At 46.2% G+C, this 114,999-nt stretch overlaps 2 protein-coding genes across 3 annotated transcripts; one reads left to right on the top strand and one right to left on the bottom strand.

The window, feature by feature from the left end:
• Positions 1 to 32,346: 32,346 nt before the first annotated feature.
• Positions 32,347 to 53,539, top strand: PDCD2L (programmed cell death 2 like). Of its 2 annotated transcripts, none has more exons than XM_068121120.2 (7): positions 32,347 to 32,622; positions 41,768 to 41,931; positions 42,135 to 42,186; positions 48,528 to 48,922; positions 49,171 to 49,281; positions 52,642 to 52,796; positions 52,945 to 53,539. In XM_068121120.2, the coding sequence occupies exons 1-7, from the start codon at positions 32,512 to 32,514 to the stop codon at positions 53,079 to 53,081; spliced, it is 1,125 nt and encodes a 374-aa protein (XP_067977221.2). In that variant the 5' UTR covers positions 32,347 to 32,511; the 3' UTR covers positions 53,082 to 53,539. The 2 variants fall into 2 exon arrangements, with proteins under 2 accessions (XP_067977221.2, XP_067977222.2); XM_068121121.2 differs by lacking the exon at positions 32,347 to 32,622 and adding an exon at positions 37,007 to 37,036.
• A 274-nt stretch (positions 53,540 to 53,813) lies between these two features.
• On the bottom strand, positions 53,814 to 99,032 carry LOC137430332 (Wilms tumor protein 1-interacting protein). The gene is made up of 8 exons (XM_068121119.2): positions 97,455 to 99,032; positions 72,020 to 72,121; positions 71,689 to 71,756; positions 71,513 to 71,575; positions 60,994 to 61,124; positions 60,364 to 60,415; positions 60,179 to 60,247; positions 53,814 to 55,146 (listed from the first exon to the last, which is right to left on the bottom strand). The coding sequence occupies exons 1-8, from the start codon at positions 98,581 to 98,583 to the stop codon at positions 54,994 to 54,996; spliced, it is 1,767 nt and encodes a 588-aa protein (XP_067977220.2). The 5' UTR covers positions 98,584 to 99,032; the 3' UTR covers positions 53,814 to 54,993.
• Between the last annotated feature and the right edge of the window lie 15,967 nt (positions 99,033 to 114,999).

Here is a 114,999-nt window from a genome sequence, read left to right as displayed (position 1 = left end):
ATTAGGTGACATGGGGGGACGTACGGTAGGGACGAGCTTTCTCGGCTCGCTCTCGTGCGCACCTCACCTCTGCATTACCTTGTGTTGATGTGTACCCTTGCGATCTTGCCCCGCTGCTTGCTTGTCCTCCTTCCCCCACTCACGGATTTGTTTATTTTGGGCCCGGGGGGAGTGCGCAGGTGCCCGCAGTTGTGTGCCCGCACCCTCGCTGCTGCCTGCCTGGACCGGTACCACACTTATGGACCGCACGTTGTTGTGGCCGAGCACCACCATATGGACCACAGGTCTGTGGCCGAGCACCACATTTATGGACCCCACGTTTTGGGGCCTGGCATCGCTGCTGGGAATCTTGCTTGTGGACCATGGTCACGGTGGCACCTAAGACATGCAGCTGGACCACCCTTAGTTGGCCCCTGCTGGCCATAATTAAAAAGAAATGGACGCGTTTTGTGCCTTCTTTTTAGATTTCAAATAGGCCGCAAGCAAAGAAGTCATCCAGAACCATCGGCCCAGCAGAGAAGACATCGCAAGGCATCGTTTATTGCAATGTATGACTGTGCACCGGATGGTGCTTTTGGTGCTTTTTGTGCATTTTGGTGCTTTGGTGCTTTTGGTGCTTATTGGTGCTGGTGGTATCGGTGCAGTGCAGTGTATGCCTTCCTCTTTTCAAAACATCTTCTTTTTGTTTCCCAAAAGACAGGTCCTGGGTTCGCGTTTGTAAATACCAACTAGTGTCTTTGTAAATAATGCTCCCCACCGTCAGTTTAGTTTGAGAATTAATTCCGTGATTCGGTTATCCTGTGGGCGTGATTCAGTTAGATAGAATGCAATGCAGCAGGCGGGACATACTTAGTTGTTTTTAAAATGTCGCACTCAGGTAAAGTTAATAGTAGAGGGTTACCACACCTGAGTGTCACACTAAGTTAAAGTTCTTTCGGGCCGGGACGGCCCTGGAGGTAATGAGGGTGCAGTGTTGTGGTTTTTAGAACCCTCCACTTTGTAAATATCTGCAATATTCCCTTATAAATAATCCCCTGTAAATATTCCCATTTTTGGTGTAAAGGTCAAAGGTCGTACCCTAGTTAGGCCACGAGCAACACGTAGCACACCATAGGCTTCTTCTTTAGTTATTTCATTAGATTGTGTTTCAGGTAAGGATCTGTTTCCAATAGTTGAATCTGCGTTGCATTAATCAAATAACGTAGGCCCCTTCAATTACCCCCAATCTCTCTCTCTCTCCAAAGTGCCAGTAGCACCTTCAACGGGGCTTGTCCTTCCCAATGCTGCCACATAATCTTATTGCCGTCGTCGCTGCCTTAGCGCTCGCTCCAAACTCCATTGAACATGCGGTCGGCTCGAGGAAAGAAGGGGCGGAGCCACGGGAAGAAGTGTGGCCTCGCCCACGAGCCGTCGAGGGTGGAGCCAGTGAGCCCTCGTTGACCAACCAGGGCTGAGGTGAGCTCGTTAGTAGGCATACCCCAATGAAGGCGGCTTGATTTCAAACGCGCGGTCATATAATCGCGAGTGCGAAGCCCTTTTAGGCAGATGCAGCAGAAGAGAGATGCGCCAGGGAGAGAGAAGGAGTCAAACCTGAGAGAGATGCGCCAGGGAGAGAGAAGGAGTCAAACCTAAGAGAACTGCGCGAGGGAAGCCCTTTGATGAAGAACTGCACAGAGGATCGCTTGGAACGATCGTTTGATACGAACTCCCGTTTGGTTTGAGAGCATTCGGCACGCTATAAGCACGCAGCCTCCCCGCCCCTCACATTTGTAAGGTCCGGTCGCGCGCCAACGACACCAGCTGCCTGCCAATCTTTGCGGCGGACCCGGAGCCTGGAACCATCTGCTTGGACCCTTCTCTTCCTTCCCACCACCATCACCCCATTCGTGTAAGTGTGTTTGTATTGTCCTGGGTGTGTTATATAAGAGTGTATAAGGTTGCCCGATGTCCTTTTATTTCCTTCTTTTGTATATTCTTGCCTTTCGTTTCCTCTTTTAGTGTAGTTAATAAATCATATTTGTTCTTCCTTCACCCCTCTTATTCTTTTGGTTTTCCTCTCATCCGGTCGCTTTAGTCTTTTCCCAATTGAATACCTGTGGCACGATTAGAACCGCTCAGAATCGGGTTAGTTTTAATGCTAACGGCTCGAGCTTCGGATTGCTAAACCGCTCGGCAAAATTCCATCTTGTCTGTGGCTCGGGCAGAAGTAGCGCCCTGCTTTGCGGCGAGGTTGGCGAAGGTATCTAGGACCCCATTGACCAGTCACCCTGGTCAACCTCAACCTCGCAAAGGAGCACGATATCTTCTAGGACTCGGACGGCCAGTGTAATAGACGAGGGGATTAAACCCCCCGCCGTAATAAGGGGAGCGCCGTAATCTGAGATCCGTAACAATATATATATATATATATACAGACTTGGCATTTAATATGGAATATTTTTTTTGTGGGGGTGAACTTACTTTTCAAGATGACTTAGAACCAAAAATTCATTGGAATTATGTTGAAATTATTCGAGATTTTGTTAATGTGACCTTTAAAAGAAACAAAAACCACATTTGGCATTTCGAAGCAAATAAATTGTTCCTTGAAAGTGATGTAAACTGATATCGAACTCAATTCATGGACAGTACTATCTTAAACTACTGTACGTTTTCCAGAAGTATCTCTTTATTTTGCACATTAGCCAAAAAAAATTTCAAAAAAAAAAAGCTAAATTATGACTGGGATTACGGACAGTAAAATTACACTTCAGTACTTCGTGTAACCCCCACGAGCATTCAGGAGAGCACGTACACGTCGAGGCATGCTGTTCACGAGATTTGCCAAGGTTTGGACAGGTATCGCTTGCAATGCAGTGACAATAGTCTGCTGCAATTCACGCACAGAGGTAGGCTGCTGGTCCAAGTTGTCGATTTGACACGTTAATTCTGCCCACAAGTTCTCTATCGGATTCATATCCGGGGACATGGCAGGCCACTCCATATGCTCTACACCACAGTCAGCAAGAAAGTGTTGGATCATGCGAGCACGATGAGGCTGTGCATTGTCATCTTGGAAGACAAAGTTTCCTCGAAAGGCTGCACGAGCAAATGGAAGCAATGTTTCTTCCAGAATGACCCTGTACTTGAACTGGTTCAGGATTCCATTCAGAACAACCAGGTCAGTTTTGCCCCCTGCATGAAAAGCAGCCCAAACGGTCACCCCACCACCTCCAGCTTGGACTCTTGGCACTATACAATCTTCGTTGTGGGCTTCATGCACTTGTCTGTGCACTCGGACGCGGCCATATTGACGATAGACCAGAAATCTAGACTCGTCACTGAAGGTCACGTGATTCCAGTGTCCTGGCTGCCATTGACGGTGCTCTCTAGCCCACTGCAATCGGCGCTGGCTGTGTTGTCTGGTCAGGCGTGGCTTTCTCAGGGGACGCCTGGCACGATAGCCTGCTTGAACCAGTCGTTGGTTGACTAGCCTTCTGGATACAGGCACATTTGTCAGTTGCTGTCACTCAGCCCGAAGCCGATTAGCTGACTTGGTACGGCCATTGCAGACTAACCGGTGCAGCTGGTGATCATCTCTCCTTGTGGTTCTGCGTGGATGTCCTGGCCTCGGTATTGGAGTAGGGACACCCCTCTGAGCATTTCGTTTCAGGATCTTTGACACCTGACCTTGAGTGATGCCATACTGCCGAGCAATAGCACGCTGTTTCATGCCAGAATTTCGTAAAGCCAATACTCCATGACAAACAGCATTGTCAAGTTGACGGACCATCTCCAGAGGAAGCGGCAATAGCTTTTGTAGACGTGCAGCAGTTGTTTTCCACTAATACAGAACGCAACAACTCTTATATACCCGATTGTGAAGCCAATCGTCAAATGTACCTGTCCTTACATTTTGTCACGCCACCTGTGATATAATCCTGTTATTGACTTCTTGCTGCGAAAGACAATCAGTGACATGGTTCTTTCAACAAAGACATCACCGAAGGGTAAAAGAAACTCACCAGAATGATATACTGAGTTCAGAAAGTAAACCCAAGTCAAGAAAAAAAAAAAATTCCATATTAAATGCCAAGTCTATATATATATATATATATATATATATATATATATATATGTTGGATCGAGACTTAGAACTTGGGACTCAGAAGACTCAGAGGAAAGGAGCAACGGATATATTTATTAGAACTCGAGTACACAAGCTTGAGGACAGCAAAAGTTGCATTGAAACTCACAAGAAATGACCAACAGTACAACAAGATGCTCTGAAATAATTCGATTAAACATTGCTTTATATAAGAAAGACCAGGGGTGGGGTTAGCTCACAAGATACAGAGACAGAATGGGCTCATTGGTCCTCCCACCATAGTCCCATCCTGTTGTTCAGTTAATTAAAGGAAGTTCATCCAAGGCCAGTCATGGGTTAGCACAGATAAGGAGATGGTCAGCAATATGTGGCAACATGTTTACAACTTTCTGTATAGAAAGCTTGCTTGGGAAAGTATAAAGGGAGTGGACACTCATAAAACTGTCAACTTGCAGGATATTGGCAAAGTCAGGAGAAAGGCAAAGAGATAAGAGTTGCCTCCAAGGCCAGGGAAGGGGAACTAGAGATTGTGCCCACACAGACCAGAGCTCACAGGAAAAGAACTCCTTATTAGGATATTACACATCCTCAATGCACAAGAAAGAACCAAGTATTATAAAAAGAGTACAGCAGTCAGTCAAAACAAAACATATAATTGGTTATACTTGGTAATTGGTAAAGCAGCAAAGATATACAAAGGGGGAGGGGCATTACAGCTCCCTACATACCGCCCTTTTGGATCTAAGATACAAAGTTATCTACGAGCCAATCAAAGGCCTTTATTTCAAACAAAGCAGAAACAAAACCAATCAGGAAAATCATTCAACATATCACGCGAAGGCAACCCCATAAGCATGTCCCGTACCAAAGCACCACACACACTCAGTAGGATGATTCGCGTCTGTATGTGAGTATGCAATGTAAGTCCGTAAAAGCAGGATGATCAAATGGCACACAAAATCCACCAAGAGAGGTGGGAGAGACAGTGTAAAGGGTTCACTAAACGTAACGTACCGCGCGAATGCAGCCCAGTGAGCATGTCCCGTACCCAGTACCGCACATCGCACTCAGCAGGATGATCCGCGGGGGTGTGGTGCAAGTGGGTGTAAGTGGATGTATGATGTAAGTCAGGTGTAGATGGGTGTATGAGGTGAGACCGTAGAGACATGAAGATCGAATAGCGCGTCAAATCCACAACGAAGACCTCTGGTTCCGCCGGGGTCCACACCCAGGAAGATCTCCGAACCACCCTTTGACCACAGAGGTGCAGCCGGACTCTTCCCCAACTGGAGCTCGCCCAGGCTTCCCCAAGTGAAATCCTTGTAGATCTTCAGCGCTCAATCGATATTCATGTTCATGAGGTCTCTTACGTGCTGGTGATCTGGGGAAGACACAACATCGTCAGTATCAGGTGGCTCAAACCTATGGCCATAAAATAAAGCATAACGGTCCAAAGGTGGGAGAGAAACTTCCTTTGGGTCAAAGTCGAGATCGTCCGAGGCGATGCTGCTTGCTTCGCTGTTGTCTCTGGACGAATTCGTAAAACAATCAGACTCGGAACTCAGAGTATCTCCACGATCGAGTTCCTCTCCATCCGGGCTTGGGTGTGCAGCTGGGTCCAAATCCCGGACTGGGTCAGTGGCGTTTGACTCACTGTGGGCTTGTGAGACATAAAGGTGAGCTCGTGAAACATGGAGAGGCAAAGCCTGCATTGAAATATAAACATCAGTCGGGGACCCTTGCAAGTGGCCCACATCATCATTGGTAACATCATCAGTAACATTATTCTCAGGTGGCGTAGGCCTGCGGCGTCGACGGCCACCAATAGTCACGGCCTTGCACATCGAGAAGAAACGAGAGGAGTCCTTCAGGAACTCGTCGACTTCTGCATGCGACGTGTTGGGGCCCAAAGTAAACGGCCTCCTGGCAGCCTGAAATGCTTCGAGGTCCGCATAAGTGTACTCGACATCATTATCGGTAATATCAACAATGGAAGAACAATCTTCGGAAGCGGAGATCTCATTGTCGCGGCCCAGTGGCTCGTTCGGGTCGTCGTTCCAGGATCCGCGGTCTGCAGTCACGTCGACGGCCAGTGTGTCATCTGGACCCGCGGTCAGCTTTTCGAGCATCACCATGGCCTTTTCAGTTGTCGTCTTTAGTGTCCATCCTGTGGAAAACTTTCTCACACACGCAAGGACTAAAGCCTTGACTATTACACAACTGACCACGATTCCAAGGACTATTGCCAAGGCGGTCAGTACCCACTTTACAATCGTGCCTGTCCACCCTTCGAACCAGTCGGTAAGCCACTGGTGGGAGGCTTCCCGATCCATTCGATCCCTTGTCAATGTATGAGCGCTTTCCCTTAACCTTATAATAGCAGCACTGACGCCCTGTGAGGGGTCAGGAATAAAAGTGCAACATTTACCCTCAATTATCCCACATACCCCTCCTCGTTCTGCCAATAGCATATCTAGAGCAACCCTATTTTGCATAACCATTGTACGCAGGTGGACGACTGTGTCCAACATTTCGTCGTGTGCTGTAGCGGTGGCGTTGGCCACAGTTTCTAAGATTAACGCAATTTTGTCAATGCGGTAACTGCTCATGACCGTCCCAGCCCATGGGAAAAAGAAACTAACGGCCTTCTCCCAATCAGCGCCATGTAAGGTGGTGGTGCCGTCGTCGTTCCAATAGGTGCTTCGCTGTGTCCTTATGAGTGCAGGGGTTTTATACAAGTGTTGTCGCATTTCCATCTCTGGGAAAACTGATCCTAGATAGCAAGTTCCTCCCCAATTATCAGGTAAATACGGGTAAGCTTTGTTCCTGCATACAAACATGGTTCCGTGTGGAGCCACTAAATGAGTGGTCATGCAAGTGCGAAGGTCTGCGATAGTGTTCGTTCCGTTTACCCCTTCCCATGCCAACTGGAGGTGTGTGAGATTATGTAAGGGCGAACTTGTAACATTAACTAACAGCATGTGTTTCCCTTCCCTAGGGTCCGCGAGGAGGGTATCTCTACACACAGATTTGCCTACCGTTATTTGGCCCTTTCCTTCTAAGCAGAGGGCCCCCATAGCCGGCTTAACCCAAACCGGCGCCGGACGTTCCTCAAAGTGTCGGGGTTGGATGGGGGGCGAGTACTGGAAAACTCGTTTACACGCGGTTCCGTCAGAACCTTGGCTTGTCAGGGTTGTACTAAGGCATTTGGTGTCTAGTGGCTTTGAGCACAAATCATTGAGTGATAGGGGTAACGCTACCATTGGTATTCCTGCTGTGCTGGTGCGGGGAAGGTGCATACACATCCAACACCGTGTCCTATTCTGTAATGTGGCCATATGCCGTGCGACCTTCCAGTATGTGTTCTCCTCTGGCTTCCTTCTTACTTCCTGGGCAGGCGGGGTTTTAATGACGTAAGCGGCGCAACTAGGTCGTAAGTAGGGTGTAGTTCCATTTGGGATTGTCGTGCGAGGGGGCCATATTCCACATTCAAGTATCATTGTTGTATCTGGGCCAATGGGGGTATAATGCAACATGAGGGTAGTATTCTCAATGCCCTTGCCCCATCGATATCCTGGGGCATATCGGCTGCTTATGTCCCCATATGTTCCATTTTCCACTTTCCTAACCTTAGTCAGGACTAGGCATGGTCTTGTCATGCGTGCCTGTGGTGTCTTATTGTGTTGCACTATAGCTTCCACCCATCTTACAGATAACCACTTAAAGCTCGTTTCCAAGTTACAGCAATTCACCGCTATTTTGTCTCCCCAATGAGCCGTTATATACTTGACGGGGTAGAGGGGAAATGCTGAATAGTTGTCGGGTCCTGGGTACTTGGGGAGGTCCTTTCTCGATAGCTCAAAGTTCAAGAGCCTATCTTTGGCAGGGGGTTTGAGGCAGCTACCCAGAATTCCCATCATCATGACCGTCATCGCCGCCCTTAGGAGACTGTGGTGCCCTAGACGGTGCATTGTCTTCAGCTGTGTGGGGTGCGGTGTCTTTAGCAGTGTGAGGTGCGGTGTCTTGTGTGACTTGTGGTGCGGGAATGGACAACTTACAATGGGTGGCGTGGATCCACGAAGGTTTACCCTCGCAGAAGACTGCCGTCGGTGTGACCAGTAGCACCTGGAATGGTCCCTTCCACCGTGGCTCCAAAGCAGCCTTGCGGGTGAAGTGCTTTACGAGCACCCAGTCGCCGGCCTGGAAGTCGTGGATGGCGTGGCCTATTGGTTCAGGCAGCGCCTCTCGTACTCGAGCATGGATGCTGCGTGCCACATTGGACAAGCCTATGCAAAATCTCAAAAGCATGTCATCCATTACTGGCAAAGCAAGGGTGGACATGTCTGTTGGTGCTGAAACGGGCAAGCTCATAGGTCGTCCCATTAATATTTCGTGGGGGGAAAGGCCCGTAGTGCGACCCGGGGTGGAACGAATGCTCATCAATGCCAGCGGGAGAGCCTCTGGCCACCTCAAGCCCGTGTCTGCGCAAAGTTTCGCTAGTTTATTCTTTAAAGTCTTATTCGTTCGTTCCACAAGTCCCGATGACTGTGGGTGGTAAACGCAATGGAAGGACTGTTTAACGCCCAACGCCTTCAGGATGCCCTTGACCACCTGCGCCGTGAAATGGCCCCCTTGATCTGACGAAATTATCTGGGGAATGCCAAATCTGCACATAAAATCCCGCACGAGGCGCTTCACTACTGTCGGAGCATCGGACTTGACGCATGGGTATGCTTCGACCCATTTGGTGAACGTATCTACGATCACCAACACATAGCGAAACGACATGCTTGGTTCCAATTCTGTAAAATCGAACTCGATAGTTGCGAACGGCCCACTAGGCGGGGGCCGTCCCCCATCATGTGCATGTCTCGGCGGCGCCCCTCTATTGTGTTGCTGGCAGACCACGCACGATCGGCACACTTCGGATACAATCCGTGACAGTCCTGGCGCTGCCCAAGTGTAGTTTATCTGTCCCATTACCCCCCTCTGGCACACATGACCATTCTGATGAGCCATGCGTGCCAGCCAAGGCAGTAAAGCCTGGGGTGCTATGGGTTTCTCGTCAAGGGTCCATATTTCTCCTGGCCCGGGGCGTATCGCCCCTCGCTTGAGCCAGTCCTCGTGTTCGGCCGTTGGTGCAGCGTTCTGCAAATTTATGATATCGTCCTTAGTTGGTGTGGCGGGTGGTCCCGCAGTCGGTATGTCAGCAATCTGTGCGGCTGTCTTCTGTGCTCGTGTCACCATCGGCATGTTGCGTTCTATCTGTTGGTTGGCGGCCTTTCCTGCCGCCTCGTCCGCCCTTGCATTGCCCCGGGCAACGTCAGTGTCCGCCCTTTGGTGGCCACGACACTTAATTACCGCGATAGCGCGGGGAAGTAAAATACTTCGGAGGAGCCCTTCTACCAACGCGCCATTCTTTATCACTGAACCGGCAGATGTGAGAAAACCTCTCATCTTCCAGATGGCTCCTTTATCGTGGACTACGCCGTGAGCGTAGGCCGAATCTGTGTAAATGTTGACGGCAAGGCCTTCCGCCAAGCTGCACGCTCTAGGCAAGGCGCACAGCTCCGCCTGCTGTGCGGAAAATGTAGGTGGAAGACGCCCGCTTTCTACCGTTTCGCTATCCGAGCACACGGCGTACCCGGACAACAGGGACCCGTCCCATGCGCGCCTAGCTGATCCATCGACATAATATGTACAGTCGGGATATTCTAAGGGATTGTCCTTTAAATCCGATCGCACCGTGGAGACTAGCTGCACAACGTCGGCGCACACATGAGGTTCGCCCTCCTCTGGGGTGGGCATCAGTGAGGCTGGGTTGAGTGTCGTGCAACGTTCGATCGTGATGTTGGCTGCAGTGATCAGTGCGGATTCGTATTGCATTAATCTAGTGTTAGACAAATGCTGTGTGCTTCGCTGTAACAACAGCGAAGTGACGCAATGCGGTACCCGTAGCTTTACTGGGTGTCCCATAACGATGTCCGCTGTCCTTTCTACTGCATACCTGGCCGCTGCCACGGCTTGCAGGCACACCGGAAACCCACGTTCGACCGGGTCTAACCTTTTACTGAAGTAGGCCACCGGCCGCTCCTTATCCCCGTGAGTCTGTGTCAAAACTGACTGGGCGAAACCTCCCACGGCGTGAGTGTAAAGGGTAAATGGTTTCGCATAATCCGGGAGTCCTAATGACGGTGCCGTGACCAGCGCCTTTTTCAGCCCGTCAAAACATCGCCTCAATTCATCCGTCCATACCAAGTCGTCCGGGGCGTTTGATTTGGTCGCCTCGTACAGTGGCTTAGCCAGCAGCGCAAAATCAAGTATCCAAGTGCGGCAATATCCCGTCATACCTAGGAAGCGCAGCAGTTGCCGTTGCGAGCGAGGGCGAGGCAACTCCATGATAGCGGTCACCCGTCCAGCATCCAATTCTCGTTTTCCGTGCGAAATGGCGTGTCCCAAGTAAGTTACAACCTTCCGCACAAACTGAAGTTTTGGTCTGCCTACTTTGTGGCCTTTGGCCGCCAAGGCCTTTAATAGGGCCAAGGAATCCATTTCGCACGCCTCCTTTGAAGGGGAGCAAATCAACAAATCGTCAACGTATTGCAGCAACACTGACCCTCCCTTCAATTCCACATCCGCCAGGTCGCGGTGCAGCGCCCGGGAAAACAGAGTGGGGCTATCTGAAAACCCCTGAGGTAGTACTGTCCAAGTATACTGGCGCCCCCTATGGGTGAAAGCGAACAAGTATTGTGACTCAGGCGCGATGGGCACAGAGAAAAACGCAGAACAAAGGTCGATAACTGTGAAGTATGTTGCGTCCGGTGGGATTGACATCATGAGGGTTTCTCCGTTTGGAACTAGTGGGTGTATGCCCTGTATCACCTTGTTCACCTCCCTTAAATCCTGTACAAACCTCCATTTGTCCTTCGACGGCTTTTTCACTGGCAAAATTGGTGTATTACATGGGCTGTTAGTTTCCACGATAATTTTCTGTTCCACTAGGGATTGAATTACTGGTGCTATGCCTACGTCGGCCTCAGGTCGTAGCTTATACTGTTTTACGTTTGGCAAGCGCATCCCCGGTTGCACTGCTATCACTAGAGGTTTGGCGTCTCGCATCCGTCCAACCTCACCGTCGCTTTTAGGCCATAAATTGTCTGGCACCTCCGCTAGGAGGTAATCTGACTCACCCGGGTCCGTCAGCACTGCCCTCATGGCATAGGTGCCCTTAGGAGGCAACTCTGTTGCTTCGAACACTCCATCCCTCCGTTGTGTCTTGAAGTCAATGGAAAACCCTTCGCCATTTTGGAGCCGTTTCAAAGTCCAGCGGCCTTTCTTACTCCGATAACCTTGTAAGGGAACTTCTCGTAACCTTCCCACCATCCAACCTACACTTTCCGGCGGCCACCCCTTGGCAGTGGTGAGGGTAACATGGGCGGCCGCTCCTTCGGGGTATTGGGTCAACGCACGCTGACTCGAGGTTAGGACTGCCTCGATTCCTATTCCCTCGCGGCCGATCCACATCCGTGATAAGTGTAGAGGCGTGCGCTCGCCCAGCTTTTCCTTAACCTTCTCTCGATAATTCTCGTCCTCGCCCGTTGCATCATAGTACGCAGTGCAATGGGGTGGATTATCCTTTAAGGTTTTTATCGAAATTTGGTGCAGTTGTAGCCAATCTCGCAGAACTGAATTGTCCAAACACACATTATCTATGATATGCGTCCAGGTAGCCAGAGCCCCGTCATCCATGCGCCACCAATACACGGTGGGGCCGGGCCGAGACAATGCCGTCATTACCAAGTCGCGTTTAGATTTAGCGACGTCCACAAAAACTCCCTCCTCTGTACATGAGATTTGACAGCCCAATCGGCACAACAAATCCCGTCCCAACAAATTCGTCGGGGCGGTAGTGGTCATCAAGAAAGCATGTTTAGCCTCCAGCGGGCCGCATGTTACTCGCACTTCCTCCGAAATAGGAAGCGCTTGGGGTAAACCCGAAACACCCAGTATTTGAACGTTCCTGGCCGTAGGGCGCAAAGAGGGCAATTGCCCCTTGTTAATTGTGCTGCGAGTCGCACCCGTATCTACGAGAAATTCTAATTGTCTTCCCTCCACGTCCAACATCAAGGTTGGTTCCTCTGCCGGTGTCATGGTCAAGAGAGGACACTCCTTGGGCGACCCGCCAGCGTCCCGTCAATAGGCCCCTCTATTGTATTGGGGCGAAAACCCCTTACGAGCAGCACTTGGGCAATTACTTCTCCAGTGTCCCAGTTGCTTGCAATAAAAGCACGGTTCCTGTGGAACCGGTGGTGCGGAGGGCATAGGTCGTCCCCCTACAGCACCCCTTCCGCCCTGCCGGCGTTCTGGCGGCCCCCAATGTGACTGGTTTACTGGTTGCCATTGCGGCGGACCCCGAGGCGGGGCCCAGTTCCCCCTTGGTCCGTTCTGCATCCCACTATTGGGGGGTGGTCCGGGGGTTTGGAGAAGGGGTCGTGGTGGATACCAATTTTGGGGAGGGGGCCCTTGCACAGTCCAAGTTTGAGGGTTTTGAGGAGGAGGGGGAAGAGGGGGTGGTATTGTCCATTGTTGTTTTACCTCGTTCATATTAATTAGTCCAAAGTCTTCCTCAGTACAACCGTCGCAGTTTTCATTTTGGTTGTGGATCCACTCTCCGTTGGGGAATTGGCCCTTATAGAAAAGAGGATAACAACTCCTCCTATGTTCCTCTAAACCTCGAACAGGTCCCCACTTCTGGCACTGTTCGCGTATGTAGTTCTGACTCTGATCCCCCTTTTTATTTTGATTAAATTGAGCCCGTTTCTCCTGGACAAACATTTGCAATATTTCCTCCTTAATATCCTTCTTCTCCTCTAGGGAGGAGCCCGGGCATTGTTCCAGTTTGTCGCATAATTCGTTAGTTGTCATTCCCTTCCAGCCGAAAAGGACGGACTGTACCTGTTTCTTTAATACCGGCCGAAGCCCCTCGATTAGATATTGATTTACCAATGGTTGGGGTAGCCCTCCCAGCTGCATCGGACCCAGTCCTCCCCAGCGCGCAATGGCCTTTTCCAACCTTTCTCGGTACTCTCCAATTGGTTCTCCTGCCTTTTGTTTTATGGCCCCGATTTTTCCCCAATTCGGACCCCCTGCTGGCAACAGCGCCAGCGCGATGGCATCTAGCAGCCGGACCTTCAGGTCCTCCCATTGCGCTTGTGTTATCTGGGGGTTTGCACCCGCCCTAGGGTCTGCCACCGGCCACTGTGCTCTTTGTCTAGCCCTTTCCCATACCTTGGGTGGGAGCACAGACACTCCCATATGGGTTATGTCTCGATAGTCGCACTCGCCATCTAAAACCCAATTTGACATGGTCGGCACTATCTGCCGTGGATCCTCAATAAGCAAATGTTGAATCCTTTCCCGCATTACAGTTAAAGAGGATTCTTTCCATGGTACTCTTTCCCGAACCCCATGACCTGCTGCGTCAACTCCGATAACTTGTACGGGGCACAATGTTTTCCTTCCCTCTATTTCCTGACATTCCAATGGGGTAGTTTGTGAGGTCCCTTTCCCATTACAACCTACCAGTGAGGGGTATAACCCATCCGGTCCTATCGGTGGCGGGAACCCTGCGATGTCGGTCCCGTCATATATTCCATTAGCCCCGAGTTGTGCAAACGGTCTTCCCTGGCTCGGGTGGTTCTGGGGTATCTGGGGCGCGATGGTAGCGGGATTATAGGGAGGTGGTGGCGGGGGCGCAGAAAGGATAGGTGGTGCCTGAAACCCCGGGACAGGGTTTAGGTCTGGGGCTGGGGAGGGTAGATTGGTCGCTACCTCCCCTCTCGCGGGGTCTGGGTTTTCAACGAGCGACATCAGTCGCGCGTTGGCCTGCTTTTCTATTTCCTTAAGCGCTTCATCCTGTGCCTTATTCGCCTGTTTCCTCAGACCCTTAAGTTTTGTTACCTCACCAGCCAAGCTGGCCTGTTTCGACTTTGCGTGTCGCTTCATCACTTCTTCCTTCCACCAGCCAAAGACTTTCCAATAGTCCGGCGGGAAGTGTTTCGTGGCCTGTTCAAACTTTTCTAATGTCTCATACAACACGTCCAATTTTTCCAGCGCAAAAGACCCTCCTTCGGGCCACGGTTCTCCTAAATCCTTCGTCAGCGCAACCCATGACTTCCCTGGTCTCACAGCATCATAGCCATGCCTCCGAAACATGAAAAATGCTGGGGTATTTCTAAGCGGTTCACCTGCCTTTACTGTCTTATTACCCATACTGTTACCCATCCTAGGCAACTTTAGTTTACCGACGTAGCCTTGTACTCGTGAGGATCTCCCGCCTCGCGGCACAGCTACACTACCTAACTCTCCTTGTACTCGTGAGGATCGTCCGCCTCGCGGTACAGCTGTCTACCTAACTCGCGGCCTTGTACTCGTGAGGATCGTCCGCCTCGCGGTACGGCTGCACTACCTAACTCTCCTGAGAGGCTCGTCCGCCTACACAGCCGTCTAACCTAACCTTACTGTACTCTCCTGGCGTCCTACGCCCGTGTAATACCTCTAATCTTACTTATAATTTCAACGTCTCCCGGGTAGGCCTCGGATCGGGACGCCGCCCTTATCCTTACCCTCACAACCCAGAGATCTATTACCCCTTAACCTCAGGCGCCCGACATGGGGCACTTTCCCTTACGTAACGTTACCCTGACGAGTCCATAAACAATCAGTTGCTCCAGGACCCAAGCGGTCCGTATTTAAATTTAGGTTCGTGGAACAGGTATGAGCAGGGAACGGAACGAACGGCAACCGAGCAAGAGAGAGTGGGTTACAATTTGGACTGACCCCCAGGCTAAAAAGGAAAAACAAAAGAAAACCACAGCTCACCTGACCCGGATCAATTGCCAGCTGGTCTCTCACCACTCACTTGCCTGGGACCACGTCCCGGACTGCACAGACTGATCCCACCGCTGCCACCAGTTGTTGGATCGAGACTTAGAACTTGGGACTCAGAAGACTCAGAGGAAAGGAGCAACGGATATATTTATTAGAACTCGAGTACACAAGCTTGAGGACAGCAAAAGTTGCATTGAAACTCACAAGAAATGACCAACAGTACAACAAGATGCTCTGAAATAATTCGATTAAACATTGCTTTATATAAGAAAGACCAGGGGTGGGGTTAGCTCACAAGATACAGAGACAGAATGGGCTCATTGGTCCTCCCACCATAGTCCCATCCTGTTGTTCAGTTAATTAAAGGAAGTTCATCCAAGGCCAGTCATGGGTTAGCACAGATAAGGAGATGGTCAGCAATATGTGGCAACATGTTTACAACTTTCTGTATAGAAAGCTTGCTTGGGAAAGTATAAAGGGAGTGGACACTCATAAAACTGTCAACTTGCAGGATATTGGCAAAGTCAGGAGAAAGGCAAAGAGATAAGAGTTGCCTCCAAGGCCAGGGAAGGGGAACTAGAGATTGTGCCCACACAGACCAGAGCTCACAGGAAAAGAACTCCTTATTAGGATATTACACATCCTCAATGCACAAGAAAGAACCAAGTATTATAAAAAGAGTACAGCAGTCAGTCAAAACAAAACATATAATTGGTTATACTTGGTAATTGGTAAAGCAGCAAAGATATACAAAGGGGGAGGGGCATTACAGCTCCCTACATATATATATAATTATATATATATATATATATATATATATATATATATATAGATATATATATATATATATATATATATATATATATATATATATATATATTCATAAAGGGTAATTATAAAGGGTTGTTGTTTCGTATGCAGCCAGTGGCTACTGGATGCATCATTTCTATGGAAGCGCGTTTGTTCCACTGATGCAGTGCCCCAATTACCATGCAAGCTGGTACTCAATTTGCCGACCTCAGAAGGATGCACAGGCTGAGTCAACCCCAATGGCTTTAATTCAACCAGTATTCGAATTCAGAATCCTAGGATCCCAAGCGAGCACCCTAACCGTTAAGCCAACACCGGGCTATTACAAAGAGCTATAAAATGCATTTCTAGGGGCTTCCAAAGGGTGATTCTAAAGGGTTTCATTCATTTCTAGGCTTTTCCTATTTCATATTAATCATGCCAAACTGAACAACGTCTTTTGGACATGGGTGCGATTTTTTACTTTGCAGTTAAAAAATGTGTGGTGATATTTTTGCTGTTAATAAATATTGTAACGATTTTGAGAAGTGTGTAACGGTTTTTTGAGAAGTGTAACAATTTTGGAGGAAGTGTAACGAATGTGAAAACGTTACAATGTGAACGTTACAAACGTACGGTACCACCCTGTAATGTAAATAATGGTCGCAGTCAGCGTCCTAGTTAATTGCATGGAATATACACGCAGGCCACGATATATCTTTTAAATAGTGTATTTCCTTATTCCATGTAGGCTAAGTATGTGTTTTCCCACTAGATTGACTTTGCATTGTATCAAACAAAATAAGCGTAGGCCCTTCCAATTTCCCCAAAACCTCCCTTCCATTTGCCTTCCGCATTTTGGTCGGTTTTTCTCTTCAACCACCATTGGCCACGAGGTAAGGTTGGAGAAGAAAGGTGTGTCTCCACCTCGTCAGAAGAGGCAAGGAGTGAACCGGCCCTAACAGCCAATCAACACCGCGGTGAGTGACCCGGTAGGCGTGCCCTCGGAGTCGGCGGCTTGATTTCGCCCGAGGTGATAAAAGCGCCTGCAGGGGACTGCTTAGAGAGATGAGCTGGAGCCTGGAGATGACCCTGGGAGAGGAGCAAAGAGGCTGCACCAAAGAGAGGCGGTGAGATGCGAAACGCTCCAAGCCAAAGAGGAGAGGTACTCGGAAAGGAAACCAGCTTTGGAGAGACGCGCTGAAAGGAGGGAGACGGCTCCACCAGGAAGAAGAGGAGCAGGTGTGCCGAGCCAGCGCGTGACGTCTACAGCAGCGGATACGCGACGGAGGATTTTCCCGCCAAAAACCGCGAGGAATTGAGAGCTGCTACCTCCGGCCTGGCCTCCCTCTCCAGCAATCTACCTCAAGCCCTACCTGCCTGCAATATCCCCCCGTGTAAGTGTGAACGTCGTCTGTCCTACTCGTTGTCTTGGGGTTAAGTAAAAATGAATAGGGTAAGTTAAGGATTCGCTGTGTCACTGTTTCTTCCATCCTTTGCTGGTGTGCGTATAATAAATCTGTTCTTCCTCCGTATTCTTCTTCTTCTTTTTCATTCTCTTGCGATCGCTTTAGAGATTTCCCGATTGAATATCCGTGGGGCGATCTGGTCAACGTCGGGTGAAATCGGGTTTTAATCGGGGAGTAACTGTTCGGACGCGGTTAAATACACCACCGCTCGGTCAATATAACATCTAAAAGCCGCGTCTGTAACAATTGGTGTCGAGGAGTTGGATTCGAACCTGGGACTAAATTTGTTAGGCCCAAATTTTGGAACACCAATTGTACTATTAGAGTAACAATTGGTGTCGAGGAGTTGGATTCGAACCTGGGACTAAATTTGTTAGGCCCAAATTTTGGAACACCAATTGTACTATTAGAGTAACAATTGGTGTCGAGGAGGGAGATCGGACCCGAAGCGCGCTTAACGCGCTCAAAATTACAAGCTGCCGAAATTTATTTTGTTTTATAAAGCAAAACCCGAATTTTGAGATCGCGCCATGGACAATCAAGGCGATCGGATGTCGGTGGGAGAGATAGACAGGGTGGAATCGACCCAGGACCTCGGGGAAATGTATGTGGAGGAAAGGGAGGAGGAGAAAAATGGCAATGTGGTTGCGGAGGTTTCAGACGCACAAAATGGCACCCTCGCGCACGTGGTTGAGGGGGCCACGGTCGCGGAACCAATGAGCGCGACCCAAATGCAAGCCTTCATGACCCAATTCATGGTGGAAATGCAGAAAAATAACGATAGTGAGAAAATGGAAAGCAGAAAAATGGGGGCCCTTATGGACAGGCTAGAAGCCAAAATGGGACAAATGGGGAACCGGATGGATGCTCAGGGTGAGCGATTGGAGGGCCAAATGGGGGTAATGGGAAACCAAATGGGGGTAATGAGGGACGAAGCGAGGGGTACCAGTGAGGGGTTAGACAATAATTTTGAGGAGTTAGACAAGAAATTTGGGAAGTTAGACAATAATTTTGAGGAGTTAGACAAGAAATTTGGGAAGTTAGACAATAATTTTGAGGGGTTAGACAACGGGATAAAAGAAGTGAAAAATGGGTTAATGGGGGTAGAAAATAGAATGGCTGCCCAGGAGAATCAGATAGAGGGAGTGAAAAATGGGTTAGAGGGGTTAGAAAACAGTATGGAAGGCAAATTGAGGGACATGAGGGACCAAGCGGAAAGGGAAGTTAAACAAATGGAGCAGCAGATAGAGGGGGTCAGAATGGGGGTAGAAACCAAACTGGATGCTCACAGGGAGGAAATGGAGCAGATGAGGGTGGCATCTGGGCAGGAGATGCAAGTGATGGGAGAGGAGATCAGAAAAGGGGTAAGTGAGGAGGTTTCGGGGCTACGCGAGGAGGTAAAGCGAGGCGAAAAGCGTATAGAGAAAGAAGTGAGGAATAATACGGCTAAGTTACAAGGGGGAATAGAAGATCTGACGGAGGAGGTGGAGCAGCTGACAGAGGGACAAACTAAGTTAGTGGAGCAGGTTCAAAAGAACACTGCGGTACTAGGAGGGTTGAAGGCGACACAAAAAGAAATTAAAAACGAATTAATAGCGACGCAGAGGCAATGTCAGATGGTAAGGGAGGAACTGACAATGAGGGTGGACGAGGTGACAGAGATAATGGAGACAAAGGACCGGCAGGTGAGGATGCACATAGAGACGGTCACGGTAGCCTTAGAGGACGAACTTGAGGGGACGCACCGAGAAATAAAAGAGGTTAAACAAAAATTAGAGGAAGTGGGAGAAGAGGTGAGTGAAATTAAGAAGGGACGGACAGAAACTAAGAGGGAGATAAAGGAGGAAGTCATGGAATATGTACAAGGTCTGTGTTCAAATCATGATGTGATGCTCACTAACCAAATAAAGAGTTTGCAGGTGGCAAAGGAGGTGCGGGGACGAGGTGCCAAGGTGAGTGGCAATGTACATGATGTGAGGGGAGATTCAGTCGGCTTGGGGATTGGTTTGGATCCGGGTGTTCGTGAAAGGCCGTTGGTGAGGTGTGTGACAGGACAGGTGTGCGAAAAAAGAGGTGTGCGAGAATGTCCGACCATGGGGTGTGTAAGGAAAAAGTGCACGCCGAGGAGTGAGTGTACCGTCAAGAGTGAGTTGGTCGAAGCGCGTGTGCGAGGGAGCACAGGGAAGCGCGGTGTGGTGAGTGTTACGGAGGAAGTAACGAAAAAGTGTGCGCGGGAGGATGCGCGAGAAAGGGGTGTAACGGACGGGTGCATGGGGAAGGCGCATGCTGTCAAGAGTAAGGGAGAATGCATGCCTGTGGTGAGTGTTACGGAGGAAGTAACGAAAAAGTGTGCGCGGGAGGATGCGCGAGAAAGGGGTGTAACGGACGGGTGCATGGGGAAGGCGCATGCTGTCAAGAGTAAGGGAGAATGCATGCCTGTGGTGAGTGTTACGGAGGAAGTAACGAAGAAGTGTGCGCGGGAGGATGCGCGAGAAAGGTGTGTAACGGACGGGTGCATGGGGAAAGCGCATGCTGTCAAGAGTAAGGGAGAATGCATGCCTGTGGTGAGTGTTACGGAGGAAGTAACGAAGAAGTGTGCGCGGGAGGATGCGCGAGAAAGGTGTGTAACAGACGGGTGCATGGGGAAAGCGCATGCTGTCAAGAGTAAGGGAGAATGCATGCCTGTGGTGAGTGTTACGGAGGAAGTAACGAAGAAGTGTGCACGGGAGGATGCGCGAGAAAGGTGTGTAACGGACGGGTGCATGGGGAAAGCGCATGCTGTCAAGAGTAAGGGTGAGTGCGCGACCGAGAGTGGAGGTGAGAGTAGTGAGAGTGACAAGGAGAGTGAGCTGGTTGTGACAGGTGAGCGAGGATGTACACCTGGGATGGAAGGATGCACACCTGGAATAGTAGAGCGTGTGTGGGAAGGCACATTTGAGTTAGTAGTGAGGCACGTGGTTGGGTGTGCGAATGAGGGCACACCTGTGATTGTCACAGAGGAGGTGACCGAGGAGGGGGCGCGAAGAGGTGTATTGGTGAGGTGTGCGAGCGACGAATGTGTGCCAAGGTGTTCGGTGGTCAGGTGTGTGACCAAGTCGATGGGCGGAGTGAGTGTACCGGGGTGTGTAAGGAAAGGTACGAGGAGAATGGGAACGGCTGCATGTATGAGCACGAAAGGGGTAGCGTATGCATGTAAGCCTGCAGGTGAGGCGTCGACGATAACCGGGTTAAAGGTTAGGTCGACTTTTAGCCGGATCGGGCCCTCGGTGCGTGCCGGGCTTCGCGTGCCGCGAGAACCGGCGGGGATCCGAACCACGGCGGTTTCGAAAGAACCGCCGTGCGCGATCCACGCTGGGCCTCGCGTGGAACGGCCGCGTCCGGGCTCCACTAGGCGGAGCGGGCAGCCCGATAGGAAGGGTCGTCATGGCGACCACTTTCTATTGAGACGTGCCGGCAGGTCGAGATCGGGACATTGGATGACTCCACGCCGAGGTGGTGCATGGGATCTCGGCCCGGGTAAGCCTCCGTCCCTGCCCCGAATGCGGGACGTATCCAGCCGCTGGCACAAAACGACCCGCGTTCATTGCTCGGCTGTACGAAGCCGGGCTGTAGATGTGAATTGGCGCACCGAGAGGACCTAATAAGTAGACGGGTGATGGTGATAGTGATAGTAGTGATTTGATACAAAATTTAGAAAAGTGAATAGAATTGGCAGTAAATAGAAAGCTTTTGACTTGTGGAATCTGGACGAACAAAATTGATAGTGAGAGACCCCCGATGTGGTGGGATGGCAAATCCACCATCCCTCAGAGTGGGGGCAAATGCGCAATAGTTTATGGGGTGGCTATGACAACCGAGCCAGGGAGGGCTTGGATAATGATAGGGATCTAGAAGAGATTGACATTAGGTAACGTTAAGTTTAGTTAGTGACTGATACCTGTAGTGGGGACGCAGGTAGATTAGTGTGGATTATAATGACGTGGGAGCGCAATAGTTTAAAGGGACGACTGGGAAGCGCAAGTTTCAGAGGGGAGAAGTTAGCTGAGATGATGCCGTGTGTGTGAGGATTGAACAGGTGAGAATGGAACAGGTGTGATTGCACAGGTGTGCAACTGAACAGGTGTGTGGAGCAGTGTATGAGTGAGTGATGGTGATGTGTGTTGCGTTGACCAACTGGTCCAGAAAGAGGAGGAGGGTGCAGGTGGCACCAGGTATGATTGCACAGGTGTGCAACGACAGGTGAATGAAGAACAGGTGTATGTGGCTGTGTGGAATAAATGGTAGTGTGGAATATCTGGAGTAGTGGAATGGATGGTCGTGGAGTGAGAATGGTGGAAATTGTGGAGTGGAGTGGATGGTGCGAAGGTGTGAATGGGGGAAGAGTGGACCCCCATCACGGATACCCGGGGCGGGTAGTGTAAGTGTTAGGTAGAGGGTACAGGTAAATTGTGGTTGGATATTGGCATCTGTGGTGCGGGTGACAGAATGGTATGTGGATGGGTGCGTTGGTGTTGTGGAAATGGCTGGGCGTGTAGCCTGTTAGTGTGTGTTGTTGGTTTGGGCACTCCACCACTGTAAGGATGTCGGCCAGGTGAGGCCGCAGGTGGGCTCTGGGAGCCGGTAGTAGTTGTGTGGATGGGGCCCGAGGATCCGGAGGACGGACCCGGGTAGCCCAGTGCCAGAGGGCACCAAGGGGTGACAGAGCCAGGAGAGGGGCTGTCCCCAGTTAGTTAGGTTGGGGTGAGGAGCTAGGTAAGCTCGGGTGGCAACTACAGTGGTGGAGGTGTGCAGGTGGGTAGACCTGTTGGGAGAGGTACACGTCGCAGCCCAGAAATTGTGCTAGAGCACCGGGAGATGAATCGGGGGAGTGAGACCCCAAAATTGAGGAGCACCACAGTTTGGCCAATGGGAATTGGTTATTAGAACCCGTAGTGTAAGGTGGCCAATGGATTGGCAGGGAAAGACCCCGGGTAGTGTAAAGTGTGTTAAAGTCATTTAGAGGATAGGTAGGATGAAGGATCTCCTCGCACCATCTGCATCCACTCACCTGAGGTGACAGGTACTCCACACCATGCCATGTTTTGATTATTTTTTATGATGCAAATGTTTGGATTGTGAGACGCATCATGACGTGGGTGTGACATTGTGCGTAATTCCATCTCTCCCTCCTTATGAGGATTGATGATGAATTGGTGATGGCAAATTTTGAAGTAAAGGGATTGTGGAGACGAATTTGGTATAGGGGAAATATGGGGAAGACGTGACAGTAGTGACGAATTTGTAAATGTGTAGATTTTTGTACATATGGGGTGGGAACAAGGGTAGGGTAGGTGACAGGGGGGTGACGTACGGTAGGGACGAGCTTTCTCACTTCGGCCTCCGTACGCATTTCACCTTGCATTGCCTTATTGACGTGTACCCTTGTGACCTTACCCCTCGCTCAATTGTCTTTCTTTTGTCTCCCACATGACCTGTGCGCCATTGGGTGCCGATGGGAGCGTGCGTGAGGTGGCCATTGTGCGCCCGAGATTCCCAGAACCAGCATGCATTGCGTTGATGTACCACTTTATGGACCGCTGTTCTGCGGCCAAGTACCACTTGATGGACCCCAGGTTCTGGGGCAGGGCACCTCTGTTGGAAACCGGCCATAGTGGCCAGGGAATCTTGCTTGCGGACCTCGGTAAGGTGGCACCTATGCCAAAGAGGTGGACCACCCTTAGTTGGCCCCTGAGGCCCTAAATAAAAATGGACACAAGTTGTGCTTTTTATTATGTCCAAATAGGCCGCATGAAGCCTGAAGACGTCGGGAAGAACATCGGCCCAGCAGAGAAAGAGAAGACCACCACCAGTTGTTTTGTTGTGTTTATTATGAACCATGGTGACCGCACCGGATGGTGCTTTTGGGTGCTTTGTGGTGTTTGGGTGCTTTTGGGTGCTTTGGTGGTATTGGTACTGGTGCATCGATGCAATGCGTGCTGTCTCCTCCCTCCCAACAGGAATTTCTTTTTCTTGTTCCCTAAAAAGAAAAAAAAAAAAGAAGAGAAAAACACAGGTCCTGGGTTGCGTTGTAAATAAGAAATCACGTCATTGTAAATAATGCTCCCCACCGTAAATGTATAGTTTGAGAATAATCCCGTAATTCGGTTAGCTGTGGGTTTGAGTCTGTTAGACAGGATGCAATGCAATAGGGGGACATACTTATTTGTGTTTTAAAATTGTCACACTCAGGGTCAGGTTAATTGTAGAGGGAATTACACCTACGTGCCACACTAAGTTAAAGTTTAATAGGTCCGAGGACGGACCTGAAGAAAGGGGGGTGCAGTGTAACGATTTTGAGAAGTGTGTAACGGTTTTTTGAGAAGTGTAACAATTTTGGAGGAAGTGTAACGAATGTGAAAACGTTACAATGTGAACGTTACAAACGTACGGTACCACCCTGTAATGTAAATAATGGTCGCAGTCAGCGTCCTAGTTAATTGCATGGAATATACACGCAGGCCACGATATATCTTTTAAATAGTGTATTTCCTTATTCCATGTAGGCTAAGTATGTGTTTTCCCACTAGATTGACTTTGCATTGTATCAAACAAAATAAGCGTAGGCCCTTCCAATTTCCCCAAAACCTCCCTTCCATTTGCCTTCCGCATTTTGGTCGGTTTTTCTCTTCAACCACCATTGGCCACGAGGTAAGGTTGGAGAAGAAAGGTGTGTCTCCACCTCGTCAGAAGAGGCAAGGAGTGAACCGGCCCTAACAGCCAATCAACACCGCGGTGAGTGACCCGGTAGGCGTGCCCTCGGAGTCGGCGGCTTGATTTCGCCCGAGGTGATAAAAGCGCCTGCAGGGGACTGCTTAGAGAGATGAGCTGGAGCCTGGAGATGACCCTGGGAGAGGAGCAAAGAGGCTGCACCAAAGAGAGGCGGTGAGATGCGAAACGCTCCAAGCCAAAGAGGAGAGGTACTCGGAAAGGAAACCAGCTTTGGAGAGACGCGCTGAAAGGAGGGAGACGGCTCCACCAGGAAGAAGAGGAGCAGGTGTGCCGAGCCAGCGCGTGACGTCTACAGCAGCGGATACGCGACGGAGGATTTTCCCGCCAAAAACCGCGAGGAATTGAGAGCTGCTACCTCCGGCCTGGCCTCCCTCTCCAGCAATCTACCTCAAGCCCTACCTGCCTGCAATATCCCCCCGTGTAAGTGTGAACGTCGTCTGTCCTACTCGTTGTCTTGGGGTTAAGTAAAAATGAATAGGGTAAGTTAAGGATTCGCTGTGTCACTGTTTCTTCCATCCTTTGCTGGTGTGCGTATAATAAATCTGTTCTTCCTCCGTATTCTTCTTCTTCTTTTTCATTCTCTTGCGATCGCTTTAGAGATTTCCCGATTGAATATCCGTGGGGCGATCTGGTCAACGTCGGGTGAAATCGGGTTTTAATCGGGGAGTAACTGTTCGGACGCGGTTAAATACACCACCGCTCGGTCAATATAACATCTAAAAGCCGCGTCTGTAACAATATGATTATTTTGGAATTGGACACTACTCTATAGGGTACGTTATATATAACAAGCAATAGTAACCGTCCCCAGTGATGTGAAAAGTTTAAGTTAACTTTTCAATTTAAATAATTTCATGGACTTTAAAAAGGTTAATTGTGTTGCACTATTGGTTTCACTCAGAGCCAAAGCTCTGAGCTACTTATACCACCCACCGAGAAATGGTGGTGCAACATCGGGCAACGGAGGTTGGATTTGTCTAAAAAGAAGGGAAAACATAGCTGGACCCACTTTGAATATCAATCTTTGTGTAATTGCAAAAAAGAAAAAAGAGATTTTGTTAATAGGAAAAAAGTAAAATTTGGTGCTGTATCGATGCCGGCCTAGCTATACATTCAGAGAGGGCGAGGAGATTGTTAATAGGACATTCGTTACAGACTTTTTAGATGCTGAATTGCGAATAATATACAACAACGCACTAAGAAGAAGATCAAAATGAAAATAATTTCTCGGCCTCCCCTCCTCCTCTCTTCTTTCTTTTGATCAAACTGTCTGGGATATGTGTTAGGGATGAGCAATGGCAGGAAACAAACTCTGATGTCTCCTCGTATCTGCCATTGCGTAAATTAAAGAATGGGCCTTTCCGCTTCCTTGGTATAGCTGTCATGGCTAGTCTTTTCCACAGGAACAAAAAAGGATTCCTGGGAGATCCTGCCTCCAGTGCAGAAATAACCGGCATCACAAGTTGGCATTTGTAGTTTTGACATCTATGCCCATGTACCCATTAAAAAAATTTTTTTGCATCACAACCCTTCCCGAGAGTTCCCTGAATCCATCTGGTTAGATTGAATGAAATCTGTTAATCCATTAGTTAAAACATTAGTCAAGTTATAACACAACAAACAAACAAACAAATGAAAAATCGGTCAGAGATCGAGTACTTGCCGGAATGTACTTTTTTATCGGCAATTTTGGACAAATATAACGGCCGAACCACGTGAACGATGACGTCATCATTATTTGTTTTCTAAACTAATTTATTCCTTGATGATGCTCAAGAAATTTCATCTTGATCGGATGAAGTTTTGTACTTGTCGAATTATGACGTCATAGTGGAGGAACTTATGACATCATCATTAACATATTTTATTCCCCATGGAGAGTTCTTTACAATGAGCCATGTCTCAATTTTTTCTATTTAGCACTTTCTGAGATATAGAGGTGCAAAGTTTTTCGGTTTTTCCAAGATGGCGGGCGAACCACGTGACCGATGACGTCATCATTTTTTTTTTTCTCCACCAGTTTATGCCAACATGGCGCTCAAGAAATTGCATCTTGATCGGTTGAAGTTTTGTACTTGTCGAATGATGACGTCATAATGGAGGCACCTATGACATCATCATTAACATATTTTATTCCCCATGTAGAGTTCTTTTCAATGAGCCATGTCTCAATTTTTTCTATTCAGCACTTTTGGAGATATAGAGGTGCAATTTTTTTCAGTTTTTCCAATATGGCGGCCGAAACACGTGACCGATGACTTCATCATTATTTTTTTTCTCCACCAGTTTATGCCGACATTGCGCTCAAGAAATTTCATCTTGATCGGATGAAGTTTTGTACTTGTCGAATTATGACGTCATAATGGAGGCACCTATGACGTCATCATTAACATATTTTATTCCCCATGGAGAGTTCTTTACAATGAGCCATGTCTCAATTTTTTCTATTCAGCACTTTCGGAGATATAGAGGTGCAAATTTTTTCGGGTTTTCCAAGATAGCGGCCAGACCACGTGACCGATGACGTCATCATTATTTTTTTTCCCCTCCACCAGTTTATGCCGTCATGTCGCTCAAGAAATTGTATCTTGATTCGATGAAGTTTCGTACCTGTCGAATTATCGAATTATGACGTCATAATGGAGGCCTTGGGCCGAGAGAGTTAAACATTGGGCACAGTCTATTCCAGGGCAAGACAAATATGTGTGTAAAGTTTGGCAATTCTGTGTGCAACGGTGTAAACATAGTACTGCGCACAAAGAGACAGACAGACAAACAGACAGACAGATGAAAAATCGGTCAGAGACCGAGGACTTGCCGGAATGCACTTTTTTATCGGCCTTTTTGGACAAATATGGCGGCCGAACCACATGACCGATGACGTCATCATTATTTGTTTTCTAAACTAATTTATTCCTTGATGATGCTCAAGAAATTTCATCTTGATCAGATGAAGTTTTGTACTTGTCGAATTATGACGTCATAATGGAGGCACCTCTGACGTCATCATTAACATATTTTATTCCCCATGGAGAGTTCTTTCCAATGAGCCATGTCTCAATTTTTTCTATTCAGCACTTTCGGAGATATAGAGGTGCATATTTTTCTCCGTTTTTCCAAGATGGCGGCCGAACCATGTGACCGATGACTTCATTTTTTTTTTTTCTCCACCAGTTTATGGGCATCAATGGCTTGTGGTCGTTCACACCTCTGTCTTATGCCCATACACATAGTGGTGGAACCTTTCTATCGCAACAACCACACCATGCAGTTCCTTTTCTATCTGAGCATACCTTTGCTCTGCCACTGATGGCGAGCGAGAGGTGAAGGCAACTGAATGTCCTTGTTGTAGCAAACATGCTCCTCGGCCAGTAGATGATGCGTCAGCTTGGATGACTGATGGTTTGGACGGCTCAAATAACTTCAGGACTGGTGTGTGGGAAATTGCCTGCCTGAGGCTGTTGAATGCTGCAGCGTGTCCAGGGTGCCACTGCCATTGTGCGTCCTTCTTCAGTAAGTCACATAGTGGTGCCGTGATCATCACCATGTTGGGTACGAAACGCGAGAGGTAGTTAAAAACTTCCAAGGTACGCTGTAGGCCCGGTTTGGATGTGGGTGTTGGCAAGTTTGTCGAATCCCTAACCCTAACAGCTTGTTCTTTGGTCGCATCAGACCGAAGGACTTCGTCAGCGATAATGTGTCCCATATAGCTGACCATCGACACCTTCCACTGAATCTTCTCTTGTTAGGGTTCTGTGGTTAGGGTACCCTAACCCTAACACTAACAACCCTAACCCTAACCCTAACAACCCTAACCATAACTCTAACAACCCTAACCCTAACAACCCTAACCCTAACAACCCCAACCCTAACCATAACCCTAACCCTAACCCTAACCCTAACCATAACCCTAACAACCCTAACCCTAACAACCCTAACCCTAACCATGACCCTAACCCTAACAACCCTAACCCTAACCATAACCCTAACCCTAACCCTAACCATAACCCTAACAACCCTAACCCTAACCATAACCCAAACCCCAACAACCCTAACCCTAACAACCCTAACCCTAACAACCCAAACCCTAACCATAACCCTAACAACCCTAAACATAACCCTAACAACCCTAACCCTAACAACAATAACCCTAACAACAACTAACTGTGACGATTAAATTTTACATTACTAGACCTACCACGCTTGAATAGTTTGCTGAGTACATGGTACAATCCATATCGGATTTAGACCTAAAGTTGAGCCTTTACTTCGCAAAAAGGATCTTGACCATCAAAAGGAAAAGGATCTTGACCATCTTGACCAAAGCGGTGGACATATGCAGAGCAGTCGAGGCCAGTCGCGCCCAGTTGAAGACCACGACAAAGACACTGCTCGAAGTAAATGAGATTTGCAGTTTGACAGCAGGGCCACCATGCCACTGGATTGAGTCTCCAGTCTCTTCGGAAGCGTGGGTTCGGATCCCACCGCTGCCACCCTTTAATGAGCCAGACGAAGGTTCGAGATCAAGTGTTTTATTTCCACATCCACCCGTCGATCGTCATATCTGCCAACAACAACAACAAAGACAACTCGTAACATATACAGGATTTGTTTATACCATGTATTTATCTATCTATAATTCCAGCAATCTCTGTGTGTATGTTTGTATGTTTGTATGTTTGTATGTTTGTATGTTTGTATGTTTGTATGTATGTTTGTCTGTGACCGCTGTTTCTCGACAACCACGGGTCCGATATACTTGAAACTTGCCAGGTATATTGCTGGGGACCCGAGGATGTGCCTTTTCAAGGTTTGAAATTAATCGGACAAGCAGTTACCGAGCTATGTCCAAAAAACGATTCAACCAATCAGAGAGCAGCGAGCTATCACGTGTGCCGAACGTGGCGAACAGACTCTGCCTCGGATGGCACATTTGAGAGCGTATTCATTTATTTCCCGTCGGCAAACTATGTTGGCGTTAAACTATGTTTTAAAACTAATTAAAACTAATTTGCGATTCTTTCGCTTTCCTGCGATATGCGACCTTCCGGAGCTCCTGTGAGAGCGTGCGCCATTACGGATAGTACGGGTACGGGCATGCCATATGTTGGCGTTAAACTATGTTTTAAAACTAATTAAAACCATTTCATGTAAATAGAGGGGGGGGGGGGGGGGGGGATTGTCACTGTACTCGCAAGCCGTTCGCCGTTCGCTTTGGCGTTGCGAATGGACCAAAACATTTCATGGACCAAACCATTTCATGTAAAGCGTTCGCCGTTCGCTTTGGCGTTGCGAATGGACCAAAACATTTCATGGACCAAACCATTTCATGTAAATAGAGTGGGGGGATATAATTTTAGATATATATATATAGTACGGGCATGCCCTAGTATGTCTAAGTTTGCAGAACATCGCATGGCATCTGTTGATGAACTGAACACATTCAGGAAGCATTTGGCACCATAACACATGGTATCTTGCATAATATGGATGGCGGACGTCATACGGATGCACTCAATGTCTAAGGATGTATTGTAATTGTTGTGCTACTGTAATATGTTATTATTACTCCTGTTATTATATACTAGGGCATGCCCGTACTATATATATATGTAAAATTATATCCCCCCCCTCTATTTACGTGAAATGGTTTGGTTCATTCGCAAAGCCAAAGCGAACGGCTTGCGAGTACGGTGACAATCCCCCCCCTCTATTTACATGAAATGGTTTGGTCCAAAGCGAACGGCTTGCGAGTACGGTGACAATCCCCCCCCCTCTATTTACATGAAATGGTTTGGTCCAAAGCGAACGGCTTGCGAGTACGGTGACAATCCCCCCCCTCTATTTACATGAAATGGTTTGGTCCAAAGCGAACGGCTTGCGGAGTTTGGTAAAGAAATCGCCATAGCGTGCACAAACGCGCAGGAAAGCGAAAGAATCGCAAAGTAGTTTTAATTAGTTTTAAAACATAGTTTAACGCCAACATAGTTTGCCAACGTGAAATAAATGAATACGCTCTCAAATGTGCCGTCCGAGGCAGAGTCTGTTCGGCACGTTCGGCACACGTGATAGCTCGCTGCTCTCTGATTGGTTGAATCGTTTTTTGGACATAGCTCGGTAACTACTTCTCCGATTAATATGAAACCTTGAAAAGGCACATCCTCGGGTCCCCAGCAATATACCTGGCAAGTTTAAAGTATATTGGACCCGTGGTTGTCGAGAAACAGCGGTCACAGACAAACAAACATACACACAGAGATTACTGGAATTATAGATAGATTACTGTTATTACTGTAATATTGTTACGTGGAAGGGGGGATCCATAGTCAAGACCATGGTAAGTGTAGCATGGTCCGTGTGTTTTGAGTAGCTGTTCAATTCACATGTAACAGGGACCTGTTGGGTTAAGTTGTTTGTTACTCGTGACGCGGAGGAGGCAGCGTATGTAATTTACAGATAGGGTAGAACTTGTAAAATGTGGGCGTGAACACCTCATGTTGTAGGCGGGGCTATTAGGCGAGAACTTCCCATGAGAGAGACACACATCTGTCTGGGAATCACACATCTGCCTGGCCAGTATATCTCAGCCATGGCGGCATAATGTGCCGTGAAGGCCGAGGTGTCATCTATATTTTTAGAGGAGCCACCCCCATGATCGGGACAGTGAGAAGATGGGACTCCACCCAGGAGGAGGAGCTCATGAGAGGCCTGTTTGGTGTGACGGGGAGAGAACGTGAGAGACCTGGTTGGTGTGGGTAAAGACATGGTGAGAAGGACCTCGTGTGAGGAGGACCTTGTGTGAGGAGGACCTCGTGTGAGGAAGGAGGACAAAGAGAGACCTCGTGACAAAGGAAAGGAGGCCTTGCATGAAGGACAGAGGGGCCCACGAGGCCTCGAGGTGGAATATCACTGGATTCTACACCAAGCACCATTTTCAGTGTGCTCGTTTTGGCATCGGAATCGTCCCACACCTGGTCCCTGAAGTGATCTGTTTTCAGCCTGCCTCCACCCTACGCACCAGATGAAAGAAAGTCTCGCCTATCATTGTTTTTTTGCATGTGTGTGATCTGTGGCCTCGTGGATTAGGAATTGTTTTATTACCAATCATTGACATATAAGTTTGAATATTCCCATTTACCTCTTTGTATCCATTTGACTCGTTTGGATTGTTCCGTTTTTGTTTATAGCGTCTTGCTACCATGAATGAACTACCATTAATGCTACCATGAATGAACATGTGAATTGAACTTATAAATAAACCCTTTAAAAGGTAAGAAACGTGCTTCAGCTATCTGTTTCCGTGTCCATTTCCCGCCATTAATTCGGCCCAATTGAAGTTCATTGGTGAACAGTAAAGTGTTAGAATTCATTAAATAAACACAGTAAAAGAAATAATAAAAGATCATTCGGCCATTTAGCGAGTCTAGCTCGGCGCTGAGGTTCCTGTCTTAATGGGAGCTTCAGACGTGACAATATGTTATTCGTCCTGGGACTCAGAAATCACCCTGTATGTCCCCCGCCAATTGGATGGTATTGTGGCGGACACAATGCCAGCGGGTATATAATTCCGCGCACCAGTGGGTGACGCGAGCGACCGGGCGTGGGAGCACGGCTCGGGCCACGCCCGGAGCAAAGGTGTCATGAGGCGCAGGGTTGAACTGAAATACATGCCCCGCCTTTCGGCCGACCGGCCACGCCCGAGGGCAAGGCGTGGCCTCGGGACATATATGCGGGCTCGAAAGTCGAGCCTGCCCAGTGCTTACGTGCGAGCATAGAATAGAGTGTTTGGTTTTGTACAACGCGTGGTGGCCTACCTTCTTGGCAAACGAGTTGTGTGTGCATAGCACAACAGTATGAGGAATAGATCTGTGTAATAAGAATAAACTTTGAGCGTATTTTTTTAATATTGCGTACACAAGCCAAGTTACTGGGATGGTTGCCATGGCAATATTATTCAGCAAATCACAGTCGTGATCTCATCAGTTTGAGTTAATGCCATTTGAGGAATAGATATCTGCCAAATGAAAACTAAATGTTCAACGGTTTTGAAATATCGCAAACGCAAAAGTACATGGACAGATGATTGGTCGGTCAGTCGGAGATCATTTTAATGTCCCCCCCTCCGACCTCATTGGATAAAAGTAATGTAATGGAAATCAGTAATGTAAGTCAGTAATGATGTAATTCCTGCGCACGCCACGCCCACCCCTTCCCACGAGGTCTGAAGAACGCTCCCAACTCACACGATGCGTACGTAATAAATAGATGTCCCAATTTGCACACAATATTTAGTAGAAGAAAACAACAAAACAAAATTATTTATGAAGGTAATCTATCACCAACACTATTGAAGAGGAAGAAGATAAATAGCATTTGAAGTGAGAAGTGCAGGATGAAAAGGATGAGGAAGAAGAAGAAGTAGTTTAGGAGAAGAAGAAGAGTAAGGAGAGGAAGAGCGAAGAGGCATTAACGCAGCACATTGAAACAGGTGGCGTCTTTCACATCGGAATGGCAGAGCAAGGAGGTCTCGGCCCACCAGTGCTGCTCGGTGTGCGAGACGAACCTGTGACAGGCCGCCGGCGGACGACCTGTCTCACCAATAAGATCGGAGGTCGCCCGGTAAGGGAGCCGCGAGCGCGTTGTGTTGAACTTGAAGAAGAAGAATGCCGTGATCGACGTGCAGAGGAGGAAACAGCGAAACGATGTGAATGATCCATTTGGATCAGACGTTTTGAACACGCTCACCTTTGTGGCGACCTGTCATACGTTCATTTTGTGAAAACGAGTAAGATGTTGCGTTTACCTCATCACGAGGTTTTGACGTTTCGCACAATCTGTAATTGCGTTATAGTTGGACTTGTACAGTATTTGGTATTTTCGGAACATTTCTCGGTCCTTTCCCCAATTTATGACGTGATTCTTAGGGAAACGTGTTCAAACCCCGGCGCACAATGACCTGTTTACAAAAGACTCCGAAACGTGTGCACATGATAGATATTAATACCGATTACCGTAAATGTCAATCAAAACTCCCGTTTGAACCAAATTTTAATAACATCTATATAATATTCTCTGTGACGTGGAAACTGTGCAACGTCACATAGTAGTTTGAAGAAAGGAAGTTATAATGAACATGTGGCGGTGAAGGCTACTAACGGTCATCCCGGGCCAGTGGCGCAATGGATAACGCGTCTGACTACGGATCAGAAGATTGTAGGTTCGACTCCTGCCTGGCTCGTTGATTTTTTTATTTATTAATATTATCACTTAATGCCGTTAGTGGACGATACTAATGGTTTACATATCACGTAGACTGTGGTAATGTATGCAGTTTCGTATTTGTATTTATATCATTCACATAATGTTACTGTATCGAGGAACGATCGTCATATACAGTGTGCGGTTTCCATTCATTACGGATCTTTCACTTCGAGCGCCCTCTTGCGGTATCTCTCCACGAAACATAATTTTATTTACATATTACGTATGCAAAAATGACGACTTTTTTTCACCACCTTGTCCCCCTCTTGCGGTATCTCTCCACGAAACATAATTTTATTTACATATTACGTATGCAAAAATGACGACTTTTTTTCACCACCTTGTCCCCATGGCACGTTCCAAAAAAAAAAACAACCCCTCACCTCCCATCCTTTTTTTGTCCCCCGTCGCACAGCGTAGCGAAAGGGGGACTATGGCTTTCCCCTCCGTCCATGCGTGCGTGCGTACGTGCGTGCACGCGTAAGCGAAGGACCGCATTCGAATTTGTAGTGCGGTTGCAACCCACGTCAAAATCCAAGATGGCCGCCGCCATGTATGTCTGATGCCATGTGTGTCTTAACCTTGTGAGATGAATATCTTGAAAAATAAGCGAAATACCAACTTCTAATTTGGTGTGTGAGTGTATCTCGGCATAAGGAAGAACGCCATTGTAAATTGGGTCGCCACGTCAAAATCCAAGATGGCCGCCACCATATATATGTCTGAAACTTGTGAGCGTAATATCTTGAAAAATAAGCAAAGTACCAACTTCTAATCTAGTGTTTGGGTGTATCTAGGCACAAGGAAGAACGCTATTGAAAATTGGGTCGCCACGTCAAAATCCAAGATGGCCACCACCATGTATGTCTGAACCTTGTGAGCGGAATATCTTGAAAAATAAGCGAAGTACCAACTTCTAATCTGGTGTGTGGGTGTATCTAGGCATAAGGAAGAACGCTATTGAAAATTGGGTGGCCACGTCAAAATCCAAGATGGCCGCCGCCATGTATGTCTGAACCTTGTGAGTGGAATATCATATCATAGCATGTTTTCTGCGTCTTCCACTTTGTCAACTCACATCACTTCACCGACGGGGGACCAAGGCGTAACGCTTGTTTTATTTAGCACTTCCTTAGCACTTCACCGTAACGAAACGGTACGTACCCAACCGTTGTGGGGTTTTCAGCTTCACTTTTCCTTTTTGATTCCACTGCCATCGGAGGTGTGTGGAGGTTGTTTTCACCTGTTAGTTGCAAAAAATATTTTATGGTGTAGCCCATAGAACAAAGCTGTCCAGATAAGACCAGTGTTTGTGCATCTGTTTGTCCCCTCAAACATATACCAATCAGAGCTGAGGATCTGGTCACATGACAGGGTGATGTGATTACGTCTGATGTCAATTCGGCGGTACGGCGGATGATTCCACACTCCGCCATTTTGATTCATCTGCCGTTCATGCCTAACGTCGCACCTGCCATATATCACAATCGACATGCTCTACCTTTAAGTTTTTTATTCAGTGTGAAACACAAACAAAACGATTGTTAAAATGACAATCAAATATCGAAAGCATCGGCGTTACGTCTCTTGCAACAAAACGGTACGTACCCAACCCTTGTGGGGTATAATCTCGATTACAGTAGATCTTCCCTCAGTTCTGTAAGTAAAACTGACCTCACTGATGTCGGAATTCCTCCAAATTTCTTTGTTGAATGTTACCGAATATAGACAGCATTAGCGACTGCTAATCATGCATTAATCATAATCCTGATTAGAAAAAAAAAGCTAATCATGTGTGTTTCTGGTTTATATTTTACAAGCCCGTCTACGCCGCTGTTAGACTCTCGGTCTTGTTTTGACAAGTATATTGATCACTTAATTTTGTTTGTATGTCCGCTAACTTATACTTGCGTACAGTTCATAATAATTTTAAACAGATCTTCACGAAACTTCACCAAACGGTAGAGTTGGTGGTCTGACAGAATCCTCTCCTTTTTTTTTTTGGTCAAAAGGTCAACATCGGCCGAAGGTCAACGACTTTGTTTCAAATTTCTCAAATCCTCAATTTTCATGCGATTAGGTTGAAATTTGAATATGATTTTCATATCAGCGAACTGAATTCTACCACCAACTATTTTTGAGATCAACATAGGTCATAAGGTCAACATAGGCCGAATTTCTAAAAATGTCGATTTTCATCCGGTTGACTTGAAATTTGAAGAGGATTTGCACATTTGGTCATTTACTTCAACTGCCAATTATATTTGAGGTTAACATAGGCCAAATTTCTAAAATTGTCAATTTTCATCTGATTAACTTAATTTAAAGACGATTTGCATATCAGGTCACTAAGTCAACCACCAATTATTTTGAGGTCAGCAGGATGCTCTCCTGAGTGCCATTCTACTTTGTTTTATTTTGCCAAGTGTCGCCCATGAGTGATTTTTTTTCATCTGTTTGTCTGCTTGTGTGCAGGATATCTCAAAAAGTTATGGACGGATTCCAATGAAATTTGGTGGACAGGTTGGGAGTGTGACGAGGAGAAATCGATTCAATTTTGGTGAAGATCCAGATGCGGATCTGTACCCGAGAATTTTTAAAGTGATACTTCACCATTGATTGACAGGGCTAAAAACGATATATAGCACGATATCTCGAAAAGTTATGGACGGATTTGAATGGAATCTGGTGGACAGGTTGGGTTTGTGCCAAGGACGAATCAATTCGATTTTGGTGAAGACCCAGATCCGGATCCAGACCTGAGAATTAAAAAAAAAAAGATTCTTCACCATTGAGTGACGGAGCTAAAACGGATATGTCACATTATCTCAAAATTTATGGACAGATTGTGACGAAACTTGGTGTATAGGTCGGGTGTGTGACACGGAAAAATTGATTCAATTTTGGTGAAGATTCGAATCCGGATATGAGAATTCTTTTAATTTTGAACTGATTTTCACCATAGAGAAATAAGGCCAAAGCAATATATAGCACAATATTTGAAAAAGTTGTGCACAGATTGTGACAAAACTTGCTGGATGAATTGTTTCGGCAACAAGAACAAGCCGATTAGATTTTGGTTCAGGTCCGAATTCAGATCCGGCCTATCATTGGGATACAAAACGAAAACTGTTCCACCTGGCGGAGATATGCTCTCTCCCGAGTACCGTTCTAGTTCCATATGGAGATATTCCCCTTTATTTCTGTTTAATTTTTTGATTGACCCTGCCCCTCCCTTTACATTCACAATATCTTGATTGCCCCCTTAGCACTCTGTTGCAGTTCAAACAAAGAAGCTTCTTTGTGTATGTGCTGATTTGTAGGACTTTGGCTCTGAATTTATCTGGATCGCACATGTGCAGAAAGAAGTAAGATAATATTTTTCATCTTTCTACCTGTCTGGCAGTCAAACAAAATTGAAAATCATTCCAAACAGGAAACTTACTGTTTTAAGGACGTCATGAAGGACATAAACAACAAGAGGCACGAAGAACTAACGTAACGTGCTCAGTAAGGTGGTGTAAATGACGCTGCAGCAATGGCGGTAAACTTCTGAAATTTTTTTTTCTCTACAAAGTTTCAAATCTTTCTTTTATTTAAATGGAATTATATACATGAATGCTGTGGAACACAAACCGCCTTTTTAGCATTTTCAAAATCCTTCGATTGAGCACTTGGACGAACGTGACGCCATTTTAAATCATGCCGACCAATCAAATTTGTCGCTTGCAGACCCCGACCACATCCTTTTTTTATTCCAAGAATGAGCAAGGTAAGGTATGAAAGGTAAGGTAAGGTATGTAAGGTAGGTATGAAAGGTAAGGTAAGGTATGAACTATGAACTCTCTAGTTTTATGATCGATTTGGAAAGGCTGAAAACAAAGCATTAAAACTAATGATCTTGAAAGTGTAGGAGCTGTGCTCCAACGTAAATCGGAAGAATGGACGCGACAAAAAGCTGGAATTCGTCCGAGTTTCTTTATTGTGTCAAATCAACTCGGGTACTCTGAAAAGCCCGTTTATCGGGCAGCAATATATATACACATTATCCCGGAGCGTTTGCCCGGGAAAGGCGAGACCGGGCGTGCCCGGGCGAACCCTGGAAAGGCGAGTCTGGACATGCCCGGGCGTCCTGGACGAGGCCTGGCAAGTCAAGAGCGGGCATGCCCGGGCGTCCTGGACGAGCCCTGGAAAGGCGAGGCTGGGCGTGCCCGGGCGTTCTGGGCGAACCCTGGAAAGGCGAGTCTGGACATGCCCGGGCGTCCTGGACGAGGCCTGGCAAGTCGAGAGCGGGCATGCCCGGGCGTCCTGGACGAGCCCTGGAAAGGCGAGGCTGGGCGTGCCCGGGCGTCCTGGGCGAGCCCGGCATGGTGATCGCTCCGCGTCCTCGGTAGGTGCAAGGCGATTGTGTATACCCAGCGGTAGCCGCGACACACGTCCCCCCAGAATCGACTTGCACAGGCAGGGTCAATTTAAGGGGGGTCCTGATGACCCGGCCGAAGTGACCCCTGGCGGGTCGTGGGGGGGGGGGGGGAGGTCCGGTGTGGTGGTGGGCGGTCGAGTGGGGGGCACCGTGGATGGGGGACGGCCTCGCCGCGGCGGAAGGGCCAAACGTGGCGGTTGGTCGATGTCCACGTGCGCCGGCTTGAGGCGGTCCACCGCAATCCGGTCAGACCTGCCGCCGATGTCGATGACGAACGACTTGTCGTCCCGTTGCAGGACCCGGAAGGGCGTCGTACGGCGGGCGAAGTGGCCCCCGATGTGCGTCACGACGCACAAAAACGTACTCTGCTGTGCGAAGCGCTGGGGGGACGTAGGACTGGGGGTCACCGTGGTGGGACGTTGGCAAACCGTCGGGCGGTCTCCTGGAGGTCCGAGGGTTGGTGAGCTGCGGACCAGGGACTGGTAGCGTCGGGCACGAATTCGCCCGGGACGCGTAGCGCCTGGCCGTAGACAAGCTCGGCGGTGGACACCCGGAGGTCCTCCTTGGGGGCCGTGCGGAGGCCCAAAAGGACCCACGGCAGCCGGTCGGCCCAACCGCCATCGAAGGCCGGCCATGAGCGCGGCCTTCATGGAGCGGTGGAACCGCTCGCACAACCCGTTGGCTTGGGGGTGGTAGGCCGTAGTACGGTGGAGCTTGACCCCCAGGTTGCGGGCGACCGCGCCCCACAGCTCGGAGGTGAACTGCTGTCCGCGGTCCGACGAGATGTCCGCCGGTGCGCCGAAGCGGGCGACCCAGGTGGCGATGAAAGCCTGCGCCACGTCGGCGGTGGTGGTGGAGACGAGGGGAACGGCCTCCGGCCACCTGGTGGTCCTGTCCACCATGGTGAGCAGGTGTGTGAAACCCCGTGATGGGGGGAGGGGGCCCACCAGGTCCACGTTGACGTGGTCGAAATGTCGTTCGGGCACGGTGAAAGGTGCCAGCGGGGCCTGGGTGTGTCGGTGGACCTTGGCCTGTTGGCAGGCTGTGCAGGTGCTGGTCCAATCGCGGACGTCCCGTCGAAGGCCGTGCCAGACGAATCGCGCCGACACCAGCTTCTGGGAAGCTTTCCGGCCCGGGTGGGAAAGGCCGTGGAGGGAGGCGAAGATGCGGCGTTGCCAGGTAACGGGCACGATGGGGCGAGGCTGGCCTTGGGAGGCGTCGCAGAGCAGGACAGTGTCCGCAAAGGGGATGTCGGCCAGGCGGAGGCCCGTGTCCGCCGCCCGGAGGGCTTGCACCGTGGTGTCGGTGGTTTGGTCCGCCGCCATAAGCGCGAAGTCCACGCCGAGGTGGACCGCGTTCGTGCTGGCCCGAGAAAGACAGTCGGCCACGGCGTTGTCTTTGCCGGCGACGTGCCGGATGTCCGTGGTAAACTCCGACACGGCGGAGAGGTGGCGCTGTTGGCGGGCCGACCACGGCTCCGCGACCTTGGCCATTGCGTAAACCAACGGCTTGTGGTCGACGAACGCCGTGAAGGGTCGGCCCTCCAGGAGGTGGCGGAAATGGCGAACGGCCAGGTGTAGACCGAGGAGCTCACGGTCAAACGTGCTATATTTGAGCTCGTTCGGCCGGAGTTGCCGGCTGAAAAAAGCGAGTGGCTGCCAAACCCCGTTCACCCATTGCTCATGTACGGCGCCCACCGCGTAGTCGGAGGCATCCGTGGTGAGGGCGATGGGAGCGTTGAGCACCGGGTGAGCGAGCAGTGTTGCGTCGGCGAGGGCCCGCTTTGAGTTTTTAAAGGCCGCGTCCATTGCTGCGGACCAGACGACGTCGTGCTTGGCCGGCTTGCCCCGGAGGGCTTCGTAGAGGGGCCGCATGAGTTGAGCAGCACGGGGCACGAAGCGGTGATAGAAATTCACCATTCCCAGGAATTCCTGCAGGGCCTTGATGGAGCGGGGACGCGGAAACGTGGTGATGGCCTCGACCTTGGTTGGCAGCGGCACGGCCACGTTCTTGGTGATGTGGTGGCCCAAAAAATCAACGGCCCTCGTGCCGAAGTGGCATTTGGCTGGGTTGACGATGAGGCCGTGCTCGCTGAGGCGCCCGAACAGTGTTCGGAGGTGGAGGAGGTGCTCGGCCTGGGACGTGCTGGCGACGAGGATGTCGTCCAGGTAAACGAAGAGGAACGGCAGGTCGCGCAGCATGCCGTCCATCAAGCGCTGGAACGCCTGAGCCGCGTTCTTGAGGCCAAACAGCATTCGCAGGAATTCGAATAAGCCGAACGGCGTGATGACGGCCGTTTTTGGGACGTCGGCCGCCCTGATAGGTACCTGGTGGTATCCCCGTATTAAATCGATCTTCAAAAAAATGACCCGTCCTGCCAAACGGGCGGAGAAGTCTTGGATGTGCGGGATCGGATACCTGTCGGGGGTGGTAGCGTTGTTAAGGCGGCGGTAGTCACCACATGGGCGCCAGCCGCCCCCTGGTTTTGGGACGATGTGTAGTGGCGAAGCCCACGCGCTATCGGAGCGCCGCACGATGCCGAGGTGTTCCAAAGCGTCGAACTCGGCTTTGGCCACGGTGAGCTTGGCTGGGTCGAGGCGGCGGGCTCTGGCGTAGACCGGCGGGCCCGTGGTTGGTATGTGGTGCTCGATCCCATGTCGTACTGCGACGGCCGAAAACGTCGGCCGCGTGAGGGCCGGGAACTCCGTGAGCAGGCGAGCAAACTCGTTCGCCGCCGGGAGGGCGCATGCCAGCTCGGTCGGAGCGGAGCTGCTCAATGTGCATGCCAGGGAGCTGAAGGTCTCGGCGTTGACGAGGCGACGCCGTTTCACATCAACCAGCAGTCCGTGTGCGCAGAGGAAGTCGGCGCCTAGCAGAGCCATGGGCACGCTTGCGGTTACAAAAGTCCAATTAAAGCGTTGGCCGCCGAAGCAGAGGGTGACGTTGCGCGGGCCGAAGCTGCGGATGGCCGATCCGTTGGCCGCAACCAAGGAGGGGCCGCAAACCGCGGACTGCCTGTCCTGATCGGAGGTGGGTATGACGCTCAGTTGGGCGCCGGTGTCACACAGGAAGCGCCGTCCGGACGCTTTGTCCCTGATGAAAAGTAAGTTGCCCGTGTGGCCGGCGCTCATGGCTGGTAATGAACGCTGCGTGAGCCTCCCAGAAGGTAGGCAGTTTGAGGGTAACTGCCGTGATCACGTCGGGGTCACCAATGTAGGAGCTGTGCTCCAACGTAAATCGGAAGAATGGACGCGACAAAAAGCTGGAATTCGTCCGAGTTTCTTTATTGTGTCAAATCATCTTGGGTACTCTGAAAAGCCCGTTTATCGGGCAGCAATATATATACACATTATCCCGGAGCGTTTGCCCGGGAAAGGCGAGACCGGGCGTGCCCGGGCGAACCCTGGAAAGGCGAGTCTGGACATGCCCGGGCGTCCTGGACGAGGCCTGGCAAGTCGAGAGCGGGCATGCCCGGGACGAGCCCTGGAAAGGCGAGGCTGGGCGTGCCCGGGCGTTCTGGGCGAACCCTGGAAAGGCGAGTCTGGACATGCCCGGGCGTCCTGGACGAGGCCTGGCAAGTCGAGAACGGGCATGCCCGGGCGTCCTGGACGAGCCCTGGAAAGGCGAGGCTGGGCGTGCCCGGGCGTCCTGGGCGAGCCCGGCATGGTGATCGCTCCGCGTCCTCGGTAGGTGCAAGGCGATTGTGTATACCCAGCGGTAGCCGCTACAAAAGCATACATAGTTTTGGAGAGGGGTTGGGGGACATTAACAAAAGGAATTTGAATTGTTCGTGTGAAGGATGTACATGTGTCGTTGGTTGTCATCTCTATATGTGGGTTTCAGAAGTTGGAACAGAGCCCTCCCAGGTCTCAAGGTGTGTGTGTGTGTGTGTGTGTGTGTGTGTGTGTGTGTGTGTGTGTGTGTGTGTGTGTGTGTGTGTGTGTGTGTGTGTGTGTATGATTTGAGGAAAGAAGTGTGTGAGGGGGGGAGGGGAGGGGTGAAGACATCTTCAAGATGAGATGATATATTAATTGTTGAACTCTGTCCTATGATACCCTGTTTCCCCACCCTTGTGTTTAGGATCCTGTGCCTGGTGTACATTTGGAGCAGCCCTATTGTGGCCTGTGTGGTCAACCTCTAATGCTTGTGGTACAGTTAAACTGCCCCCTGCACACGTCTCTGTTGCACCGCACACTGCATGTGTTTACCTGCACCGGCAAGGCCTGTGCGAACCAGCATGGCAGGTGTGTCCTCGTTTTGAAATTTTCCAAAATCTCTTCACCCAACTTTATATATATTACATTTGCCTTTTAGGATGTCTTTACAAAATGCAGTTTAGATTGTTATATCGTGACTACAGTGGTAAAAGCTTCCCATTGTTGAGATAAAAGTGAATGCGGAGGTGCAGTGAACTTTAAGCAACACAATGATTCCCTTGTTCTTGCAGCTGGAAGGTTATGAGGTCCCAACATCTGGAATCTGAGCAGAAGCATCCACAGGTGTGACTTTATAAACAAATTGAGATGTAGTTGAAGTTGCTTTACTTCCTCATTTGGTTTCTCTCACCCGTAGGATAGCTCAGTGATATCGTGTTGTCTTGTGAGGTACCTGGTTGTTGGATTGGATCTCATAAAAGTACATCTTACTAATAACTGCTGTGACATGAGTCATTGTGGAGCACATTGTCTCTGCCAACTGGATGCCAACTATTTTTTTGGGATGCGGATGATAGTGCTTCTCCAAGGGACATGCACTCCCAACGGGAATATAAAATGTTTTCTGCTTATTTGTTACATAATCTATATAATAATACCGTAAGGACTCGACTTTATCCCTTTTCTGCCGCACCCAGTGACCCGATGCCCACGGCACTAATGGATTTACGATCTACGAACCGCGCTCTTTGTTTATCACGTACAGACATACTCGAAAAATCTGAATTCGCCGACTTTGGGGCCCAAAAGCATCCGATTAACTGCCGATACGACGCCATCTTACGACGCCATCGTATTGGCGTCTGCTGGGCGAAGGCGAAGCGAGCCGTCCGCTGATTGGACAGTCGAGTGGTGTGAACATGGGTGGTGTGAACCCAATGGTCTTTTTATTCCCTTGAACATTTTAAATTAGGATATATAAGGAAACGTCTTTATCGTCATTTTAATAAAGTTAAATGGAGTGACGTTGCGATACTCGGGGTGCGTTGCATAAATCCTCGTAACTCAGAGAGTGTAGCAGGTGGCGAGACGTAAGGAAGCTTAAAGATAACGAGCTGAAAATATAGACGAACGATATGTCAATCTCTTTCTACACCGAACGGAAATAAAAGTATGAGAGCGGGAAGGCATGGCCTGAGCACTTCGAACAGAGAGGACTGATTGGACTTAACTTAAGGAGAAAAAATTGGAGCTCAACGGAAGAAGAAGATCCCATGAGCGCTCCCCTGTGCCATCCATAATGGTACACTCTATCCATACACCACATCCTCCCTTCCGTGGATGTTCCACGGGTTTCGGCTAGTCTATATAATAACAGCGTAAGGACTCGACTTTGTTATCCCTTTTACGCCGCACCCAGTGACCCGATGCCCATGGCACTAATGGATTTACGATCTACGAACCGCGCTCTTTGTTTATCACGTACAGCCATACTCGAAAAATCTGAATTAGCCGACGTTGGGGCCCAAAAGCATGCGATTAACTGCCGATACGACGCCATCGTATTGGCGTCTGCTGGGCGAAGGCGAAGCAAGCTGTCCGCTGATTGGACAGGCGAAGGCGAAAGCAAGCCGTCCACTGAGTGGACAATCCAGAGCATGCATTTGTGCCGGTGTCGGCGATCGTTGTTCATATACGCACTCTTCATTCTCATCTTTCTTCCTAACTCTTACTCGGACAAGCAAATCCCCTATGCCATCCATAATGGTACACTCTATCCATACACCACATCCTCCCTTCCGTGGATGTTCCACGGGTTTCGGCTAGTATTGATTAATACAATTATCCTCGTCAGAGGAGAGAGTATTGCATTTTAGTACGTTTGTCTGTCTGAACACACATAATGTGCTAACATAGGCCACAAACGCCACCTGGTCACACCCAGTATTACATGTTAACTTTTTCAACCAGTACAGTACCTCTTTCAAGTACAGTATGTCAATCACAATGTGAGTCTGTCTATAAAGTACGTACTATTAGAACGTGAGTACATCTATAAAGTACCTACTATTAGAATGTGAGTACATCTATAAAGTACGTACGATTAGAATGTGAGTACGTCTATAAAGTACGTACTATCAGAATACGAGTACATCTATAAAGTCCGTACTATTAGAATGTGAGTACATCTATAAAGTAAGTACTATTAGAATGTGAGTACATCTATAATGTACGTACTATTAGAATGTGAGTACATCTATAAAGTACGTACTATTATGTGAGTAAGTCTATAAAGTACGTACTATTAGAATGTGAGTGTCTATAAAGTACATACCATTAGAATGTGAGTCTGGTCCATCTATAAAGTAAGTACTATTAGAATGTGAGTACAGTACATCTATAAAAGTACGTACGATTAGAATGTGAATACATCTACAAAGTACATATGATTAGAATGTGAGTACAGTACATCTATAAAGTATGTACTATAAGAATGTGAGTACATCTATAAAGTCCGTAGTATTAGAATGACAGTACATATATAAAGTACGTACTCTTAGAATGCGAGTACATCTATAAAGTACGTATGATTAGAATGTGAGTACATCTATAAAGTACATACTATTAGAATGTGAGTACATCTATAAAGTACTATTAGAATGTGAGTACATCTATAAAGTAAGTATTATTAGAATGTGAGTACATCTATAAAGTACTATTAGAATGAGAGTACATCTATACATCTATAAAGTACTATTAGAATGCGAGTACATCTATAAAGTAGTTTTAGAATGCGAGTACATCTATAAAGTACGTAGTATTAGAATGTGAGTGCAGTACATCTATAAGGTACGTACTATTAGAATATGAGTACGTCTATAAAGTACGTACTATTAGAATACGAGTATGTCTCCAAAGAATGAGTATGTCTACAAAGTAGGTGCTTTAACAACGTGAGTGCATCTATAAAGTACATACCCCAAAAGTACAGGTACAGATACAGGTACCGAACTCTCTTATCTGTCTCCCTCTTCCAAATCCTGGTGGCGTCTGGTCAAATCCGTTTCTGGTGTTTGTTCCCCCTCCATCCCCTCCCTTACCTCAAACGGCTACACAGCTGACTCCGCACGTGAAAAAGCTGAATGCCTCAACTCTGTGTTTGCCTCTAAATCTTGTGTCCCAAACCCATCCCTCTCTGTACCCACCATACCCAGTCGTACCCTGCTGCTCCTGGACTCCGTGTCCTTTCCTCCTGACAAGGTGGAAAAGTTTCTGTCAACCCTCGACTCTGATTCTGCAACTGGACCCGACGGCATCAGCCCACGGGTCCTAAAATCCTGCTCTGCTGCTCTATCTCACCCTCTCTCTGTTCTCTTCACCCTCTCTTTTGCTCAAGGTCAACTGCCATCTGCTTGGAAATCAGCCAACATCACCGCTTTGCACAAAAAAGGTGCAAAAACAGATCCTAGCAACTACAGACCAATCAGCCTTCTCCCAATTATCAGCAAAGTCATGGAATCCATCATTGCTTCTGATATGAAATCTTTCCTCTTCTCCAATGGCTTGATCTCTGATCATCAATTTGGTTTCAGACCAGGTCACTCTACTCTGGACATGCTGCTTCTGCTGTCTCAACAATGGATGGAGGTCCTAAATGCCAAACAGGAAATTAGAGCTGTCTCCCTCGACATATCACGTGCCTTCGACACGGTCTGGCACCCCGCTCTGCTCACCAAACTCTCCTCCTTTGGTATCCATGGAAATCTCCACGCATGGCTGGCGGACTTCCTCTCTAGTCGTCGTCAACGTGTGGCCCTGAATGGGTTTCTCTCATCTCCTCTTCCTGTTCAGGCTGGAGTTCCCCAAGGCAGTGTTCTGGGCCCCGTGCTTTTTCTGGTCTTCATCAATGATCTCTCTGACTCTCTCGAAAATCCTCTCTATCTCTTTGCTGATGACTCCACTCTCTGCCGCTCCATTCCTCTTCCCTCAGATCGGCAGTCTGCTGCCTCCTCACTCTCTGAAGACCTGGACAAAATCACAGACTGGTCAAACAAGTGGAACATGTCTTTCAATCCTGACAAATCTCACACTCTTACTATGTCTCTCCGAAAAGATCGACTGGACAACCCTCCCATCTACTTTCTCAACAATCCTCTCCAAGAAGTTCTGTCGCTCAAGATTTTGGGTCTCACTATCTGCCATGATCTTTCTTGGGAAAACCACATTTCCAAGCTGGCCTCCAAAGCCAGTCGCCGACTGGGCATCCTCCGTCGTGCGAAGTCCTTCCTCGGCACACCTGAGCTCCTCACCACATACAAGGCTTTCATCCGCAGCTCAATGGAATACTGTTCTCCCCTATGGGCCGGTGCTCCTGCCTCACACCTAGCTCGGCTTCACGCTGTTGAAACCAAAGCTTTCAGAATTATTGGAATCTCCCGCGATGAAGCTATCTCTGAGGGCCTTTCACTCACTCACCGCAGGCAGGTAGGTGGTCTTTCTGTCTTCTACCGACTCCTCTCCGGCCTTGCACCCCCAGCTCTCTCTGTGCTCTGTCCCCCAAATATTCCTACAGGTCGCACAAGATCTGCCAGCAACCCTCTGATGGTTAAACTGCCGAAATCTCGGCTCTCCGTTCACCTTCACTCTTTCATTCCTCTTTTCTCCCGCCTCTGGAACAAACTCCCTCACTCCCTTCAATCCCACTCCTCCCTCCAGGTCTTTAAAACAGCTGTTCACCACCATCTCTTATCTTCCCCCATCCAAAACCTTGATCTTTTCTACCCCCGCTAATTCACCCCAGATCCACCTTGTTTGAAATTCCAACTTCTTTCCTGGAAGTCCTGGCAGTGTCCATATGTTTTATACCTCTCCCACTGCCCCCTTCCCACGCCCCCCCCCCCCCCCCAAAGCCCTCGCCCTCTCTCAGATCTCTCGATGTCTCCATGTCTCTCGGTCCCTGCTCTCAAATGTTGTTTGTGTCCTTCCCCCTCTCTCCCCATCTTGTCTACCGCTCCCTATGTTATATGTTTTATGTGTCGGTTTGTCTTTCTGTGTGATTAATGTTCGCTCTTTCACGAGCCTCGATCTTGTATACAAAAAAAAAAAAAAAAAAAAAAAAAATCTATAAAATACATATGTCTATGAAATACTTATGATTCAAATGTGAATGTAGATGCAATAAAGCAGAAAAACTCTTTATTTGTCTGCCAAGTGAACATAAACGTACATCGTCAATGCATCGTATACAGTACACACGAGTGCACAAACACAACCCAAAACAAGTCCTGGTGAGGGTCTGTAATCTATGATTTATTGTAATCCCCACACTTTTTGAAACAAAACGGGAGGATATTTTAATCGACTGTCTCACCATCATGTTATGTTACGTCATGTTCTAAACAGTTGTGCAGAAATTCACCAAACGTGGTAGTTATGATCACCACATGGCAAGAAGGTGCATGAGCAGTACCATTTTTAACCCTGCTTCCTATGGCAGGAATATTGGGGGAGACATATAAATATGTAACGATTTTTTGGATTTGACCCTCAGTTTATGCCCCAGGGGGAGGGGGTGGTGACTTGGGTCAAAGGAATCAAAACGGGGAAAAACATTTTTTATCTCAAAATTTCATATTGGTTCAATCCCGGTTTAACCTTATGCCATCTTTCAACTTTGCTTTATGTGGGAAGTGTGGGGACTTTTTGGAAAAGGGGGAAAAAATCCTGGGGGGAGGGGGGTATGGTGGGAAATGGGAAAAACGCAAGCCCCACCCCTCCCCCACCATAACAAGCTACTGCGTCAAGAGTGGAAGAAGTTGAGACACAAACTCTTTGTTCTCACTATCAGCCGTTATCTTTCTTAGGCAAACCACACTTTTAAGTTGTCCTCAAAAGCCAATCGCCAACTTGGCATGCTCTGTCATGCAGTCTTTCCTTGGCACATCAAAACTTTTACTGATCTATAAGGCCTTCATCTGCAGTCTGATGGAGTACTGCTCTTCCCTTTGGGCTGGCACACCTGCCTCATGCGTTGCTAAGCTTGATGCCATGGAAACCAAGGTCTTCCAAATCAATGGAATGTCCCACGATGAAGATGATTCTATTGGCCTTTCCATTTCACATCGCAGACAGGTTGGAGGGTCTCTGTCTTCTTATGCCTTGTCATTTTTGGTCTTGCACCATCTCTGTCCTTTCCGTGCGCTATACCCCCTAGGTTGTTTTCAAGACCTATGCGGTCTGCCAGTAATCCCAGTCTGGTGAAACTCCCAAAATTCAGACTAGCTGCTCGCCTCCACTCATTCGTTCTTCTTCTATGTTTTTTCCTTCCTGTAGAATCTACTTTCAGTCTTTTCAGTCTCATTTGACCCTCACTTTCATTATTTTCCCCATGCCCCTTATTTCTGCAAGTCTGCCTCTATTTTGTCCCTCAACCCTGCTGGTGGTGTGTTGTCCCCCACCTTTCCCGCTTCCCTTTTTCTGCTGCTTTTTTCCTTCTGTTACGTTCTGATCCATTCTGTGTTCTAGTTCTTCTATAAAAAAATAAATTGTATCTCTTTCAAAAACATTTCAAATGACCTTTGTATTACCGGTGTAGCATTAGAGTAACACATTGTGACCAACGTAGCATTCAAAAGTTGATCTGACCAATTGTAAAACCACAAATGCTAGGTTTGTTGTTGTTTTAGGTGGTGCCAACGCCCTGCCATGCCCGTCCAACAGACTGGTGCCAAGACGCAAATGATTGGGGTGACAACGATGAGTCGACAGGCATGGAGGGTTCAGTGAGTGTTAACCAGCACCAAGAGACTGCACCTGACTCCACAACTCTTCTCTCACCTGAGCTGAGCCGTCTGTCCTTAAAAGAGACATCAGGATGGATTCGAGTATCAAGTCGAGGCCATTCAGCAATGGACATGGAAGTGCAAATGCCATGTTTTGAATCATTTTATGTAAGTGTATGGGAGGAGTTGGAGGTAATGGAGGAAGCAAGAATGTCCTGCAATGGAGGACACGTTCAGGGCCTACTGGAGGACTACACTCTGCGAGAATCCGTGGATTTTGCAGCGCTGGCAGTAAACAGGTATGTTGTTGACTTTTCTCAACCACTGCAGGTCCTTTATGTGATACTTCCTGATTCAAATGATTCACTACACCACAACAGGCCCTTCCCTTCCAAAATCCAAGCCAATTCTAATTCCCTCCCCACTCCCCCCACCAAAGCCAACATCCGACTCACATTTACAATCTCCGCATGCTGAAATATCTAACACAAGAGGAATGTTCACATAATTGTGTTTAGATTGCAATGACCTCATACCTGTGGCACAGATGTACCGAGGGAAATGGTGAGCATTATGAGCGAACAAAGGTGAAACATGGAGACCATGCATTTCTGAAGTTCATGAAAAGGATCGAGTCATGTCCAGAGCAGATTCTACGGTAAGTTTTGCCTCTGTTTGTAGAAATCTAATTTTGTTGTGAGCAGATCTCATTTTAAAAAGTTTTTTTTTTTAATGCATTCACAGTCAGACATTATGTGTTTGTGTTGTCCGTGCGGGTGTGAATGGCAGATTTTCGTAACAACGATAACAACTGAAGGGATTCCAACCAAACTTGGCAAATGTATGAAGTGTAATATAAAGATAAACTCATTCGATTTTGCAGTCAAAGGTCTATGGCCTGATCCGATGTATCTGGCGTCGGTGCTGTCGAAGCAGTTTATTGGCAAGGGTCATGCTGGGCAGTAGTTGGGGCAGGAATTTGTAATTTGTTCATGGTTCATGGTGTTCATGATAGCTCGCCTACTCTTTGTGAAGGGCATTATGGGATCTTTGACGTCCACCAACTAATTCCGGCAGGCGGGACGCCCAGTTTAACATCCATCCGAGGGACAGCACACACGTTGATGAACCACCCTGTCTGTGAAACACCGGGATGACAGTTTATAGCTGGGTCGGGATTCAAACCCAGGCTAGCCAACTTAGAGATGAGTGTGCATATCTTTAGGCCAGGTCTCTTGGTCATTTTGGATTCACCAGGCTACATGTGCCCTTTGAAAATCATTTTTACAAATCATAACTGAAGTTATAAAGATCTGATGTTTTCTCTCTTACACTTATTTCTTTCCTCTCTCATGTGACCCTTCATTGCCTCCACCACCAAAGGTGGACGGAGGTTACGTTTTCACGCCTGTCTGTGAGCAGGATATCTCAAAACGTTGTCGACGGATTCGGACGAAATTTGGTGGACAAGTTGGGTGTGACTCGGAAGAATTGTTTCAATTTTGTTGAAGTCTGGATCTGGATACAATAATTTCTAAGTGATTCTTCACCATTGAGTGATGGGGCCAAAAACGATATGTAACATAATATTTCAAAAGGTTGTGGATGGATTATGACAAGACTTGGTGGATGCGTTGGGTAGCTGACAAGAAATCTTCATCCTGATGAAGCAGCACTTACACGGAAGGAAGGAAATAAGAACAAGCCTATTAGATTGTGGTTCGGGTCGAGATGCAGATCTGGTCTATCAGTGGATATTAAACGTAAACTGCCCAGCCTGGCAGAAGTATGCACTCTCCCGAGTTTGAACGTGATTTGAGGCTCATGGAAGAGTTTGGACATGTATCATGCAAGACGAGGACGTTTGAAAACATTATACTTTACGTTAATTACAAGAACATTCGACTATGTACAAGTAAGAAAATGAGGGTTGAATCTGCAATCCCAGAATGGCAAGCCATATTGTCAAAAGGGGACAACAACCAGGTCAACCATATTTGAGAAAGCTGTAATCCCAATCGCAAGTGAAAACTTATTTGCTGTTCAATTCACCCCAGATCCACTTTTCTGAAAAACCAACTTCTTTCCTGCAAGTCCTAGCAGTGTCCATGTGTTTTATACCTCTCCCACCCTCCCCCCCTTTCCCATGCCTCCTCCCCCCAAGCCCTCTCCCTTCCACAGATCTCCCGATGTCCCTGTTCTCTACTGTTGTACTTGTGTGCTTCCCTCTCTCTCCCCATCTTGTCTACCGCTCCCTTTATTATATGTTTTATGTGTCCGTTTTTTTTGTGTGTGATTAATGTTAGCTCTTACACGAGCCTCGATCTTGTATACAAAAAAAGAAGAATGATTGTGATTGCTTTTAAAGGAAGAAGCGTTTATATTTAATGAAGATATTTGGAGATATTGAGAAAATAGGGGGAAAAATAATGTAGAACAGGAAGTACAAACAGAAGGAAATTCAAGTCGGATGAAGATCACTTTTTTTCTTTTGGATTTTTTTGAATTGAGGAGGGGAAATAGGATAATGTTGAGGAAGTGGAAGTAAGAGATTTGGGAAGAAATAAGCAAAACAAGCAACACTGAGACAAATATTTTGCACACTTTCTATCCATGGAGCAGCTGAGCTAGGCCTTGAACAATACAAAATGAATTCAAATATCGAACAAACTGTACAATCTAACATGAAATATTGGAAGGGATATAACAGCAACACTTGGACAAAGATGTAACATAAAAACACGACAAATCCGGTTCGGAAAACGTAGCTTTATTTAAGTGGAAATGGCAGCTGCAGATTCTATCAGCAAGTGAAAAAAATCCCAAAATTTAGGTCGTTCTTATTAAAAGTATTACAGCAGTTCACTTGTCCCAGGTCAACTACCCAGGATCTTTCTACCATGTCATTCTTTCCCTGACAGTGCTGTGTTGTATGCTGTGCAGAATAGTGACATGCAGAAGGCAATGATGTCTCCCAATGATTTCACACTTGGGTTGAAACCCACCGACGACAACGATCGACTTATTATTTTTAATTTAGCACTTCCGCTTGGACATGGTTGTACAATAGGGCTGGTATGTATGACAAGCAATATGAGCAGTGTGTAAATTCAAGCTGTGTCGAGAAATCCATTCATTATTGAGCAATTTATTTTCGTGACGGACTGGTGTGTGTTTGTTTGTTTGTTTGTCACGCTACTCATCCGACAGTTCTGGGCCGATTACATCCAGACTTGCTAAATAGGATCAACATGACCCCAATTAGTGTACAGGGGTGTTAAAAAAAAAAAATCTTTTCAGGTGGTCTTGGTGGGTGGGAGGGGGAGTGATGCAAATTCTCTATGTAAATGTGCATCGTATAGCTCCCCCTCCAGGTGGGAGAGTGTATTACATGTTCCCACCCTTTACAGTACAGTATTGCTGTCTCCACGTTTTCTAGTGGTGAGGTATTTTGAATTACACGTTTGAATAAGTATAATAACATAACCCCACTGGCCGTTCTCATAGGGAGCTGGTGCTTCTAGTTTTAATAATTAATTATTTGGGACTGAGCTATTACTTGTTCTTGGTTTTACGATAGGTTATCTATCTAGGTGAAATGTTACCTGATGTTATAAAATAAAACCTTATTTAAAAAATATTTTTGCGCCATTTACTCCCATTGTCTTGTCGCCTATTGTACCATTTCCCTTTTGCTCTTTCTCCTGAATCTTTCTCCAATCCAACCATTCCACATAAAAATGAAAAGTTACTTTATGACACCTGTCCAATGCAAGGCAAATGAGACCTTCTTTCATTTAACCTTTATCATTGCAAATAGAAAATATGGGAAGAGTTGAAAATAATTATTTGTGTAAGGTGATTCTTGTGATTGAAGGCTGAGCATTGTTGTTGACTGGGCAATTGCATGGGAAGAGTGGGAGTGTTGGGAAGGGAGAGAGGAGGGCGGAGGGTTGAGTGGTTGTGAGACGAATGAAACACTTCAATATAATTTGTTTTCTTGTACCATGGCCCCCAGTTATTCATGGGATGGCCACCCACTCTTTTTGGCTTTACCAGACCATGACCTCACAGCACCCATTCCTCCATGCCCCTCGTGCTCCTCACCACGCAAGTTTGAGCTTCAACTCATGCCTGCCCTGGTCAGCATGTTACGTCCTGTCAGGTGTAATGGTGAGTCGAGATCATTTATTCTGCACCTTTGCTTTTCTCTGTCTTTGCCTTTACTTTTTACAATTCTCCTTATTTTCTGTCTTAATTATCCGACAGCCTTGCTTTTATCTCAAGCTAACTTCCGTATTCTTCCCTCTCCCTCATACAGCAGAAGAGCTCTCAGTAGAATTTGGCACCGTGCTGGTCTACTCCTGCTCCAGCAGCTGTTGGTCAATGGGCCAGGATGTGGCTCGAGAGGAGTTTGTGCTGGTCCAACCAGACCCTGACCAGCGCCTCTTCAGATGAAATCTTTCCACCTGTCCATTTGCTGCTTTAACTTCCATTTCACTACAGCTGGTCCAATCCAGATCAGACAGCTGCAGATGAAAGTGAATTGGACGCTTTGGGTTTAAGACTGGGTCTTTGGTTTAGAGTTAGGGTGAACCCGTATCTCCATCTGATAAACCACTTGATGTACCTTACAAGTGGAACAGCTGATCATAGTAATGCATTTCTGCCTTCCAAGATTCTCACCAGATGCATATGCACAGTATTTCCCTGCCCTCAGATTTATTGCCGCTTTCATATTTTAAAGAAGCATGAATTAAATACGCAATGAGCAACAAACTTTGAAAGAATGCGTAAAAGAGTTATACCTATTTTTGAACTCTAGTGCAGTTTTTCCGTTTGTGTTTGGCAGCAAGGAGGCAAAGCTACAAGTGTGAACCTTTAACTAACAAGAAAATACATTTATGCTTCCTGTCCTGGTTTGATTTGCATTTCATTCTTCCTTCAGACGAGGCTATAAACCTAGGTGACCTCAACGATGTCCACCGAAGCCGACGAAAGTCTTCTCCCCAAAATGCAGATGGATGTTGTGATTGTGGATGTAAAAGTACACGACACAGATTGTGCAGCATTATTGTGCAACTTTTTTTTCTCTTCTACCGGCAAAGTTACTTATTAAATAAATGCAGCAGCATCTCATAGTAGACCGGTATAAAAGACAAGGTATAAAATAGAACAATTTTCTTTGGATGGTGTGGAAACCTTTTTTCTTTTTTTTTTAACTTATACAAGTAATAAAATACCTGTGCATTTCACATTGTAGAAACATTGTTAGGGTAAAAAGAGTACACAAAATCGCTACAAATGACAAAGATCAAGTGCCAGGAATGATGGGATTGTGTACCAGCCAATCGCAAACAAACATGTTACGTCTCGTATGGAGCCGGAGCGCACGGTTTAGATCTTACAAGGGAGAGGTTGATATAGAACGGTGAGAAATGATACGAGGAAGTGAAATGTGATGGGTGGAGAATAAGATGTGCACCTCAGTGACTACACCATCACTAAGCTAGACATTGTATTGCCAAAGTTTCGGCTAAAAAGAAAAGAAGAAATTAACCTGCGTATGCTCGCTCCAAAAGAGAAATACAGGTATCCGGCACACTGTGCGAACATATAGATATAGGCCAGCTTCGTGAAAAAGCAATGGAGTATACGGAATGTTATCGTCAGTTATTAAGTCTCTTCAACAATTACCATGCAATCAGGTTTTCTGTGAGATGGTTCACTGGAAGGGGTTAAAATGGAGCTGGAGTCGAATTGAAAAACCTTCAGGTAATCAAGCGCTATCTATTGAGCGAACCCAACGCTGGGTAAGGATAGGTAGATAGGACTGACGGCTTTTTTGTCATGATAACTAAGTTACAAAATATAATTAACAAAAATATTACTGCCTGTGTTAATTTCTATCCCGAGACCCATTTTTCTACCACTGGCCCTTTGCAGCCAGTTCCTTATGGTCACTGCCCAGCCACCTGTGGTGGTTTAACCACAAGCGAGCAGTCATGGTTTAACCACGACTTACCACATTGCCCGCAATAAATTAAACAAAGAAGCTCGATGCTCTTGGGAAATTACGCGATCAACGCAAGCAAGCGGATCTTGGGCACAATGTGTAGACATCTTGGACCCAAAGTGCTCTAAATGACCTGTTTTAGGACAGTGGAAGCAGAGACCGGGTGTTTAATGATAGGCAATAGATGAAAGCTCAAAGGTGAAGGTAACCCAGTACATCGGATTAGGGCCAGGAGCTCAGCTCCAAGATCATCCCTTGTGCTTTGGGTTACCACATGGGAGCTCTGCTCCTCAAACCAAACACCATTATTTACCATCTCGCTTGATGTGTGCGACTCGTGGAACCCACAAGTCCTCAGAACTCGGTGGCGCGGAGATGCTGAGTACTTGCCGGTTGAACTCGTGTTTTCTGCTCAATACGTTGGACGTGGCAGGCATGACAGAGAAGACGGCCTTGCAGTGGATAGCATCGATGTCCGTCCTTGTCGTTAAGCCGTAGTCCGCAGTCCTGATTAAAAAGGAATGTGAGGGAATAGAGAGGAAGAGCGTAAACAAATATCAAATTGTGCATGTAAAATAAAAGTAAAATGAAACTATATCCATTCACCCAGAATCTTCCATCAATATCACTGATAATAATTATTTTCATGAAAAGAGCTCAGTACATCAGTGACGTGGAAGGTTATTTGCCTCAGGTTGTGTGCTATTTGAATTTATTATACACAGAAAGAAAGGGCTTACAGGGTAGTCTAGACTCTACTGCCAAACTGCCAAAATCTCGGTTCTCTGCTCACCTTCACTCTTTCATTCCCCTTTTCTCCCGCCTCTGGAACAAACTCCCACACTCCCTTCAATCCCACTCCTCCCTCCAGGTCTTTAAAACAGCTGTCCCCCATGCAAAACCTTGATCTTTTCTACCCCTGCTAATTCACCCCAGATACACCTTTTCGAAATTCCAACTTCTTTCCTGGAAGTCCTTGCAGTGTTCGTACGTTTTATACCTCTCCCACCTCCCACCATGCCCTCTCCCTCCCACAGTTCTCTCGATGTCCCTGCTCTCAAATGTTGTGTTTGTGTCCTTCCCCCTCTCTCCCCATCTTGTCTACCGCTCCCCTTATTTTGTGTTTTTTGTGTCGGTTTGATTTATTGTGTGATTAATGTTAGCTCTTTCACGAGCCTCGATCTTGTATACAAAAAAAAAAAAGAAGATGGATGCACACTCACCTATGAGCTGTCTCACCTGGGTTTTAATCTTGTTATAAACTGTCACCCAGGTGTTTAACATGCAGGACAATAAATCAATTTGTGTGCCATCTCTTGGATGGATGTTAAACTAGGCATCCCATGTCCTGGCATTAGTTTGTGGACGTTAAAGATCCCACGGTGTTCTTCGTGAAGAGTAGGCCAGCTATTGCCGGCACCATGAATATATTACAAATTGCTGACTTTACTGCTGGGAAGGTAATGGCAAACCACCCAGTATAACCCTTGCCAAGAAACTGCATTGGCAGCACCCGTGCTCTGTAACAGAGCATGGTACATCAGAATATATGCATCAAGAATAAGATCATTAACTTAGGACAATTTATTAACTAAATTATTCCACTCGCAATCACTTGAATGTAACAATTCCCTGGAATTTCCACAGGACTTTTTTTTCGCGAGATGTGAATGGGGACCTGAAGCTAGTTTGGATAATTGTTCTCACGATGCTACTGACATTGTGAATGGGGTGAAAGGAGAAGGTGGGAAAGCATGTTTTGAGGAGCTAGAAGTCAGTGAAATTGGGAATGACATAATAATAAGGTGGAAGGGGGAGGGGAAAGAGAGTTCGATGCTCCACCATTTTTATGAGGTAATGAAAGAATAGTATGTAATAATGTAAGAATGCCCTCTGGCTTTGAAGAACGGGAAGTAAGGGAGAGGGTAGGACAGAAAGTTGGGAAAGTGGAGGACAGAGAATTGGGAAACGGGAGGACAGAGAGTTGGGAAAGGGGAGGACAGAGAATTGGGAAATGGGAGGACAGAGAATTGGGAAACGGGAGGACAGAGAGTTGGGAGAGGGGAGGATAGAGAGTTGGGAGAGGGGAGGACAGAGAGTTGGGAAAGGGGAGGACAGAGAATTGGGAAACGGGAGGACAGAGAATTGGGAAACGGGAGGACAGAGAGTTGGGAGAGGGGAGGACAGAGAGTTGGAAAGGGGAGGACAGAGAGTTAGGAAAGGGGAGGACAGAGAGTTAGGAAAGGGGAGGACAGAGTTGGGAGAGGGGAGGACAGAGAGTTGGGAGAGGGGAGGACAGAGAGTTGGGAGAGGGGAAAGGGGAGGACAGAGAGTTGGAAAGGGGAGGACAGAGAGTTGGGAGAGGGGAGGACAGAGAGTTGGGAAAGGGGAGGACAGAGAGTTGGGAAAGGGGAGGACAGAGAGTTGGGAAAGGGGAGGACAGAGAGTTGGGAAAGGGGAGGACAGAGAGTTGGGAAAGGGGAGGACAGAGAGTTAGGAAAGGGGAGGACAGAGAGTTAGGAAAGGGGAGGACAGAGAGTTAGGAAAGGGGAGGACAGAGAGTTAGGAAAGGGGAGGACAGAGAGTTAGGAAAGGGGAGGACAGAGAGTTAGGAAAGGGGAGGACAGAGTTGGGAGAGGGGAGGACAGAGAGTTAGGAAAGGGGAGGACAGAGAGTTAGGAATGGGGAGGACAGAGAGTTAGGAAAGGGGAGGACAGAGAGTTAGGAAAGGGGAGGACAGAGTTGGGAAAGGGGAGGACAGAGAGTTAGGAAAGGGGAGGACAGAGTTGGGAGAGGGGAGGACAGAGTTGGGAGAGGGGAGGACAGAGTTGGGAAAGGGGAGGACAGAGAGTTAGGAAAGGGGAGGACAGAGAGTTAGGAAAGGGGAGGACAGAGAGTTAGGAAAGGGGAGGACAGAGAGTTAGGAAAGGGGAGGACAGAGTTGGGAAAGGGGAGGACAGAGAGTTAGGAAAGGGGAGGACAGAGTTGGGAGAGGGGAGGACAGAGTTGGGAGAGGGGAGGACAGAGAGTTGGGAAAGGGGAGGACAGAGTTATCTGCATCCATATATTTTTGCTTTAAAGATGTTTTTCTCTGCAACCGCTTGTCCAATCAATACGAAAGTTTAAACATAGGAGGGACTCCCCATGAATATTTTATTGCTAACTCTGACATCATAGATCACATGGTATGGCAGCCATATTGGATGAAAGGAAAAATCTGGACATCATTTTCTCCAAAACTGCTCAACGCAAACAAGCGTTACGCCTAGGTCCCCCGTCGGTGAAGTGATGTGAGTTGACAAAGTGGAAGACGCACAAAACATGCTATGATATGATATTTCGCTCACAAGGTTCAGACATACATGGAGGCGGCCATCTTGGATTTTGACGTGGCGACCCAATTTTCAATAGCGTTCTTCCTTGTGCCTAGATACACCCAAACACCAGATTAGAAGTTGGTACTTCGCTTATTTTTCAAGATATTCCGCTCACAAGGTTCAGACATACATGGCGGCGGCCATCTTGGATTTTGACGTGGCGACCCAATTTTCAATAGCGTTCTTCCTTGTGCCTAGATACACCCAAACACCAGATTAGAAGTTGGTACTTTGCTTATTTTTCAAGATATTTCACTCACAAGGTTCAGACATATATATGGTGGCGGCCATCTTGGATTTTGACGTGGCGACCCAATTTTCAATAGCGTTCGTCCTTATGCCTAGATACACCCACACACCAGATTAGAAGTTGGTACTTCGCTTATTTTTCGAGATATTTCGCTCACAAGGTTCAGACATATATATGGTGGCGGCCATCTTGGATTTTGACGTGGCAACCCAATTTTCAATAGCGTTCTTCCTTATGCCGAGATACACCCACACACCAAATTAGAAGTTGGTACTTCGCTTATTTTTCAAGATATTCATCTCACAAGGTTCAGACATACATGGCGGCGGCCATCTTGGATTTTGACGTGGGTTGCACCCACACACCAAATTCGAATGCGGTCCTTCGCTTACGCACGCACGCACGCCCGCAAACACGCACGCCCGCACACACGCACGCACGGACGGAGGGGAAAACCATAGTCCCCCTTTCGCTCTGCTGTGCGACGGGGGACAAATATAGAAACTTGGCATTTGTCATCAAATCCTCATCCTATATCACCTTATATACCCTTTCCATGGGATATATAGGGTGATAACAATGACGTCATTGGAGAAATGGTATTCCAGCCGTAATTGGTTGAATTGAAATTCTTATCCGAAAAACATGAAACTTCATATATGTAATATTTGACCCGATGCGAGTGAAGACTTAAATTTATGATATTCACAACCCATGCCAAGAAACTCGATGGAATTCATAGAATACTTACCCTGCACAGTCAACTTGGTGCGAGCCTACTCTTCTGTTTTGGAACGTTTTTTTCCTTTGATCCAATATGGTTGCCAGACCACGTGAGTGATTACATCATAAATTTATATTCTCTAATATAATTGTTGCGTAAATCATGCTCAATAAAATTCAAGCTGATCAGACTAAGCGTTGTCCCTGTAGAATTATGATGTCATATTTACGGCACTAATGACGTCATAATTAACAACACCTGTTCCCCATGCGGAGTTCTTTACAATGAGCCACATTTCAATTTTTTCCATGGAGCGGTTTTGGAGATATAGAGGTGAAACGTTTTTCGGTTTTTCCAAGATGGTGCCTGTACCACATGACCTATGACATCATAATTAATATTAAAATATTCTACAGGAGGCGGCGCTCCTATGGTGCAAATTTTGTGTCCATTGGACTAACAGTTGCAGAGGAATTTTTTTTCTTCATACTGATCAGATCAAATGTTGTACATGTCGAATGATGACGTCATAATGAAGGCACCAATGACATCATCCTCAACATACCTTATTCCCCATGTGGAGTTCTTGATAATGAGCCTTGTTTCAACTTTTTCCATTGAGCGGTTTGGGAGATATAGAGGTGTAACGTTTTTCCAAGATGGCGTCCGTACCACGTGACCTATGATGTCATAATTGTGAATAAAAAAATGTATACAGGCGGAGGCGCTCCTATGGTAAAATTCCGTGTCAATCGGAACAACGGTTGCGGAGAAAATGTATTTTTAAAATGCAGACACGCCACACGCACCCGAATGCCTAGCCCTACTTTTCGCTTCGCGAGTGCAGGGTAACTATGTGACATAATAGGAAGCATGGATGATACGGATATATGGGCCATAACGGTAGTGTGCCATAATAGTAGCCTGTTCAGTTAACGATGGTATTTTTGTTTAGAATGAACACGCAAGGCAAGACTATGCACACTACTAGTGCTGTTCTAGTTTAATCAAGTAACTGTTCTTTGCATAATATTGTTGAAGTTGCGTTTTAAATTACGTGGGATTTCCACAAGTACCTGAAAGTTAATATTCCTTCAATGTTTTACACAGGCGCCTTATTCGAAGAGGTACAACCCTCAGCTCCATTCACAGTGGCAGCATTCAATGTCGTGTACCAGTTGGACTAACCTCACAGTGGTAGCACTCAATATGGTAATCCTTGTCCATGGAGACCACTCTGATGGTTTCTTCTGAGCCCTGCGGTCACATATTTTGCATAATGCTCAGAATGTTTCAGTTACTGAAGATTTTGCATGATTTGAAATGTGACGATCCTCCCATCACCCACTAAAACCCGCAGTGACTCCCTTTACCTTAATAGGTAGTATGGGCTGTCCACAAGCCGCACACTTTGGAGCAAATGCCCTAGAAAAGACCAAACACATGGTTAAACTTTAAGTATATCAAAGGTTTCTAATAACTTGAAGGAAACGTTTCCACCTGATTTATTAAACATGTGCCGTATCCACAGCCCAGCACTCGCACTTACTGCAAGGGCTTTTCCAAAATTCTGGATGGGGGAAAACTCTTACTCTCCCTTGTATATTGCTAACACCAAGCAAAGAATTGGTATACAATAATGATAAATAAGCATTCCTTTCACGCTGTGAGGCGCATAGGAGATGCCGAGGCAGTTTCATTGGCTAAGCTGTACAATCCTGGATGGGTCGCCACTCCGACGCAGAAACTGGCAGACAATTTTCAAAAGATAATAAATAGCATCTTTAACATCCGCAACCTAAATGCAAATGGGAGAGTGAGTGGCTTTGCACGTCCATCTACGAGATGGTATGCTACGGGATGCAACGTTGGTAGTGCATTAGATTGGCTCTTTTTAAAGTTAGAATCAATGCTGTCAGCAATCAAACCCAAAATAAGCAGCAGAATGGCAAGTACACTGCTGAGCTGTGCAAAACGCTCCATTGACCAGATCCTTTCCTGACCTGTGGTAGTCGCGGACACAGTAGATGTTGTTCGACACATCCACAGTGAAAGGAACACCATCGAGGCAGTCATTGCAGACAGAGCAACGAAAACATCCTGGATGGTAGGCCTTACCGAGGGCTTGTAGGATCTACTCAGACACAATGTTTAAGTATTAATCTACAAGAATCCTGTCTGCATGGGAACACATAAACTCTTTGATCGATATAATCATGCACACACAAAAAGATATTAAAAGATAGTAATATGTACTTCTTTTCCTTTAACAGAAGCTTTTTAAATCAAGGGAGGTGAAAGCGCCCCCCCCCCCCTTTATATGGGATGGTTTCTCTGTATGCAACGTTAACATAGGGATTGAAAATTCAGCTGCAAATTTCAGGAGTAAATGCTTTGTACGTCGACGTAATATGTTACAAATATCAGCAACGTCCATTTCCGCATTTTTGAGTTTTATTAAGAAAACCCTCGAATTCATGTTGGTGTCTGTCTGTCCGTCCAAAATGTGTTGGTGCTCATATCTCAAAGGATATACATTGAAACTAGCTGAAACTTGGAATATACATCTAATCGGCCAATACGTCTATTTAATGGCTTTCTAAACAAATTCAAAATCAGCGCTCATTAAGGGGATCTACGGAGAGGGGAGGGGGGAGGGGTTTTGACCTCCCAAACTAGATATTTGCTCTCTTCTCCAAAACTACACACACAATTTTGATGAAGTGTTTGACTGTCGATATGTATGTATTGTTCAGTCGCCTGGTTTTAATCTGGCGAGTTCCCTCAATGTGACTGATCGTAAGCGACTCGACTGCTTTGGAGTCCTCCATGCCAGATTAAGCATCCAAAGCCGCGATGCCATGCAGATTGGAAGTCCGAATCAGCCCAGTGTCGCATGTTGTGTGCTAATTAGGCCGATTGAGCCTGACGCGGTCTGGGTGTGCGGTGTAGAGAACCGCAGCCAATAATCCCTTAACATGTCTTTCTTAATCACTCATGGAGAACCACAACAACCAAATTCACCCCAAGATCCTCAAATATCCTATGCCTTAGAGCCCAGTTGATGGTGTTTGCCATCTTGACTTATGCCGCCGGCCTTGTGAAACACTAAAAAGAAAATAAGTGACAGATTACAGAGAGCAGAACAGTAAAAATAGGGTCAAACTTTTTGGTAATTTTAGACAGGTGGATAGACGTCGTCTAACTAGACATAAAAGCAACGGACATCTAATAGCATGATTAATTACTTTATGCTTATGGTAGACATTCACAATAACTGCTCTATTCTATGCATTATTAACCCCTTGAGCCATTTCCACAACATCACCCCCACCTTCCTCCTTCAGACTCTTCCAAGCCTGAACTCAGAAGGGGGAGCAACACTGGCCATGCCCCCATTTATCATATGTTACGTGGTCCTCCCGGTGACTACCTGGGCTCGGTGACCCCCGGACCGTGAGAGGAACTCCGCCAGAAAGATCTATTATTTATGCTCTTTCGTAACGCATAAATCTGAATTCCAACCAATAAGAAACCCCACACCAAGGATCCGGAATAATCAATGATATATTCCCCGAGCAATCAACAACCATCCACAATCAGCAATCAATAGTACAAAGATGTAAACTCATCTATAATAACTCTAAGATGGCCATCTTATACATTCCTCACGTGAGCCCCACTCCCGACTCCCTCCATGGTCAATGTCTCTCTCAATGTCTCCGTACTCCGGTAGTTCGATCTCCGCACGTGGGCGGTTGAACGGACCCTTCCTGACGTGCTTTCACCGGGCACGTCCCGTACCGGGAACAACGGCTGCAGCGTGCACCTCCTGGCCAAGCAAAGCGGGTACAGCAAAGCAGGCAAAGCAACACGCGGCTTGCCCAGCGCGCGCGGCCCAAGGTGCGACCCGTACGCGGCCTTGTAGACGGTGAGGCGAACTGTGCCAGCTGCTTGGTTCCGTGCACGAACCCACGGCGACTTGACGTGTCAAAGGGTAGTTACACGTCCCGGTAACTCCTCTCGCCAGACGGGCTTTTAAACGCCGATTCTGTTACGTTGCTCAATCGATACCGCTCGCGTCCGAGCTCGGCGAGGAAGAAGAAGAATCGTCGCTTCTCCAGGACCTCGTGTCTTTTCTTCTTCCGTTTCCGGTCTCCTTTTTCCCAGAAGGGCTCCTGACCCTTTAATCACCACAACCTTTAATCGAGTCCACATTGATAAGCAAAGACCTGAATAGTAATTCACATACATTCACATAAATATGTAACACTCCCCCCCTTCAAGAAAGAAAGTTTGAACCCAGCGAAAACTTTCTTTGCCGGCCAACTTGGATAAACAAACCAGATAACTCACCCTTCCCCCCCCCCCCAAACTCATCAGTTCCCCCCGGGCACAGTCATCACTTAAAAATAAAGTAACAAAATTTCACACAATCACCTAGATTAATTCCCTCTGGACCAAGCGTCAACCACTTCTAGTTTCTCTTGAATGACGGTTAAGAGGTGGTGACCCAAAGCCCCCAAATTTAAACCTCTCTATAGCACTTTTTCGGGAGGCCCAGCGGAATATTCCTACATGGACGCCTTAAGGAATGTGGAGTTCACGGTTCGTCCGGGGAGGAAAGTTCATTACATGGACGCCTTTAAGAACGTGGAGTTCACGGTTAGTCCGTGCAGGAAAGTTCACTACCTGGACGCCTTTAAGAACGTGGCGTTCACGGTTAGTCTGTGTAGGAGCCTCGGCTCGGCGGCTCCCCCGTATATAGTGCTTCAACTTCTCCAGACTCCTAACAGTTACGGTGGGACCCCTTGTCCCAGCCGTTACCTGACTGGCGGTCTCCTTCTCGGCCAGTGCTCTGACATTCATTCTTCCGGGAGGTGCCGTAGCTCTGGGAGCCTCCATAGTAATATCGGCTGCTGCCAACCCCAAAACTCCTGCTAAGTGGTCCTCTTCTGTAGACCTCTCGACGCCTACGAAATGCCTTCCCTACTGTTATGGTCCGACCCTCCAAATCCTTACCATTCCAATTCTTCTCTGCCTCTCTGGCGTCTCTTGTGCTTGCAAACGTGACAAAGCCGAACCCTCTTGACCGTTGCGTTTCCCTGTCTTTTACCACCCGCACTTCCACCAGCGGCCCATATCTGTTGAAGACAGAGGTCAGAACTTCTTCCTCTGTGTTGAAGTTCAGTCCCCCTACAAATAACTTGGAACTTTTGTCGCCATCCCGAGCTGGTGGGGTGTTATTTTCCCTGCTGTGCTCTTTACCAACCCTCGGGTTACCATAAATTTGCCCCCCGGCCAAATCATTTCCGATAATCACAGATACTCCCTCTACAGGAAGCGTGGCTTGTAAACCGATGGTGACCGGTCCTGACACCAAATCGGATTCCAAATGGATGACATGAAGTGGGGCACTAACACAGCCACCGATCCCTTGTAACCGAACACTATCACCAGTTGCGGTACTCTTTGACAATGGCAAAATGCCTTCAAGCATTAAGGATTGATGGGCTCCTGTGTCCCTCAAAACCCTAACCGGTCTTGGGTGAGTCAAGTCTCCCTTGAGTGAGACCAACCCCTCATAAATAAATGGTTGGTAACTCTTCTGTGGGCGATTTCTTACGTTTGCCATCGCATTCGGAGTTGTACTAGTCGGACTCCGCTCTGGGTCTTCCCTTTTCATGAGGTAACAACTGGACATCAAGTGTCCAGGTTTCTTGCAAAAAGCGCAAGTAGGCCCGGAGGAAAAACTCGTAGTCTGCCTCGGGCCCCCCGAAAAATAAGTTTGTCTTGGGCCCGCAGCCCTCTGATTTCGAACAGGTGGGGTATCCGCGTTGTCCCCATAATCCTCTCGAGGCCGCCGCCATATATTGTCGTTCTCCGCACCTGCTGTTCCCCACCTCCCCTGCGGAGATCTAGGCGAGGAGTTAGGTTCGTGGACCCCTATCCGGTGTGTTAAGGCATAATCATCTGCCAGGGTGGCTGCGTCCCACAACTTTGGTACTTTCTTTTCCTGCAGGTACACTTTGATGTCCTCGTGGACACACTGTTGAAATTCCTCCACCAGCATCAGGTCACGCAATGCTTCGAAGTCGTTCCCGACTCCTTTTGACTCACACCACCGATCAAACATATTTTCTTTCACTCTGGCAAACTCCACATGGGTCTCACTCTCCCTCTTCCTGGCATTCCTGAATTTTTGCCGGTAAGCTTCCGGAACCAACTCATAGGCTTTGAGGATGTGCTTCTTCAATACCTCATAATCTGCACATTGGTCCATTGGTAGCGCCGAATAAATCTCTTGAGCTTTTCCCACCAGCACACTTTGCACTAGTATGGTCCAGGCCTCCTCCGGCCAGTTTAACTGTCGAGCCACTTTCTCAAAGTGTGGAAAAAATTTAGCGACTTCCTTTTCACTGAAGGGTGGAACCAGCCTCACATGTCTGCCCACATCCCAGGTGTTCTGGCTAGGTGTCGACCCCGTCAGCAAGGGTGGTCCCTCTCCCCGTTCTCTCATTAACTCCAGCTCCTTGAATTTAATTTCTTGCTGAAGCTCCATGTCACGTTCCTTTAATTCCTTTTCCGCTTTTCTCTCCTCTGCTTCGAGGTCCCTTGCAGCTCTCCTCTCCTCTGCTTTTCTTCCTTCTAACCTTTCCTGGAGTTCTCGTTCCACTCTCCTTTCCTCTGCTTGTTTCTCTTCTCTCCTCTCTTCTGCTTTCCTTTCTTCTTCTGCTCTTTCCTTTTCTGCTTTCCTTTCTTCTTCTGCTCTTTCCTTTTCTGCTTTCCTTTCTTCTTCTGCTCTTTCCTTTTCTGCTTTCCTTTCTTCTTCTGCTAACCTTTCCTGGAGTTCTCGTTCCACTCTCCTTTCCTCTGCTTGTTTCTCTTCTCTCCTCTCTTCTGCTTTCCTTTCCTCTTCTTTTAACCTTTCCTGGAGTTCTCGTTCCACTCTCCTTTCCTCTGCTTGTTTCTCTTCTCTCCTCTCTTCTGCTTTCCTTTCTTCTTCTTTGATCCGTTCCTGGCTCCGTAATTGCAACTCCAGTTTCCGGAGCTCAACGTCTTCTGGTTCTTCGGGTAGCCACTGCCAGGCTAACTCGTCCCATGTTCCTAATCCCACCATAGACTGTATCACCGTGGTCTGCAACTCTGCCTTCCTCAAATTAGTTCGGACCTCCAAGTTAAAATGTTTGGCCAATTTCAAGAGGTCCGACTTTAGTAACGCTCGAAATTTCACGCTGTTGAATCCAAAGCTTTCAAAATCATTGGAATCTCCCGCGATGAAGCTACCTCTGAGGGCCTTTCACTCACTCACCGCAGGCAGGTAGGTGGTCTTTCTGTCTTCTACCGACTCCTCTCCGGCCTTGCTCCCCCAGCTCTCTCTGTGCTCTGTCCCCCAAATATTCCTACAGGTCGCACAAGATCTGCCAGCAACCCTCTGATGGTTAAACTGCCGAAATCTCGGCTTTCTGCTCACCTTCACTCTTTCATTCCTCTTTTCTCCCGCCTCTGGAACAAACTCCCACACTCCCTTCAATCCCACTCCTCCCTCCAGGTCTTTAAAACAGCTGTTCACCACCATCTCTTATCTTCCCCCATCCAAAACCTTGATCTTTTCTACCCCCACTAATTCACCCCAGATCCACCTTGTTTGAAATTCCAACTTCTTTCCTGGAAGTCCTGGCAGTGTCCATATGTTTATACCTCTCCCACCCCCCCCCCCCTTCACATGCCTCCCCCCCCAAAGCCCTCTCCCTCCCACAGATCTCTCGATGTCTCCATGTCTCTCGGTCCCTGCTCTCAAATGTTGTGTTTGTGTCCTGCCCCCTCTCTCCCCATCTTGTCTACCGCTCCCGATGTTATTTGTTTTATGTGTCTGTTTGTCTTTCTGTGTGATTAATGTTCGCTCTTTCACGAGCCTCGATCTTGTATACCAAAAAACAAACAAAAAAAAAAACAAAAAACTGTCCCTCACTCGGGGTTACCGCAAAGTTCTGTGCCACAAACGCCATGGTGCCTATCGTTAACACCTGTTAACCTTCACCCAAGACTTTACCCCAATTTCCCCAAAAATTTACCAATTAATACTGAATTAATAAATTTTAATTAATAAAAATATAATTTTATTATTTTATACAATTTTAGATCCCGGACGAAGACCCAATTGCGAATCCGCAAATCGTAATTTGGACGAGCCCCCAATTCTGTTACGTGGTCCTCCCGGTGACTACCTGGGCTCGGTGACCCCCGGACCGTGAGAGGAACTCCGCCAGAAAGATCTATTATTTATGCTCTTTCGTAACGCATAAATCTGAATTCCAACCAATAAGAAACCCCACACCAATGATCCGGAATAATCAATGATATATTCCCCGAGCAATCAACAACCATCCACAATCAGCAATCAATAGTACAAAGATGTAAACTCATCTATAATAACTCTAAGATGGCCATCTTATACATTCCTCACGTGAGCCCCACTCCCGACTCCCTCCATGGTCAATGTCTCTCTCAATGTCTCCGTACTCCGGTAGTTCGATCTCCGCACGTGGGCGGTTGAATGGACCCTTCCTGACGTGCTTTCACCGGGCACGTCCCGTACCGGGAACAACGGCTGCAGCGCGCACCTCCTGGCCAAGCAAAGCGGGTACAGCAAAGCAGGCAAAGCAACACGCGGCTTGCCCAGCGCGCGCGGCCCAAGGTGCGACCCGTACGCGGCCTTGTAGACGGTGAGGCGAACTGTGCCAGCTGCTTGGTTCCGTGCACGAACCCACGGCGACTTGACGTGTTAAAGGGTAGTTACACGTCCCGGTAACTCCCCTCGCCAGACGGGCTTTTAAACGCCGATTCTGTTACGTTGCTCAATCGATACCGCTCGCTTCCGAGCTCGGCGAGGAAGAAGAAGAACCGTCGCTTCTCCAGGACCTCGTGTCTTTTCTTCTTCCGTTTCCGGTCTCCTTTTTCCCAGAAGGGCTCCTGACCCTTTAATCACCACAACCTTTAATCGAGTCCACATTGATAAGCAAAGACCTGAATAGTAATTCACATACATTCACATAAATATGTAACACATACAAAACTACTCCTCACCCTAATCTGGAAACCCACATGAAAAAAATTTCAAAACACTGAGTCTATGAATCTCTACACACACAATTTCTATGAAGCTCTACACACACACTATGAGTCTATGAAGTCTGTAAAGTTCAAGTCCCCACTTTCCGGTATCAAAACCCTCTCCCAATGCTGTCTATCAGGGCTCTGGGTCCCAGCACTACAATTGTCCTCGGTGACCACAGCGCCTGTCAGTATCTGGTGCTCCCCTTGGCTCAATCGGCCTCTCCACTATGGGAGTTTTCAAAATGGGTCCATGTGGCCCAACATGGGTGATAAAATACACTTGGCCAATTTAACCTATCAAGCAAAGCTCATCAGCCTTTATGGCCAAAGAAAATGGTACAGCTTAGTGGCAAAACTGGCAGGTAGATGGCATGGCACAAGAAAGCTGACAAATTTGGAAAGGCTAGATTGACAGGTAATGTGAGGGGACAGCAGATGGTATGGGCCGGCAGATGGTATGAGCCGGCAGATGTCATGAGCCGGCAGCTGATGCTGTCATCAATGGTGGCAGGAGCATTCGGTGGCCGCAGGTACTGCGGCCGGCTACAGCCCTACCCTACGCTAACACTAGCTCCCCCTGCTATTCCCTCTACTCTATCCTAGCTCATACCCCTCTAAATCCATCTGAGCTAATCTGTCCCTCCCGGGCCCACTAATCGCGTCTATGGGCCCGCTATTCCCGTCTAAGCTGTCTCCTGAGAGAAAAATAAAGGCACGTGCCGTTACTCAAACCGATTAGGTGGCGTGGCCTCACACGGCTCACTGGTGGAGTAGCCTGATGGGAAGCCATGCGTTCCCATACTATAGCAATTTGGGACCCAATGGGTCCTCTCAAAATACAATTACCCTCCTCTGTTTATCCTAACAGCAAAGATGGTGCAAAGTTACTATCTATCCTAACACTTGCAAAAACATCCCTATCTATCCTAACACTTCAATTTGGACATTTCCTTGTTGCACCGGCAGCTTTCCTCTATCATTCTCTGAAACTCTCCACTTCTTTCCATATTCTAATCATTTTCGGCAAATACGGCGATTGCTTTTTCCACATGGATGAAGGCTTCAGACGTTGCTTTTGTTGCCAACTGTTTTGGAGGCAGTCGGAATTCAGCCTCTTGCTCACGCTCAAGTGCCCGTTGTTGTTCAAGTTGGATCAAGTCCTCGTTTGTCTGGTCATACCCATAGCCTCATCATACTCATAGCTCATCCACCTTGTCAAATCCAAACTCCCTTGCCAGTCCTATGATTTGCCACTGAATATCCGGGACATTGGCAAAGTCTTGGAAGTCGTGGGGGCACTCCGGCCAGAGCTTTCTCCACACACTATTCATCATTGCCTTTGTGACCTCCTTCCATGACTTCCTTCTGCTGTCGATGGCCTTTTTGATGTTGAAAGCCTTCCAAAACTCCTGGATTTGTGGCATGTCCTCCCCATCAGTCATCTGTAGCAGGTACGCATGGGACAGTGGAGACAATATGCCTTGAAAGTAGCTATAAACCCTTAGCCTAGTCCATCAGCTGCAACAATTAAATTGTATTTGGCGACAGAAAAACGACCTGTATGTTGTCAGCGTCAGCCATGTCATGAATATTCACAGGATGGCCAGAGGTGTTTGTTCAGCACAAGCAAGGTTTTGTTGTCCACGTTTCCCAGCACACAATACATATCAAATAAGGGGAGGAGTATGATGCAATCCAATTTTGTAATGCCGCAGTCATCCATGCCTTCTTGTTTGACTGCCAGAACATCGGGAGACAAGTCTTGGTGGACCCCTTCAGTGCCCTGGGGTTCTCAGAGTGGAACACCAAGTGTGGTTTGAGCTTGGCATCCTCTTCTGCATTACCCCTGACGAGTTGGATGAGTTGATCCTTAGCAGCTTTAAAACCGGAGGTGGTTCTCTCTTCCCTCGAGATGTAAGTGTGGGACGGCATCTTCTTCCAATACAGGCCTGTCTCTTCAACATTAAAGACCCGTTTGGGACAATGGCCGTCCTCCTCAATTATCCTCTTGAGCATCTCTAGAAACACCTCGGCAGCAGATATATTTGCACTGGAGGCCTCACGAGTCACACAAATGTTGTACCGGTTAACACGCTGCTTGAAATTACGGAACCAGCAAGATCTTGCCTTAAAATCACCACTCTCCACACCATCACCTCCCTCACATTGGTTTAGGTCACGGCAGAGCAACTTAGCCTATTCCTGAATGAGATACAAACTCATGAGCACATTTCACTGACTTTGTTCCTATATCCACACAGTTAATGTTAACACTGTTAAATAACCATATTCTCCAAAATGCCTTCCCTTCTCCTAGTGATACTTAACAAACTACTATGAGTAATATTTTGGGCAGAAACCTTTAGCTTTTCACTTTGTCCAGGTGGCAGATGGCATTTGTGGATTCCAGATATGATCTGGCATCCTCACCAATCACAATTGGAGGTGTATCATTAACCAGTAAATAAGCTAAAAGGCTTCAAAGTCAATAAGTGGATGGAACAGCAATGTGTTGCCCTGACGAGCTCCAATAAGGGCAAAACTAGTCAGGAGCTTCGCTACCCTTTTGCTAATAAATGGTGATAATAGACTCGTTTACCCATTACTGTACATACGTGCCCAAGAAACAATGAATGATCAGGATTCTTAATGAACTAAGCCTTATCTGGGCCCACAGACACACTACAGGAGATAGACACAGAGAGGTGACATGACGGAAATACCCAGACTGTGCCCAGCAGGACACAGCAGGAACGGATTCAGGGTTCCAAGAAAGCCAGTCACGTCCTTCAGCAGAACAACCCGCTCTACGCGCAGCCCAGAGTGAGGGATGAGAGGCGTTACTAGCTGGGTGGGAGAGTAGCGTCACATGGCAACTTGAAGAGTCTCTGGCCCCCACCTCACTCCGTGATGTATAGCGCCCCTCTCCTCTCACTAACCATTGGCCCGAAGGGTGGTTGATGGGTAGAGGACGGCCCATCTCTTACTTGTCACCAAGGCAGCCCTCCTCTTTTCCTTGGACCTGAACGGCAAGCGCTTTCCCACCTAAACTGCAGGCTGATGGCCTACCCAACCACTAAAAAAAGTCATTTAAGACAAATTTCAAAGGGTAGAACATAAAATAAAAGGCTCACCGGGTTGGTGGTTTTTTAGACACATGCACTGGGGAGGCGGACATCATTTGTCCAGACATATAAGTGACGCATATCTAATATCACGATTAATTACCTCGCGCATGGTCTAAGACATTCATAAAGGAACTAACTAAACTATACAAAGCAATGTTAACCCCTCAGAGTCATTTCTACAACAATATATACATACATATACACTCAATATGCTTCCATACATGCTTTGTCCCTTCATGGAAAGATGACAAAACTACAAAAGCAAAGGTGTTCTTACCATCTCCATGATGAGATGCCCACATACAAAACACTTCTCTGCAGACTGCTGGAATCCAGAATACTGGGAGGCATTGCAAACAAGGTTATGGATTTGAATATCCAACACGTTTGACCTTATCTGCCGAAAGCATGTTGGTATTGACAAAAAGGTAATCACCACAACTTCAGACTTACCAGGTAGTCTTCTTCACAGTACACTTTGCCATGTACATTATAGAAAGCTTTCCCACGCAAGGCACGACCTGTGGGAATGGACATCGGTATTCAGACAGCAATAGCTTCCATTAGGTCTCCAGCACACGAGCAGAATGATCACTGCACGCAGGGTTGTAATATGGTGTTGTCGGCGGCCTAATGGAATTGGCTTGAACTCGACGACAGATTGCAAAACTTAGCGTTATTTCAATATGTCATGCTAGACATTGCCACGACCTGATCTGTGTATGTTACCATGACAAGTGTCGAGCTTGTATGGCACCGGAAATAATACAACTATTGCACTTACCACAGGAGCAGCAAGTAAAGCAAGTCGTATGGTAGAGGCTTCCCATGGCTTGGCAAGCCTGTCCTGAGCCATAGATGCCAGTGTTGCATTTCACACACATTCCTACAAAAGGGATACATGTAATTATGTCAGATTCCACCTCGTGGCTAAGGGTACAGGTTGTGATTGAGCAAAAATATAATCAGACACCAGGTGGAGTAAGGAGGGGCAAGATGCTCCTGTCAGGAATGGTAGAGTAATTTTTCCCCGCTGTGTACATATACACCTTCTAAGGCTCTTTTGTTTAGTATACTGAACATTTTTCATTTAAAATTGTCCACTATACCATCAACCAGGGGACACTGTTGTGGATATTTAGGATCCTGAACATATATAAAAAGGACCAAGGTTCTACGGAGGGGGCGGGGGATGAGCAGGTATCACATTACTATCCCCTTTCCTGACAGGGGCATCTTGTCCCAAGTTTACTGCCAACAATGAGGGCAGTGGAAAGTTAACCAACAGCTCAGATAACAGTATTATCTTTGTTTGTGGGATGTGCACAGCACTGCCCTCCTGATGCCATTTATTGCCCATCCAAAGTTGCTTTGACAAGTTCATGTTCAGCCTTCTGTCTTAACCATTGGGGTAACCTTCGGTGATGGTTGACCTACCATGTGACTCACCTCTGAGCTATCTAGCCTGGGATCGAATGTTGACCCAGCTATAAACTGTAACCCTCTTATATTCGTATGCAGGGTGATACATCAATCTGGACAGTGGACACCATACCTAGGATGGATATTATGACTGGGTGTTCAACCTTCTGCATTAGATAGTGGATGATAAATATCCAACGGTGTCTTTTCACGAAGAGGAGATGAGTTATTGCTGGCACCCTAAACAAATTACAAATTCCTACCTGAATGTGTAGGGGCACTGCATCAGCGGCAGAGCCGCACCTCGGTAATGTCGCAAAAAACGGCTGATTTCAGAAATTAATCCAGTCCAATATGCATTTGACAACAACGATTTACTGTTGAGCTTTAATGATTAGGTGCTCCATGATATGGACAAAGAAGAAGCAGTAGTATTCAGTAATCTACAGTGCCTTCATGAAGTATTCACACCACTTGATTTTTTTTCACATTTTGTTGTGTTACAGCCTGAATTTAAAATAGATTAAATTGAGATTTTTTTTGTCACTGATCTACACATAATACCCCACAATGTCTAAGTGGAATTTCTCTTTTAGAATTTTTTTACAAAATAATTAAAAATGAAAAGCTGAAATGTCTTGAGTCAATGGGTATTCAACCCCTTTGCTATGACACTCAAATTGAGCTCAGGTGCATCCAATTTCCTTTGATCATCCTTGAGATGTCTCTATAACTTGATTAGAGTCCACCTGTGGCCAATTCAAACGATTGGACATTATCTAGAAAGAAACACACTTTTCGGTACAAGGTCCCACAGTTGACAGTGAATGTCAGAGCAGAAACTCTACCATGTCCAAGGACCTGTCCATATAACACCAATATAGAATTGTGAGGAAGTATAGATCTGGGAAAGGGTATAAAACAATTTATTGAGTGTTGAAAGTAACCAAGAGCACAGTGAGTTCCATCATTAGGAAATGGAAAGAACTTCCTGGAAAAATGGAAATTGGAAAAAAGAACACACTCTTCCTAGAGCTGGTCATCCAACTAAACTGCGCAACCGGGCAAGGACTTTGGTCAGGGAGGTGACAAAGAATCCAATGACCACTCTGACAGAAATAAAGTTCCTTGACTGAAATGAGAGAACCTGCCGGAAGGACAACAGTTTGTGCAGCACTTCACAAATCTTGGCAATCTGAGAGCATGAGGAAAAGGATTATGTGGTTTGATGAGAGGAAATTGAAATTTTTGGCCTGAATACAAAGCGCTACGTCTGGTGGAAACCGAGCACAGCTCATCAACCATCCAACACCATCCCTACCGTGAAGCAGGGTGGTGGCAGCACCATGATATGGGGATGCTTTTCAGCAGCAGGGACTGGAAGACTTGTAAGGATAGAGGGGGAAAAATGAATGGAGCCCAATACAGGCAAATCCTTCAGTAGAACCTGCTTTAGAGTGCAAAAGACCTTAGACTGTGGCGAAGATTTATGTTCCAACAGGCAGACAGCCAACAATGACCCCAAGCATACAGCCAAATCAAGACTGGAATGGCTTCACAACAAGAAAGTGAAAGTCCTTGAGTGACCCAGCCAAAGCCCAGACTTGAATCCCATTGAGAATCTGTGAAAAGACTTGAAGATTGCTGTGCACCGACGCTCCCCAGTCCCCATCCAACTTGACAGAGCTTGAGCAAATATGCAAGGAAAATGGGAGAAACTCCCCAAATCCAGATGTGCAAAGTTGATACAGATATACCCAAGAAGTCTTGAAGCTGTAATCACTGCCAAACGTGCTTCTACGAAGTTTTGACTCAGGGGGTTGAATACTTGTGTAAATTAGATATTTCGGTATTTAATTTTTAACTAGAACGGCACTCGGTAGAGTGCATACCTTCACCAGGCTGAACAGTTTGTTTTACATCCCAATGATAGGCCGGATCTGGATTCGGACCTGAACCAAAATCTAATCGGCTTGTTCTTGTCACCTAACCAACTCATCCACCTAGTTTAATCATGTCATCCATAACATTTTTAAATATCATGTTATATATCGCTTTTCGCCTGATCTCGCAATGGTGAAGAATCACTTGGAATTAAATAATTCTCGTATCCAAATCCATATTCAGATCTTCCCCAAAATCGAATCGATTCGTCCTCGTCACACACCCAACCGGTCCACCAAGTTTCGTACAAATCCGTCCACAACTTTTTGAGATATCTTGTTCACAGACAGACAGACAGACAAACAAATGAAAAATCGGTCAGAGACCGAGGACTTGCCGGAATGTACTTTTTTATCGGCCATTTTAGACAAATATGGCGGCTGAACCACGTGAATGATGACGTCATCATTATATGTTTTCTAAACAAATTTATTCCTTGATGATGCTCAAGAAATTTCATCTTCATCGGATGAAGTTTTGTACTTGTCGAATTATGACGTCATAATGGAGGCACCTATGACATCATCATTAACATATGTTATTCCCCATGGAGAGTTCTTTACAATGAGCCATGTCGCAATTTTTTCTATTCAGCACTTTCGGAGATATAGAGGTGCAAAGTTTTTCCGTTTTTCCAAGATGGTGGCCGAACCACGTGACCGATGATGTCATCATTTTTTTTTTTCTCCACCAGTTTATGCCGACATGGCGCTCAAGAAATTGCATCTTGATCGGATTACGTTTTGTACTTGTCGAATTATGACGTCATAATGGAGGCACCAATGACATCATCATTAACATATTTGATTCCCCATGGAGAGTTCTTTACAATGAGCCATGTCTCAATTTTTTCTATTCAGCACTTTCTGAGATATAGAGGTGCAACGTTTTTCGGTTTTTCCAAGATGGCGGCCGAACCACGTGACCAATGACGTCATAAAAAAATTCTCCACCAGTTTATGCCGTCATGTCGCTCAAGAAATTGCATCTTGATTGGATGAAGTTTTGTACTTGTCGAATTATCAAATTATGACGTTATAATGGAGGCCTTGGGCCGAGAGTTAAAAATTGGGCACAGTCTATTCCAGGGCAAGACAAATATGTGTGTGCGGTAAAGTTTGGCGATTATACGTGCAACGGTGTAGACGTAGTGCTGCGCACAGACAGACAAACAGACAGGCAAACAGACAGACAAACCAACCGATCGACATACTTGCCGGAATCTTTTCCGGCAAGTAACAAACAGACGGACAGGGGTGAAAACATAACCTCCATCCACCTTCGGTGGCGAAAGTAATTTTTTTTCTAAAAAATTATAAAAAATAAAATTCTACTTTGACATTATTGGGTATTATGTGTAGATCAATCATTGACAAAAATCTCAATTGAATGCATTTAAAATTCAGGCGTAACACAACAAAATGTGAAAAAGTTAAGGGGTGTGAATACTTTCTGAAGGCACTTGATATTTAAAAGCAGCCAATTTTCTCTGTCCATAATGCTATATTTTAATGAATTTCTGCTGTCGTACAATAATACAAATGGTACCGTTTGAAAGGTAATAACCCATTTACTTGGAACAAACATGTGTGTTTGTTTAATCACATTTACTTGCCTCTTCTGAAAGCCCATGTTTTAGGGATTGAGGGAGAAGAAGCAGGACTTTGAGCTTTAATGTAGCAGTTCCAACGGTAACATTTATTATACGACAGCAGGAACCCTTTACAAAGACAAAGGAGGAGCACACAAAAGGAAATATAACAAGAGGGAGAATTGATTTGCAATACATGTCCCTACCGCTCCCAATGAATGTTCATGTTCCGAACAAAAAGGGCATAACTCCATTAAAAAAATTGGTGAAACACCCCAAAATTTAAACTTGTTCTGTAACTTATCATAATATAGTCATGCACCAAGTTTCAGTTGAATATCCTAAAGGGTATGGAAAAAAGCGTAGAAAGCCACAGGACAGATGGACGGAGAGCAAACCTACAGTCCCCTCCGGGTAGGGGACTAATAATACCACTGAAAGCGATAGAAAAATATATAAAAGTTCACAAAAAGAGCACACAAACAACAACCATAGCCACGACAACAATGACGTGTTCTAAAAGATCCTTTTTCGTGTGTTTTACTTCATTTTACATCCTCACTGACACTCACAGACAGGCATGCAATCTTTTTGTGAAGTACAACATGCTGTGTTTTGATTAAACACGCCATTGAAGCGACGGGAGGCACGCCAAGTGAGAATAATTATAATGGACAGGTGATACGCGTGCAATATTTAACAAATAATTTATTAACTGCAAGCAAATATTCAATTTATTAAATTGGTACAATAAATCATTACAGAAAATCCGTTACAGCATTTCACTATCAACACATATTTCACTATCAACACATATTTCACTATCAACACATATTTCACTATCAACACATATTCCAACGAATTTCTAACGAAATAATTTGCAGTTATTGAACCGTACGTGCTTTGATGAATTTGGAGACATGCAGTGGAACTGAAATGCAGATCGCTTTGCCATCTTTCTAAAAAATAATATAAATATAGTCCGCACTCCTTCTTCCGCAATGCTCCTTGTTATTTTCAGGAAAGATTTTCCTGCGAGGCAGATAAATTCAATGCCTATTTTGGCGCTGCAAATCTTTTTGAGAATGTTTCATTTGGCCTTGTATCGCATCGTCAGCAGCAAAAGGAATGAATGAATTCCATCAATGTCAACTCTGTTTCCACACACTCACGTGATATTTGCTTTCTAGTGGCGATTCAATCCGTCTAAGCTCCGATCAGATAAATATGATGTTTGCTTTCTGTGATCTAGACTTTGGGAAACGTGAAGTTGGGGCACACAAAATAAACTATCATGTGTAAAAGAGCAATCTAGTAAGTGTTTTGAGTTCTACGGAATTTTAAAATCGGATTCTCCCCCTACCTCCACCCTCCATTACAAACTCGGCCCGTATATGTGTACTTTTGTATGCACATATTTCAGCTCGTGGAGGAGCCGACAGATCCTCTGCGCAATTCTGTCTGCGAGTCAAGCATTCAAAATACTGGCGATGGGAAAATGCTGCTGCGCTGTCTTTTGCGGTGGCATTGCCGGTTCTTCTTTTAATCTTCATTTAATCAGAGCGGAGTTGCTTAATTCATTGGAACATTATTAATCAGTGTTGTAATCTCTCCCCATTAACGACAAGCAACTTTGCTATGAGAAAAATAATAGGAAGAGAAACTTCTATTGCTGCCATGTAATATGGTAATTGCTCTTGTTGTACACCACTCCTTTCCTCTGCCATCTCCAGGTGCTGCAAAACGTCATTGCCGGGCACCGAAGGGGGCTCGGCAATGACGCACGCTGAAAGGGAGTACTCAGTTTTCACTCTGGTTGTTGTACACCACTCCTTTCCTATGCCATCTCCAGGCGCTGCATATCGTTATTGCCGGGCACCGAAGGGGGCTCGGCAATGACGCACGCTGAAAGGGAGTACTCAGTTTTCACTCTGGTTGTTTGTTTGTTTGTTGTACACCGCACCTTTCCTATGCCATCTCCAGGCGCTGCAAAACATCATTGCCGGGCACCGAAGGGGGCTCGGCAATGACGCACGCTGAAAGGGGGTACTCAGTTTTCACTCTGGTTGTTTTCTTGCTTTCTTTCTTGTTTGTTTGTCTGGGCGATATCTCAGCCATCCTTTGAGCTAGGAAGCTGAAATTTCGGCACAATAGTGAGCAAGTACTTTGTCAAAAACGGTATTTATCCTTTTTTGATTAATCAATTAATTGATGAGTTATTTAATTATTAGCGATTAATTAAGTACTTATTTCCGTCCGTGCAACGCCAGGGGGGTTGACTCAGCCTGTCATCCTTCCGAGGTCGGCTAATTGAGTACCAGTTCACTGGTAATTCCCTGTTTGTCATTAAAGGCGGCAAAAAGGGTTGGCGTCAGGAAGGGCATCCGGCCGTAAAACATTGTTTCAAAAAGGGGACCGAAAAACAACAACTACCACGGTTCCCGAAAAAGGCCAACCCCCGCTTGCGGGGAAAAATGGCCTCTAAAGGTGGTTTATTTTTTTTATTTTTTTTTATTTTTTTTAAATTAAGTACTTATTTATTTCCTTTCTCTTCTGGCCATTATCTCAGGCACCTTTTGAGTTAGGAAGATGATATTTGGACATGCCAATGACAAAGTGATTTGGCTGTAAAAGATATTTTTGATTGATTGATTAATCAATTAATCGATTAATTATTTAATTATTCGATTAATGACTACTTTTTTTGTTTTTTTTGTTACAGATTCTGATGAAATGGTGGTGGTTTACATGTGCTATTAGCAAATTGATTAGTTATTTCATTTTTTTATGATTATTATTTATTTATTTTCATTATTAATTATTTATTAATTTTATTTCTCCTCTCGGCAATACCTCAGGCACCTTTTGAGCTAGGGAGCTGATATTTGGACATGACAATGACCAAGTGATTTGGCTGTAAAGGGTATTTTTGATTTATTGATTAATTAATTAATCGATTAATTATTTAATTATTCGATGAATGACTTTAAAAAAGTTTTTTTAAAGTTACAGATTCGGATGAAATGGTGGTGGTTTATGTATTCTATGAGACAATTGATTTGACTATTTAATTTTTTTATGATTATTATTTATTTATTTTCATTATTAATCATTGATTTGTTTTCTTTCTCATCTGGGCAATATCTCAGGCACCTTTTGAGCTAGGAAGCTAATATTTGGACCTGACAGTGACCAGGTGATGTGGCTATAAAGGATATTTTTGATTTATTGATTAATCATTTAATCGATTAATTATTTATTGATTAATCAATTAATTATTTAATTTTTTATTAATGACTTATTTAATTAAATTTCTAAAAGATACATCTTCGGATGAAGCACTAGTGGTTTAGTTATGCTATTAGCCAATTGATTAAGAAAATATTTGGTGATAATCTTTTATTGATTTTAATTATGCAATTAATCAATCAATTATTGTACACCTCTCCCTCCCAATGCAGCCTCTGTGAGCTGCACTGCGGTATTGCCGGGCGACATAGGCGCCCAGGCAATGCCGCACTGTAGGATATTTAATTATTTGGCATGGGGGCGGTGTACTTTGAATGTATCTGTACTTGTTTCTTTTCTATTCATTGTGGAGTTGGGAATAATTTACTTCGTTAAGTTCTGATACTACACGAGTGAGGCCTCCACAATACTATGTTCTCATTTGCAGTGATGATTTAATTGAAAGGTACCAAATTGCGAAATCCCATGCTTCATTGGGTCATTGTTCCCAAGCTTTTCTGAGTATAGGGGATTTGCCAACATCACATTAAAGGCACTCATATTAGCTCTTCAAGTCATTTTAAAAATATACATTGAAAATGATCCTGGGAAGAAGTACTGTTTTGGCTTTTCACTTTTGCCACACTTGTGAAAAGAAAAGAAAATTTATAGTTGGGATGGATGTTTGGCGAAACCAGAAAATAAAAACATCTGATTTAAATTTCCACAAATTTCCTTAAAATACATAAAGTAAAAAATATTATCTACAAATAATGTCCGAGTAAAGCCTTCGTAGTCGGTTCAGGTGACTCTCTGGATACTCCGAGTATAACGCTTCTCCCGACGTATGGCGTTTTCACGTCTTCTAAACATATTCGTGGCCAATATTGTCTCGTGACTCGCTCTTCTCCATCTGTCACGATCCAGATAAGCCGGCGGGGGTTGGGTAATGTGGCGGCTGCCTCTCAGAGGGGTGCGCTTGGAGCAGTCTTTCCAGCAAAGAGCTTCCTGATACCAGACTGCAGATCGCCGAACATGATATATCTTACAGGGAGCACTTTATCCATTCACGCAACACGCCCTGCTCAGCATACCTGACTGCGGGTGATCAAGGAACTCACGTCTTCGCATCGAGAACAATCATGGATGATGTTGATTGTCACGCGGTCCTCCCACTTGACATGCAAGATATGGCAGAGATGTTTTTGTTGAAGCTTAGGAAAACTTTTGAGATTGTGCCGATGCATTTATTCACAACTCACATCCATGAAGCAGCATACGTGGGATGCAATGCTTGTATACGAGAATCTTTTGGATGTTGGTCTGTTCTTATCACCAAAGACATGATCATAAGTATGTGTCCGAAAGATGAAGAAGCAAAGTGAATGCAACTCTCAGTTTCATAATCAATAATGCATGAGCTCGAGACATAGCTGCCGAGATATTTGAAATTCTCATCTTGTTGTAGTGAGGTGCCATCAATCATAAACGGGCACTGTTTGTCCAAAGCACGTCGCTTCGGTCTTGCATCAGTCGATGTCAAGTCCAAATTATTTGCTGGTTGCACTGTAACGGTCGATCACATGCAGTGATCTTACCCAAAGTCGCACCATCTTACCCAAAGGGCAATATAATTGCCATATTGTGACTCGCGCAGAAAACAATGCTGCACTCGAGGGTCGGCTTTGAGGTGAATATTGAAGAAATCACCGCAGTCCAAAAGTGAACACGCATGGCATTATTAAAAATTAAAACATGCATTAAAATAGCCTGGCCTTCATGCCGGTATGTAAGGTTGTCATGAATGAGTGAATGAATGAATGAATAAAATGAATGATCGTTTTAAGGCCATTTTTCCCCGCTAGAGTGGGGTTAGCCTTGCGGGCCCCATGACAATCATGGTTCCCTGTTTGAGGCAATGTTTTTATGACCGGATGCCCTTTCTGATGCCAACCCTTAGTCACCTCTTACGATGCGCAGGGATACGGTGTACCTATTCTAAACCGGGGTACACACCGGGATCATTCATCCCAGCAAGCCGGTACGCAATTTGCCGACCTCGGACGGATGACAGGCTCAGTCAACCCCCCTGGCTTTAATTCAGTGATCGATCGGGATTCAAACTCAGGATCCTCAGGATCCCAAGCCTGCGCCCTAACCACTAAGCCAACACCAGGCTCATGACTACCGTGTAAGGTAGTCATGATGTTCATTAATTTGGTGGGTAATCCATACTTTATTCAGTAGCTCAAAGACTACGTGACAACCTACCGAGTCAAAGGCTTTTGTAAAGTCAACAAAAGTGGTGTCTAATGGCATAAAACAGCACTTAAATAATGACTGGCGAATACCATTCTGCACACGTTATTTACTTAATCTCATTGGGTCGACTATGCTGTATGACACCATCAAAAGGGTGTCTAATTGGCTGAGCAAAGTAGGTAGGTATAAACAGTACTGTGATGCTTTGCCCATCTTTTTACAAAAAATTGACTGTGCAAAAGAAGAGGTAAGATGGCCTCCTGATACGCCAAAGTAAATGGCCATTACCTTTTTTTTTCTAACTCAACTACATGTACAAGAAAAAAACAAATCAGAATTAGGAAAAAGTGCAATACTGTACTCGTAACCATCAAACAAGGCAACGTACAACCAAGATGATATGAAGGGAGAATAAGATAATTGATTGCACCTGATACGACAAACTGTATCCTCCTGAAATATTTGAAATTGTAATGTTGCTTTGCCTTCTTTGACGGTTATTCCACAAAATGGGAAATTTGCCAGGGCTGCGTGGTTTACAGACTTTGTCCGACTGCAATTAAATAAAGAGGAAGTTTCATGCTCAAGATTGAGAGAAATCTGTGGCCAAAATTTTAGCAACATGGCAAAAGAAAATCTGGTGTCTTTATCCATTGGGACTAAAAATTTGACTATTATAGTGCAAGCACAGCTGTAGATGTACTGTTCTTGGAACAAAGGTGAACCGATATACAGTCTCGCATAGATACGCTTTGGAGTATTGCGGAGCTAGGAGTGCTGTCTTTAAAATTACCTTTTGCGGTTATCTCATCAAAATACAACGAGAGGAATGTAAAAATTCTATCTGTCTTGTTCAAATTATTTCTTGACCAATCAATTTTGACCAAATAAATTACGCTTGTAAGTAAGCCTCTTGCTAACGGAACGCGCCCAAAAATGGCTGCAGTAGTTGGATTAAAACCGCTTGGTGGTTATTTCTTCAATTCTGCTGTCTCAAGGATGATATTGAAATGCGCATAGCATACTTTTATTGTGACTTCTACTACTTTTACTTTTATTTCTACTTTTACTTCTACTTTTATTGTGACTTTTCTTCCTAATTCTTTAAAATCTGCAAACATGCAAACCCCTTCCTTCCATAAAATGCACATCAAAAGGTCCATAGATAAGCTTGGTGGGTGGGTGTACCCTCTGTAGCTACTGCTAACACAGTAAATTTGTTTGGGGAAGTTGTCACAAGAGAATCGAGTAAAAATGAAAATGACGCCTCGCACAACATTTGCTCAAGTACCACGATAGCATTGTTTACATGTAGGCCGCCATGTTGTTAAGCAGTGCCGAACACTCCGTTCCATTGGAGTGCCTGCTTAAGTGCTTTGACAGGAGGCCCAGTTTGGAGTTGCCGGCAGACAGGCGGCCCAGTTTAACGTCCATCTGGGGGACGGCAAACATACATTGATGAATTTGTTTGATTACTTGTTTGATTCAAACACAGATTGGACAGCTTGGAGGTGAGTGTGCATACCTCTAGGCCCTCCAGCCAGCGTGGTTAGTGGATAACTAGGGCTAGATAATAACAACTAAAAATGGAAAATTAGAAAGAGCAATCAGAGATTGCAGACCCTCACCAGGACATGTTTTCAGTGGTTTTTAAGGCTGTTGTGTTAAAACAAATATGGCGGCAGAACCACATGACCAATGACGTCTTCATTTTTTTTTTCTCCACCAATTTATCCTGAGATGATGCTCAATAAATTTCATCTTGATCGGATGAAGTTTTGTACTTGTCAAATTATGACGTCATAATGGAGGCACAGATGACATCATCATTAACATATGTTATTCCACATGGAGAGTTCTTTACAATGAGCCATGTCTCAATTTTTTCTAGGCAGCGCTTTCGGAGATATAGAGGTGCACGTTTTTTCCGGTTTTACCAAGATGGCGCCCATACCACGTGACCTATGACATCATAATCATCATTTAAAAAATCTACAGGTGGAGGTGCACCTATGGTGAAAGTTTCCTGTCAATCGGACCAACGGTTGCAGAGAAAATCATATTTATTCTGTGCGGACAAACAAACAGACAGACAAACAAACAAGATGTCATGCAGAGCACGATACTTGCAAAATCCACTCCCCTCCCTAAAAAAGTTGAGATTGATCCAGCAAATTGTCCATTTCATACAGATTAACCGATCTTGATCAAAGCTCGGGTCAATGGGATGAAAATTGACGGGTCTTCAGATGAAAATTGATGATTTTGGAAGCTTGATCTTGAGTTGACCTTTGACCTCAAAAATAGTTGGTTTCCCTATTTAGTGACTCGATGTGCAAATGCTGTTCAATTTTCAAGTCAATCGGATGAAAATTGACTGGTTTTCAGATGAAAATTGACGATCTGGTGTTGGCTTAGCGGTTAGGGTGCCGGCTTGGGATCCTAGGATCCTGGGTTCAAATCCCGGTCAATTGTTGAATTAATGCCAGGGGGGTTGACTCAGCCTGTCATCCTTCCGATGTCGGCAAATTGAGTACCAGTTGACTGGTAATTCCCTGTGTGTTTGGGGAAGTTGGCGACTAACAGGGTTGGTGGCAGTAAGGGTATCCGGCCATAAAACATTGCTTCAAAAAGGGGACCAAGGTGCCCAAAAAAGGCCAACTCCTGCTCTGCGGGGAAAAATGGCATCTAAAGGTGGTTCTTTCAGATGAAAATTGACGATTTTTGAAGTTTGACCTTGAGTTGACCTTTGACCTCAAAAATAGTTAGTTTCCCAATTTAGTGACTCAATGTGCAAATGCTGTTCAATTTTCAAGTAAATCGGATGAAAATTTATGGTTTTGGAAGTTTGCCCTCGAGTTGATCTTATGACCTCAAAAATAGTTGGTTCTCCAATTTAGTGACAATATACAAATGCTGTTGAATTTTCAAGTCAATCGGATGAAAATTGAGGATTTTAGAAATTTGGCCTATGTTGATCTCAAAAATACTTGGTGGATCAATTCGTTGACTAGATATGCAAATCTTCTTCAAATTTCAAGTTAATCAGATAAAAATTGAGGATTTTAGAAATTCGGCCTACTATGTTGACCTCAAAAATACTTGGTGGTTGAATTCAGTGACCAGATATGCAAGTCTTCTTCAAATTTCAAGTTAATCGGATAAAAGTTGAGGATTTCAGAAATTTGGCCTATATTTTGAACCTCTTCCAGTGGCTGGACCTTTTGGCCTATGTTGACCTTTTGGTCTATGCTGACCTCAAAAATACTTGGTGGTTGAATTCAGTGACCAGATATGCAAGTCCTCTTCAAATTTGAAGTTAATCAGATAAAAGTTGAGGATTTCATAAATTTGGCCTATGTTGACCTTTTGGCCTATGTTGACCTTTTGGTCTATGTTGACCTCAAAAATACTTGGTGGTTGAATTCAGTGACCAGATATGCAAGTCCTCTTCAAATTTGAAGTTAATCAGATAAAAGTTGAGGATTTTAGAAATTTGGCCTATGTTGACCTCAAAAATAGTTGGTGGTTGAATTCAGTGACCAGATATGCAAATCCTCTTAAAATTTCAAGTCAATCGGATGAAAATTGAGGATTTTAGAAATTTGATAAAGTTAGTGACCTTTGGCCTATGTTGATCTGTTGAACTATTGACCCGAAAAACAATAGGCTTCTTGCTTATGACCAACTCTACCATTTGGTGAAGTTTCATGAAGATTGGTTGAAAATTGTGACCTGTAGGTGACTGACTTACAGACAGACAGACAAACAGACAGAATAACGCAATAACGCACAAGACCAACCAATCTTCGATTTTGCAAGTAACAAACGGACTCAAATGCAATACCCTCTCCTCTGGCGAGGGTAATAACATTGATGGTTGTTTACCATCGGCATGAAGTCCTGGAGGGACGGGTGAGATTAAATAGCCTACAGAAGGGAATTCCACAAACACGAGAAAAGAGGAGCAAAAGAGTGACGGTGGACAGAAAGTATAGATTATGGGAGTTTAACGAGGAGGGGGTTACAGGAAGAATTTGAGCATCCTGTAGGAGTTGAGGAAGGTCGAAGGGCTGGGAGAGCAGAGGGTGCAAAACGAGATGAGAGGTGGGGGAAAAAGAGAGGCAACGGACCAGTTTGCAATGTGAGAGCAACGGGCCTTGTACTTCAGCCTTATCACAGGGGATATGCCAATAATGTTGAGACCTTTAGATTATTCAGTATTCAGGAGGGATAGATGTGAACTGGGAACGCCAGACCATTGGGGAGAACAGTGTTCTATAGAGCTACAGACGGAGGATGCTCAGTCTGTGGTTGTTTATGGGGGCCAGCTTTGTATGCGGTAAACCCAACAAAGGCACTGGCTGATGGCAAAGCATATACGTTCAATATTTTGAACCTCTTCCAGTGGCTGACCGTGGAAAAAGAGATGTGGATTCGCTTGCCTGTCCTTCATTGCAACATGTCTGTGTCATTGCAACAGGTTGAGACTGAGATTTGTCAGTGTTGAAGGACATGTTTTAACTGTCAGACCAGCAGATGAGAGCGATGCAGCTACTGCCTGCTCGTCAGGGAGATGGTGTGCTTGCTACACTGGACAACGTGGAGTCAGCTGATAAAAGGAACAGGTTTCAGTGCACTGGAGAACTCATAGATGAGGAACATTATAAGGAACAAGAGTGGGCCCATGACACTGTCTTGAGGCACTCCAGCCTCCACTGGGAGAGGAGAGGGATTCATTGATAAGAACAATTTGCTGTGTCAGTCAAGCAAATGAGAAATGCAGGTATGAAGGTAGCCTTGTAAGCCACAAGCAGTAAGAGGACGCCAAACTGGGTCTAATGCTTGAGACATGTCCTGAGAGAATCAGCTCAGTGGGTCCATCGTTGAGTGACTGACCGGGATGGAATCCAAACTGATGATCAGATATGGCTGGAAAGATTTGATGTCAGCAGCATTGATGGATTCCATGACTTTGCTACAGACCGGTAAGTGAGCTTACTGGTCTATAGTTGAAAGGGTTTCTTTTTGCATCCTTCTTGTGAATGGAGGTGATGTTAGGCTGAAAAGAGCAGATAAAAGGAGAAGCAAAAGAGCAGAGCAGGATTTGAGAACATGAGCACTGATGCCATCTCGGCTCGTCGGTGATGGAGGGTCGATGCTGGGCAGAACTTTCTCTACCTCCCTGGGTGACAAAGACACACAGTTGAGTAGGTAGTGGGTATGAGGGGACAAGATGGGGATAGAGAGGGATAGGTGGGGTACTTAATATTCTGAGATATTCTGCTTTGTCTTGAGCAGAGTCTGCAGTGAGGCTGTTTGAAGTAACGGAGGGAATGGAGGAGAACGTGCCATTATTATTCAATTAATTATTAAATATTATTATTATCTATTACTTCTTTAACGGCTCCAAAATATTCCCACCTTATTGAGGGGTCAACCCGGGAAAGTTCCTGGCCTGGTATTTCATGAACCGGCTGGCCAGAGTTGACATTCATTCGTCTGGAGGAGATTTGGGCAGGAATTTGGGATTTGGCCAGGGTGCCGGTGAGAACTCGCCAACTCTTCCCAAAAGAGGTCGTGGGAACTTTAACGTCTACCAAGTAATGCTTGCAGATAAGGACACTCAGGTTAATAATGTCAATCTGAGGAACGGCACACTTCGTCATGTGGCGACCTGCCTGTGAAACACCAATCTGACAATTTGACAGTTTCGAATCACAATTGTGTCACTGTTTCACTGAAAGTCTGAATCCCAAAGCATTCCAACGTCCATCATAAACTATTTAGATCTCTATCATTTTCTACAATATTCTCAAGGAGTCTCCATCTAACGGCTCGTGGGTCGCAATGAACTTTCCGCGGCAGACAGAAAATGCACATATTTGTATTAAAGGCTTGCTGTTAATGACAAACGTCCGTGTTTTGTACATTCCGTCCGCTGCAGGAAAACATTGATGTGGTGAGGGATCCGCGAGTGGGGGATGGCAGCTCAGAGTATAAAGCGAAGCCGTGAAGCCCGAGGGTGCAAATGCAGACATCCAGCTCCGAACCTGTACTTACATCTGCTTTGTAAAATTTGTCACAAAGAAGCGATTGATATGACGTAATAAACCTTGGCTAAGTGTTTGGTAATATGACTAATGCTTTTACCTTGCCATGCTGGTTCAACTGTCGTACAAAACAGCGATTCTACTCAACAATAGACATCGTTTTGAAGGCATTTGTGTGTGTGTCGGAGCAAAAGGAACTCCAAGAAAATAGAACGTGCTCTCGCTGCATGTAAAACACCCGACACATTATTACTTATCAACGTGAACCTTGGAATTAACTTTCAATTGTGACCAAGGGGAAAATTCCAAGCCGGCCATGGGTGTGGGAGCCTTGCTTTGAAGTGCCGCGTTCAGGGCACATTCCTGACGAGCTTTGCAACGTTCCCCTATCAAATCTAGCCAGGGAAGTTTTTTCCCTCCTTTATGTTTTCTGATTTCCCTGCATTTCTGGAACGAGGGTCACTGCCCCAATAGCAAACATCCCTGTCTAGTGGTAATGCAAATTTTTGAAGTTCTCAAATGAACTTAAGATAGCTTGTGTAGTGGTGTGGCCTGATCTTCTACAAACATGGACGGTCGTTGCATCATGGAACCCAGTACTCGATACTATGGCGTATCTTTCCACCGAGGTGGAAAACAGACCTGCATAAGGAGATTCATATTACTTTTCAGACACATTTTCACACACACATTCAGAGAAAACAAACACACACACACACACACCTAGCCCAGTGCAATATAGGAAATACTCCAAAACACAATGCATAATGATATGGATTATTCTGAACCCTTGGACCAGGCCAACAACACTGCAAAAATGTTTAGCTACTGGGACGACACTTTTGAAACCCAGGCCACCTTTGCATGTGCAACAATGTGGGAGACTAATGTCATGAGATAAAAAGGAAAACAACAGGATTCAGAATGACGTAACTGCATAAGAATGGCTGCGTGTTGGGACTAGCAAAGCTTTGAGGATCTGCACACAATGCGAGAGCCCGACCAATACGGAGTGCACACCATGTGTTTCTACGTAGCTCAGCACGGGGGAGCTGGTGCAGCTCAGGGTCGGGCAGCTGTCAAACAACAGCGGGGGGGGGGAGAGGGAATATAAAAGAATCTGGCACTTTCTCTTCCTGCAAATACACAGTAAGCTCATGTGGCTGTGCCGCCTATAACTACTACCAATGAGTGTGGAGAACAAATACTCAAAATTGACTGGATGTTATGGAGGAATGATCAGCCTTGTTGGATAGCGGGATAGCCCGGAAGGATTCACGTTGTGCCTCTCGGCCGTCTAGCCTGGGTTTGAATCTCGGCCGGGCTAGAAACGGTCATCGCGGTGTTTCACATGCAGGGTGAAGCATCGATGACCCGTCTGCTAGCATCACTTGGCGGACGTTAAAGAAGAGGAGACGAGTTATCGCCGGCACCCTGAACAAGTTACAACTTCCTGCGCAGGGGCACTCTATCAGCCTCACAGCGACAACTGATGCAACTCCGAAATGAATCCCAGTCCGATATGTATTGGCTAACAATGACCGGCCTTGCTTTTAGAGAGTGTTTTGTGTTTGTGTTATCTTTGTGTACGTACCGGGGATTCAGACGTTTGGCACAATTCTATGTCGACATGTCTGATGAGGTTTAAAATTACGTTCGTGTTGGTCCCTGTAACAACTCGTACATACAACATGAAGGTGCGACAAATGAAATCATGGCATTATGGACAGCACAGATCATGAAAGATTCAGATATCACAAAAATAGAAATGCTTCCACATTGAGACATGAACTTAAATGGAAGCATTGCTCTTCAAATAGAGCTCAAACAACTATGCTCACAGCGCCGTGCCTCCTTATCGGATGCTACATCAATCGAAGAGAAGCTACAAGTTACGCACTTGCTCTTCTATTTTGTAGAAATTCCGTACGAAGGAAAAGGAGGAATGAATATACTGTATACAGTATATATATATATATACACAGTCGTGGCCAAAAATATTGGCACCCTTGCACTTTTTCTTCCAGAAAATTGTTGAAATAAAAAACTCTTTTGTAATCCACATATGTATTTCCTTGGTTTTCAGTGGAACAAAGCCAAAAAACACTGAAAAAATTACTAAATCCTAGCTTATTCCACACAGAAATCCTAAAATGGCCCAGACAATATTATTGGCACCTTTTAGAAGTTGTTAGAAATAATTATATTTCAAGCAGATGATTCTCCTTTACTTTGGAGTTGAACTCACCTGTGGTGAGTTGCAGGTGCATGCAATATAAAAATCATTCATTCAACCAGTTTGAATGGATAAAAGGAGTCATTCTGCTGTTTTGGGTCACTGTGTGTACCACAATGAGCATGGAGAAAAGAAAGGAAACCAGAGAATTGTCTGAGGAGGTCAGACATAAGATTGTAGCTAGGCTTGGACAATCTCAAGGCTACACGTCCATCTAAAGAGACCTTGATGCTTCTGTGTCCACCGTGTGCAATGTTATCAGGAAGTTTAAGGCCCATGACACTGTAGCCAACCTCCTTGGACGTGGCCGCAACAGAAAACTTGATCGAAGATTGCAGCAAAGGATTGTTTGAATGGTGGAGAAAGCACCTCTATCAACTGCCAAACAGATTCAAGCTGACCTTCAGACAAAAGGTACGACAGTTTCAACTCGCACCATCCGTCGCCAACTCAATGAAAGGGGGTTCTATGGTAGGAGACCCAGAAGGACCCCACTGCTGAGAGAGAGACATAAGAAAGCCTGACTGGAGTTTGCCAAAACACACCTGAACAGGCCAAAATCCTTCTGGGAAAATGTCCTGTGGACCAAATTAGAGCTTTTTGATATAGCACATCATCTCTATGTTTACAGAAAACAAAATGAAGCCTTCATAGAAAAGAACACCTTCCCGAAAATTGTGAGTTATTTGAAAAAAATGCAAGGGTGCCAATATTTTTGGCTACGACTGTATATTGTATCCCAACAGGCTTGTGGACATGCACATTAGCATCTACAATATCAAAACGTTTGAGCCATGGTCCTCTAGGGTGTCAAGATTGATGGTATTCCTGAGGGGTGTTCAAAAAGAAAATCTAAGAATGGGGCAATAGAAACATATATTCCTATAAATTGTACACTTAAGTAGTGAAAATCAAAACAAGTGCGTGCTTGGACTATCGTACCTCGTTCGTACAACACTTTGCTCGTGTTGATCATAATCTCAGGCAAATTCCTGTGTATTTGGAGTAAAGAGGTGAACTGGGGTTTTGTCGTGTGGTCTTCAGATCCTGAATGATGTGCTATTCGTACTAATCACAATAAGCTATGACAAAGTCCTGGTTGTTAATATACCTGGTGTGTAGGGCGTTAATAAACCGTTCGTTGCAATGAATGAAACTCTGTTGAACGATGAAGGGCATCTAAAAAAAATGTACAAACAGGATGCTTGCAATGGTCCAAGATACGCCGAATAATTACACATACAGTACTAATCAATAAAAAGGTTAGTGTGTCTCGGACTTCATAGGTAGAATTTCCTGAACGCATCTCATAACACACACACTGAAAGTTATTTCAAGGTTCATTAGATCTCATCACAAGAAGTTTATAGATTTTCATTTATTTATTTTTATTTACAAGACATAGGTTCATGGTAGAACAAGGTGAGAGAGGGTAAGAACTGCTGGACACAACAGCAAAGGAATGAATGAATAGGATAAGAGGAAAGAGTGGGGGGAGGAAGCACTGCAACGTGCAAGTAAGGGGCTTGACTTAGGAAGGGTTAATGGAAGTAGTAAGGAATGTGGTTAAGGATGTGGGATGGTATGAGCTGGCAGTGTACCGCCAGTTTGAAGTGGGACTGAACAGATTGAGGACGACGATTCCACATATTGGGGGGGGGGGTAAGAGGAACAAGAGCAGAAATACACAGTCAGCCCAGAGTTTGTAAGTAGAACCAGGAGGAGGTTAATGGAAGAACGCGTAGACCCTGGAGGTGTTGGTGGAGGGTCATCGGGAGGAAAGAAAAAAGGGCGTTCGACTGGAGGAGATTTCGCACAATAGAGGCCATGGTACCAATATGCACGTGATGCGAGGACAGACCTTGTGCTTCGGCTTCATTTTACAAGAACATGTCCTTGCAATCAAAAGCATCCCCCTCGCGCCACCAATCAAAAAAGATCGATTTTCTGAGCGAGCCTCATTTTATTGATGAAAACTAAAACCTTTTTATTTGTCCCATGTCTGCTTCCTGTTCCACATGACCCTGATGTCAGTGTGTGTGAACCTCCGCCCAGGTGTTATTCTGCTCTTCCATAGGGCTACATATTGAAAATGAAAGCTCAGTAAATGAAATGTTGCTCAGGTGTAAAGGTTTTCCCTCTAAATCAATAAGAAGCAGCAACAGCCCCCCAATTAAGAAACTGTGCAGTTTTAAAGCGTGGATATGAAATCTGTGCATCGGATGGCGGTGCATTCACAAATGTGGTTGGAGGTGGATTGTGTATTTTCCAACAATTCTCAATAATCTATGTTTCATTGACCATCTGTTTGTTCCTTGGCCTGTCAGACGAGTGGGACATCAAGATGGCATTGAGCCATCAGAAGCTTCGGTGCGAGAAGTGACCAGGCAGTGCTCTCGGGACAAGAACTTGTAACCTGGCCAGGGTTGTGGCACACAATGGTCTGCTCTTTTAGAAAGACAGATTCGTATCTACAGCATTGACAAGGGAATGTAAGCAAACTGGATGCGTGTCATCATATTCCATGGGTGAATCTGAATGTTATCACAATAGACAATCCTGGAGCTATCCTGATAGTGGTGGTCCTGTGATCACTGGAGCTATCCTGATTCCTGATAGTGGTGCTCCTGTGATTGCTGGAGCTATCCTGATTCCTGATAGCGGTGCTCCTTTGATCGTTGGAGCTATATTGATTACTGATAGTGGTGCTCCTGTGATTGCTGGAGCTATCCTGATTCCTGATAGTGGTGCTCCTGTGATCACTGGAGCTATCCTGCTAGTGGTGCTCCTGTGATCACTGGAGCTATCCTGATTCCTGATAGTGGTGCTCCTGTGATTGCTGGAGCTATCCTGCGAGTGGTGCTCCCGTCATCGTTGGAGCTACATTGATTCCTGATAGTGGTGCTCCTGTGATTGCTGGAGCTATCCTGCTGGTGGTGCTCCTGTCATCGTTGGAGCTATCCTGATAGTGGTGCTCCTGTCATCGTTGGAGCTATCCTGATTCCTGATAGTGGTGCTTCTGTGATTGCTGGAGCTATCCTGCTAGTGGTGCTCCTATCATTGTTGGAGCTATCCTGATAGTGGTGCTCCTGTGATCGTTGGAGCTATCCTGATAGTGGTGCTCCTGTGATCGTTGGAGCTATCCTGATAGTGGTGTTCCTGTGATCATTGGAGCTATATTGATTCCTGATAGTGGTGCTCCTGTGATCGCTGGAGCTATCCTGATTTCTGATCGTGGTGCTCCTGTGATCATTTGAGCTATATTGATTCCTGATAGTGGTGCTCCTGTGATTGCTCGCGCTATCCTGATAGTGGTGCTCCTGTGATCGTTGGAGCTATCCTGATAGTGGTGCTCCTGTCATCGTTGGAGATATATTGATTCCTGATAATGGTGCTCCTGTCATTGTTGGAGCTATCCTGATTCCTGATAGTGGTGCTCCTGTGATTGCTGGAGCTATCCTGATAGTGGTGCTCCTGTCATCCTTTAGAGGCCATTTTTCCCCGCAAGCGGGGGTTGGCCTTTTCCGGGAACCGTGGTTGTTGTTGTTTTTCGGTCCCCTTTTTGAAGCAATGTTTTATGGCCGGATGCCCTTCCTGACGCCAACCCTTTTTGCCGCCTTTAACGACAAGCAGGAATTACCAGTGAACTGGTACTCAATTTGCCGACCTCGGAAGGATGACAGGCTGAGTCAACCCCCCTGGCGTTAATTCAGCGATTGACCGGGATCCTAAGCCGGCACCCTAGCCGCTAGCCCAACAACAGGGTTGTCATCGTTGGTGTCACCAGGCACCAGGCACCAGGCACCAGGTGTCATCGTTGGAGATATATTGATTCCTGATAATGGTGCTCCTGTCATCGTTGGAGCTATCCTGATTCCTGATAGTGGTGCTCCTGTGATTGCTGGAGCTATCCTGCTAGTGGTGCTCCTGTCATCGTTGGGGCTATCCTGATAGTGGTGCTCCTGTCATCGTTGGAGCTATATTGATTCCTGATAGTGGTGCTCCTGTCATCGTTGGAGCTATATTGATTCCTGATAGTGGTGCTCCTGTGATCGTTGGAGCTATCCTGATGGTGGTGCTCCTGTCATCATTGGAGCTATCCTGATAGTGGTGCTCCTGTGATCGCTGGAGCTATCCTGATAGTGGTGTTCCTGTGATCGTTGGAGCTATCCTGATTTCTGATAGTGGTGCTCCTGTGATCGTTGGAGCTATCCTGATAATGGTGTTCCTGTGATCGTTGGAGCTATATTGATTCCTGATAGTGGTGCTCCTGTGATCATTGGAGCTATCCTAATTTCTGATAGTGGTGCTCCTGTGATCGCTGGAGCAATCCTGATTTCTGATCGTGGTGGTCCTGTGATCGCTGGAGCTATCCTGATTTCTGATAGTGGTGCTCCTGTGATTGCTGGAGCTATCCTGATAGTGGTGCTCCTGTGATCGCTGGAGCTATCCTGATTCCTGATAGTGGTGCTCCTGCGATAGCTGGAGCTATCCTGCTAGTGGTGCTCATGTGATCGCTGGAGCTATCCTGATTCCTGATAGTGGTGCTCCTGTGATCGCTGGAGCTATCCTGATAGTGGTGCTCCTGTGATCGTTGGAGCTATATTGATTCCTGCTAGTGATGCTGCTGTAATCGCTGGAGCGAAATTGATTCCTGATAGTGGTGCTCCTGTGATCGCTGGAGCTATCCTGATTTCTGATAGTGGTGCTCCTGTGATCGCTGGAGCTATCCTGATAGTGGTGCTCCTGTGATCGTTGGAGCTATATTGATTCCTGATAGTGGTGCTGCTGTGAACCCTGGAGCTATATTGATTCCTGATAGTGGTGCTCCTGTGATTGCTGGAGCTATCCTGATTCCTGATAGTGGTGCTCCTGTGATCGCTGGAGCTATCCTGATTTCTGATAGTGGTGCTCCTGTGATCCTTGGAGCTATATTGATTTCTGATAGTGGTGCTCCTGTGATCGCTGGAGCTATCCTGATTCCTGATAGTGGTGCTCCTGTGATCGCTGGAGCTATCCTGCTAGTGGTGCTCATGTTATCGCTGGAGCTATCCTGATTCCTGATAGTGGTGCTCCTGTGATCGCTGGAGCTATCCTGCTCGTGGTGCTCCTGTGATCATTGGAGCTATATTGATTCCTGATAGTGGTGCTGCTGTGATTGCTGGAGCTATATTGATTCCTGATAGTGGTGCTCCTGTGATCGCTGGAGCTATCCTGATTTCTGATAGTGGTGCCCCTGTGATCACTGGAGCTATCCTGATAGTGGTGCTCCTGTGATCGTTGGAGCTATATTGATTCCTGATAGTGGTGCTGCTGTGAACCCTGGAGCTATATTGATTCCTGATAGTGGTGCCCCTGTGATCGCTGGAGCTATCCTGATAGTGGTGCTCCTGTGATCACTGGAGCTATCCTGATTCCTGATTGTGGTGCTCCTGTGATCGCTGGAGCTATCCTGATTTCTGATAGTGGTGCTCCTGTGATCACTGGAGCTATCCTGATTTCTGATCGTGGTGCTCCTGTGATCACTGGAGCTATCCTGCTAGTGGTGCTCATGTGATCGCTGGAGCTATCCTGATTCCTGATAGTGGTGCTCCTGTGATCGCTGGAGCTATCCTGCTAGTGGTGCTCCTGTGATCGTTGGAGCTATATTGATTCCTGATAGTGGTGCTCCTGTGATCGCTGGAGCTATCCTGATTTCTGATAGTGGTGCTCCTGTGATCGCTGGAGCTATCCTGATAGTGGTGCTCCTGTGATCGTTGGAGCTATATTGATTCCTGATAGTGGTGCTGCTGTGAACCCTGGAGCTATATTGATTCCTGATAGTGGTGCTCCTGTGATTGCTGGAGCTATCCTGATTCCTGATAGTGGTGCTCCTGTGATCACTGGAGCTATCCTGATTTCTGATAGTGGTGCTCCTGTGATCGCTGGAGCTATCCTGATTCCTGATAGTGGTGCTCCTGTGATCGCTGGAGCTATCCTGATTTCTGATAGTGGTGCTCCTGTGATCACTGGAGCTATCCTGATTTCTGATCGTGGTGCTCCTGTGATCACTGGAGCTATATTGATTTCTGATAGTGGTGCTCCTGTGATCGCTGGAGCTATCCTGATTCCTGATAGTGGTGCTCCTGTGATCGCTGGAGCTATCCTGATAGTGGTGCTCATGTGATCGCTGGAGCTATCCTGCTCGTGGTGCTCCTGTGATCAACAACACACAACAACATGCATTTTAAGGCCATGTTCCCTGCTAGAGCGGGGGTTAGCCTTGCGGTCCCCATGACAATCTTCTCCATTTTGCCCTATTTTCTGCATCTCTCCTTGTTAACCCCCTTGCCCGCATTTCTTCTTCCACCATCTTTCGCCAAGTCTTTCTCGGTCTTCCCCGTCGGTGCTCCTGTGATCATTGGAGCTATATTGATTCCTGATAGTGGTGCTGCTGTGATTGCTGGAGCTATATTGATTCCTGATAGTGGTGCTCCTGTGATCGCTGGAGCTATCCTGATTTCTGATAGTGGTGCCCCTGTGATCGCTGGAGCTATCCTGATAGTGGTGCTCCTGTGATCGTTGGAGCTATATTGATTCCTGATAGTGGTGCTGCTGTGAACCCTGGAGCTATATTGATTCCTGATAGTGGTGCTCCGGTGATCACTGGAGCTATCCTGATTCCTGATAGTGGTGCTCCTGTGATCACTGGAGCTATATTGATTCCTGATAGTGGTGTTCCTGTGATTGTTGGAGCTATATTGATTCCTGATAGTGGTGCTGCTGTGAACCCTGGAGCTATATTGATTTCTGATAGTGGTGCTCCTGTGATCGCTGGAGCTATCCTGATTTCTGATAGTGGTGCTCCTGTGATCACTTGAGCTATCCTGATTTCTGATAGTGGTGCTCCTGTGATCACTTGAGCTATCCCGATTCCTGATTTTAAAAAAAACAAACACCTTTAGAGACCATTTTCACCCGCAGAGCAGGGGGTGGCCTTTTTTGGGCACTTTGGTCCCCTTTTTGACGCAATGCTTTATGGTCGGATGCCCTTCCTACCGCCAACCCTGTCGCCTTTTGCGACACACAGGGAATTACCAGTGAACTGGTGCTCAATTATGCCGACCTCGGAAGGATGACAGGCTGAGTGAACCCCCCTGGCGTTAATTCAGCGATCGACCGGGATTTCGAACCCAGGATCGTCGGATCCCAAGCAGGCACCCTAACCGCTCAGCCAACACCAGGCTCCCCGACTGATATTCCTGACAACTCTTTCTTGAAGACAATTTAAAGCACAAACCAAAATTCCGAATGAACAGGAGCTGAAACAACGATGCATTTACACTCAGAGTGAACCCAACGCACCGCACTGCTCATGTGCGTGACCTGGGTGGCCACATCTGGGTTCATCCATACTCCATAGATTATGTCGGCTTAAACGTCCATGCAATAAAACATGAGAAGAAGAGGAAGACATTAGGGGAGAGGAGGGAAACAAACTCACCGAAGTACTCGGTCTTCTCTCGAGCCTCCATCTCCTGCTCCAGCTGCCTGGAGAGCGCTTCAAGCTTCTGTCCCGCAGCTCCCTGCCCTGGGGGCCGACCTGCGCCCCGCGGGCTGTGGCTCTGACCGCCCGCTCTTATTACGACCCCAGGGGCGCGAAGCCCACCCGGGTAGCAGCACATCTTGGCCGGGAGCGGGGGCGGCTCGGCACTCTGCGATTCTGGAAAATGCTCGGGGGGGCGCACCGATGGTGGCGCCACGTGCCCGGAGGGCGAGCAGGAGCTCGATTGCCAGGAGACCCCAGGACATCCGTGTACAGGCTCCGTCTCGGCGGTTAGGGGTCCCTGTCCCGGCCTGGCCTCGGTCAGGCTGGAGCGAGGACTCAGCATCAGGGAGTGCTGGCTCGCGAGGCTGGAGCGAGGGCTCCCGCAACGCTGGTCGTAACCCATGCTGATCCCACTGGTGCGATTACTGTGCGGACGCTCGGGGATGGCGGCTGAGCCCAGGCTGGTCCGCGGGGAGGACGACGGGCGGCTCCCGGAGCTCGCGGAGCTTGCGAGGCTCGAGCGGGGACTCGGAAACTCGGGGTCGTGCCCCGGGGACGTCGACACGTGACCTTCAGACCCCGGACTACCGCGCCAGGGCGGACGTTCGTCGTGAGCCGGGACTGCGGCAAGTGGGAACGCGTCCGGGATCCCCGAGGCGGGTTCGACCCGGGCTGGTCCTGCACGTTCGGACTGAACGACTCGCTGTCCGTCGTACAGGGATTGGGGGACGCAGACCCTCCGCGCCGCACCTCCGGGGACACAATTCGCGCCTTTTGCCGCCAATAGGAGATTCGGGGGGTCCGAAGGGTCCGAGAAGCCCCTTTGCAGCCTCGGCTCCGACTCGCTGAGCCCCCGCGATGCCATTTCCTTTCTGGGACTAAAGCGTTCTCGGTAAGCCGGGGGAGGCTGCGTCGGGAAGAACACGGTATGTCCACGACCGGCCTGGCTCGGGGCCGGGGTCGGCCACACGCACTGCCGATGGTCTCCGGCGGACATGGGTCGCTGAGACCCTCCGAGGTCGCACAGCCGCAAATGGGTCAGCAGCGCGGAAGGGTCACCCGGGGAGCAGTCCATCCCGTCCATACGCCGACGAATTCCGACCTCGGACCACCACGGAGGACCCGGTGGAAGGAGAGGAAGAAGAAGAAGCGGAGGCTGCGCGCGTGAAGCGCTTACTCTGTGAGGAAAAGCCGAGGAAGGTCCGCTCGGTGAGGAAGCGCTTCCCAGAATCGCGCTGCGTCCCGCGATGGCAACTCGAATCGAGGAAAGTTCATCTAAGGAAACATTCCCTGTTTGCCTCGTTTCACACACAATGGCGCGATTCGCGGGAAAACTTTTTCTTCAAAGTTTCCGACGTGGTTCGTCGAACACGGGTCCCGGCGCCGGACACGCTGACGTGAGCATGGGTCTAACCGGTGTCCATGTGGTAAGACCTCAGGAACGGGACGCGACCGAGCGAGTGGACTAGAACTAGCGGATCGTCACGAACATCACATCTCGCGTCCCGGGGACTAGCTGATCTAGCGTGGAATGTGCGCAAAGCGCTGTTCGTAGCGAGGTGGTAAAAAGGCCGAATGGAATGCGGACTCGCCGCGTGTATCAATCCGCGGAATGCAGATCGCGGAGGCATCCAGGCGAGGGACGCTCAACTCTGGCAAACTTTTGCAAATGCACGTTGAAAAGATTGTTTTTCCTTTTTTAAACCAGGTCACCATAATGCAGCCCAGCAGTTCTGTCCGAATAACAAGGACGTACGATAGAGGTCGAAACAAACAACTTGAACACTGCAGAAGGCCGTTTGGCTCATCATGCCTGTGTTACATCAACACAACATGAATTCCATCGTTTTATCGAGTCCTGGAGAAAGGGGTGAGGAGAACCTGGGAGGTGGGCAAGAAAAGAGGAGGTCAGGCACAGGGACATCACCAGGGTCACATATGTCGTGCATATGCTGACAGGTTGGCCTAAAGTTACCCACACTTGCTCCAAAATGTTTACACTGGATTTGAATCCCAACCCAACTATAAACTCATTCTGGCGTTTCACAGGTGGTGTGATTCATCAAAGTGGGTGCCATCCCTTGGATGGATTGGGGAGGTTGGGATGATGCACTTTTAAAGAAAGAAGGCGCCTAAAACCAGAGTACAACTACATCTACTACACCAATTTCAGCAAATAAGCAAGCGCGGACGCGATCTCAGCCTTTATATAGCCTATAGCCGATATATATATATATATAATTTCAAAACACACCTGGACACAAGTGTGCCTCACTGAACGGGTCCTCAGTCGAGGTCCTCAGCATCCCGTTTCGGCCCTTCAAACTCGATACGGTCAGCTAAGGTGGGACAGCAGGGGCACATACAGTCACATGAAAAAGTAAGTACACCCCATGTAAAGTTTTGACTTTTTCAACATATTTCAACATACAGCTATTTGATCTTCATTTCAACAATATTGATAGATAAAGGTGATATAATATAACAAATATCATGAAACATTTACATTTTGTAGTCCATTGTATAATTTAAATAAACATAAATGCAAATTTCGCATGTAGAAAAAGTAAGTGCACCCTCGGCTCTAACAGATGGTATTGCCCCCTTTGGCAGAAACAACCTCAAGTAGGCGTTTCTTATAACTGTCTACCAGTCTCTGACATCGACTGGGAGAAAGTTTTGCACACTCCTCCATGCAGAATTCTTTCAGCTGTGCGATGTTTGAGGGGTTTCTTGCATGCACAGGTCGTTTCAAATCCCCCCACAACATCTCAATGGGATTTAGATCCGCGCTTTGACTTGGCCATTCCAGAACCCTCCATTTCTTTCTTTTCAGCCATTCTTTGGTGGATTTACTGGTATGTTTAGGGTCATTGTCATGTTGCAAGGTCCACCTTCGGTTGAGCTTCTACTTTCCGACAGATGGCCTCACATTATCCTCAAGCACCCTCTGGTACAATGAAGAATTCATAGTGGATTCTGTGATGGTGAGCTGCCCAGGTCCTGATGCAGCAAAGCTGCCCCAAAACATAATATTTCCACCACCATGCTTTACAGTTGGTATCAGGTTCTTGTGGTCAAATGCTGTCTTTGGTTTTCGCCAAAGATGTCTTCTGGTACTGTGGCCAAATAGCTCTACCTTTGACTCATCAGTCCAGAGCACATTGTTCCAGAAGTGCTGGTCTTTGCCTAGGTGTTCATTGGCAAACTTTAGTCTTGCCCTGATGTTCTTTCTGGACAGCAAAGGTTTCCTCCTGGCACACCTCCCATGTAGATCAAATTTGTGCAGCCTCTTTCTAATGGTAGACTCGTGCACGTTGACATCAACAGTGGCAAGAGCTACCTGTAGGTGCCGTGATGACATTCTGGGGTTCTTAGAGACTTCTTTCAGCATCTTGCGGTCTGCTCTCGGTCTGAACTTGCTGGGGCGGCCTGGCCTGAACAAGTTGGCAGTTGTTTGGAATATTCTCCATATTCTTCCGGACTTCCGGACAGTCGATGATCTTCTGATGATCTTCCGGATCTTCTGGAAGATCTTCCGGACAGTCGTAGATGATGATCTTCCGGACAGTCGATTGATTGTAGATGTAGATGATCTTCCGGATCTTCCGGACTGTTGATGTAGATGATTGTAGATGATCTTCCGGACAGTCGATTGATTGATTTCAAATTGTTTGGAGATCTTTTTAAATCCCTTCCCAGACTCGTAGGCATCTATAACCTTCTTTCTGAAAGCCTCAGAGAGCTCTTTGGATCTCGGCATGGTGACGCCGCACACTTCAACAACAAAGAGCAAACCAAACTAAATGTCTGAGGTTTAAATAAGACAGGTTCCTCCAAGATCCTCTCGAACGATGTTCTAATCATTTGCACCTGAGCTGGTGCACCTGATTCTAATTTTAGGTATTTGAAGTAGTGATAAATGTCGGGGTGTACTTACTTTTTCCACATGCGAAATTTGCATTTATGTTTAATTAAATTATACAATGGACTACAAAATGTAAATGTTTCATGATATTTGTTATATTATATCAACTTTATCTATCAATATTGTTGAAATGAAGATCAAATAGCTGTATGTTGAAATATGTTGAAAAAGTCAAAACTTTACATGGGGTGGACTTACTTTTTCACGTGACTGTACGCCTCCACCTGCAGCAGCTACAACTGTATGCATACATACCCTGACCCCCAGCCATTGAGAACACAGACTACAACAACAAAACCGCCTCCACTTCCAGAATCCACAGCCCCTCACCCTCTCACTCACACGCCAAAACAAACCACGCCTAACCAACCGACCAGCTATCCTTACAACATGCACCACTCAAACAAAAACACATTCATGCAAAAGCACACCCACTCCTGCAACACAAACACACACACACACACACACACACACACACACACAAACACACACACACACACACACACACACACACACACACACACACACACACACACACACCATTCACATATCCCCATTTCTCTTCCACGCTCAGTCACTACCCCTTTATGCTGAAATGAACCACCACCCACAATCTCAACCTACACCGTTCGACATGCCTCCATAAACTTCCTCTATATCCAAAGTGAACCTTTCAAGGCAACCTGGGCCACCTTGTCACACATCCTCCTTCTTTCTGTCCCACACACTCCAAGCAGAGCAAAAATGCAGAAAAGGAATTGCCAATATATCCTCGACACCCCACCTCAAATGGCTGATAAAACACTCACCAACCCTTCTCCCGGCACTCTGCCTCCAGCTCACTGTACTTTCCTCTCTTCCTCTCGTGCACCTCCTCCATGTTCTCTTCCTAAGGTACAGACAATTCTCATAAGATGACCTGTCTTGTTGCATCTGACATATATATGTATATACACACAAGTATATATGACCTTGAAAGCAATGTTTTTATGGTTTCTGGGCATTTAAGGCCTCCTGACTGAATCAGAAACTGCATGATGACACTACATCATCATTGAGCATTTGTTTTATAAACAGCCATCTTACTATAATTCACCAAATGTCTGTCTGTCCGTCTGTTCCCAGGTACCGCAAAAACGGCTGAACCGATCGCAACAACATTTTGGTTGGGTAATCCTGGGACCCCCTGGAGTAAAATAGGCTATATTGTTTTTCCAATTTTTTCCCCAATTTTCCAGTTTTGCCAAACACGATGGAATAATATTTACCGATATGAACAGTGATGTGGCTTTTATTGAAATTCTACAAATACTGTTTAGATGTTGATGATTTGCGTGTGATATGATTTAACGGATGTTTATATAAATAAAAAAAAGCCTTCAATTTCTGATATTTTGCCTTTTCATTTGGGCCTCCCAATTGAAGCCCCGCCCATAGGGCGTGTACCGTTGCTAGTTTTAAAACACCTCCTTTCTAAGGAGTAGGAAATATTAAGTTCATAACAACTCCGCTACTTATGGTCTTATATTCACAATCTTGGTCTCATAATAATTGTATTAACATGAAGTATAACCACCACCAGAGTTGGGGGGGGGGGGTGCAGGGGGGCATTTTTTTCAGTAGTTTACAATTAGGATAAAAAACATCCCATATTTAAACGTGAGTAACAATAAAATGAACGTAAACTGTATTTCTGATTTCACGTACACTGTAACTACACTAGCAAATGGTAATTTTGGAAGTCAGGCCTCGCTACCCATTATTAATATTAATCCCTTGCCCCCCCCCCCCCCAAATAGATAAGTCACACTACGCCTATGAGTATAAATGCAAGATAATAATTTTACCAGAGGTCAAAAGTTTATCCAAATTGTCAGCAGACCAAAATAAAAACACTAGTTTGAAGCGCATAACGTGGAAACCACGAGTTAAAACTCCTTTTAGTGGAGTAATTCCAGGTGTTTTATGGCTATGTTGTTCTCGAAGGTAGTGTGAATCATATTGTATGTGATGAGTGATGACACCCCAGTGTTATCTAGGTATTCTTTTATAAATACTAAAGAAAACAAGTTTAGATTTCAATTAATTAAACGTCCCCATATAGGACAGGAGGAGGCTTATTGCTGTTGTCGGGTTTGTTTGTACAATTAGTGCCCCTAGTTTTAAAATCAAACCCTAGAGATTATTAGACCCCTAGGTTTAAGATATGTATGCACACTAAACCACCATTTAGGTTTTTCTCCCTTTTTTTCTGCTATCTCGGATCCGGCTGGGACTTTTGGAATGAAATTTTGCATCAATAATGTGAATAAAAATTATGCAGGGGTTGACATAAGTTTTTGACCCTGACCCTATATTTAAAGTCCTGACCTAATTATAGACATTTTAACATGCTTCACCATAACAACTAAGGTTTGTCCGATCGAAACAAAATTGCCCTCTCTAGATAGCCTAGAGCAAGTTACATTTACACTGAATTTACATGATACCCCTCTGAGTTGAAGGTCAAATGGTGGTCTGCAAAAATAGTTCAGTCTGATAAAAAATGGCGGTCTGAAAAAAATAATTCACTCTGATAAAAAATGGCGGTCTGAAAAAAATAATTCACTCTGATAAAAAATGGCGGTCTGAAAAAAATAATTCACTCTGATAAAAAATGGCGGTCTGAAAAAAATAATTCACTCTGATAAAAAATGGCGGTCTGAAAAAAATAATTCACTCTGATAAAAAATGGCGGTCTGAAAAAAATAATTCACTCTGATAAAAAATGGCGGTCTGAAAAAAATAATTCACTCTGATAAAAAATGGCGGTCTGAAAAAAATAATTCACTCTGATAAAAAATGGCGGTCTGAAAAAAATAATTCACTCTGATAAAAAATGGCGGTCTGAAAAAAATAATTCACTCTGATAAAAAATGGCGGTCTGAAAAAAATAATTCACTCTGATAAAAAATGGCAGTCTGAAAAAAATAATTCACTCTGATAAAAAATGGCAGTCTGAAAAAAATAATTCACTCTGATAAAAAATGGCAGTCTGAAAAAAATAATTCACTCTGATAAAAAATGGCAGTCTGAAAAAAATAATTCACTCTGATAAAAAATGGCGGTCTGAAAAAAATAATTCACTCTGATAAAAAATGGCAGTCTGAAAAATGACGCTTTTTTTTTGTCGTCACTCAATTTTGCCAATGTGGAATCTTAAAGACCGCTTGGCCTTCCAATATGTTCATGCATCATTATGTACCTTTCCCTGAAGTTGTGCATCTGATATTTGATTTGTGTCGTTGAACTACCATTTCCTCGATAATGTGACCTAATTAACAAAAAACACCTTTTTGATTATAACTTGAATAATTTCCCACCAATTTTCACGATGGTGAGTTTTATGAATAGATTATATTGATGGGGACACATTTTAATAATTTACACTCTATCCTTAAATATTGAAGGGCAAAGTCATATGGTGGTCCAAAAGAAATATGGCCATCATTGGATCGTGGACCAAGGATAAGCCGTGGGCGATTGCAGATATCTAGTTTTGTTTGAACACTTCCAATTTCTACTTAGGATTAAACGATATTCTTTCAATTACCAATGAGTGATCACTTAACTCTTGCATATGAAAACAATTGTAAAATGATCTATTCAATAGCTACTGTCTATTTTTATCAGCCTCATGTGTAACTCATGCAATATTGATGATGTACCATAATATGTGTCATTCTTGTTCATTCTTCTCGTTTCACTTTCTGAGTTATTTTCATCATGCTTGTGGGAGGTGTATTAAGGATGAGTGCATCTCTCCTGTGCCGTACATTTACAGAAAGACATGCATGATACACCTGCTGTTGTGCACGAGCAGTTTTTCGTGGAGCGGGCATTCTGAGAACTACAGCCACAAGCCCCTACGTTCATGGGCCCTGGCCCTGGCAGAGCGACCTCAGACACACCGGTGCAAGGGTTCAGTATAACATCTATAATATCCCATGCAAATTCTGTCATGTTGACATCAGGTGGCTCCAGATCATCTGCAGCTTTCCATATAATGGTTTGTAGATGGGCTAGCTTGATATGCCTATGCAAGGCAGGATCAGTGAGAGGAGATCTTTTGATCTTGGAAGTGTTTTTGTTACCGGTGAAGATCGAATGTCTTAGCATGTTCATAGAAGTACGAGATTGTTTTTTTAGCTGATGCCTAGAACGAAGTTCAGGGGAGCCTATACGATGGCGCGTCGTCCGTCCATCAGTTCCTCCGTCCGTCCGTCAGTCCGTCCGTCAGTCCGTCCGTCAGTCCGTCCTTCAGTCCATCAGTCCGTAAATACTTGCAACTTCTTCTCCGAAACTGTTGATGGGATTGTGACCAAATGTGGCACAAATTATATTTGTTGTGTTGTGACTAAAGTTTGTTCAAGGCATTAAATAAATCTGGTTCTAAGTGGGTCGACTAAGTGTCAAAGTATATCCAGCTTTGACCCCCCAAAATAGGAATTTGCTTTTTCCTCTGAAACTACAAACACTATTTCGATGAAACTTGACCACAATCTCCCCCCTTGCCCCTCCCCTCCTAAACTCCCCCCTTGCCCCTCCCCTCCTAAACTCCCCCCTTGCCCTTCCCCTCCGAAACTCCCCCCTTGCCCCTCCCATTCAAAACTCTCCCCCAACCCCTCCCCTTCAAATCTCCCCCCCAACCATCCCTCCCAAATTCTCCCTCCTCCCACCTCCTTCTCAAAGCTGCCTCTTCCCCACTTCGTCTCCCTTCTATGTCATACCTCCACCTCCCCCAACCTTCTACTTTCCTCTGCCCCCCCTCAAACAACTCCTCACTGTGCCTCATCCCATCACCATCAAACCTTTCGTCCTCCTCATCCTTCCCTTTCTTGTAACTCTTCTGTAATCTCTGACACACAATCAACTGCTCTTCCTACCTCCCCCTCTCACCCTTCATCTGACCCTACCCCTCCCCTCCCCTGTCCTGCACCCGATGCTCCCCCTCTCTCCTCATTAACGGTATGGACCTCAAACATCCGGGGCCTTCGCTCAAACCTGATTGATCTCTCCATTCAGGTTGCTTCTGACAATCCAGACTTGATCTGCTTAACAGAAACTTTCCTCCTTCAAGATGTCTCTGATTCCTTAATATCTCTTCCTGGTTACTCCCTCCTTCGGTACGATAGACCTGAGCCTCGTCCTGGTGGTGGGGTGGCTATCTTTATCAAAAACTATCTTCCTCACTCTCCCTGCACTGCCCTCTCTCCACCCCACCCCCAGGAGTACCTCTGGCTACGGCTTCCTCTCCGCTCCCACCTTTTGTTCATATGTGTTCTGTACCGTCCTCCAAACAGTGATGAATCCATTTACATTTCGCTGTCGGACAACATGGACCAACTTCTATCAACTCATCCAAACTCTCTCTTCTTCATATGTGGCTACTTCAACTGTCAGAATGCCAGCTGGCTGGGTGTGGGTTCATCTCTCACCAGCCATGGCACCTCAGCAAAGGACTTCTGCGACTCATTGGGACTGACACAATCTGTCAATTTCCCGACCCGGATCTCAGTCAATGGAGCATCTTCTCTTCTGGACTTGGTTATGACTAACTTCTCTGCAAATGTCTGCTGCTCTTCTTCTGCTCCAATCGGTTCTTCTGATCATGTGCTTGTTAAAGTAGACATCTCTCTGGCCATTTTCAGAGAGCCTCCTCAGCGCCGACGAGTCTGGCATTTCACTCAGGCCGACTGGCACGGTCTGCAAGCAGCCATCAATCATCTGGACTGGTCTCCCATCTCTACTGCCTCTGACATCAATTCTTCCTGGGAATTCTTCCAAAGCAAACTGCTCTCTCTCATGCACAGATTTATCCCATCTCGTCTTCAGTTGTCTTACCCTTCCTCCCGTCCATGGTACACTGAATCTTGTGGTGAGGCAGTTGCCCTGAAACAACTTGCCTTTGCCTCTTGGAAGGCAAATCCAACTGAAGGCAATCTCAGTTCCTTCCACCAAGCTCGAAACAAGTGTGTGTCTACCCTCAGGAGTGCCAGGAAGCACTATCTCTCCACACTCAAGATTGAACTCTCAAACCTGTCTCCTTCCTCCAAATCCTGGTGACATCTGGTCAAATCCGTTTCTGGTGTTTGTTCCCCCTCCATCCCCTCCCTTACCTCAAATGGCTACACAGTTGACACCGCACGTGACAAAGCCGAATGCCTCAACTCTGTGTTTGCCTCTAAATCTTGTGTCCCAAACCCATCTCTCTCTGTTCCCACCTTTCCCAGTCGAACCCAACTGCTCCTGGACTCTGTGTCCTTCTCTCCTGACAGGGTGGAGAAGTTTTTATCAAACCACGACTCTGATTCTGCAACTGTACCAGACGGCATCAGCCCACGGGTCCTAAAATCCTGCTCTGCTGCTCCATCTCACCCTCTCTCTGTTCTTTTCACCCTCTCTTTTGCTCAAGGTCATCTTCCAGCATCTTGGAAATCAGCAAACATTACCGCTTTACACAAAAAAGGTGCAAAAACAGATCCTTGCAACTACAGACCAATCAGCCTGCTTCCAATTATCAGCAAAGTCATGGAATCCGTCATTGCTTCGGATATCAAATCCTTCCTCTTCTCCAATGGCTTGATCTCTGATCATCAATTTGGATTCAGACCAGGTCATTCTACTCTGGACATGCTGCTTCTGCTGTCTCAACAATGGATGGAGGTCCTCAATGCCAAACAGGAAATCAGAGCCGTCTCACTTGACATATCACGTGACTTCGATACGGTCTGGCACCCAGCTCTGCTCACAAAACTCTCCTCCTATGGTATCCATGGAAATCTCCACTCATGGCTTGCGGACTTCCTCTCAGGTCGTAGGCAACATGTGGCCCTGAATGGATTTCTCTCATCTCCCCTTCCTGTTCTGGCTGGAGTTCCCCAAGGTAGTGTTCTGGGCCCTGTGCTATTTCTGGTCTTCATCAATGATCTCTCCGACTCTCTGGAAAATCCTCTCTATCTCTTTGCTGATGACTCCACTATCTGCCGCTCCATTCCTCATCCCTCAGATCGGCAGTCTGCAGCCTCCTCACTCTCTGCAGACCTGGACAAAATCACAAACTGGTCAAACAAGTGGAACATGTTTTTCAATCCTGACAAATCTCACACTCTTACAATGTCTCTCCATAAGGACCGACTGGAAAACCCTCCCATCTACTTTCTCAACAATCCTCTCCAAGAAGTTCTGTCGCTCAAGCTTTTGGGTCTCACTATCTGCCATGATCTTTCTTGAGAAAACCACATTTCCAAGCTGGGTGCCAAAGCCAGTCGCCGACTGGGCATCCTCCGTCGTGCGAAGTCCTTCCTTGGCACACCTGAGCTCCTCACCACATACAAGGCTTTCATCTGCAGCTCAATGGAATACTGTTCCCCCCTCTGGGCTGGTGCTCCTGCCTCACACCTAGCTCGGCTTCATGCTGTTGAGGCCAAAGCTTTCAGAATCATTGGAATCTCCTGCGATGAAGTCAACTCCGAGGGCCTTTCACTCACTCACCGCAGGCAGGTTGGTGGTCTTTCTGTCTTCTACCGACTCCTCTCCGGCCTTGCTCCCCCAGCTCTCTCTGTGCTCTGTCCCCCCAATATTCCTTCAGGTCGCACAAGATCTGCCTGCATCCCTCTTATGGTTAAACTGCCAAAATCTAGGCTCTCTGCTCACCTTCATTCACCCTTTCATTCCCGTTTTCTCCCGCCTCTGGAACAAACTCCCCCACTCCCTTCAATCCCACTCCTCCCTCCAGGTCTTTAAAACAGCTGTTCACCACCATCTCTTATCTTCCCCCATCCAAAACCTTGATCTTTTCTACCCCCGGTAATTCATCCCAGAGTCCTTGCAGTGTTCCTATGTTTTATCCCTCTCCCACTTTCCCCCAAGTCCTCCCGATGTCCCTGCTCTAAAATGTTGTGTTTGTGTCCTTCCCCCTCTCTCCCCATCTTGTCTGCCGCTCCCCTTGTTTTTTGTGTTTTGTGTGTCGGTTTGACTTTTTGTGTGATTAATGTTAGCTCTTTCACGAGCCTCGATCTTGTATACAAAAAAACAAAACAAAAAAAAAAAACGCTTCACCACCCATGATGTACCAAAGTTTGTTCACGGCATTAAAAAAAACATAGGGGCAATAATCCTGGTGCTCACTTGGTAGAATAAACAGTATACTGCACCGACTAAAGGTATTTTAAACCAATTTCAATGGTTGCTAGAAGACAGGGCAGCATGTAGAATCATACTAACATAATCATAAGACTTTAAACAAACAAACAAAATACCTATTTTGGGGGGCAACCCTCCCCCCTCCCAACCCTTGTACCTCCTCAGACCTCAATTTTTTCAATGCCTTGAACAAACATTGGTACATTACGGATGATGAAGGTTGTGGTGCAGTTTCATCAAACCTGTGTGAGGAAAGTTTATGTGAAAAAAGCAAATAACTATTTTGGGGGCAAGCCACCCATAGACCACCTAAGACCCCGATTTTTTTTAATGCCAGGAACAAACTTTGGTACAACGTGGGTGATTAAGGTTGTGGTCAAGTTTCATCAGAATTGCATGTGTAATTTTTGAGAATGAAGCAAATACCTATTTTGGGGGGCAACCCCCCTAAAGATCCCCAAAAGGGCAGATTTTTTAAAATGTCGTGAACAAACGTTGGTACATCACGGGTGGTGATGGTTGTGGTGAAGTTTAATCGAAATCGTGTGTGTAGCTTCAGAGAAGAAAGCAAACATCTATTTTGGGGAGTTAATCCTGGATCCACTTTGTCCCCCGGTAGACCCCCTTACACCCCGATTCTTTAATGCCGTGAACAATCTTTAGTCACAACACAACAAACATCATTTGTGCCATAATTGGTCACAATCCCATCAACGGTTTCGGAGAAGAAGTTCCAAGTATTTACGGACTGACTGACGGACGGACGACGCGCCATCACATAAGCTAAAATGGAGTCCTGAGGGGGTCTACTGGGGGGTTGCCCCCCAAAATAGGTATTTGTTTGTTTGTTTAAAGTCTTATGATTATGTTAGTATGATTCTACATGCTCCGCTGTCTTCTAGCAAGCATTGAAATTGGTTTTAAATACCTTCAGTCGGTGCAGTATACTGTATATTCTACCAGGTGAGTGCCAGGTGTATTGCCCCTATTTATCTTCTACAAGATACTCACAAACTTATGGCCAACCGTGATGACATCACGACGGATTGCCTCTTGTTCTCCAAGTAACTCCAGGCCAATCTTGTGCTTTATCAAGGTTGACACAGCAGATCGATGCCTTTTCCTTTACCAAACATGCAGCACACGATGTATCAGCCCATGCTGGCATGGATTGCAGGAAGCTGGAGAAACTTGTCGCCAAGCTTTTTAGCTTTGGCATTGATGTCAATCACTTGGCAATCGGATGTTGGCATTGCCTCTGCCACTGAAGGTGGACCGAGGTTATGCTTTTATCCCTGCTTTTCTCTCTGTCTGCCTGTAAGCAGGATATCTCAAAAAGTTATGGATGGATTCGGACGAAACTTGGTGGACAGGTTGTGTTTGTGACAAGGACGAATTGATTAGATTGCAGTGAAGATCCAGATCCGGATATGATCATTTTTTATTTTCTAAATGAAACTTCACAATTAAGAGATGTGGCTAAAAACGATTTACAGTACAGCATGATATTTCAAAACGTTGCGGAGGGATCATGACAAAACTTGGTGGATGAGTTGGGTAAGTGACAAGAACAAGCCGATTAGACTTTGGTTCAGGTCTAGATGCATATCCGCCGAAAAGTGAGATACAAAACGTAAACTGCTCAGCCTGGTCGAGGTATGTGCTCTACTGATTGCTCTTTCTAGTTGATATCGATGCTGTATCTTACCTCCTCCAATATAATGCAGTACCGACTCGGGTCAATTTCGATGATCTTTTGACCTTTGAAGACCCAGAAATTAAATTTATTTCCAAGTTATTATACTGTAATCCGACTTTCCGCTATTCAGGGGCCATTCATATAAATAAATACAAAACAATCACCAGACATTTCAACACAAATAATAAAACAATTCCGGAAGCGGTCGAAGTTGGCGGTAAGGCTTCTTCTTCTTCCTGAACGTCATCATACTCAACTCAGAAACGTGATGAACGGCACATTCAGCAGCACATATTCAACGAAAAGGTAAAATGATGATTTGACATTTGTGATGGATTCTGATTTGGATGTAATTGCTTTTCCATTTTATTTGCCCTCATTTAAAATATGACAATGTTTCTTTTTCGCTTGAGCAACGCCAGATACTCCAGCTATAAACACTTTTATAGCTCATTTAGGGACCACGGTCTGATTCATTCAGGGGTGTGGGGGATCGGGAGAGGGGCGGAAATTCTCTATGTAAATGTGTACCATTTAGCGCCACCTGGTGATGGTGGCAGAGGGTATTACAATTTCCTTTTTTTACCTGTGCAACACTGAGGTTATGAACCACTATTTGCACGGGAAAATTTTTCCTCCTTCCCTTCCCCCCCTCCCTCCCCCAAAACGGAGGGGTCTGTCAAAGCACCCCCCCCCCCCCCCATTCTCCTGCTAGTGTATATATGTGTATGAATGAATGAATGAATGATCGTTTTAAGGCCATTTTCCCCACTAGAGCAGGGGTTAGCCTTGCGGGCCCCATGACAATCATGGTTCCCTGTTTGAGGCAATGTTTTAATGGCCGGATGCCTTTCCTGGCGCCAACCCTTAGTCGCCTCTTATGATGCGCAGGGATACGGTGTACCTATTCTAAACCGGGGTACACACCGGGATCATTCATCCCAGCAAGCTGGTACTCAATTTGCCGACCTCGGAGATATATATATATATATATATAAATATATATATATATATATATATATATATATATATATATATATATATATATATATATATATATATATATATATATATATATATATATATCACTGTATATATGTACATATATATACTGTGTGTATATATATATATATATATATATATATATATGTGTGTGTAAATATATATATATATATATATATATATATATATATATGTGTGTGTAAATATATATATATATATATATATATATATATGTGTGTGTGTAAATATATATATATATATATATATATATATGTGTGTGTAAATATATATATATATATATATATATTTACACACACATATATATATATATATATATATATATATATATATATATATATATATATATATATATATATATACGTATATATATTGTTACGCACACGACTTTGATGTTATGCTGGGCCGAGCGGAATGGCCGCCGTGTTCGCACAAGTTACCCGATTATACTCGAACATTGGCCGAGTCGCGCTACGCTAGATCAATGAAGGAAAAGGACACAACGGCTGGGATTAAGGCAACGACACAAGGGGTACAGTTCTCAAGACCTCCGGAGGAGGTTATATTAGTTCGGAACGTTTAGATTACAGGGATGAGAGCTACAGCATAGTAAGGTGGGCACTTAAACACGGTCTTATATTAGCCCCGACAGACGACAGATAAACGGGACAAAACTGACTCACACGGGGATTGATGGCAAGGAAGGCGGGTAGTCGATGGCTCAAGGTGCACCTTGGCTCAGGGACAGAATCGACCCGGTCCGGTCCAAAGATGCGGGGAGGTCGCTCAGCGCTCGGAGGTCGCGACTTGTCTTTTCAAGCTGGGGGCGCATCTGACGTCACGTCCGGTAAGTCGCTGCGTATATCCGGCGGGGAGTGACACGCCCTCGGCTCGTTAGCTCCGCCCCAGATGGAATCGGTCCGCCCTTCTTATTGGGTGCGGGGGGGTTACCGGCTCCGCCCTTGACGAGGAGCTGACAGCCAGCCCCTTCGTGGTAACCCCGTGGAGCGCATGGGTAATGGCGGCTAACCAAGCCGGAGTGAGGACGCACACTCCCCGCGCCGCGCCGCCCCCCTCTGTTGTTGTAGTTGTTGTTGTAGTTGTTGTTGTTGTTGTTGTTGTTGTTTTATGGGGAAGATGGGAGGAGGTATGGGGAGGTCCTAAACTCACTACTGGTGCCATACAATCACATTCTGGTGCAACGAAGAGTCAGAATTAATGGAAACGAGTCCTTAACTGACATAGACTAAGAATAACTAGCAAGATGTCCGAAAGTTGTCTACGTGAGATGCGGTGGACCTGGGCACGACATTTAATGGGGGAAGAAGGGGAAGGTCGGTTCTACAGAGTGTTATTTACAGGCAATGGGACTAGGGAATGGGGGATTGGGGATAGTTGGGGAGTATTGGGGAAATAGGGGAATATTTACAAGCGGATATGGAGGCCAAATGCCATATCCGCAGCATTGCACCCTTCTCTACCCTCGGGGCGTCCCGACCCGATAAATTTTTACCTATTTTAGTGTGGCACTCAGATGTAGTTCCCTCTACTATTAACTCTACCCTGAGTGCGACAGTTTTACAGATATTCACAAATGAGTAAATATGTCCCCCTGCGACGTTGCACCCTTCTCCTCACAGAAACACACCCACAGGATAACCGAATCGCGGAAAGAATTCGCAAACTAAACATACAGCCGGTAGGGAGCATTATTTACAAGACTACGCTGCTATTTACACTACGATCCAGGACCTGTTTTTGGAGGAACACATGCAGATGTTATGCATAGAGAGAGCACGCATGCCAGCATCGATACACCAACCCACGAGTGCTCTGTGGCCTTACGGCCTTTAATAATGTGCAGAGCACCCCTTCCAAGCACCAACAGCACCACCCCAGCACCAATCGGTGCAGTCACCATTGTTCATTAAAATAAAAACAACAACCCCTAACCCTGCAGGTGTCTCTTGCTCTTCGTGTGGTGCACTTGGCCTTCTTACTTCTTTAAAAATAAAGAAAGGCGCCAACCGCGTCCATTTCTTTATTGTGGCCGTCAGGGGGCCAACTAAAAGTGGTTCACCTGTATGGCATAGGTGCCACGTTGACCCATAGGTCCATCCACGGGTGGTGCTTGGCCGCAAAAGAACTGCGGTCCATTGTGGGTGGCCACAAACATTGCGGTCCATATGGTGTATCGATCCAGGCAGCAAGCAACGAAAGTGCAGGCCCACAACTGCGGAGCCAGCACCTCTCTCTCCTCTCTCTCTGCCCCAAAGCCAGATCCTCGGAGGTGGGAGACAAAAGAAGCAGACAAGTGAGTAAGGTGGTAAGGGCGCAAAAGTGCACGCAATGCAAGGTAATGCACACTGGGGGCACATGGGAACCAGGTGAGACAGGTACGTTCCTACCGTACGCCCCCCCCCCCACCAGGTAACCTACATGGCCCCTCCCTTACCCCTTACTGTATCCACAAAACACAACACTACCCATAAACATCTACTTTACAAATCAACAACGTCCCTACTGTCTTCCCCGTTCCTCCCATAAACCAAATTCGTCTTCTCTCCCTCCTAACCAATCAAATTTGCCATTGTCAACTCTCATCAAAATTTGCCATCTCCAACTGAACATCAAAATTTGCCATTACCAATTCATCATCAGTCCCTCCT

Source organism: Myxine glutinosa, chromosome 6, assembly GCF_964187855.1.
Source record: "Myxine glutinosa chromosome 6, kmMyxGlut1.1, whole genome shotgun sequence".
NCBI lineage: Eukaryota > Metazoa > Chordata > Myxini > Myxiniformes > Myxinidae > Myxine > Myxine glutinosa.
This window is presented reverse-complemented; position numbering and strand designations above follow the sequence as displayed.

What these genes read in the sequence shown, in the direction of transcription:
- PDCD2L (XM_068121120.2), top strand. Translation starts at nt 32,512, where the DNA reads ATGGCAGAGCAAGGAGGTCTCGGCCCACCAGTGCTGCTCGGTGTGCGA. An exon ending in TGTGCGAACCAGCATGGCAG is followed by an intron (nt 41,932 to 42,134) that starts GTGTGTCCTCGT and finishes TTGTTCTTGCAG; the next exon opens with CTGGAAGGTTATGAGGTCCC. An exon ending in TGTCCAGAGCAGATTCTACG is followed by an intron (nt 49,282 to 52,641) that starts GTAAGTTTTGCC and finishes CATGGCCCCCAG; the next exon opens with TTATTCATGGGATGGCCACC.
- LOC137430332 (XM_068121119.2), bottom strand. Translation starts at nt 98,583, where the DNA reads ATGGACGGGATGGACTGCTCCCCGGGTGACCCTTCCGCGCTGCTGACC. An exon ending in AGAGAAGACCGAGTACTTCG is followed by an intron (nt 72,122 to 97,454) that starts GTGAGTTTGTTT and finishes TCCCTTTTGTAG; the next exon opens with GAATGTGTGTGAAATGCAAC. An exon ending in TTGAGTGCTACCACTGTGAG is followed by an intron (nt 55,147 to 60,178) that starts GTTAGTCCAACT and finishes CTTTTTAATCAG; the next exon opens with GACTGCGGACTACGGCTTAA.